At 39.4% G+C, this 121,517-nt stretch overlaps 7 protein-coding genes across 7 annotated transcripts; 5 read left to right on the top strand and 2 right to left on the bottom strand.

The window, feature by feature from the left end:
- Positions 1–6,096: 6,096 nt before the first annotated feature.
- slc30a2 (solute carrier family 30 member 2) lies at positions 6,097–18,765 on the bottom strand (the record flags this gene model as incomplete). The annotated part of the gene is made up of 8 exons (XM_083898738.1): positions 6,097–6,242; positions 6,368–6,502; positions 8,228–8,333; positions 8,553–8,784; positions 9,010–9,163; positions 11,036–11,182; positions 13,383–13,594; positions 18,683–18,765. 8 exons carry the CDS (start codon positions 18,763–18,765, stop codon positions 6,097–6,099), a joined length of 1,215 nt encoding a protein of 404 aa, XP_083754864.1.
- A 1,427-nt stretch (positions 18,766–20,192) lies between these two features.
- LOC310934932 (uridine-cytidine kinase-like 1) lies at positions 20,193–44,944 on the top strand (the record flags this gene model as incomplete). Its single annotated transcript, XM_083898737.1, has 15 exons — positions 20,193–20,209; positions 22,360–22,571; positions 26,522–26,628; positions 28,438–28,608; positions 31,570–31,641; positions 37,138–37,327; positions 37,450–37,511; positions 39,150–39,169; positions 39,812–39,910; positions 40,921–41,014; positions 41,202–41,264; positions 41,872–41,994; positions 43,352–43,459; positions 43,555–43,711; positions 44,816–44,944. 15 exons carry the CDS (start codon positions 20,193–20,195, stop codon positions 44,890–44,892), a joined length of 1,572 nt encoding a protein of 523 aa, XP_083754863.1. The 3' UTR covers positions 44,893–44,944.
- Positions 44,945–47,988: 3,044 nt separating this feature from the next.
- Positions 47,989–56,494, top strand: mpv17 (mitochondrial inner membrane protein MPV17). The gene is made up of 8 exons (XM_083898356.1): positions 47,989–48,033; positions 48,841–48,923; positions 50,627–50,742; positions 52,205–52,297; positions 52,571–52,666; positions 54,553–54,585; positions 54,747–54,799; positions 56,112–56,494. The coding sequence occupies exons 2-8, from the start codon at positions 48,851–48,853 to the stop codon at positions 56,179–56,181; spliced, it is 534 nt and encodes a 177-aa protein (XP_083754482.1). The 5' UTR covers positions 47,989–48,033; positions 48,841–48,850; the 3' UTR covers positions 56,182–56,494.
- Positions 56,495–60,610: 4,116 nt separating this feature from the next.
- uts1 (urotensin 1) lies at positions 60,611–61,042 on the top strand (the record flags this gene model as incomplete). Its single annotated transcript, XM_083898637.1, has 1 exon — positions 60,611–61,042. The coding sequence occupies one exon, from the start codon at positions 60,611–60,613 to the stop codon at positions 61,040–61,042; it is 432 nt and encodes a 143-aa protein (XP_083754763.1).
- Positions 61,043–65,365: 4,323 nt separating this feature from the next.
- On the bottom strand, positions 65,366–73,895 carry trim54 (tripartite motif containing 54; the record flags this gene model as incomplete). The annotated part of the gene is made up of 6 exons (XM_083898636.1): positions 65,366–65,392; positions 65,707–65,940; positions 66,022–66,117; positions 69,405–69,606; positions 71,677–71,855; positions 73,662–73,895. 6 exons carry the CDS (start codon positions 73,893–73,895, stop codon positions 65,366–65,368), a joined length of 972 nt encoding a protein of 323 aa, XP_083754762.1.
- Positions 73,896–76,569: 2,674 nt separating this feature from the next.
- On the top strand, positions 76,570–101,019 carry cad (carbamoyl-phosphate synthetase 2, aspartate transcarbamylase, and dihydroorotase; the record flags this gene model as incomplete). Its single annotated transcript, XM_083898635.1, has 42 exons — positions 76,570–76,660; positions 77,524–77,663; positions 77,758–77,887; positions 77,978–78,120; positions 79,415–79,556; positions 79,634–79,805; positions 80,616–80,801; positions 80,980–81,089; positions 81,178–81,320; positions 81,400–81,531; positions 81,612–81,845; positions 81,942–82,163; positions 82,244–82,432; positions 83,054–83,178; positions 83,255–83,388; positions 83,473–83,585; positions 84,165–84,329; positions 84,524–84,609; positions 85,639–85,885; positions 87,041–87,139; positions 87,305–87,529; positions 88,435–88,836; positions 88,929–89,096; positions 89,190–89,372; positions 89,515–89,619; positions 90,745–90,990; positions 91,751–91,999; positions 92,079–92,243; positions 92,483–92,614; positions 93,646–93,847; positions 93,930–94,120; positions 94,223–94,363; positions 95,369–95,461; positions 95,550–95,691; positions 95,786–95,997; positions 97,081–97,155; positions 97,255–97,467; positions 99,179–99,304; positions 99,404–99,559; positions 99,650–99,751; positions 99,939–100,033; positions 100,920–101,019. The coding sequence occupies 42 exons, from the start codon at positions 76,570–76,572 to the stop codon at positions 101,017–101,019; spliced, it is 6,726 nt and encodes a 2,241-aa protein (XP_083754761.1).
- Positions 101,020–102,385: 1,366 nt separating this feature from the next.
- dnajc5ga (DnaJ (Hsp40) homolog, subfamily C, member 5 gamma a) lies at positions 102,386–118,046 on the top strand. The gene is made up of 7 exons (XM_083898253.1): positions 102,386–102,521; positions 110,657–110,784; positions 111,763–111,976; positions 113,313–113,469; positions 114,912–115,093; positions 115,477–115,520; positions 116,539–118,046. The coding sequence occupies exons 2-5, from the start codon at positions 110,666–110,668 to the stop codon at positions 115,088–115,090; spliced, it is 669 nt and encodes a 222-aa protein (XP_083754379.1). The 5' UTR covers positions 102,386–102,521; positions 110,657–110,665; the 3' UTR covers positions 115,091–115,093; positions 115,477–115,520; positions 116,539–118,046.
- The last annotated feature ends 3,471 nt before the right edge of the window (positions 118,047–121,517 follow it).

The raw sequence follows: 121,517 nt of genomic DNA, 5'->3' as shown, positions 1-121,517 counted from the left end.
GTCAGTCAATCAAGTCTCAGGAAAAGCTACGAATCCCTGCTCTTGTTGTAAGTCGCGATAAATTCATTACGAGATAACTTCCTGACCTCGAGCCACAGGGGCGGCGCGTTGGTGCTCCTTAACGTTACGGTATCATCTGTTTACGTTATTTTTTCGTTTATTACCACTGAAACATTCCGTTAGCGGTTCATGAGAATTTCTTACTTTTTCTTAGATTTTCTCGCTTTTACGAGCGCTAGCACGCACAGTGTTGTTTATCGACGGGGAGCCGTCGTCCACTTGGTTCGTCCGAATTCTTCTTTTGGTGTGTAAAAAACCGTCACAAAAAATGCTTTTATATTTTGAAACATTATCCGCGAAGCAAATCGCGCAAATCTTTTTACGTAGTTTGCGTGTCTTTTTTCAACGTCACCGTGCGAGAAATCGTGAGAAATCGCGCGAGTGCAACGTTAGCCTTAAAACACTTCACGAACAACCATGGAAATTTTAGTGTCCCTTTAAACTCATTTCCTCTGCTGTATTTTTGTAATTTATCTTTTCTCTTAAAAAAAAAAAAAAAAACACGTAAAAAAAAAAAACTCTGGGGAAATACTTGAATATTTTTTATCGGCACATAATGGATGTATCGTTTATAAATAGGCACAGTTTAAGTTTTTCTCTTTCTCTTCTCCTGTTTGAGTCTGATAATTCAAAGGGATTAAATCCAAATTAGCAGCTGCGGTTCAGTGAAATTCCATCATTTATTATGTAAATGTTAATTTTCCTGAATTACGTTTAAGTCAAAGCCAAGAAAATTAATGTTAAAAATGAATATCGACAGTGTTATCTTTAAGTTATCAGACCGTACAGGACCTGCGCTTATTCTGTTTTGCTGTATTATGTTTTATAATAAAGAAAAACTGAATAAATAAATAAATAAATGAATAAATAAATTACATTGTAAGCTCATGTTTTGAGTAATCAGATTAAAAATTGGGCCCAGTTTGACCAGACGAATTCACCCTTAATCCAAATATACACAAACCGGATAGGAGATGCATTCATCGGCAGCTGAAAATACATTGGTGATGTATGTAGACAACTGGGGAAAATTTGATTGAGAAATTGTTCGTTTAATGAAAATCAAGTGAGTGAGATTATCTTATCTAATCTAAAAGGTCATTTTTTAAACTTTAATTAATAAGTTTAATAGTTTTTTTGTAAGAAAACCGTAGAGCTCAAGTCCAACATGATCCAGTTTTACCGTAAAAAGTAACGTTAGAAAGAAGAAAAAAACATCTTTCCATCATCTGCAGCCTTTTTATTTCTTTGACTTTACAAAAAGAAAACACATAAAAATTAAATATCAAACACCACAAATGTGACACAAAAGTGGACTCACACATCATCATCATCATCATCACCGGGACACACGTCAATTAAAAAGGCCGATTTTACGAGGAGGACGAACGTATTTACACCGAAAAATAAAACAAAAGATATCACAATACATAAAATACACAATATTTGACATATTTACAACAGTCACACAGACGATAACAACACGACACACAGCATTCCTCACACAGGAGACGTTCATCATCATCAGAATGAAAACGTTTGTGTGTCTTTATCAAAACTCTTCATTACATTCACTTTGTTTTATCTGTGTTATGTTTTCTTTAAATATACAATAAGTTCATAAAAATTGGTGAAAATATAGATTATTTTTCTTTTCCTATCTTTAACGGATGATTTCCTTCTTCTCTGATTGGCTTATCGACAGATTTGTGATTGGCAGTTGAACGAGAACGTTGAGTCACAGCAAACAACCATGCAGGCGATGAACGGGTGAATGTTTGTTTACAATGCACCTTGTTTCCTTAAAACAAACAACAACAAACATCAACACGTCACAGTAACATGTGAAACATGACACCTTGCACCTTCTCGCTGAAGCTAAATGGTGTTTGTGGTCCCCAGAGGATGAATCCTGACCCTCTCAATGACTCCAGTTTAATATAGATATGATATACAGTAGCTGTGGATCAGGGTTGCTCTATAATATGTGTATGCTTTGTCCCCAGAGGATGAATCCCTAACAATTTCAATGACTCCATGATGCTTGTATTTGAACCATTTAAAGTAACAGCTCCATTCATGCAAACAAAATCCATAGCTTCTTTTATAAATGAAAGCTAGCATAACTAGCATAACCAAAGGTTAGCCGTAACTTGCTGTATTCATGGTCCCCAGAGGATGAATCCTTATGATCTTAATGACTCCATGGTTGTTGACTTAAATCCAGCTAGTCTTAGTCGGACTAAAATCGAGCTACTCTTAGTCCGACTAAAATCGAGCTAGTCTTCGAGCTAGTCTTAGTTGGACTAAAATCGAGCTAGTCTTAGCCGGACTAAAATCCAGCTAGTCTTAGTCCAACTAAAATCCAGCTAGTCTTAGTCCGGCTAAAATCCAGCTTTACTTAGTCTGGCTAAAATCCAGCTAGTCTTAGCCCAACTAACATCCAGCTCATCTTAGCCCAACTAACATCCAGCTCATCTTAGCCCAACTAAAAACCAGATCATTTTAGTCTGACTAAAATCCAGCTTGTCTTAGTCCAACTAAAATCCAACTAGTCTTAGTCCAACTAAGATCCAGGTAGTCTTAGTCCGGCTAAAATCCAGCTATACTTAGTCCGGCTAAAATCCAGGTAGTCTAAGTCTGACTAACATCCAGCTCATCTTAGCCCAACTAAAAACAAGATCATTTTAATCTGACTAAAATCCAGCTTGTCTTAGTCCAACTAAAATCCAACTAGTCTTAGTCCAACTAAGATCCAGGTAGTCTTAGTCCGGCTAAAATCCAGCTATACTTAGTCCGGCTAAAATCCAGCTAGTCTTTGTCTGACTAAATTCAAGCTAATCTTCAGGTAGATATGGACGAGGTCTTTGTCACCAGAGGATGGATCGTTACCCTAAAACGTCCACAAGTACTAGCATGACCAAAAGTTAGCCGTAACTTGCTGTATTCGTGGTCCCCAGAGGATGAATCCTTATGATCTCCATGATTGTTGTATTATTCCAGTACAGCCAATTAATTCAAATGCATTCCAGAAGACGGTTGTCTATCTAAGCTAAACCAAAATCCAACTCCTCAGAGGTTGAACCACATTGTTGTCCAGTGCCACACTCAGGACAAATTAGCAGTTTTGCTAACAACGTACGTACAGTAGCTAGCGTGTCCTTTTAAAGCGTCCGCAATTCCACAAAAGATGTCACGTATATATCGAAGAGGACGTCTGTGAGATAAGCGGTGAGCGGCCACGATTCAGCTACGATTAAACTTCCTATCAACACCTGCCTTGATTCGCGTAAGTATTGACCTTTTTTTAATGCGATATTTGTAGCATCGTAGACGCTTAAACGTCGCGCAGTAACCAAAACAGCATCATTCTACAGTTTCTGTGACACCTGACTTTGTAATTCATCAACATTTGTTTGGAGGAAGTTATTTGACACTCGAGATGTTTCGTGTCAGAGGGGGAAAGTTAATTTAAAAGGTTTAATAGTAACCGGAAAAAGCCGTTATCTGTTATCGTGACTTGAAATAAAGGCAGAGGCGACTGATGATGGATAGAGAAACAGCAGATGGATGTTTTTTTAACACGCGAGCTACAGCAGCGACGACAGATAGATGAGATGGATGTGGAAGTCACGGCGCGACCGCGGGACTAAATCACTCCTGCCCTCGGACGCGGACGACTGCTCGATGGAAGGAGTAACTCGACGCTTTTTCAGCCTGACACTTCATTTTCCTCCTCCGCACTTGGTGTCAATACCGCGTCCAATAATAGCAAGCGATTTGGCAAAAGTTCAGAGTGAAACTCTGGAAACGGACCCTCAGAATAATTATGTGCAGTTTGTCTAAAGAATCCATCGCATTTCCAGGGATTTTTGCTCAAATCTCAATGTTTATGTTTATTTCAGGCCCTTCTAACGCGGTGATTCCTCATCAACTCAAAGTACAGCAGCGAGTCCGTATTTTACTGATTTATGAAAACAGGTTGATGGACTAATGCCATAAAATGTTTAAATCGTGCATCGGAACATTCTGGGTTTGACTTCCTGGGTTTGGCCTACAACCAATCAGACCCAGGATCTGGACGATGCACGCCGAGCGACGGAACGCGTGTCAACAAACATGCTAGTTTTCTAGGAGCGATGGCTATCTAGTAAATAAGTGACTTTTAGGACAACTTTATCCTGGGGGAGCCCCTTGGAGCAAGTCGCATGACGGGCACCCAAGAGTAGCTACCCTTGGGTGCCCGGGAAAACACTCCATTTGTGATTGGTTCCCCTGTTTTTCGGAGAGTCTGTCATTGACCAAATCACTGGCAGACTCGGCAGAGGCTAAAGTCCAGTGTGAAGATTCCAGACCAGAAGTCTTAGAACCCAGATTGTTGACATTTTGACTTTAGGGCTCTAGTTGAGGCTCTCCAAAAATGGTACAATGTCTCTAAGGCAACAGCCAACAGTAATGTGCAGAACAATGGGCGAGTAAAGTCGAGCAAGAGAGAACAAATGACGACGTGAAGCCTGGGAATGGGAAAATTCCAAGATCTCTGTCTCACCAAAGACAAATGACAAAGACCGACTTTGACCAAGATCCCAAGGACGATCACTTGTCCAGATGCAGAGTTTGCTGCAAATCAATAAAAAGTGGACGCCATCAGGGGCGAAGATGAGCTCTTACAAGTCATCTTAAGTTGTGTCAACACATTCCTTGAATTCGAGGGGATTGGTCCTGGTCAAGTCAACCAAGGTGTGGGAACCCTGTACGATTTATGGCTCGGAGACAGTGGGACGGTCTAAAAGAAGGTAGGTCAAGCTGAGGATGCTGAGATCTTCCAGTGACCAGGATGGACATGTTCTGGACATGGACATATTCGAGGGACGGCTCAGGTTGGATGTTTTGCAGATAAAGTAAAAGAGAGTCAAGGTTGACGTGGTTTGGAAGGATCGCGATCATATCGGACAAAGGATGTTTGGAGGACCACAGAGATGGTTCATGGATGTTGTGAAGGAGGACATGAAGACAGTCGGTGTAACAGAAGAGGACAAGATGGAGGCAGATGATCTAATGAAGGAGGCTAATGAAGCTAAGACGAGCGTGGACCGTGTAGTGAGAACCTGCTAAGATGATCGTTAGCATAGAAACAACAGACGTCAAAGTCATCCATGTTTCCCTGTCGGGTGCTTCATACCAACAGTGTTTGTTTAAACCTTTGTAAAGTGTGCTCAGGACTATTTTACTGGATCAGGATTCATTCCTGTGTCTGGCAGTTTTCCGTAATTGACGTGAAATACTGTAAAATCCGGCAGTGTTTTTCAAACAGCACTTGGACAGACTGCAAAGTTCTTCTGAAATAGTTGCATAAATGTGAAACTTGGCATTCGTATTTCAAAATAAAGGTCCAGTATGTAACAGTACGGAGGGTTCATTGGCGGGAAATACTCATAAGTATGTTTGCATATATTCTTTGGGGGTATTGTAGCCTTAAAATGAGTACATCCTTTTTGGTATGTGAAGACCACCGCAGCTCCCTGATGCTCTTGGGAATGGTAGAGGCGAGTCCTCTGTTTCTTGCTATTTTCACCTGTAGAGGTCACTAAGTTTTCGGAATTTCATAAATATTGCAGTAACAGGATCTTGTGATCGTGGACTGGAGAAGGTTTCGTGGATGCGTTGCATATTTGTTAGCGCAGGAGTACAACTTCATTTAGCCTTTGGGTGGATTTCTCGTACCGTTTAATGTCCTACGATTGAGGACTGAAGCACCTTACGTCTCCTTCTGACGGTGGATTTTTTCTGGGCTGGTTTTTCTTGTTAGCATGTAGCACTAGCATCAATGCGCGACAAGCAAACATGGATGATTTTTGTTTGTCTGATTCCTTGTGTGAGACGTTTAATGGCGAACGCAACACTCGACCGAAAGCTCTCTCTACGTTGTTTCTGTACCGCGTGGACACAGATCTCACCACAGAGAATGAGAATGTGCCCGAGAGCCGTTCCGTGTCCAGTCCAGAATCCAGTCCAGAATCCAGTCCAGTATCCGCGTCAGTCACTGGGGTCCTGGCAGTGGGAGCAGTAGCTCATGTCTTCAGAGTAAAGCTCCACCTGAATGGTGATGCTGTGGAACCCAAACTTGGTGTGGAGCAGGTCGGTGGCCTCATGCAGCACAGACTGAGGATCGGCGCCCTCTTCTGACATGAAACGAGAAAGCAGACAACAACAACAACGCGGTGAGTCTTTAGCGTGTGTGTGTGGGGGGGTTAGCTAACTCGACTTCCGCCGCACCCTGACGTGAAACAGTACTGTGCAGCGTTACCTACGGCCAGGTGAACGGAGACCAGAGCTTGTCCCAGGGTCAGAGCCCAGAGGTGCAGGCTGTGCATGGACTTGACGGCTTTCACGGAGAGCAGAACCTCCTTCACCGAGTTAAACTCGATCCCTCTGGGAGAACCTGAGGAAACAAAAGGCCACAAAATTACGTTGAAACCCCCGTCAATGAGGTCGTGTTGTGTTGGGAGCCGTAAAACTACCTCGCATACTTTCACAAAGGGATCATTCTTGGGTGACAGGAAGTACCCGCTCAATTTTGGCCCCGATCCAAACAAGGATTTGTCTTATCTCTACAGCTTGATTGAATTTAAAGGGCTTAAAGGTATTTGCTTCCCAAACTTTCTATAATGCAACCCACTTTTTTGAAGATTTACTGAAAGGTTTGGGAAAACTCGAACGCAAATTTGTTTGGGCACCCGAAAAGAACCCATCTGTGGGTCCCAATCCAGTCCTCGGGCCATTCCGGCCTAACCTCGCCTAAAATTCCATTTCTGCTGCTCATCATTAGCAAATGTACCGAATGAATGCTGCGGCCGTGAAGTTGCTCATCCTGTCGTTTGTTGTTGTTTTAACAGATGTCTCTTTTTTACGACTTCTGAGAGGGTCATTTTGAGTCAAATCACTCAAGTGCAAAAAAGAATGTTAAAAGTGTCCCAAATCCCTTTAGGACGTCCTCGGGACACGACCATCTGTTATCGTGTTCTTTAGTCTGCATAAACTTAAAACAGTCGACTGAGCTAAAGCTAGCATGACAATGGCAAAAACAACAAAATCTTAGCACTTGGTTTATTTCTAGTACAAGTGTACTGGAATAGACCATCTCCATAAAGGTGCACTAATAACTGGCGAGTCTTGACGTCGAACGTAATGTTTGTAAGATGACGCTAACTTTGTCGGATCTTGGTCGCGCACAAATTTGTGATATCACTTGTTTTTGGGTCATGCTATTATTTAAAGGTGCATTATGTAATAAATCTAAAGCAACTGGCCATAAAATCCTCCTAATATGTCACAGAGACTCAGGAATAATGTTCATATAACAAACTGAACTCACCAACAACAACAGTACAGACAAAATATTTGCATTAAAAAAAATATTTTGCAGACTGCAAATCATGTTTATGTTTTGAAATCATGTTTTGGCGTCATGTGGCGCCACCTACCGCCATCTACCAATCATTGCAGTCAGTAGAGTCTCAGCTGCAGAGCAACCACGGGTTGCCAGTTAAGTCAGAAAACGAAACCTACCTAACGAAGACCTCTGTATTTTGAATTTGAATGTAGTAACCGTTTTGGCCACATTCTTACATATGGCACCTTTAAGCTTCTTTCAAAAACTGTGTATCTACTCAGCGACTGGTTAGCTTATATTAGCTTAGCTTAGCATAACATTTGCAAAGTACGCTGGCTCTGTGAAGATTTGGTTTCATGTGTGGAGAGTGTCTGTTCTTTCAAGACAAGAGTTGCCACGGGGGGGGGGGTTAATTAGCTTAGCTTAGCTTAGCTTAGCTTAGCTTAGCACTTGTTAAAGACTGGATATATGGAGGAAAAGGTGAGTCTGATTCAAAATATGTTGAAATATATCCAAACAGCTCTATAATCACAAGTTTTGGTTTCTACGCTTCAGCTTTTCCAGCTTTCCAGCAGCTTTTATGCTTAGCTACTCCCCTGGCTACTTCATGGTACATTCCAGTTGTCGTCGGAGGTTGGAATTTCCCACTTTTCTTGGTTCACGTTGCTACATGAACACACTACATACTGAATAATTTCTTGGTTTTTCTTGACTTAACGAAACTTCTTAAAAAGAGAAGGAACCGTTGAACCCTGAGCGTGGATTGGTCCGTACCTGCCATGAGTATCCTGAAGACGTCTCTGAGGATGGTGACGGTGGTGCAGAGGACGAAGACGGAGAACAGGAACGTACAGATGGGATCTGCGACTTTGTACTCGGGCTGAAAGAGACGGTAAAAAACAGACATCAGACGTTTTTATTTTCCTCAGTTATGAGGTCGTTAAAACGCTCGGGGGCAAAGAAAGAAAAGGGAACATCTTGCGTGTGAAGCCAGACGTATTTAACCTGGTCATCCGTGATAAAAAAAAAAAAGATTTCAAAACAAAGATCATTCTCTGCCAGAACCCTCACCCTAACAGGAATGTGATCTATATCTGACCCGAAAGTAGATGATGGTCGCCGCCACCATGACGCCGACGCTCTGCAGCAGGTCGCCCACCACGTGGATGAAGGCGGCGCGGATGCTGGTGTTGCCGTGGCTGCCGAGGACCGCGTGGCCGTGGCCGTGGCCGTGGCCGTGGGCGACGGGACTCTGGCCGTCCTCGTCGATGTGCTGGTAGCCGCTGCCGTGAGCGTGGAGCATCGTCGAGTGATGGAGGACGTACGCCATGCTACGGGAGACATTCAAGGTCACTTGAAAATAGACATATATGGTCGTCCTGTCCTCAAAAGGTACGTTATGTATAAGGAAATTTATAATTTTAAGTCGTAAAACAATGGCGATGGTTCACCAGAGACTAAGCTTGTACCTGTTGAAGCGAAAGATTTATGGCCGACACTAATGAAACTCTTTAAAACCCCATTAACGGCCATTACGCCGTCGCACAGGCACTCACACAATGTTCACGATGACGGCGCAGCCGGAGGTGACGAGCATGACGCTTCCTTCGATCTCGTAGTCGTTGCATATGATCCTCTCGACGGCCAGATACACCAGAGCCCCCGTCACGATCCAGATGGATATGACGGAGATGAACGCCCCGAGGATCTCTGCGACAAAGACAAGAAAGACCTTTAAACTCGCCGAGAACAGGTCATTGAACGCATCACGTCTGAAACGAGGGCTGACCACATACTGCAAGAGATCCAAACGTTAACATTTACTCACACAGCTGCGAATTCAACGTCGTTTTCACGTGACGCTCAAAAAGTCAGTTAACGGAAACCTCAATCTGTACCAGGTACCAGAGTTCAAAAGTTTGGCTACTTCCTGTCAAAACAGGCTACTTCCTGTTGACATTTTTGGGGGATTTTAGTTGTTATTCTTATCAAGTAAATACACGGTTGAATGGTTTTCTTCTGCCGTCATAAAAGAATATCGCTAACAGGAAGTAGCCTCACTTAAGCATATACGAAGAACAAAGTAGGATATGGGATAGTGAGTGTTAATATGACAGTCATGCTAACAGTCTGATCCTGCATCCACACACCAAATTTCGTTCAAATCCGATTAATTTTGACAGAGATATTGTACTTTTAGTATCACAGTTTGTCCATTTAAAGAGAATGGATATTTTTGAAATTTTGGGCTACTTCCTGTTGACATTTTTCGGGGATTTTAGTCGTTATTCTTATAAAGTAAATACACATTAAAGATTGGGGTTGAAAAGTTTTATTCTGCCGTCATAAAAGAATAGCGCTAACAGGAAGTAGCCTCACTTTAGCATATACGAAGAACAAAGTAGGATATGGGGTAGTGAGTGTTAATATGACAGTTATGCTAACAGTCTGATTCTGCGTGCAGACACCAAATTTCGTTCAAATCCGATGAATTTTGACAGAGATATTGTACTTTTAGTTTCACAGTTTGCCCATTTAAAGAGAATGGATATTTTTGAAATGTTGGGCTACTTCCTGTTGACATTTTTCGGGGATTTTAGTCGTTATTCTTATAAAGTAAATACACATTAAAGATTGGGGTTAAACGGTTTTCTTCTGCCGTCATAAAAGAATAGCGCTAACAGGAAGTAGCCTCACTTTAGCACATTAGCATATACGAAGAACAAATTAGGAAATCGGGTAGCGACAGTTAATATGACAGTTATGCTAACAGTCTGACCCTGCATGCACACACCAAATTTCGTTCAAATCCGATGAATTTTGACAGAGATATTGTACGTTTATTTTCACAGTTTGCCCATTTAAAGAGAACGGGTATTTTTGGAACTTTGATCATGTTTTGTGTCGTTGTCAGCGAGTCGATTCTTACCGAAATTGAATGGGAACATACTCGGGTGATGGCCTACCCATTACAAAAAAATCAGACAGATTCGTCTAAATATTAAAACAGGAAGTTGCTCACGGAAGGAGAAAATTACAAAATAAAAGGACAGTTTAAATGGAAAAATATGACGTTTTGACATATTTGAAAAAACTTTTGGATAAACGCTGATACTGGCTAATAAGTAGAAGTAGAAAACAATAGAAATGGAAGTTGCTGACTCGGCATTCCCAATCAAATGGCAGAAAATAATATCGTCATCATAAAAAAACGTCCGTTGATCTCGGAGCGTTAAAGGTTCAGTTGACGGTTTATTGGAAAAGTTTCACATTTTGAAACGGTTGACGTCGATAGATAAAAACGCTCATCAATCGATCGCCGAGCTTTTAAAGGCTCAGAAGGCAGAACGGAATATTTTGGCTCGCGTCGATGACTTTCTTTTATTTCCGTAATAACCTTTTTATGGTAAAGTAAATCAAGTGACGGCCTCGGCTCCTCCTCTGTGTTTATTATCGCCGCTGTAATAAAGAAAACCTGGAGCGTTACAGAGCGTGGAGTGGAGTTTTTATGGCTTTTATCTGAGATGTTATGAATCTGTCGTTGTGTAAAAAACGTGGTTTGGTTCGTTCCGTTCTTCTGACCTGATCTGTGCCAACCAAAGGTCATGGTTTTGGTGGGAGGTCTGGACGAGATCCACAGGGAGAACAGGCTCACCATCATGCTGCCGAAATCCGTCAGCAGGTGAGCGGCGTCCGTCATGATGGCCAGACTGTGAGCCAGGTAACCTCCTGCACAAGAGATTAGCCACGTTAGCTTAGCGTGACGACAGTGATACGAAACACACGTTTTATCAATGATTTGTGGTGCATCCATTACCACAAGGTGGCAGCAGCAGCAGCAAGCATCAAATCAGTGGTCTTTACATACAGTACATTTACGAGGTTCCTTGAATGCATCTTGTAGATCGACACTCTTTAGATCCCACAGAAGTGATGAAATTCACCGTATTTTCTTTGGTACCAATATTCAAATAAATTGAGACAATTTCACAGCAAATAATGGGATCAATCAACAAATATTTATTTACAAATTGAAAAGCCAATTTAAAGGTGAATTATGTATTAAATCTAAATCAACTGGCCGTAAAATCCTCCTAATATGTCACAGAGACTCAGGAATAATGTTCATATAACAAACTGAACTCACCAACAACAACAGTACAGACAAAATATTTGCATTAAAAAAAATATTTTGCAGACTGCAAATCATGTTTATGTTTTGAAATCATGTTTTGGCGTCATGTGGCGCCACCTACCGCCGTCTACCAATCGTTGCGGTCAGTAGAGTCTCAGCTGCCGAGCAACCACGGGTTGCCAGTTACGTCGATAACAAAACCTAAAAGAACCACGGTGTTTTGAATTTAAATGTAGTAACCGTTTTTGGCCACATTCTTACTTATGGCGCCTTGAAAACAAAGCAAAGAGTGGCAGATTACAGTTAAAACTAGCAAGCTCGGTTACGAAACTTGAGAAATGCCAAGAAATACAGCGAATTTTTTTGTTCGTCTCGGGCCGGACAATATACCCACCGAATTTCGCCGCAACTAAATTTCGTCCAGCTCCATAGGCACTTAACCTGTGGGGGGCGCTACTGAGCCATTTTGCATTGGTTTTTTCCACAAATCCATTATTTTGTCAAATTTTTCGACAGTTCTGATGTGTGCGGCAATTTTCGTCATTTTTCACGCACATTTTAGTGGGCCAAATTCGTATATAATAATCTAAGCAATTTCAATAGTGTCCTCGCACCCTTGTGCGCGAGGACGTAGCCAAATCATAATCACAATAAGTATCGCAAAATAATTGTGAAAAATAGGAATTAGACATTTTTCCCCGAAAAATATATCCCTTTGCAACAAACATGTCCTCATCCTGACTTGGCAGCAAATATCGCGAGTTACAAAATATAACATTGTCGTTAAAATATGCAGACTTACAGCTAGCTAAACTCACCAGCGTCACTACTTCTACTCTCCATGTGGTGGCGCCTCACCAGAATTTGGCAGCAGTGGTCACGTATCGCATATTTGAATCATCCGTTAGTTTGCGATTTCCAAATATTTCATTTAAAGGTCACATAGAGTGGTCCTGTTGCACATATATGTGAGTTATGGAGGTCTACTTACATATATTAAGTTGTTTTTATGGTCAAAATCCTCCTAGTTGATGTAAACGAGCCGATTGAAATCTGTCCTTTTCGAAGCGCTTGTCAGTCGTGCTATTTTTAGCCATAAATCTCGCCCGAGAAGACAGAGTGTGTTGTGATTGGCCAGCCAGCGTAGAGCCTTCCCACCTGTGTTGTGATTGGCCAGGTATCTGTAAGTGACGTAATCTATCACGTCAGCTCTCAGAAGCGCAGCGCCCCCCTCTGGAGCGGTGGATGCACTGCTCCTCATTATCAAAACATTGTTTTAACAGTGTTTAAAAATAGCTTCGTCACGACTCCCCGCCGCAGTCCCTTTATGACTTTAAACCGGAGTCAGACCCAGAGTCAGAAGACACTGTTGCTCGTGAAACACCTCCACAACGGACGTTATTCTTCTTCTGCGGTTCAATGTACGCAACCGGATGTGCCCGGACTAGTGCCCGGAGCAGGACGATCGGTTGTTCAGGAGAACCGCTGCTTACGTCACGTTTACGGGATTTTCAGTGATCTCCTTGAGCCCCGAGATTACAATAAAACACAACTTTCTCAGCAATGGCTGAACTGTTTGTTTCGAACCGTCAGGGCTTCATAAACAAGGTAATGACGCAGATACACACCAAAAAAAACAGCGATAATAGGAACTTCCGGTCTAGTTCCGCTTTAATAAAGTGAACTTTAGGGAAACTGAATATCGGTGATTATTTTGACCTGTTACCTGAAACTAAATGTTTGACCTTTTGCTCTTTGACCTCTGAGGTGTGTGTTTGTGGGCGTGTCTCTCACCGATGACCTCGCCGATCATGAAGACAAGGCAGACGGCCGAGGCGATGTAGAGCTTCTTCCTGGCGAGCAGCTTGTCCGCGCTGTCCTCGCACGCTAGCGCTCTGGATCCGTGACAGTGGACGCCCACGGGACGCTTCAGCTCGATGGCGCCGGCCACGCCTCCGTTCTTAAAGGGGAAGTCGGGGTACGACTCTTTGGAGTCTGGAAATGAGCTGTTGGTGGGGTGGGAGGGGACACAATAAAATCTAGATTATGATCCGTAATCTGGATCAGATCTGGATGAAATGTAGTCTGCTGGTAGAGCGTCTGATCCTGTGTGCACACACCAAATTTCATTCAAATCCAATGAATTTTGACAGAGATATTATACGTTTATTTATACGTTTGCCCATTTAAAGAGAATGGGGATTTTTGAAACTTCAATCATGTTTTGTGGCATCGTCAGTCGGTCGATTCTTACCAAAATTGAATGGGAACATACTCGAGTGATCGCCTACCTATTACAAAAGAATCAGACCGATTCGGTGAAAAATTAAAACAGGAAGTTGCTAACAGAAGGATAAAATTACAAAATAAAACTCCAAAACTTCATGTTCAATGGAGTGTTTTCATGTTCCTTGAAGATCCGGATTTAACGTGGTCTGGCGGTAGTGTGTCTGATCCTGCGTGCACACACCAAATTTAATTCAAATCCGATGAATTTTGACAGAGATATTATACGTTTATTTTCACAGTTTGCCCATTTAAAGAGAATGGGCATTTTTGAAACTTCGATCATGTTTTGTGGCATCGTCAGTCGGTCGATTCTTACCAAAATTGAATGGGAACATACTCAGGTGACCGCCTACCCATTACAAAAGAATCAGACCGATTCGGCGAAAAATTTAAACAGGAAGTTGCTAACAGAAGGAGAAAATTACAAAATAAAAGTCCCAAACTTCATGGACAATGAAGAAATGAGCTGAGAAAGTCCATCACGGACTCAGTTCATACATTAACTTTACAATCACTTAATTAAATCTCAATGATCTTAAAGAGCATCTTTATCTCTTTATCAGATCGTAAATCCTCCTGCACCAAACCCCATAGTGAAAATCAGCGATTTTAACATCACGACACACAGAGAGTTCTTAATCCATCGCTGCCTCTGTTTTTGTCAAGAATATTATTTTGTGACGTCGAGGTTTAAAAATAACTCTGTTCAGATTCAGCTGCGTGTCACAAACTGACCACACGAGGCAGCACTGGACCAGCAGCCCCTGTGTCCCCCCCCCGCGAGCTAAAATCGCTCATTTTCTCTATGGGGTTTGGTGTGGGAGAGTGAGTGGTTTAAAAACATGGAGCAGTGATCCAGTAAATCAGTGTAATCATTTACTCAAGAGCTACGATTACATCTGCTACCACACATAATAATAATAATAATAATAATCGGGATTATAGGAGTAAAATATGATTTAAATCCACTGCTATTTCTATTGTGTTTTTTACACGTACACACACACGTGTACACACACACAATGACACACAAAAGCCTGTTTCCGCTCCTTCCATGTGAAAGGGAGGAGATGCAATGATGTGGTTAAATGGGGCGGAAAAAAACTAATTTGAGCTCACTAGCGATAACCGCACACACACACACACACACACACACACACACACACACACGTCTGAGTGGACGTCCACAGTGAAAGGAAGCGGTCGAGTGGAAAAGCAGCAGATTCTGTTCAATTACAGCCACAGAGACACAAGAGAGGAAAACACTCCCACAGACGCACAGTTAACACCCACCGACCACTTTATTAGGTACACCTGTGCAGCTGCTTGTTGTGTAAAATACAACACCGTGTGGAATTTCACCTGCTTTTAGCCGTTAGCATCTTACATAAACATGACTGAATTCTGCTAAGATGTCACTGAGACTCCAAATCCGTAATCTGGATCAGATCTGGATGAAACGTAGTCAGCTGATAGAGCGTCTGATCCTGCATCCAGACAACAAATTTCGTTCAAATCCGATGAATTTTGACAGAGATATTGTACGTTTATTTTCACAGTTTGCCCATTTAAAGAGAATGGGAATTTTTGGAACTTTGATCATGTTTTGTAGTGTCGTCAGTGGGTCGATTGTTACCAAAATTGAATGGGAACATACTCAGGTGATGGCCTACCCATTACAAAAAAAATCAGACCGATTCGTCCAAAAAATTAAAACAGGAAGTTTCTAAGAGAAGGAGAAAACTACAAAATAAAAGTCCCAAACTTCATGTTCAATTAAGTGTTTTCATGTTCCTTGAAGATCGGATTTAACGTAGTCAGATGATAGAGTGTCTGATCCTGCATCCACACACCGAATTTTGTTCAAATCCGATGAATTTTGACAGAGATATTATACGTTTATTTTCACAGTTTGCCCATTTAAAGAAAATGGGCATTTTTGAAACTTTGATCATGTTTTGTGGCGTCGTCAGTCGGTCGATTCTCACCAAAATTGAATGGGAACATACTCGGGTGATCGCCTACCCATTACAAAAAAAATCAGACCGATTCGGCGAAAAATTAAAACAGGAAGTTGCTAACGGAAGGAGAAGATTACAAAATAAAAGTCCCAAACTTCATGGACAATCAAGTGTTTTCATGTTCTTGTTTATATCACGTTCACATAATGTGGTGAAAACCTGTTCAGGGATTACGGTTTAGTGGGTGACACTGGGATTAGGACTGAGACTCGTGTGGCAGAAAATGGTGGTAAATGGTGTAAAATGGTGGATTATTGCTCAGCCTCAGGTTGTGAGCGACTCGCAGTCGAGCGTGAAATCACAGGTGCTTTTGTTGCAGCGTCGGCAGAAACGCGAGCGTCGTAGCGAACGTAACGGAGGCGACGAAGAGGAAAAAACCTGAGGCAGGAGGCGAAGCTGTTGATGTTTGACACGAGCACCAGATTATCACGTCTATCTGCAGATTATAACACCTGTCTCTGTCTGTTAATCCCAGAATTGACACACCGTTCACTTCAGTGATGTATGAGAGATGATGGTAGAAATGTGTAAGAATATATAATCTGATGTTAATTTCAAAACACTCATTTTAATCTGAGTTTAATCTGCGGTTTTTTCTAAGAATGATGACTTCTGATTTCCTCCCCATGTTAGATTATACTCAAAAACTCACTTTAATCTCATTGACATCAGATTTTTTTGAAAGAATTAAGATTTCCTTGAACTCTGAGATTGAAGTCAGAGTTTTGACTTTAATCCCAAAAATCTTACTTTAATCTCAAATTTATATATATATGATGAAAGAAGAATGATGTGACTTCTGACTTCCTCCAACTCTGAGATTAAAGATAGATCCCAAATTTCTCACTTTAATCTCAGAATTTAAATCACAGAATTCAGATTAAATTGAGAAATTTGAGATTCGAGAAGTCAGATTTTTTGTCAGAATTCTGAGATGAATCACAAATTATTTTTGAGGAAAAACTCAGCGAATGCTGGGATTAACATCGGAATTGTTTTTTAACTTTAATCTCAAAGATTATTCAGTAATCTCTGACTTTAATTTCAGAGTTAAAGGAAGTCAAAAGTCTCAATTCCTCAAGAAGATTTACGTTAAAATAAAAGTGAAAAATTCTCGTAGACATTTTGTGATAAAAGTCAGAGTTTTTCACTTTAATCTGATTTCAGTGACATTAAGTGTTAAATCGCTCCTTTAAATTTAATCAATAATAGATTTAATTTTCACATGAGTTCATGTGTTTGTCAAAGGTCAAAGGTCAGAGGTCACAGCGCTGACCTGAGGGAGACGAGCTTTAAAGTCTCCAAATGTCCTCAGTCCTCCTTTAGGTCCTCACAAAGAGACAAAGACAAGAACACACCCTGATCCATGAAGTGGTTTGGTCCTCACAGAGACGTATGTACAAGAACACACACACACACACACACATGTTTCCGGTCCTTTGACGCATTTTTTCTTCTTCGTCTTGGGGAAAAAAAAGCGTTAAAAAAGCGTTAAAACAGCTGATACTGACGCGTCATCAGTGACGTCACAGGCGAACACTTCTCTCATCAGATTAGGATTTTACGCATAATTCAAATATATATATATATATATGTGTGTGTGTGTGTGTGTGTGTCATTTCAGCAGAATATTATTATGATTTAAATTGTTTCAATGCAGCGATGTTGTTTTTTTGTTTTTTCACATTAAAAATCCACCTTTTTATTTTTTAAACAATTTTGCATTTAATCATTTATATGACGTCATATTCATATGTTTTCAATAATGCGCGGGAAATAGACGTGAGTGTTATTAAGAGATAAAGACCTAAAACTCCAGAAAAGAATCACAAATAAATGCCGTTAAATTTAAACAAATAAAACATTTTTTTAAGGATTTAAACGCACAAGTCACTAAATGAACGAGATTAAAATCGGTAAATTCATCATAATCCGTGGACATTAGCTGTTTATTTGCGATTTCAGGCCCAAAATGTATTTGTCTGAATCCTTTTTATTCTATTATTATTATTATTGTATTTTTATGCCTATTATTTTGTTATAAATGTGTAATATAACATTTACACATTTACTGTGTTTATTTCAGAATAAAACGACAGAAGCTTTGACATTTACAGGTTTATATTTACATCAATATATTATTATTATTATTATTATTATTCTTTATCAGATTATTTTAACAAAACATGTTTTTATTTTCTTTCATAAGTCAGCGTCAAAATGCATTTTATATTTAACAGATTATTATTTAATACATTTAAAATAAACAATAAGGATTTGTTTATTTATTTATTTATTTATTATTTTGTTTTTTTTACAAATGATTGTCGGTAATTTCCCGGATTATTTTCCCATCTTGTGCCGCACAGACTGATGATGATGATGATGATGATGATGATGATGATAATGAAGACAATGAAAGTGTCCTCGGGGACATCAGTCACGAGGACATGTCCTCAGACAAACCGAGCATGGAAATGAATTTGTTCACTGACATAAAACATGTTTAACCTGCAGCAGCGACACACACACACACACACACACACACACACACACACACACACACACACACACACACACACACACACACACACACACACACACACATAAGCTCAACAAAGCAGTTGCAAAACACACATTTTAAAAAGTTTCTGTCTATAATTTCTCATGTTTTAATCCCATAAATTGACATTTTTTTACCTCCTGTTTTTACCGGATTATTCGTGCATCCCTGAGCGCGTGCACACACACACACACACACACATGTGTGTGTGTTTTCCTCACCTTTGCAGTTTCAGTGAATACATCTTCGCGTTCTTCTCGTGGATCAGCTGCGATTTCTCCGAGTTTGCCGCGTTATTATCCATTTATGTCCAAGTGTGAGGCGGGAAAATCAGCAGAAATTAAGAGATTTATTCTTCTTTATTATAATAATAATAATTATTGTTATTATTGTTGTTGTTGTTGTTCTCCTGTGGCAGATGTTGCTGCAGGACTTTAATCCCTGATCTTCTTCTGTTGACTTCTCAGGGGAAAGTGAGCGGAGTCTTCATCTTCATCTCTGCCTCGCGCTCTCTCTCACTCTCTCTCTCTCTCGCTCTGTGCACGTGCGTGTGTGTGCGCGTGTGTGTGTGTGTGTGCGCGTGCAGCAGCAGCAGCCTCACTGATTTTCAGCAGAACAAACGAGAAAATTCCTTCATTGCGGTTTAAAGAAGAAGAAGAAGAAGATGATGATGATGATGATGAAGGCGCGCACACACACACACACATACACACACACACGCACACACACACACACACACACACACCTGATCGTCTGCTGAGAGGGAGGGAACAAAAAATACATCAATTTTATTTCTGCTTTTCACGTCTCACATGGATTTAAATCATCTTCACACCAAAAATAACCATAAATAATAACAATAAATCAACGGCACATATATATATGTTTAAATCATGTTTGTATATAGTAGTAATATCACTTTATCTGCTTTATTGTCAAAAAAAAGGGCGTTTATCAGTGACTTTTATCACGGATTAATACAGGATGGAAATAATAAATATATGATTTATATGTCGTTGTACGAAATAAATAAGTGTTTAAATAATAATCCAACACAACTGTGTGGTGATTTATATAATAATAACGAAATACACTCAAATAAATGCGGTCTTTATATGTATATTTATGTCTTAAAGAAGATAACACACACACACACACACATATACACCAATGTTGAATTGCGTCAAATTAGGCTTTAAAATAGACATAAATTCACTTTATCTCAATAAACTGTTCAATTATGATTCAAATTCGCTGTTTAAACACGAAGTCTGGTCATGTTAATACACCTAAATTCACGTGTTGCTTATTCGGACTATATTCATTAAAAAATATATAATTATAGATTAAAAATACCATATTTTGTTGTGTTTTTACGTGAGATTAAACCGTTTAATGTTGTAACATCTGAAACACGTTTACCATTGATGAATGCGGCGGCAATGGTACGTTCAGGTACCGTGGGACAAACGTGAATTTACGCCTTCAGCAGCTTTCCTTTTTACTCGTTTTATTCGATTACTGACCGACGATCCTTTTTCCCGATTACCATAAATGCAGCATCAGCCCACGTTCGCTGACGTCATGACGCAGGCCAGTGTTTGTTTTCCGCGCCGCCGCCGCCGCTGCTGCTGCTGCTGCTGCTCAAGAGCCGACATGGAGCGAGCGAGCACCAGCGACAGCAAAGCCGAAGAGCAGCCCGCAGATGAGGGGGTGGAGGCGGACAGGTCCATGTCACGGTCCGACAGGTACTCAGATAACCATAAGTGATGGATGATCACGATACGTGAAACACTCGCAGCTCTGCGGAGGTATTAAAAAATAAAAGGGGGGGCTAAAGCTAGGTAGCTTGCGCTAACTAGCCAGCAGGTATTTTGCGTGGTCGGCGTGGTTGTGTGCGGCGAAACAAAAGAGACAAAAGACTCGATTCACAACAATAAAATATATTTATTGTCACAAAACCATAACGTGTATAAATATCAGATATTTAGCCTGCAATGTCATGCTATGCTGTGTTACAGCTAGCTTCACGCACACATACACGTACACAGGATCTGTCCAGGATGTGATGCTAAAACCGTTCTCCTTTGACAAAAATAGCTATTTACGCGATTTCTATTGTAAGGAAGTGTTTGTAGTTTATGGAAATTTTACGGACAACGTTCCAGCCTGTCTGAGTAAATTCGGCGTAGCTAACATCGACTAAAACTGCACGCAGTTGTAGTTTAAAGTGGGACGTGTACAAATATTTATACGCTGCATCCGCCAATGTCATGCTGAAAAGAAGCATTGTTTAAAATAGCATTAATATGTGGGTGTTATAGTTGTATTCGACAGCAATTGAGTCAACAGTCTTTCAGTGTAGCCTGGTAAATTCGGCATAACTATCATCAACTAAAACAACAGCGTGGCGTCAGTTGGACGTGTACAAATGTCATAATCTGTCTGCATCAGATTATACTCTATCTGTGTGTGTGTGTGTTCTTAGAGATTACAGTGACGTTTGTTCCAAGTAAAGGGAAATGACAGAAGTAGAGTTGAACTAAATAAAACAATTGAATCAGGTAAAGTGAGGATATTTGTTAAAATTTCAGTTGTGAGAGGAAATGATGGGATTATATATATATATAATGTCTTTATTTGTCCTGTTGACATAAACATACATCAGCTTTTTGTCTATTTCCTTTTGTATTTTGATATTTATACAATATTCTTCAGCAAAAACTACAGCGTTTGTAAAAATGCTTGAATTCTAAGGTTTAAAAAGAGTTTTTAAAAGTTTTGGATTAAGTTTCAAATGTTGAAAATAGTGAGTATTTATCCACAACATATAGAACAGTTTGTTCAGCAGATGGAGCAATATAATAAGTCTTTATATTATTTATTCATATAAACATATTAAAGCTCTAAAATGCTTGGTTTTTGTCATTTTATACAAATATTTGTAATTTATACCAAAAAAATATATTCATATTATATCGTAATCTGGGATTATGATGTGTCTTTGTACATTTAAAAGTTTGTATATAGCTTAATCTGGGATTATGATGTGTATTTGTACATTTAAAAATTTGCATGTAGCTTAATCTGGGATTATGATGTGTATTTGTACATTTAAAAATTTGTATGTAGCTTAATCTGGGATTATGATGTGTATTTGTACATTTAAAAGTGTGCACATGGCTTAATCTCTACTGAAATCGTTTGTCTCGTGGAAGAATCATTTGCCAAATGATGACAGCCTTACTCATGTGAACGGACGCCCGCTCTGCGTCGCTGCTGCGCTGTAATCCCACGGCGACGGGTGTGATTTTCCTGGGGAGGCTTGGAAAGTTCCACCTTCCTCCCCCTCGACCACACCCACAGTGTTTCACTGCAGAGAGACGTCAGAGTCAGAGCGAGACGTTAAAGTCCATCGTCTCTCTCTCTAATCTCTCTGCAGGACAAAGAAGTATCTGCAAGTCCTTAAAGGCGACAAAAACGGGCTTTAAATGGTCAAAAAAATGCAGATTTTTCTGCTTCTTTGGCTGTAAAAATGGGCTCATTTTTAAGATTTTAAGGCACTTGCAGATATTTTTAGATTTACTAAAATGCCTGAGGAGCAGCAGCAGCAGCAGGAGGGCGTCAGATATGAGCTAACACGGCATCTCTGATGGTTCATGAATATAAAAGCAAAAAAAACAGGTCTGTAAATAAGTGAATGTGATATTTATTCACTATTTTGAAGTAAAAATGCTATCAATGGTTTGGAGGAAGTAAAAAAAAAGGACAATAATTCAATAAAAAGCTCTAAATCATGATTAAATCCTTCATCTGATTTCCACAATTGAAAGTCACAATTTTAGCGGTTTTTTGTGACCTCTGACCTTGTGACCCCCGTCGTCTTTTTCCCCGTCAGCGGCAGCGGCGACGACTCCCTGGACGGCCTCCAGCGCCACGTGGCCGCCCGCTGCCCCCTGACGCCGTCGCTGTCGCCGCGGAAACGCACCACGAGCCAGTCCAAGACGGAGCCGCCGCTGCTGAGGACCAACAAGCGAACCATCTACACGGCGGGACGGCCGCCCTGGTACAACGTCACCGGCACCACCTTCAAAGAGGCCTTCGTCATCGGTGAGAGAAGCGCGGTCGCGGTTTTGTTTTACGCTGTCCTGGAAAAACACGCAGGTTATTCCAGTAGACACCTGAATTCTGGCCCTTGAATAGCCCTAAATAGACATGGGGTCATTGAAAGTGCTTGAATTTTTGTGCGAGAAAGAAGCTACGTTGATATTTTAGCTAAATGTCTCCCCTGTAAGCTACCACGCCACCTTACTAGCAGGTGTGGACACTGTCCACTGTCTCCTCTGTTGACGTGAGATTCCATGGATCTCCGTCTCACCAAAGGCTGACTTTGACCAAGATCCAGATCTTAAGCCGTCTCTGCACAGTCTAGTCCTTGAATTTGAGGAAAATTGGTCCTGGAAAGTCCTTGAATTTGATGTTGGAACCCTGTCTAACCTAGCGTACATACGTTCTTGCCCAGAAACCCCTGTTTATTGAGTGACGACTTCCTGTCAACACAGTTTACAGCAGATTCATGGACTTTAAACAATATAATTTTATACTATTGAAGCTGCACAGTTTATTTTACATATCGCCACCACACCCAGAACCATTTTAAGTCATTATGCTTGACTTAAAATGTCATGAAAGAAAGAAAATCTTACATTATTTTGTCATTAAATGACTTTGATTCACACATTTGATCAAAAAGCTGTTTTTCTATGGATTCATGGTTCACTTTTGCTGATCGGCGGCCGTCGTGCTGATCAGCACAGTAAAATATCTGCCTCACGAGGCAGCAGCAGCAGCTCGGTGAAGTGTGACACACTGTGTGTGTGTGTGAGTGTGTGTGTGTGTGCGTGCGTGTGTGTGTGTGAGGCAGTGTTCCGTGGTCACACACACCTCACAGGGACATTAACGGACTTCCACGTGGACAGAGAGAGGAGGACGTTATCTTTAGTGGACAATCTGTTACTTGTCGACTGGTTACAGTTACACACTCTGCTGTGTGTGTGTGTGTGTGTGTGTGTGTGTGTGTGTGTGTGTGTGTGTGTGTGTGTCGACGTGGCTGCGGGATTTAAAGGGCCAGAGACCTCCAACAGATGAGAAGATAATTTGCGTAATACATTGTTCCAGAATCTAGATAATCTCATATATTACCAGACAATCATGTCAGATTTTGACTTCCTCTTAAAGCAGGGTTTCCTGGAAAATGATGTGACCACTTTTCTAGTACTCGGACTCGGTGCCCAGAGACAAAACTCGTGACTTTAAAAATTAAGAATTGCTTGTTTTTCGTTCCACGACATAAACGTCGTTGTCCGTGAGTTTGATGTCTTTCGGAAGCAGATGAAAAACTCCTTAGAAAGAGTGTGAACCCTGTAAAGGTCCAGTGTGTGGCTACGACTACCAATTATTATCACATTATATCGGTTAATCTGATGACGAGTTTCTCCGTCTCGTGGTTTAATTGCGCCCTTATACTTGTCATTACGGTAGAACCTCAGGACGTTTGTGACGTCAGCTTCTCAGTGCCGTGATCCCTAAATGGTTGAATACCAGATATCGTAAGTGAAATGTATCCTTTTTGTAGTGCTGGGCACGTTAGCGGTGGTTAGCGGCGATAGCGGCGTCAACGATGACGCACGACGACTGACTGGAAAAAGACGTGCGTGACGTTATGTTTAAGTGCCACAGTACCAGGATCCAGGCACCGTTTACCTGTTAGCTTCGTTAGCTTCTTTAGCACAGTTAGCCCAGTGCCTACAGTCAAACTGGAGCAGTCTGTTTTATTAAACGGAAAAGAGCAGCGCTACAAATAACCAGCGTACCTGTGTACTGCGTATATTTAGCGTTACTTTAGAGACTCGTTTTAACAATCGGGAGTCGCGTAAACATGGCGTCACGCGCGTTTTATTCTGCTCGGTCGTCATGGAAACACATGACCAGCACTATTATTAACACGATACGACGATTCTGTGATGATCAGTATATCGCGAGACAGCCCTTTAGCGATACGTCGCGATATCCGTAACTGAAGAAAACAAAAACGTTAACGTAAAAGTTAAAAGCGCAGGATTTCTTTATTTATTCTAGTGCTGGGCACTAGCTTAACGCACGACGGCTGACCGAAAAAAGACGCGCGTGACGCCGTGTTTACGTGCCACGGCACCGGAGTCCAGGCACCGTTTACCAGTTAGCTCCGTTAGCTGCATTAGCTCGTTTAGCGCAGTTAGCGCGCCTACAGTGGAACTGGAGCGGTCTGTGAACAAAGGTCATAAAGTCTACGTATCTTAACGTATCTTATCTTTGTCCACCTTTTATCCTGCTGTAAACTCACCTTTCTTCAGCGCCACCTTGTGGAGACGTGAAGTAGCGACATTGCCAATCACTACTACTTTTTTGACAATTCAACAGCCGTTAAATCGAAATAAATCCCGATTATCTTGATTTTTACTTGAATGATAATAATAATGACTATATCCTGTTCCAGCTCACAGACTCGCACACTTTTACTGCTGAGCTTTAATCGTCTGTGCAGAATCCTTCTGTTCGCTCCGTGAATTCTACGTCTGTGGCGTCTGAAGCTGTGATCGTACAGAGAAACCATCAGCACTGCAGTCTTTTCTCTTTTCTCTGTCTCACACTCAGCACTTCTGACCTCCACCGCTCTTATCTGGGCGAAAAAAAAGCCATTCCACAAACACTTCAGCGGGAGTTGTTTATACGGCAGAAGTGACTCCGTAGGCTATTTCTGTTCACACACACACACACACACACACATCTGGCCCTCTTCCCAGTATTGTTGTCCTGAAGGCCTGTGGTGATGCTCCTTCACTCAGGAGGTCGTGTGAGGTAAAGAAACGCTCTCACATTTATCTTATTACGACTCTCTGTGTCTGTATCCGCCCCAAAAAACTGTCCATAACCGTCTATAAACCCTATAATATGACCTTAATAATCCACTAAACTCACTTTTTTAAGATATGTTTGGTTATGGCTCATATTATTTTCCTAATTAATCTTAATTTGTTTCCTGTCGAATGTTCCCAATCCCTTAAATTATGTCTGCTTTGGTCCACAAACCCCCAAATTATTATTATTATTATGAGGATTTCTCTGGCAAATGGAGCAAAAAGAAACCAGGAAATAAATATATGTTTTAATTGAGCAGATTATCAAAATAGTTGACAATGAATTCAGTAGTTTATTAATTATAGGTTAATACATACTTAAGGTTGTAATATAAGGAGATTAAAATATTTTATATTTTCGATAAAATGCAGTGACTTATATTGTTTTCCTCATCCAAATTATGATTAAAATAATGTTATGTCCATAAATGAATTGTAAACTTTACCTTGAAGTTGAACCAGAGATGTTTTTGATTTGTTTTTGCTTCAGAACCATTTTTATAATTGTCAAACTCTTGATTTTTGTTGTAAAAAAAAAACACTTATTTCAACATATTTCATAAAATATAGTAAAGCACATGTGTTAAACTCGAGGCCCGGGGGCCAGAAGTGGCCCGCCACGTCACTTTATGTGGCCCGCGAGTGATTGATTGGTCTTAAAAATCTGTGTTAAAATAGGTCTATGCTGCTTAAAGGCGTGCGTTGACCATAAACTACATTTCCCACAATGCATGGCGATTGTGTTACCCGCAAAGTGAAGTCACCGCCACTAGATCGGTGTGTATCATTTTATACGCATCATGTGACGAGTGAAATTGGATAAGTAATAAGTACAGAGTACAGAGTTACCTTTATTTTACGTTATATTTGTTTACATTTAGCTACATTAGTAATTTAAGGAACAAAGGAACCAGAGGGTGAAAGAAATTACCCTGTAGATTACTTTTCATCCCAAAACCCAGAGCTTTTATCGCTCCTTTAAACAGATTCATGTTACTTTTGTGTACCAGAAAGTCCTGTGTGTGTGTGTGTGTGTGTCCTGTTGAACTCTGGGTAATTACGGTGCTTTTGTATTCACAAATTACACTTAATGTGTGTTTGTAGGTCTGTGTGGAGGAAGTGCGTCGGGTAAAACCACGGTCGCCAACAAGATCATCGAAGCGCTGGACGTGCCCTGGGTGGTTCTGCTCTCCATGGACTCCTTCTACAAGGTCATCAATGAGTCATTTAAATATATATATATAAATGCAGCTGTTTGTGTTCCTCTACGTCCTGGTCTGTTGATTTCTTTTTTATTTTATTTATTTATCTTTTTTTTATGCCTCTGCGGCTGCTGCCAGACTCTCTCCGTCTGTTCCGTTCTCCTGAACACGACATCCCCCCAAAAAAAACCCTCTCCATCACATCAGGGCGCAAACGCTGGTTTTCACGAGGATTCGAAGGTTGAGTCGCTCGAGGTCAAATGTCGACCCGAACTTTTAAACAACACGAACAAATTGCAAAGTTCTGTTCAAACCGCCGTCGAATGAGTTCACGCAGCGTCGGTTAATGCGTGTGTGCTCTAGCATGGCGTAGCACGGCGTCGTGTGCAGGCCTAGCATGTGTACGACAACGTTTAGTTTAAAGTAGTTTTGGGTGGTGGTGGTGGTTTTTCCGCAGAAAGTCTCTCTCTGTGTCTGCGACCTCGCGTCGTACAGGAAGACATTTTTGTTTAGTGTCAGACGGACGGAAGAAACCATAATATTGTGCATTTCCTGAATTTCAAAAATTCATTAAAATTATTCCTTAAGAGGTTTGCAAACATTTTCAACGGATCCTTGTTCAGGGCGATGCCGACTATTATGATGGTAAATTTCAAGTCATTCCGAGATACTTTTTGTTTTTGAGACTAAAGTCAGCTCACTGTCAAAGTGCATCAGGGCGAATGGATCATTTCCTGAATTTAAAAAAATTAATAAAAAAAATTTCCTCAAGAGATTTGCAAATATTTTCAACAGATCCTTGTTCAGGGTGATGCCGACTATTATGATGGTAAATTTCAAGTCATTCCGAGATACTTTTTTTTTTAAAGACTAAAGTCAGCTCACTGTCAAAGTGCATCAGGGCAAATGGATCATTTCCTGAATTTCAAAAATTCATAAAAAAAATTCCTTAAGAGATTTGCAAATATTTTCAACAGATCCTTGTTCAGGGCGATGTCGACTATTATGATGGTAAATTTCAAGTCTTTCCGAGATACTTTTTGTTTTTGAGAAGAAAGTCAGCTCACTGTCAAAGTGCATCAGGGCAAATGGATGATTTCCTGAATTTCAAAAATTCATAAAAAAATTTCCTTAAGAGATTTGCAAATATTTTCAACTGATCCTTGTTCAGGGCGATGTTGACTATTATGATGGTAAATTTCATGTCATTCCGAGATACTTTTTGTTTTTGAGACTAAAGTCAGCTCATTGTCAAAGTGCATCAGGGCAAATGGATCATTTCCTGAATTTCAAAAATTCATTAAAATTATCCGTTAAGAGATTTGCAAATATTTTCAACGGATCCTTGTTCAGGGTGATGCCGACTATTATGATGGTAAATTTCAAGTCATTCCGAGATACTTTTTGTTTTTGAGAAGAAAGTCAGCTCACTGTCAAAGTGCATCAGGGAAAATGGATCATTTCCTGAATTTCAAAAATTCATTAAAATTATTCCTTAAGAGTTTTGCAAATATTTTCAACTGATCCTTGTTCAGGGCGATGCCGACTATTATGATGGTAAATTTCGAGTCATTCCGAGATACTTTTTTTTTTTTGAGACTAAATCAGCTCACTGTCAAAGTGCATCAGGGCGAATGGTTGATTTTCTGAATTTCAAAAATTCATTAAAATTATTCCTTAAGAGATTTGCAAATATTTTCAACTGATGCTTGTTCAGGGCGATGTTGACTATTATGATGGTAAATTTCAAGTCGTTCCGAGATACTTTTTGTTTTTTAGAAGAAAGTCAGCTCAGTTGTTGTGTGTTTGTGTTTGCAGGTGTTGAATAAAGAGCAGCAGGAGCTGGCGGCCAAGAACGAGTACAACTTCGATCACCCCGACGCCTTTGACTTTGAGCTGCTCGTCACCGTCCTGCGCAAACTGAAGAAGGGGAAGAGCATCAAAGTGCCCGTGTACGACTTCACGTCGCACTGCAGACGCAAAGAGTGGGTGAGTTTGAGTCCAACAACTGTGCGCTAACCGATCGTTACTTTATTGGGGGTAAATAATCTTCTGCGTACAACACTGACATGGATCATTAGTATTAATAAGGATAACTGAGGTAATAAAGAAGTGCCAATGCTGTATGTTGAAGCTGCAGGTTTACAGTAGATCTTGATAAAGAGTCCAGAGTCCGTGTTCCAGGCTTTTTTCTCCAGCTCAGCCTTTTGTCCTTTATCGGCCGTATTTTACAAAATAATCAATAATGTGCTTTAATGTGAATAAACAAAGTCTTTACACACTTCAGTGCGATAAAAACACGTTTAAACTCTACACTGTGTCCATTTCCGCCTGTAAAGTGGTTGAACTCTTTAATTAATGATGATAAAACCCGTTAATATATTGACGATGATCATCTATTTCCATGTGGTTAAAGAACATAATCTTCACTTTCACTTCACTCAATCCTCATCACTGTTTCATCCCACTGGATTAAACCACTATGACTGTAACTTGATCACTCCACAACCCTCCAGGGGAGCGGATTTGTATCATGTGTCATTTGTGCCCATGCTAATTGAAACGCCGGCTAATTTGCTCAGGATTGAGTTTTCCGAGCGCGCAAACTGACGCTGAGAAGCTTTTTGTGTGAAGAATCGATCTGTGGACTGTTCCGACACCTCGTCTCTATTTTCCTCTTTGAGGTGTAATTTCACGGCTGAGAGGCAAAGGCGTCGTGCGGGAAATCGCACAATCACGACGACTCGGAAAATCCTTCTTTTTTTTTTGTTCTGCTGTGAATGTAATTAAACCTGTGGTTCCCGAGGGCCGCAAGGGTCAACACAGCTGGCTCTATACAGGGATCAAGACTTACTTACTTCTTACTGTGTTTTTGCGCTCTAGGAATCACAGATCATGATACATGCTCCACGATACCAATAATATCCAACGCTGGGCGCTTTAACGTCGTCAACGCTAACGCACGACCAGTTTCCATGACGACTGACCGCGTGACGTCATGTTTACGTGCCGCGGCGCCGGAGTCCAGGCACCGTTTACCAGTTAGCTGCGTTAGCTGCGTTAGCTCCTTTAGCGCGTCTATCCTGCACCTTTTTTTTTTTTTTACAGATATCGCGACGTCTCGCTAAAGGATTGTCTCGCGATATACGGTAGCGGTTAGCACAGAAACGTCGTACCGTGATATTATTAGTGCTAGGCACTTCAACTCGCTAACTGCGGTTAACGGCGTCAACGTTAACGCATGCTGCGTTTTATGACGACTGACTGGAAAAAGACGTGTATGATGTCATGTTTGCGTGCCCGTGGCGGCGGAGTCCAGGCACCGTTTACCAATTAGCTCTGTTAGCTGCGTTAGCTCCTTTAGCACATCTATCTTGCACCTTTTTTTTACAGATATTGCGACGTCTCGCTAAAGGATTATCTCGTGATATACAGTAGCGATTAGCACAGAAACATCGTACCGTCCGTGATATTATTAGTGCTGGACACTTAAACTCGTTAACTGCGGTTTAACGGCGTCAACGTTAGCGCATGACGACTGACTGGAAAAAGACGTGTATGATGTCATGTTTACATTTACATGTTTACCAGTTAGCTGCGTTAGCTACTTTAGCGCCGTTTACAGAAATCGTAGCTAGTTTTTGTCCTTGATATATAGAGTAAACCTGTTATATAACAACCTACGCACTCGAACTTAAACAATTACTTGATAGATTATTAATCGAATCCTATTAAATTAACTCTTTTCATAATTAGTTAATTGGTTTCAGTGTTTGTTTTTTCAAGATAATCAAAACTAGTTTTATGATTTTTCAACTTCTCAGATTATGCAGAGTCATTTTTAGTTTCTGGACAAAATGAGACATTTGAGAACATCCGTTATTTCCAACACAGAATACCAGGACATTTTGTATATTGTGTAATTAGCATGTCCAGCCTGAACGTGCACCTTCCTACAACATCTGCAAAGAGGTGTGAAAACATCGCCTGGAAAGGCAGACACTTTGTCTATTGGAGGAATGTGAAAGAGGAGTTTGCTCAGGTATAAATGTGGAGAGCTAACGATGCTCTGGCTCTTTCTCTAGCTAGGATCAACTCCTATGTTGAAGATTGATCTTTTCCTTTTTAAAGAAAAGCAGTAGAGAATTTCCACAACACTTGGCCAAGACGATGAAATTCCAAAGGTGTTGACGTGTGAAAGATTGTGTTGCACCAGTGTGAACAAACCAAATGAGTCTAAATCTGCAGCCTTAGTTTACTCTGTGTTTATATCCAGATATATGGACAAACAATGATCCCGTGTTCTTCTTCTTCTGTGATTAAACTGGACGTCACCTCTCTGTATCAGGTGAACACGTTAGCGCTGCACTAAATCACCGCTGAGGGAAATGAAGAAATCGATTAGCGCTCTTCTGCTTCTGCAGGAGTCATTTTACGTCTTTTACACAAACAGCCTCTCTCTCTCTCTCTTCCTCTCAGATCAATAATCCAGTATAATCCAGGCCATTGACTCCGGTCACAGCAAAGCTAATGGGATTGTGACAAACTCGCTCGGCCGCCGTCCGTCTTTGATGGAGGTCGTCGCTAATGTCTCGCGCGGACGATTTGATAGCGACGCGGCGAGTTCACGCCGAGGTTCATCAGATTAACGCTGAATTATCTGTTTCTCTTTAAAGAAACTGGTCCAGATTAGATATAACAGCACTTACAGGTCCAGAGATTGAGTGTAACGCTCGTAAATATGACTTTGAAATTACATTTAATTAGGTTTTATTAACAGCTAGCCTTTTTATGAGATTATTAGGCAAGGGCCACTGTTTTGTACTTCCATGTTTCTATGGACAAATTGTACGTTTTAATGGCGATTTTACTATGGAAACAGGAAAAAAAGTATTATATTATTATTATATATATTCATATTTTTGCTGTGTCGATTTAATTCTCTGACAGAAAACGGTTTACGGCGCCAACGTGGTCATTTTTGAGGGAATCCTGGCCTTCGCTAACAAAGAGCTTCTCAAGGTAAGAATAATCTAATCCTCTCTTTCCCTCTTTGTCGCGTTAATCTCGGTTATTACGTTTTTCCATATGTCACCTTTTCCTGTTTTGACTGACATACTGTTTCTCTCAAGTCTACTCTCTAATCTAATCTACTCTCTAATCTACTCTCTACTCTCTAATCTAATCTACTCTCTACTCTAATCTAATCTACTCTCTAATCTGCTCTTTACTACTCTCTACTCTCTAATCTACTCTTTACTCTATACTCTCTAATCTACTCTTTACTCTCTAATCTACTCTCTAATCTACTCTTTACTACTCTCTAATCTTCTCTTTACTCTCTTATCTACTCTCTAATCTACTCTTTACTCTATACTCTTTACTCTCTAATCTACTCTTTACTCTCTAATCTACTCTCTAATCTACTCTTTACTACTCTCTAATCTACTCTTTACTCTATACTCTTTACTCTCTAATATACTCTCTACTCTCTAATCTACTCTTTACTCTTTACTCTCTAATCTACTCTTTACTCTATACTCTTTACTCTCTAATCTACTCTTTACTCTATACTCTTTACTCTCTAATCTACTCTTTACTCTATACTCTTTACTCTCTAATCTACTCTTTACTCTCTAATCTACTCTTTACTCTATACTCTTTACTCTCTAATCTACTCTTTACTCTATACTCTTTACTCTCTAATCTACTCTTTACTCTCTAATCTACTCTTTACTCTCTGATATACTCTTTACTCTCTAATCTACTCTTTACTCTCTGATATACTCTTTACTCTCTAATCTACTCTCTAATCTACTCTTTACTACTCTCTAATCTACTCTTTACTCTATACTCTTTACTCTCTAATATACTCTCTACTCTCTAATCTACTCTTTACTCTTTACTCTCTAATCTACTCTTTACTCTATACTCTTTACTCTCTAATCTACTCTTTACTCTATACTCTTTACTCTCTAATCTACTCTTTACTCTATACTCTTTACTCTCTAATCTACTCTTTACTCTCTAATCTACTCTTTACTCTATACTCTTTACTCTCTAATCTACTCTTTACTCTATACTCTTTACTCTCTAATCTACTCTTTACTCTCTAATCTACTCTTTACTCTCTGATATACTCTTTACTCTCTAATCTACTCTTTACTCTCTGATATACTCTTTACTCTCTAATCTACTCTTTACTCTCTAATATACTATTTACTCTCTAATCTACTCTTTACTCTCTAATCTACTCTTTACTCTCTTATATACTCTTTACTCTCTAATCTACTCTCTAATCTACTCTTTACTCTCTAATCTACTCTTTACTCTCTAATCTACTCTTTACTCTCTAATCTACTCTTTACTCTCTAATATACTCTTTACTCTCTAATCTACTCTTTACTCTCTAATCTACTCTTTACTCTCTAATATACTCTTTACTCTCTAATCTACTCTTTACTCTCTAATCTACTCTTTACTCTCGAATATACTCTTTACTCTCTAATCTTTACTCTCTAATCTACTCTTTACTCTATACTCTTTACTACTCTCTAATCTACTCTTTACTCTATACTCTTTACTACTCTCTAATCTACTCTTTACTCTCTAATCTACTTTATCTACTCTTATTACTCTCTAATCTACTCTTTACTCTCTAATCTACTCTTTACTCTCTAATCTACTCTGCACTGTTATATTTTACCCATATATTTAACTTTTTTAATAAAATAAAGTGTTAATTGTTAATAAAAGTTATATTTGATCAGATTGGTAAAATATATAGGGGGCAAACGAAACCCATATACATTTAATTTCTGTACTTAAGTGCAATTATATACAGTATTTTCACACAAAACGTACATGAAACCATGAAAAAGGTCGTTGATTAATTAAAAGAATGAACAAAAGATTAAAGTTTGCGTGACTTTGCGACTTTTATTGAGTTTCTGTGAACTAAAAATGCATAATTTGTAAAAATAGTAATAATAATAATTAGAAAATAATAATAAAAATAATCTGCCACTGCCTATTATTAAGAAAAATAAAATGTTGTTCCCATAATTCGTCTGTTTTTTCAGCGTCAAAATAAATCAAATATTTTGATGCTGTTATAAAAACGTAATGATGATTTCTTTCCGTCTCTCTTCGTTCTTTGCTCGCTGTGTTGGAGTTAATTAAAAACCAAATTGATTCTCACAGTGAGTGAGGAAATGAAATCGAATAATCAGTTTAATTATCTCTGTGATGAAATATCTCTTTATTTACTGTATTTATACGACCGGTAATTAGGACTCGTTTTTATGCCCCAGTGTGAAATATCTCTTGTACTAAATTATTATTTATTTATTGAAATGAATATCAAATATAGAATGATATAAGAGATAAACACACATGTAAACATATGATTGTATTTAAGCACTAACCTGGCTTTATTCATTCACTTTTAAATGGAAGGAAAAAACTAAATTCTTAAAAAAAAAACAAAAAAAAAACAACATTTTTTAATGTGTTTTAAATCATCTGCACTCATTTTTAGTGCATTTAAAAAATATATTTTGGACAAATTTAGGCGAGTTTTCGTGCACATTAATGCCCTGAAAAATGTGTTTATTTGGGCTGAAGCAGAAAATATTGATATCATCTGAGGAAAAAACATCCAGATAAATAAATAGAATATTTAAAAAATATAAGAGTTTACTCGTCCAGCTTTGCATAGAATAGGTGAATAATAAGCCAATCAACCAATTAAATTCAAAAGAAGCTAAAACAATATTGTATTTTACTGAAAATGACAAAATGGAGGAAAAACATTCTCGCATTTGCACACGTTGCTGTGTTTTAGCCGTAAATAAGTAAATAAACCATTAAAAATTGGTATAAACACTCCGATATCTATACAGTAAATAAAGAATAATGAGCCAATCAACCAAATAAATTCATAATGAGCTAAAAAATCTTGGATTTTACTTTTAAAAAATACACATTAATGTAGATTCAGAAGCAGAAAATGAGTTCTGCAGAGTTTTTTTTTCAGAGTGTGTTCTGCTGCTGCTCTTTAGAAAAACCCTTTGTAATAGGAGAGCTGTGTGTGTTTCAGTGTGTGTGTGTGTGTGTGTGTGTGTGTGTGAGATCTGGAGCGTGAAGATAAGCCCCCCCCCCCCCTTCCAGCCTCAGCCCCGCCCTCTTGAGACACAGCTGTGTGGTTCATTATCCCGATCACAGCCTTTGTCCACGGTGATTAATCGCGTCTCTGTGTCCGTTCTGTGAAGTGAAGTCAATTAACGACGCTGGTCCGATTTATGCTAATGCTAACGTCTACGGACGAGGGGGGGGGGCGTGGCTTCAAAGGGTGTGTGGTTTCACAGACGGGGGGGGGGGGGGGGTGAGACGCTGCCAACAAACGCTGTGTAAAACACGACAAAATCTACGAATCCTTCTTCATGTGTGCACTCACAGGGAACAAATTAACATTAAAACTTGAATTATTAGTGGATTTCAGGGTTAAAATGTTAGTTTTTAGCTCAGTGACTGAAGACCTAAGAAGGAAATGTCATTTTTCTTTAATTTTACATCATTATTTAGCCTTTTTATAAGATAAGACAGAGCGTAAATGTTCTCAAATGTCTTATTTTGTCCACAAACAAACACATTTAATCCGTTTTAATTAAAATTTTAGCCCCCGTAAAGAAAAACAACATCCAGGTGAGATGTTGTGTAGTTAAGATGTAGTTAAAAGTGATTTCATTTCCTTTTTTGGACAAAAACGAGACATTATTTTCATGGTTTGGGAAACTTAAATGACTTATTGATCAGTTTCAGCTCTAAAAGCAAACTCTTGCCAGTTTTTCCAGATATTTTTTGCGTTAAAAACAATAGAAATCTTCCGTTTTCCTGTGTGTTAGCGATGCTACGTTTCCCCCGCGCTGACACACAAACAGAGCGATGCAGCTTCTGAAATGATCCACGGCCTCTCGGCTTCGCTCTCTCTGGACTCTTTTGTTCACCTCGCTGTGACAGATGTGCTGATGCTGCAACAACGTCAGATTTACAGCCCACGCAGCCTCCGCTGGCTTGTTGCTCCGCTGAGTTATACCTGTATCACGCACACACACACACGCACACACACACACACACACACACACACACACCTCCTCTAAATCACACACACACCTTTTCATGTCTCATGTCACATCAATAGTTCTTCTGTGAGCGAAGCTTCTGCTTCTTTGTTGTTGTGATGCTGCTTAATTGATGATTTCCGAGAGTTCATGACTCCGCCCACTTTAGAGCCTCACAGTGTCGTCATACTTTAACGTAGAAAATTTAAACTTTAAACAGATCACCAGACTTGACACTTTTTTCCTTAAATCCACGTTTGATGTCTATTACAGTTTTTTTTTAAACTATCACAGTTTTAGTGTTGTACTTTTATTCTGACCTTTTCAGATTTTATAATGAGTGTAGTATTATTCTAGCTGAAATCTCTGAAATCCCCTTTTCTTTACTCTCTAATCTACTCTATACTTTCTAATCTACTCTGTAATCTACTCTTTACTCTCTACTCTCTAATCTACTCTCTACTCTCTAATCTACTCTTTACTCTCTAATCTACTCTCTAATCTACTCTTTACTCTCTAATCTACTCTGTAATCTACTCTTTACTCTCTAATCTATTCTCTACTCTCTAATCTACTCTCTACTCTCTAATCTACTCTTTACTCTCTACTCTCTAATCTACTCTCTAATCTCCTCTCTACTCTCTAATCTACTCTTTACTCTCTAATCTACTCTCTAATCTACTCTTTACTCTCTAATCTACTCTCTAATCTACTCTTTACTCTCAAATCCACTCTCTAATCTACTCTCTACTCTCTAATCTACTCTTTATTCTCTACTCTCTAATCTACTCTCTACTCTCTAATCTACTCTCTACTCTCTAATCTACTCTTTACTCTCTAATCTACTCTCTACTCTCTAATCTACTCTCTACTCTCTAATCTACTCTTTACTCTACTCTCTAATCTACTCTTTACTCTCTACTCTCTAATCTACTCTTTACTCTATAATCTACTCTCTACTCTCTAATCTACTCTCTACTCTCTAATCTACTCTCTACTCTGTAATCTACTCTCTACTCTCTAATCTACTCTCCTGCTCTCTAATCTACTCTTTACTCTCTAATCTACTCTCTTATCTACTCTCTAATCTACCATTTCTCTCTACTCTACTCTTTGCTCTCTAATCTACTCTTTCTCTCTACTCTACTCTTTACTCTCTAATCTACTCTCTACTCTCTAATCTATTCTTTACTCTCTAATCTACTCTCTAATCTACTCTTTACTCTCTAATCTACTCTTTACTCTCTACTCTTAACTCTCTAATCTACTATCTACTCTACTCTCTAATCTACCCTTTACTCTCTAATCTACTCTCTACTCTTTACTCTCTTATCTCAACTCTTTACTCTCTAATCTACTTTTTACTCTCTAATCTCTGCTCTTCTGGCCTGTGCAGCTCCTGGACATGAAGGTGTTTGTGGACACGGACTCGGACATCCGGCTGATACGGCGGCTGAAGAGGGACACTTCCCATCGTGGCCGTGACATCAGCGGAATCATCAAACAGTACAATAAGTTTGTGAAGCCGGCGTTTGAGCAATACATCGAGCCCACGGTGCAGGTGGCCGACATCGTGGTGCCCAGAGGTCTGACACTGATGTTTGTGTTTATATTTGTGTTATTGACTGTAGTTTTTGAGCTGAAAACTCCACACTGAGCACTGAATAAGTCAGAATAATCTGTGTTTCGTCACCTGTTTCATTTGCAGGCGGAGAGAACTTTGTGGCGTTGGATTTGATCGTGCAGCACGTTCACAGTCAGCTGGAGAAGGTGAGGACGTTACGCTGTTCTTAATCTGTGCTTCTGTTTTGACTGATTCACACGTTTAGCGAGATTATCTGTCCTGTCCAAACTCATGTTGATTTAAAATGACTTTTATGTGAAGTAAATCATGCAAAAACAGGCGTTATAATGTTTGTTTATTGACATTTTCTGGCTGATCTCATGTTTTCTTGTGTTTCTCACACACACACGTGTGTCCTCTCTTGCCTGGCTGAATGCTGTGTAAACCATTCCAGCGTGAGATCACTGTCAGGTACGACTGTCAGCGCTTTATTATTATTATATATCTCTTCACCTCCTCCCTCTGTCGTCTCCTCTCTTCTTTCTTTACTCCATTATTTCCTTTTTCTTTATATTCAAACAAAAACAAACAAATCCGTCTTGTTTTTGTGTTTCTTTACTTGTTTGTTCACGTCCAAACATGAAGCTTTTCATCTTTTCTTCTAAAACAAGCCAGAGACTAAATTTTAACTTTAATTATGTTACCACCCTCCTCCAAAAAAAATTGTTAAAAAAAAAAAAACAACGTAATGTTGCTAAGTTTATGATTAACAATCGCAATCACGTTTTCAAACAGCTTCAGTTAAATGTGTACATTTTTGAATGTTCTACGTTTTTTGCGATGTTTGAAACTTTAATATTTTTAATTGTTTAATTTCACGTCTTTGCGTTGGTAGGAATTTGGATATTTTAGATTTTTTTTGTAACTTGTCGTCTTTTGCGATGTGAGAAACGTTAATATTTTTGAATTTTATTGTAACTTCTCGTTTTTTGCGACGTTTGGAACTTAAAAAAAAAAAAGCTAAATTCTCGTCTTTTGGAATTTTAATATTTTTTCATTATTTGGAAGTTCTGATCTTTTGCGATGTTCAGAACGTTAATATTTTAGAATTTTTTTGTAACTTCTTGTTTTTTGCAATGTTTGGAACCTTTTTATGCTAAGTTCATGTCTTTTGCGATTTTTTTGAATTTTAATATTTTTGAATTTTTTGTAAGTTCTCGTTTTTGCGATATTTGGAAATTTAATATTTTTTTTACTTTTTTAGAAGTTCTCATCTTTTGCGATGTTTGGAACTTGAATATTTTGGAATTTTTTGTATCTTCTCGTCTCTTTTTTTGTTTGTCCGTCTTGTTTTGAATCTATAAAACGGTGTATATATGTAACTAAAGCTAAATTTGGAAAATGATATCGCAAACAAAAAATCGTAATTTTATTTTTAAAAAAAATTGCACTTCGATGTTTTTTTTTTTGTTGTTGTAAACTAACTTTCAGCTCAGAAAGTTGAAAGAAATGCTGTCAAAATTCACTATTTCCAGCGTTTATTTGAGGGCGGAGCTTTGACAAGAGCGCCATCATGAGGCCGTGTGAAGTATTTTCCATAACCTATCGCAACGTCGTCGAGTCAACGAACCCTCGTCGTCTAAAACAAACTAAATAATAATCTGTTGAGTGTTTTTGATCAAGTGAAGCTGCTCTAACGCTCTGATCTCTCTTTTCTTTATTTGTTTTGGTTTGTTTATCTTCTCTCTCCTCTTTCTCCTCTTCCTCCTCCTCCTTCTTCTTCTTCCACTTTTAATCCTTTTTTGTTTAATTTCACCAAATGAAAACTCTGTCACCTTCTTCAGAGGAAGCTGCGCTGGGACATGTGAGCCTCCATGTTGTCTTTGCTCTGGTGTTTTTTTTGAGCGTTAAAGCAAATAAACGACATGTTTCTGTTAAAGTAGAAACTCAGCATGTGGTAAACAATAATATCTAACATTTATAGATCATTATTATTATTATTATTATTTATTTATATGGATGTCCACAGTTTCCAGCTGCTGAATCCTCATTTAATGTAAAATAATAAGTTCAATTAAATGATGAGTGGGGAAAAAAGTATATTATTTACATTTAAAAAAAAAAGACAAAAAGTCAGTGTAATGAATTACTGCTTTTCTCTGTGGGATGTTTTTCCTTGTCCTGCTTTGATAACACCAGCTTCTGGAGGTTAATTACACATTAATTAAGGTCTTATGAGAGACTTTAGAGTTTATATAAATAACAAAATAAGGCAGATTTAATTACTGTGTCGGTCTAAGGCCTCACGGAGAACAACATCAGCAGCAACTTTTCAGTTGAATGAATAAAAGTGCAAGTTTTCATGTCCAAAAGTGGATATAATGAAGTATATTATAGTAGTATTGTATAGTATACATGGTAGAAGTACTTTTTTTGGATTGATAGACTTTTATGTACTTGTATTTATTTGTATTGACTTGTATTCTCCGTCTCTCTGATGTCACAGATCAGCTCTGGCCTCGGCTCATCAGGGTCAACCATTACCCACAACCCTCAGCGTCATGGGGAGCACGCCGCAGGTGCGCGGCATGCACACAATCATCAGGTACACACACACACGCACACACACACACACACACACACACACTTTCACTTTCACCAAGACAAGATTTAGGTTCCCACAGCATAAGGAATGCCAGATTACATAATCTCTGACACTTGATTGGTGTTGGTAGGAAGAGGGAGGGGGCGGGGCCATGGGGGCGGAGCCTAGACCACACCCAGGAAGAAGACTGAGAAGAGAAATTGCCGTCAAAAGTGTTTTTTTCCCTCTCATTTTTGTTTTTATGCTGATTAATCAGTTTGAATGTTTTGGTGCAGATTTTTACAAATAATGTCAACAAACTCTGACTTTTCAGCTTCTTAAATGTGAATATTTCCTAGTCTTTAGATGTTGAACAGCAAACAAGTGCGCGATATTATTCGATTCTTTGAATTAATCGTCAACTATTTTAATACTTTTATTCCACATGTGTGAGTTTTCCTTAAATGTGAATATTTTCTGCCTTCTTTGCCTCACATAACAAAAATAAATTGAATATTTTTTGGTTTTTGGACCAAATAAGACGTAATTTTGAGGTTTGGGAAACACTTAGCGGTTTGTTTTCTGGATAAATGGAGTCTTGTTTTGTCCATAAACCAAAATCTTTCAGTTTTAATGAAAGAAAAATCAGAAAGCTTGTTTTAAGAATAAGAGAAAACTATAAAAACTGAATAATCGATTGTCAAATGACTAATTTACTGATCGGTTAATAATCGTTGCAGCCCTGGAAACACCGATCAGTGTTTTCAGACATTTTATGGATCCGATAAACAAATAATTTAGTTGTGAATGTAGTCTAACAGACGCAGAGTTAGCTTCTTTGTTGAAGTGGCCATTTTGTTTGTTTTCGCTTGTTTATTTAGCGTAATTCAGAGCGATCTTTGTAAAGTCGACTCTCTGACCTCGACGGTGAAATGTCTTTGCAGTGTTTGTCTGAAAATATTAGCGTTAGCTTAAGCTGCTTCTTACCATAGTGTGTGTGCGTGTGTGTGTGTGTGTGTGTGTGTGTTTAGGAACAAGGAGACAAACCGCGACGAGTTCATCTTCTACTCCAAGAGATTAATGAGGCTTTTGATAGAACATGCTCTGTCCTTCCTTCCTCTCAAGGTGAGTCTTCCTCTCTTTGTGTTTGTGTGAAGATGATGATGATGATGATGATGATGATGATGATGATGATGATGATGATGAAGATGATGCTGATGATGATGATTCTGACCTATTCTATGTTGCTGTAAACGTGTGGATCACCCACTGTGAGCCTGTTCTCATCAGTCTGCACTTTATTTACTTACAGCCCGTGTCTGTGGAGACGCCGCAGGGCGGAGTCTATGACGGCAAGAGGCTGGGAGGTCAACAAGTGAGTCTGTTTTTGTAAATAAATAAAAATCATAGGTTTGAATAGGATTGAATACTATAATGTACATTATAGAGGATACATAAATTATTGTAAACTTAATAAAACAACAAGACGACGGCTGCTTGAAAAAGAGACTTGTCGTCCTGTCGTTACTTTAAATGTCGTGATTATATCGTATTGTGACTTAAATGTTGCGATAGGTATCGTCTCATGACTTAAATACCGAGATTATATTGTATTGTGACTTAAATATTGTGATATATATCGTATTATGCCGTAAACATCGTGATTATATCGCATTGTGACTTAAATATTGTGATATATATTGTATTGTGACTTAAATATTGTGATAGATCGTGCCATAAACATCGCGATTATATCGTACCGTGACTTAAATATCATAATATATATCGCATTGGGACTTAAATATCATAATATATATCGTATTGTGACTTAAATATTGCAGTATATCATATCGTGATGTAAACACCATGATTATATCGTATATCGTGATACTAGAATATCGTGATATATATTGATTGTGACGTTATTATCATGATAATATATCGTATATTATTATTGTGTGTGTGTGTGTGTGTGTGTGTAGATCACTGGTGTGTCCATCCTCAGAGCAGGAGAGACCATGGAACAGGCTCTGAGAGCCGTGTGCAAAGATATCAGACTGGGAAAGATCCTGATCCAGACCAACCACGATACTGGAGAACCTGAGGTCAGAACCCACTCTTTAACGCCGTGATATCGTGATCATATTGTATCGTGACATAAATATCGTGATAATATTGTATCGTGACATAAATATTGCGATAATGTCGTATTGTAACTTAAATACTGTGATAATATTGTATTGTGACTTAAATATCGCGATAATATCATATTGTGACTTAAATTTGGCGATAATATCGTATCGTGACTGAAATATCATGATATCATATTGTAACTTAAATATTGTGATATATCGTATCATGATTTAAATATTGTGATAATATCGTATTGTGACTTAAATATTGGGATAAAATCGTATCGTGATAGTATTTTATCGTGACTTAAATATCGTGATAATACCGTATTGTGACTTAAATATCATGATATTGTATTGTAACTTAAATATTGTGATCTTGTGATAATATCATATTGTGAATTAAATATGGGGATAATATCGTATTGTGATAACGTATTCTGACTTAAATATCACAACATCGTATTGTGACTTAAATATCGCAATATCGTATTGTGATAGTATTTTATCGTGACTTAGATATTGTGATAATATCGTATTGTGAATTAAATATGGCCATAATATCGTATTGTGATAATATGATATCGTGAAAATATCGTATTGTGACTTAAATATCGCGATAATATTGTATCATGATAAAATCGTATTGTCACTTAAATATCGCGATAATACCGTGACTTAAATATTGCGATAAATATAAGGACAAACCAGCCAGATCGTGGGTTGTGGTCTGTCAAGGCCACCGTAGTTCCCCTGAAGTTTGTTACACTCTGCAGTCTCACCACTAGATGTCACTAATTCTTACACACTGGACCTTTATAAGTTTACCTTCATTTCGACTGAGATCGAGATTGTATTGTTATTGTTTTTAATGTCGTGCCATAGCTAATTTTATTTGATCATGTTCACATTTAAGAAGCTGAAAAATCAGAAATGAACAGATTATCAAAGTTTAATTGTTTAATTGATTGTTTCAGACCTAGTTCTGTGATTGTCTTGTTGTATATTAACTCCAGAATCACTGTCTCGTGTTATTATCGTAGAATAAAAACGTCAAAGCAGTGAGAAAAGAAGTGAAATGGTTTCCTGCAAACTTTGTTTTCATCAGTGCGACGACATTGAGCTCAGTGACATTTAAAGTTCAGTCAAAATGAAGTTAACTCTGGAACTTCACGTCTCGACAGTCGCACGCGTTCCATTTAATCTCCTTTTTTTTCCCATTTTGTTTTATTTTAGATTCTTGAAGCAGATTAATTCACAGATGATCAAAACAGTTTTTAAGGAGTTGATTAATAATGGATTGCTGTGTTTCCTCGTGTCCTTGGTGCAGCTTCACTACCTCCGTTTGCCCAAAGACATCAGCGAGGACTACGTCATCCTGATGGACAGCACCGTGTCCACGGGAGCGGCCGCTCTCATGGCCGTCAGAGTTCTGCTGGTGAGTCAAACTCATCCTGAACGTACAGAAGTCACATATTTATATGGTTAACCAACATCTTCTGTGTTTGTTTGTTTTCTCTCTCCTCGCTGAAGGACCACGACGTCCCCGAGGACAAGATCTTCCTGCTGTCGCTGCTGATGGCTGAGATGGGCGTGCACTCTGTGGCCTACGCCTTCCCCAAAGTCCGCATCATCACCACGGCCGTGGACAAAGAGGTCAACGAGCAGTTCCACATCATTCCAGGCATCGGTGAGACTTTTTCTTCTTCTTCTTCTCTGAGCACAAACTTTCAAACCACTAAATGTCAAATTAGAGCACAAATACAGTATGTTGTTGGTAAGCGATACAGTGAAATATCACGATATTTTGTGTGGTGATATTTTTTAAGAATTTGCATTAATAAAATGAAATAAAATAAAAAATCCACTGCCGTTTTAGTCCACTAGATGGTGCCATGTGCTCACTCTCACTAGAGCTGTTGTGAGTATATCGCAGTATGTATGCTTATATATTTCACAAATGCTTATTATTCTTGCAATATCATGACTACAATATTGTGATGATATCGTATCGTCATTTAAATATCGTGATAATATTGTGACTTAAATATCGTGATAATATCGTAACTTAAGTATCGTGATAATATCGTAACTTAAATATTGTGACTTAAATATTGTGATAATATCGTAACTTAAGTATCGTGATAATATCGTAACTTAAATATGTGATAATATCGTGACTTAAATATCGTGATGTCGTGACTTAAATATCGTGATATCATAACTTAAATATAGTGATAATATTGTATCTTGACTTAAATATTGTGATATTGTGACTTAAATATTGTGATAATATTGTGACTTAAATATCGTGACTTAAATATCGTGATATCGTGACTTAAATAACGTGATATCGTGACTTAAATATCGTGATATCATAACTTAAATATAGTGATAATATTGTATCTTGACTTAAATATCGTGATATTGTGACTTAAATATTGTGATAATATTGTGACTTAAATATCGTGATAATATCGTAACTTAAATATCGTGATGATATTGTGACCTAAATATTGTGATATCGTGATAATATTGTGACTTGAATATCGTAATAATATTGTGACTTAAATATCGTGATATCGTAACTTAAATATTGTGACTTAAATATCGCGATAATATCGTAACTTAAATATCGTGATAATATTGTATCTTGACTTGGATATCGTGATAATGCTGTGACTTGAATATCTGGTTAATGTCGTAACTTAAATATCGTAACTTAAATATTGTGACTTAAATATCTTAAATATAAGCTGAGAATATTCTCTATATATTGTTTCCTCCTCCACAGGTAACTTTGGAGACCGTTACTTTGGCACCGACGCTCCGTCAGACTGGTGTGAAAGTGACGAGGGGATGGACTTCTGACGTGACGGCCAATCACGGACGAGGAGGAGGGCGGGGTTTGTTTCACGCGAGCACTTGAAGCATTAGAACACTGAAGTGATGTCATGTGGTGTTCTACAGCGAGGAGCCGCCGCTCACGCTGAGCAGAAGCCCTCGTTTTCTGTTTCACAAGCAAACGGCTTCTCGTCTCCAGTCTGGGTCCTCAGTCCTCATTTTAAGCTTGAATTTTTAACCAGTGATGAGTCACGTGACACTTTTGTAAACGCGTCACGTTCCAGTAGGAATTTTTTTTTTTTTCATGGCGTCTTCGACTGTTGGACCAAAACGACGCGACGACCGTTTACCGTCTTTCCAAATCTCTTAATCCTCACTCACAGGAACAGATTTTGTCATGAAAAGACGACAATATTTAACATTTTTAGGGGGTTTAAGTCGGGAACAAATCTCCGGTAAACGTTGCGTGTTTGCGTTGCTGCTACAAAGTTTTTAACGTACAATTTCTTCTCCGATTTTATTCACGCGCATCTTAAAAAAAGCTCTTAGTCAGAATTACTAGTGTTTATATAGCTTTTGTTTTTCTCAGGCATTTTTCACTGAAACACTTGAACGATTCAAGCAATGGCGTTGGATAAAATCATCAAATGTACGTAAAGTATTGTTTAGCATTAAAAAGTAGTATTATTATTATTTTTAGCCATTGTTGCCAGAACCCATGTTGACTTTAATCGACGGTATCTTAAGAACGCGTTCACTGTTCTGTACTAAAAACCGTCTCGACTGCCTGTTACGACGTGAAACTGACGCTTGTGTCGCTCGCACCAAAGTCCATTGAGAAAAACAGGGATTTTAGCATCACAGCACACGGCAGTTAATCATTGCTGCTGCTGCCGTCATGACGGTCAAATGTCTCATTTTGTGACTTTGTTGTTTTGAAATCCTTCATTTAGATTTACCTCAGTGACTCAAACTTGCCACACGAGGCAGCAGTGGACCAGGAGCTCCTGTGTCTCCATGAGCTGAGATCGTTGATTTTCTCTATAGGGTTAGGTGCACAGTTTACATACATATAAATGTGTGTGTGTGTGTGTATATGTATATATATATATATATATATACACACACACACACATATATATATATATATATATATATATATATATATATATATATATATTTATATATTTATATATATATATGTGTGTGTGTGTGTATATATATATACACGTATATATGCACACATATATGTGTATATATGTATGTATATATATGTGTGTATATGTATACGTATATGTATACGAATATATATATATGTGTATATGTATACGTATATATGTGTAAATATATACGTATACGTATATATGTGTGTATGTATACGTATATATGTGTATATATATACGTATACGTATATGTGTCTATATATACGTATATGTGTCTATATATACGTATATGTGTCTATATATACGTATATATGTGTATATATATACGTATATATATGTATATGTATATATATGTGTATATATATATATATATATAATGTGTGTGTGTATATGTATATACATATATATGTATATACATATATGTGTATATATATATGTATATACATATATGTATATACATGTATGTGTATGTATATATATGTATGTGTATGTATGTGTATGTATATACATGTATGTGTATGTATATATGTGTATGTATATACATGTATGTGTATACGTATGCTGGTTTTCTCTATGGAGTTTGGTGTGGGAGAGTCACTGCAGTCATGTTACAGTCAAATACACGTGTGTTAACACATGTAGTTTAAGTAGAATATAAAACATAAATAATCCCTTTTTTTCATAGTGTTTCATCTGCAGTAATAACAATAATCATAAGTACTTATACATTATACTAAATAAACAGTATATAAAGACTAAAAATGGCCGTGTCATTGCCTGTTAAACACCCCGAAGCATCATTCGTTGTCATAGCAACCACACAAAAAAAGACATTCTAAAGAGAGAGAGACTGATCCATGAAGGATTGTAGAACCTTAACCTTGTTTATTTTTTTTGTTACATTCTTTTGTAATTTATTGCATCGTTTGCAGATATTCTGCATTTTGACCATTTTCCTTGAAATGAGACTAATATTAAGACTGTTTTTAATGCTCAGATGCATTTTTATTACACTTATTTTTGCTCTATTCTCACTCTGTCTTTGCTGATGCACCTGAAGGAAACAGGTGGACAAATGAGTCAAATGTCCTGATTCTGCTGCTGAGCTGACAAACAAACAAACAAACAAACAAAAACAGCTTCATACATGTGTGTGTGTGTGTTTGTGTAAATGACTTGAAATAAAAACGTCATCAGTACTGTATGTCTTTGTCGATCCAGGTGTTTTACCTCACGACAAGAGACTGACATTAAAGTTATTGTTACAAACAAACGTTTATTTGTTTATTTTTCCTAGCGAAGACAACTGGAAAAGTTATCACTTCACATTTGGAGTAAGAGAAGGGAACTAATACTCTTATATACCAAGAAAAATGTGGTTTCTGTCACTTTTGTACAAATTTTCTTTAGCTAAACGATATAATGCTGTGTTCTTTTTAGATAGTTGACAATTTAAGCAATTATTTAAACTACCCTACATGTTTAAACCTTATTTAATTACATGTTTCTTCAAATAAGTTTAAAAGAAAACACTTAAATTTCTCCACAGTACGTTTATTTGTTCTTGTTTTGAGTTTATTTTCTACAAAATTGACCGTTTACGCAATTTAAACAGGTGAAATTAACAAAGTCAACGTCTGTAATGCTCTGGTAATGCGCTGGGGGGCAGCAGAGGTCAAACTCTCTCGTTATTATACACCCGGATGTGACGCGGACTGCAGACTCCATGCTGCCTTCCCGTTCCGTGGGAAATCACAGTTCTTCAGCTTATTCTGCTAATTTACAACTAATACGTGTGGGAAAAGTTGGAAATAAGTCACATTACATTACACGTTTATGGATTATGCCATTAAATATGACTTTTAATATAAAATTTGGCATTAATTGACTCGGTTTGTACGGCTAAAGTTGTACTTTTCATTGTTTATTTAACGCTTATTCTGTTACACGTGAACGCATCACCGGCAGCGGCAGAATCGCAGTCAGAGCAGAGGGTCAACCACAGGTTCGTCCTTATGTTTTTATGATTTATGATTTATTTATGTTTTAAATTAAATGTCACTAAAGTCCGCGACAGTGACAGCGAGCTAATGTGACACCGTTTGCCGTGTTAGCTTAGCCCGCGTCTCTTTCCGCTGTTTTTACAGCACAAAACTGTGATGTAGTTATTCGAACTAACTTCAATTTAATCCGTAATTTCACTATTTTAATCCAAGAGTCGCTTTAAACGTTGTGACTCGTCGTTTAAATCGAGATTAAAGTCCGTTAGCGACGGCGCGGTGCCTAAATGTGAACGTTGTCGTTAGCTTAGCGGACACGAAACAGAACCCCGTTCGAAAACTCGACATTTTTAAAGTTCGCGTAGATATTTCTACATGTACGTGTCTCTCAGAAAGTAAATAATGCGCGTTTATTAATCATTTAATCCCGTTCTTTAATTCGGCATACACGCAGGAGCGACTGTTTATGGCGTTGTGGAGTAAAAAAAAGCGTAACTTTAACTGTAATATTATGAGTGATGGACAAAGTTCCATCCAGTGGTGGTTGAGGAAAAAAAGGTCAAAAATATTCACTAAATAATAAAGTTTATTGTTGAGTTAAAGTGACGTCATTTAAATCAGACTAAACTAATTCACGAGCTGTGGTGGACAATAATTAGCAGCACGGGTCGCTTGATTTGAGTCACGCTGTGTGACGGTGGGCGGGGTGAAAAAGTTCAAATTGATCATTTTTGCACCTGAATCTTCTGTGGTTTATTTTTTATTATTGTTAATATTATTATTATTGTTGTTGTTGTTATTGTTATTAAAAGCAGGGAGAAAATGGCCGGTCTGTGGAGATCCTACCAGGCCTTGATGACCAGATATCCCTGGACAGTGCAGATAGTTACTGCAGGTACACACACACACACACACACACACACACACACACACACACACACACACACACACACACACACACACACACACACACACACACACACACACACACACACACACACACACACACACAATGAGGTTCTGCCTCATTAGAACCAGGTTTTGGTCTCCATGACGACGGCTGGTCCTGGTCAATAAGGTCAATAAACCTTGTCCTAAAAGCTGACCTTTGACCTCACTTTATAAAAGTAAACAAAGAAAAAGAAAACGGTCTTTGAACCGAGATTTAATTTGTATTTTTGTGTCAGAGGCTCATTCAAAAACAAACTTTATTAGAGTGGAGTTAAAGTGACATTTACAAAGAATTTAAATCACTTTGTGCGTCAATTTAAAGTTGTTGTTTTTTAAAGTAAAACAAACAACTTCACTGTCAATCTATACTGTATTTATTCTACATATTTATCCTATTTTTTTACTATCTTAAACATCAATATTTCTCTGTATACATGTAAAGCTGTACATTAGGGTGTAATTACACTCCAGCCACCACTAGATGGCGGCAGTGTTTGCTATTCTAATGCAAGGTTTTCAGTCAGGAAAGATGGAGTAATGTTTTTGACATTTTAACATCATGGACACATTTAAATACACACACACACACAATAGTGTGATGTTTTGACGATGAGCGCCACCCTGAGGTCGTAAAGACTCATCACTTCAAACAGGAAACCACTTAAAAATAACACTCAATTATGGTTTTACCCTTGAGGAAGTTTTATTCACTCAATCTTTGTTGTCTTTTAAATTGCTGTGGTTTGAACTTACATACAGGAGCCACACGGGGGCGCTAACAACACATTTACCAAGACACTATAATAACTCCTGTCCTCTCTGCACTTGTTTGTTTGTTTATTTATTTATTTGTAATTGATATGTATTTATCTGTGGTAATAATTAGATTAATAATTAATCTGGTAATTTAACTGCCTTTTTGGGACAAATGAAGTCTGAATCTGTCAAAATAAAGTTACTTTTATAAGGTTTCACACAGTATTTATTATTATTATTTTCATATTATATTAGTTTCATCGTTTGCTTGTTTTTTACATTATACAGGGTTTTCCCACAGGTCCTTGAAGGTTTTTTGAGAATTGTCCTAAATAGACATGAGGGTCATTAAAAGTGCTTGAATGTTTGTTCAAGAAAGTTGATCAAACCTCTGCTTTACTGACGTACGTAGACGTGGAGTCTTTATGTCCACAGGCCTTAAATTTAAGGGAAAAAGGTCCTGGAAAGTCCTTGAATTTGATGTCAACTAAGGTGTGAGAATCCTGATTAAACTTGTATTTGTTCTGTCTTTTGTTGAAGAACATTATTAATATTATATTAATAATATCATTCTGTTTCTCTGAAGAAGACGACGGTGAAAGTTATTTGTGTTCATGTTTGTTAACCTTTACTCAGCAGATGATGGAGTCACTGACACTGATTATCTGCAGTCACCTGAGAAACTGAAACACACTGTGTGTGTGTCCTCGTGTGTGTCCTCGTGTGTGTGTCTTTGTGTGTCCTCGTGTGTGTGTCCTCGTGTGTGTCCTCGTGTGTGTGTCTTTGTGTGTGTCTGTGTGTGTGTCTTTGTGTGTCCTCGTGTGTGTCTTTGTGTCCTCGTGTGTGTGTCTTTGTGTGTCCTCGTGTGTGTCTGTGTGTGTCCTCCTCCAGGTTCTCTGGTGGGTGTTGGAGATGTTGTTGCTCAGCAGTTGATCGAGAGACGAGGATTTTCTCAACACAACGTCCACAGAACGGTGAAGATGATGAGCATCGGCTTCTTCTTTGTGGTGAGTCTGAGAGAGTCGTTCATCCATTCACTCATTCATCCATTCACCCACTCATTAATTCACTGGTTCATCCACTCACTCACTCATTCATCCATTCATCCACTCTTTCATCCACTCATTCACCCACCCACTCATTCATCCATTCATTCACTCACTCATTCATACATTCATTCGTTCAGCCACTCACTCACCCATTCATCCATTCACTCATCCATTCCTGCACTCATTCACTCACTCACTCATTAATTCACTCATTCATCCATTCAATCACTCACTAATTAATTCATTCATCCACACACTCAATTCAATCATTCATCCATTCACTTATTCACCCACTCATCATTCACTCACTCATTCACCCACCCACCCACTCATTCATTCATCCATTCACTTACTCATTAATTCATTCATCCATTCATTCACTCACTCATTCACCCACTCATTCATTAATCCATTCATTCACTCACTCATTCACCCACTCATTTATTCATTCATTCATCCACTCACTCATCCATTCACTCACCACCCATTCATCCATTCATGTGCCCATTCATCCATTCAGTCACTCATCCACTCTTTCATCCACTCACCCACTCATTTATTCATCCATCCACTCATTCATTCATTCATCCACTCACTCACTCATCCATTCACTCACCACCCATTCATCCATTCACGTGCCCATTCATCCATTCACTCACTCATCCACTCTTTCATCCACTCACCCACTCATGCATTCATCCATCCACTCATTCATACATTCATCCACTCACTCATTAATTCACTCATTCATCCATACACTCACCCACCCATTCATCCATTCACTTATCCATTCCCACACTCATTAATTCACTTATTCATCCATTCACTCACCAATTCATTCATTAATCCACACACTCATTAATTCATCCATTCATTCACCCACTCATTCATGCATTCATCCACTCACTCACTCATCCACTCACTCATTCATCCACTCACTCACTCATCCACTCACTCACTCATCCATTCACTCACTCATCCATTCACTCACCACCCATTCATCCATTCACCCACCCACCCATTCATCCATTCACTCATTAATTCTCTCACTCATTCATTCACTCACTCACTCACTCATTCATTCATTGCGTGATCCACATGAAGGTTGTGGGAGGAGCTAGAGCCAATCCCAGCTCTCATAGGACAAGAGGCGGAGTCTCACGCTGTCCATCACTCTCACATTCACGCCGTCATTTTAAAGTGTCCAGTTAACGAGTCGTGCTCCATGCGCCCCCGTGTGGCCGCTGACGTAAATTCAAGTTTATACATTCTTTCAAAAGTGTTTTTAAAGTTTTAAAAAAACTCTGTGAATTTAAATGTGTTTATTGTATATTATTTAAAAGTGTTTATTTATATTTATATATATATATATATATGAGGTCTAAAGTTGCTATTTTCTAATAATCTGATGATAATCCAGGGTCCAGTCATCGGCAGTTGGTACAAAGTTTTGGACAAAATTGTGATCGGAGGAACAAAAAGTGCAGCCATGAAGAAAATGCTGGTCGACCAGGTCAGAAATCATCTTTGTTATTGTTATTGTTATTATTTATTATTTATTTCCAGGTCTTATAATGTGAAGAAGTTGCTGTTTTTTGAATCTGACACTGGATTAAATCCAGATTATCTCTATATTCTGTTCTTTCTATGTGTTTATTTGAAGTATATTTTAGATTATACTCTGAAAATCAAGCAGATTTGACAGAAAAAGACTCTTAAATCACTGTTAAATCTTCTTTACCTTCATTTAACCATGTCTGTCTTGTTTATTATGGGATGTCTGCAGCTGTGTTTCGCTCCGTGTTTCCTCGCTGCCTTCCTCAGTATTTCTGGAGCTCTGAACGGACTCTCACTGGACGACAACGTCCGCAAACTCAAGAGGGTAATCTGACTTTATACAGATTATATGTAATCTATAATCTATAATCTTAAACTGAGGAGGAAACTCAGACTCTGAGCTCAAACTCTCTCTGCTGCTGTTTACAAACCTGTTTCCTGTGAAGAAGGAGAATGAGTCACTGTGTGTGTGTGTGTGTGTGTGTGTGTGTGTGTGTGTGTGTGTGTGTGTGTGTGTGTGTGTGTGTGTGTGTGTGTGTGTGTGTGTGTGTGTCAGCCTGTAGGTGGCGCTCTAAGGTCACTGTGGTAAATGTGACAAAGACAATGATGAATGAGTTTATTATAACATGAACAAACTGTGAGAGAAAATGAATCAGAGACAAAAACTTTATTGACACAAAGTTAGATCATCTTCATCATCATCATCATCATCATCATCATCATCAGCAGTCATGATGAAGATGATGATGGTTCGTTTTCATAAACATTATCATTCCAGTGTTTTATATATATTTATATATATATATAAGTACTTTTAATATCAGTGGTCAGACACATTTATATACTTGACTATGCTATAGTGTACTGTGTACTATACTGAGTTACTGAGTACTCTACTACTCTATACTATAGTATACTATACTGTACTATATACTATAGTATACTATACAACTCTATACTATACTATACTGTACTACTCTATACTATACTACTCTATTCTATACAATTCTATACTATACTATAGTGTACTCCACTACTCTATACTATACTGTACTACTCTATACTATACTATAGTATACTATACAACTCTATACTATACTATAGTGTACTAGTCTCTATACTATACTATAGTATACTATATTATACTGTACTACTCTATACTATACTATAGTATACTATACTACTCTATACTATACTATAGTGTACTGCACTACTCTATACTACACTGTACTACTCTATACTGTACTATAGTATACTATACTACTCCATACTATACTATAGTATACTATACTGTACTACTCTGTACTATAGTACACTCCCCTACTGTACTAGTACAGTGTAGTACAGTGTACCATATTATTATATAGTGTACTATACTATGCCTTAGTAGTCTATACCGTACTGTGCTATTCTGTACTATAGATTTGAATATACAGTGTATAATTGTAGTATTTAATATATGTATAATATCTGTGTTATTGGTCTGCAGACATGTTTGACAGTGACTGTAGTTTAGTTAAGTACAGAGTAGTAACATGTACTAATGAAGGTTTAGTTAAGTACTGTGTAGTACTGTGTAGTACTGTGTAGTACTGTGTAGTAACATGTACATGAAGGCTTTTATAAAAATCACTTATTATTGAATTCATGACACACTTTAGATTGTTCTGTTAAAGTCTGTGTTTATATTTAGTATAAATTCTGATTCTGATAAACAGTGAAAATTACTCTACGTGTTATTTTCTAACACGTTTACGTTCAGATTTATTATTTATTATTTTTTATCTAAGTTATTTTCCAGAGTCATGTGACTCAGTGATGTCATCTGTTAAAGTCTGTTTTTGAACTTAATTAGAAAAAGAAAAGAACATTTGAGCGTTTGTGTTTTTATGTTTTTATGTTTTTATGTTGTGGTGACCTTTAAGTACATGACAGGTGTGTGTGTGTGTGTGTGTGTGTGTGTGTGTGTGTGGGTGTGTGTGTGTGTGTGTGTGTTTTTACTGCAGACTCTTAAAAACCTCCATTTCCACCATCTTTGTTTCACTGTTATTTTTTACACGTTTTAAATCATTTAACCTCAGTTTTCCTTAAAAAAAAACATTTTATTTTCCACTCTTCTGTTCTTATATTTAATATATTAAATATATTCAGCTGCTGTAGATGTTTTTAATAATATATAAAGACGTTAAATCAGTGTTTCTTCTCTCTCAGGATTACACTGACGCACTCGTCTCAAACTACTACGTAAGTTTACCTCGTTTTCTTCATCTGAAGGTTAATCTGTGACCAGAGAAGACGCTGTTATTATTTGTTATTGTTATTATTTGTTGTTGTTATTATTTTAACAAAAACTGCTGTAAATGTTCATATTTAATGATTTACATTTCTTCCCGTTCACGTCTCAGCTCTGGCCTCCAGTGCAGATCGCAAACTTCTACTTCGTTCCACTTCACCACAGGTAAACGTTTGTCTTTTTATTTCACTTGTTTAAAAAGACCAGGACGAGCTAACGGCAAAGCTAGCATCGGTTAGCGTTAGGAACTGATTTAACGCCCGGGTTAAAGTCGTAGTTCAAGGAGTTAGCGGCGGAAATTTATAAAAGAGTTCGTAGCTGAGCAGCAGAGTTAGCGATGGAATGAGTTAGCAGAGGAGATCGTGGCAGAGTTAACGTACATTTTCCTCTGCTTATTCTGCGACAAACTCCTCGGCTAACTCCTGTGTGATTAGCAGAGGAGGTGGCGCAAGAGTTAGAGGAAGAGTTAGCAGAGAAATTAGCTACAAAGTTGGTCAACGAGCTTACAGTGTTATAGTAGGGGAGGTAGCAGGCGAGTTAGCAACTATTAGCTGCAGAGTTAGCAGGCGAGTTAACGGTGTTAAAGTAGGGGAGGTAGTAGAAGAGTTAGCAGCATAGTTAGCAGGCAAGTTAACACAGATATTAGCTGCATAGTTAGCAGGCGAGTTAACAGTGTGATAGTCGGGAGTTAGCAGAAGGGTTAGCAGAGATATTAGCTGCAGAGTTAACAGTCAAGTTAATAGTGTTATAGTAGGGGAGGTAGCAGGGGAGTTAGCGCAGATATTAGCTGCAGAGTTAGCAGGTGAGTTAATAGTGATATAGTAGGGGAGGTAGCAGATATTAGCTGCAGAGTTAGCAGTGTTATAGTCAGGAATTAGCAGAAGAGTTAGCAGAGAAATTGACAGCAGAGTTAGCCGTGGAGTTAACCGTGTTATAGTAGGCAGAGTTGGCAGAGGAGTAAACGGTGGAATTAGCAGGAGGTAGTGGAAGCGTTAGTAGCGATATTAGCTGCAGAGTTAGCAGGCGAGTTAACAGTGTTATAGTAGGGGAGGTAGCAGAAGAGTTAGCGCAGATATTAGCTGCAGAGTTAGCAGGCGAGTTAACAGTGTGATAGTCGGGAGTAGGTAGCGCAACAGTTAGCAGAGAAATTAGCGGCAGAGTTATCTGAGGAGTTTACACAGTGTTATAGTAGGGGAGGTAACAGAGAAATTAGCATCAGAGTTAGCAGAGGACTTGGAGGAAGAGTTAGCAGCAGAATTAGCACAGGAGTTAACAGCAGAGTTAGCTGTCAGAGCTAACTCTGCATAACGTTCTCGTTAATGTTACCAACGTTTTATGACAATTGCGTTCGTTAGCGACTAATCTGTGTTTTTTTGTCGCTACGTCATAATAAAGATACACAAACGTGAAACGTCTTCACGAAACACTGAGACGACGTGATTTGACGCTAACGCCGTGAACCTCCTGCGTCTCGTAGGTTAGCCGTGGTGCAGGTCGTCGCCGTCGCCTGGAACTCGTACCTGACGTGGAAAGCGAACAAGATGTGAACGACGATCGTCGTCGGCCGTTTCTGCGTTTGTGATTTTACACTCGTGTGTGTGTTTTTGTGCGTCTTTGTGAGTCTTTGTGAGTCTTTGTCAGTGACATGTGGATGAACTCTGAGTCACTCTGACAAACTCACACTTTAGATTCAAACGTTTTGTTCTATTTGTCGGACGCTGACAAACAAACACTCACTCACACATGAATGAATGAATGAATTAACACTGACTTGAAGAAATAAATCGTGTGAATGGATGATTTATTCAGTTTAACAGGACCACAGTTTGTTTGTTTGTTTGTTTGTTTGTTACTTTTACAGAAGCCTCAGTCAAAGGTTTAGCTTTTTTTTTTGTTTATTTGCACAAAAATCTGTGATTAAAAAGCAACAAGTGTCCTCAACACAAAGAAAATACACTGATTTTTGAGTCTGATATTGTGTTAATGTCACGTCCTGAATAATTTGAGTATAAACTGTTGATAAGTGAGTCGTTATTGAGTTATTATTATTGTTTTGATCATTAATAAATCAGTTTTAGTGATTTTCACTTAATTTTCCAGCTTCTTAACGGAGCTGTGTAGCCAAAAAAATCACTAAAAATTTAATATTTTCGAGTTTTAGGAAACGTTTTCTGACATTTTGGTCCATGAAATGTCAGAAAATGTCAATTAATTGAGCAAAAATATGAAATATATCATTAGTTGCAGCTTTAAAATCAAGGGGAAGATGTGACTTATTTTTAAAAATTTAGACATAAATGTGGATAATAATAATAATATGCAGATTTAACGTATTTGTTGTGTGTTTTGACGTGAGCAGCAGCAGCAGCTGTTTTCAGGAGGTTCATCTGGACCTGAAGCTCATATTATTGTTAATATAAAATAAAAAACAGAGAAACGTCTATAACTGCAGACCTTTTAAAAAGCAGAATATCTGTTTTTGTTGTTTTTTTTTACAGGGAACGACGACGCGTCACATTCAATCTGGAGCAGAAACCGTAAAAATAGAAAAACGTCTCAGTGAATCCAAGTCTTTGCCCTCATAAAAAAAAAAAAACACCAAAGAGAGAAAGAAACCTGCGTTTGTGTAAACGATGAGTCACAGAGTAAACAAACAAACAAACACACGGAGCTTTTTATGGCTGCGTCTGTCACTTAATCAATGATTTTCCTTCTGTTCCACGAAACGTTGAAGGAAATAGAAATTGATGTCCTCAGATATCGTTGTCTTCTTCCTCCTCTAGAAACTAAAGACACGTTTGACCGTCAAAGAAAACAGAAGATATTCAGGTTTAAAAAAAGCTGTTTTACAAAAATAACTTCATAAAATAAACAAACGTTTCTTTCAGACTAATTTAAACGATGCTAACGTCAGAAGATAAACGTATAAATAAACGTACATTATCCAGATATTCTCATTTCTTAGCTTTAAAAGTGGTATTCTTTTGTTATTGTTACTTCAGAATAGAGCTAAGCTAACTGTACCCTCTTTGTTTGTTTAGTGTTTGCGCTAAGCTAAGCTAACTGTAACAGAGGGCAAATGTGAGTGATATTTTCTGATAAATTCTTAAATACTTTTCTAACACGTGGCTGATTTATTACCGTAGCACGGAGCTAGATTAGCTGTTCTCTGTTTTAGTGTTTGTGTAAAGCTAAGCTAACTGTTAGAGTGCGAACGTAATCTAATCTCACACTTGATCAACAAAAACTTTGCTAATATTCCTAGTACTGAGGCTTGGAATGACATGTTTCGACAGTGCTAGGCTAGCCGATTCCTTCTGTTTCTGGTGTTTGTGCTAAGCTAAGCTAACTGTCACAGTCTAACAGTCAACACAAAGACGACACATTTTCAAACTCTAACAGACAGACTTACAAATACTTTGCTAACATTCTTATTACGGTATACTAGGTTAGCTGCTCTCCTCTTTTTAAAAAAATGTTTTCATGCAAAGCTAAGCTAACTGTTAGAGTGTTATCCAACACTTGCCAAGGGAGACAATAATTTGGGGTGTGTGGTTTTTTTCTTTTAAAGAATTACCCAGAAATTGACAAACACTTCGCTAATATTCATACAACAGTGGTTTAGAAGACATGCTTTTTTGTTGCGCTAAGCTAACTGTCGAAGATGAGTGATTTTGTATTTTCTAACACTGGGCAAAGAAAACAATACAATAATACTAAATGTTTGGTTGACTGTCTTCAGACACCGCTAGGCTAGCTCTATGTTTCCGGTGTTTGTGCTAAGCTAAGCTAAGCTAAGCTAACAACAATCACGAGTGATATCGCCTTTGAAAAAGCAAAAGGGACGTTTTTGGAATTATTTTTACTCTCAAACTGTTCAAAATTCACCCGTAAAAGTGTTTTTTATAATCGAAATGTAAATTTCTCGCTAACTTTTGTGCGTTTAAATAGAAAGTTTGACCTCTAACTTTTGTGTTTTGGCCGGATGATGTTTGTTTGGACAGAGATGAGGAGGCTGCTGAGCTGCTGAGCTGCTGAGCCACAGGGCTGTCGACCAAAACATCTGAACATTATTTTCACACACACACATATATTTATATATATAATTTGTGCTAAATCAGGGAAAAGCTAGCAGAAGGAAACCTTCCTGTTTCCCTGTGAGACCTGATGAGCGTCTGACTGTGAAGCTGCAGGAGAAGCAGACGCTCGCTGTGTTTGTGAAATAAAAGTGAGAATCATGGACTTGAAGCTGCTGATGTTTTGGCTCGTGATGAAAACATGAATCTGTGATGAAACAGTGAATCTGTCCCAGAGTTCAGAGACTTTTACAGAACTTTGCACAGAAACTACAGACAAAAGTGTGTGTAATAGTTTGTTGTTGTTGTTGTTGTTGTAATCATATATTTAGAAGCATTAAATGTGCTTCGGATTGGTGTTTTGGTCTGTTGCGCCACCCACTGGTAACACAGCTTATAGCAGTGTGTGTGCATATATATATATATATATATATACAGTATTGTCCTGGACCTAAAAAGCCTCAGTTCTTCTCCCAAAAACATCTCAACCATAGAAGAAGAAAACTGAGGGACTTCAGTGGAGATGTGCTGATGTCAAGGTATTTATAGCAAACGCTTTTATTTTGAAATTCATGATGGAATATCGTGGTATGATGTTAATTGTATCCTTTTTTTTCTTTTTTTTTAAATAAACAGTTGGACTTTGTTTTTTGCCGTGTCTGTCATCCATGTTGACCGTCCTGTCTGTCCTCCACATCTGTCCTCCACGTCCATCCTCTACGTCCGTCCTCGACATCTGTCCTCCACGTCCATCCTCTACGTCCGTCCTCGACATCTGTCCTCCATGTCCGTCCTCCACATCGTTTACGTCATTATTTTGAGGTAAATCACCTTTAAAGTCCATCATCGTAAAGATCCTGAACAACTCTCTGGATTTTTCATTGTGTCCCAGTGTCTCTGTCCTCATGTCCTCATGTCCTCATGTCCTCATGTCCTCATGTCCCTCATCCTCGCTGATGGAAGGAAGGAGAGAATGAAGGAAGGATGGAAGTAAGGAAGCATCTTGGAAGGTAAGAAGGAATAAGTTAAGGATGGAGATGGGAAAAGTTTGAAGGAAGGAAGAAAGGAAAGGATTGATGGATGGATTGTGTGTGTGTGTGTGTGTGTGTGTGTGTGTGTGTGTGTGTGTGTGTGTGAGAGAGCGCGCGCGCGCGCCGGTCGATATTTGTCCACGCCGTTGTCCTCGCGGTGGTTGTGACGTCACAGCTGCAGGGCGGATGTATAAGAAGCCTCGCGCGCGCCTCTGTCCATCACTGACACTCACTGAGGAAGAGGAAACATCAAAGACTGAAGCCGCCGCTAATCTGATCTGAGTGAGTTTATTTATTTAAGACTCTTTTGTTTCAGGAGGAAACTTTACATGAGTTTAGCAGATAATCCAGATTATGTTTTTTTTTTTTAGATATATAATGCATTGTTTAATTTGTTAAACGAGTGCTTTATTATTATTATTATTTTCCTGCAGTAATCTGTAATCTGACCTGAGATTAAAGTTCCTTTTTAGTGATAAAGTAAACGATGTTTATTTAAAATCTCTAATGTTTATAGTTAAGATAATGACGTTCTGTTAATCTGTCAAACTGACTTTGATAATCCACCTGAAAAGTATATTTATTTAATCTTCATTTTTTGGATGTTTCTTTTTAATCTTGTGCATAAATTATGGATCATATGGTTTTTTAAAAAATGATCCATAATCTTTGCGCACAGCTTTTGTTCCTTCATATTGGATATTCTAATCCATAATCTGGGTGTTTTGCGCACAGGTGATGATTCATCATTATCCTCGCAGTTTTATAATCCGTCAGATTAGACCCAGATTAACAAAGTCTACATGTGAGTTTTTCTGGACTTCAGAGTTTTGAAGTGTTTAAATGATGAATAATCTGGATTACAGGACATGAAGCCGCTCTCCCTGCTCCTCCTCCTCTCCTCGCTCCTCCTCTCCTCGCACCTCCGCCTCGCCGCCGGCAGACCTCGCGCTCTCCCGGGCTGGCTCGTGGATGAGGGCGGTCACGTGCAGGCGCAGCGTCTCGAGGAGCTCCTGCGCAGAGTTTCCGGTGTGGACGGCTCCTCTTCCTCCTCCTCCTCCTCCTCCTCTGGCGGCGCGGACCTGCTGCACGAGACCACGGTGAAGCTCCTGCACAGCGGGCTCCATCCCGACGAGGACGCGCGGTCCGCGGCGGTGACGCAGCTGCTGAAGCGCAGCGAGAACCCGCAGCTGTCCATCGACCTGACCTTTGACATGATGAGGGACATGCTGCACATGGCCGAGATGGAGCGGCTCGCGATGGAAAACGTCAACATCTTCGACAAAGTCGGGAAGAAGTGAACACGCTGCAATAAACGCTGTCGCGCGGGTTCGTTTGTTTGTGCGTTTGTTTGCGTCGTTTTTCCTCCGCGTCTCCATTTTACGCACGGCCGGTGCCAAATTACGCACCGCGGCCTCGTCCAGAGTAAACGCGCGAGTGTTGATTTAAAGACTTTGTTGGACAAAATGGACACAGATGACCTTCAGTCACGTGACCCCCCCCCCCCCCCAACCCCGCCCCCCCCCCCTTTAAAAAAAGACAGTAAAATGGACACTTGTGGACAAACTGGACATAATCTGAAGTCACTCACACGTTTGAATTAAAGTTTTCCATCAGAACCACAGCGACCCCTAGTGTTCATGTCGATATTTAATTCGTTCTTTTTAAGACCAGCTGTTGCATTGTGGGTCATGTGACCGCCAAAATTAACCCCTTTAATCTGAGATTATACATCAGTCAAAACCTGGAAAACAAATTTTCACTCATCATTTATTCTCTTAATCTGTCGCTAATTCAGATTTAATGTTCTTTAAAAACATTTTTAAAAAAATTATAAAATGAGAAATAAAAATGCAGATTAAAACTACTCAGATTAAATCAGATTAAATTGGAAAACAATGTAATTCAAACGTGTCGTATCCAAAAAAACCCGAAACTTTTATTTTGGTCCACGTGTCAAATGTTGACGTCCGTCATGTTTCAGCGTCCCCGTGTTAGCGCAGCATGCTAATCTGAAAAACTCTAATAAAATGAAGAAAAACCTGTTTATTTTAGTGTAAAATGTCTGACGAGGTTTGAAATGTAAGAGGAAAAATAACTGCTTTTTTTTTGCTTTTTTTTGCAATTTATATTTTTAATAAAAAAGTCTGAAGTGAAAACGTCTTTTTGTCGTCAGTTCATTTAACGAATGTCTTCATTTCATTTCATTGACTTTGAATTTAATTAAGTTGTTTCAGATTAAAGTGTATTTGACTCTAAATGTGACAAATGTTAAGATTTAAGGTGATTTGTAATTCCTCAGGAAAATGTTAATGACCAGATTATAATCCAGGTGAGACACTGGAATCGCCCCCTCATGGCCACTCACAAGAATGCAGGTGTCAGATTGGCTTTAATCTCATAACTGGAAAAACGAGCCTCAACAACACGACCCTTTGTTGAATAATCTGATAAATGAACATATAAGTGTTTTTTTTTTGTTTTTTTTATCTTAATCCCTCAAATCTGTGTCCATGTGAAACCAGAATCCTGTTTATTTCTTAATTTTTTGTCCCGTGTTTCTTTGACTTTAAAATCTTGATATTTTTACTTCACGGACACATAATCTCCACAGTATGAAAACATGACGTCATCGTGTGATTTTTACCTTCAGTCTTGAGATTATCAGATTATCAGATTATCAGATTATCTGCCCACGTAAACACGTTGTGTGTTTGCGACAAAAGACGATAAACGTTTGTGTTTATTGTCGTTCTGACGCCAAAATTAGCCTCCAAAGATACTTTTGACTAAAAAAAGACGTTAATCTCCAGCAAAAATGTTTTTATTTACATTTAAAATGAGTTATAAAACTGAAAAAAAATATATATATACATATACGCATATACGTATACATACATATACGTATATATGTATGTATATATATCCATATATGTATATGGATATATATATATGTATGTATACGTATGTATATCTGCAGCTGCTGGATAAACTCAGGATAAACACATTTATCAGATTAATGTTCACACACAGAGTTTGAAATAAAGTTTTTAAAGGATCATCATTTTTTAAAAAGACATAAAAGACAAAAACAATCAACGACGTTAGAAAAATATGAAACAAAACAACAGAAAAACAACAATAATATGTGAGAAAAGACGAGAAGCTCTGGTTTTCTGTCTTCTGTGTCCTCGTGTCCTCATGTCCTTGTGTCATCATGTCCTTATGTCCTCGTGTCCACGTATCCTTGTGTCCACATGTCCTCGTGTCCTCATGTCCACATGTCCTTGTGTCCTTGTGTCCTCATGTCCATGTCCTCGTGTCCTCGTGTCCTCATGTCCTCGTGTCCTCCAGCAGAAACCTGAAGGACAGAAGACAAACATCATGAGATCATTGTCCTCGTCCCTCGTCTCAGTCAGAGCTGAGGACGAGGAACTTTATCTCTTTCTAGCTAACTTTATTTTTAGCTAACTTTCTTTGTAGCTAACATTCTTTCTTTCTAGCTAACTTTCTTTCTCGATAACCTTATCTCTTTCTAGGTAACATTCTTTCTTTCTAGCTAATGTTCTTCCTTTCTAGCACACTTTATTTATTTCTAGCTAACATTCTTTCTTTCTAGCTAACTTTATTTCTTTGTGGCTAAATGTCTATCTTTCTAGCTAATGTTCTTTCTTTCTAGCTAATGTTCTTCCTTTCTAGCTAAATTTATTTATTTCTAGCTAACTTTATTTCTTTGTGGCTAAATTTCTTTCTTTCTGGCTAACGTTCTTTCGTTCTCGCTAACTTACTTGTTTAAAACAAGCTATCATTTTTTTTAGCTAGCTAGCTTACACTAATTATCATTATTATTATGTATCTGTGATTATCTATTTTATTTATTTATTAAATGTCAGTATCTGATCAGAAAATGACTGAACTCATGAAGATAAAACATTTAAAACATCCTTGAACCTAAACACTGTGATCAATTCATCAATTTTTTCTTAGACTCAGAGAATCAAAAATATTGATTTACTTTATTCCACTTTAAAACATTCTGCACTCATTTAAAACATGTAAATATAATCAAATCTCAGATGTAAACAAATATTGGTTTATATTTTTAACAACAATAAAACGTACGTACTGCAGCTTTAAAAAGAAACCGCTCACCTTTGTTCGGTCTCAATATCTGAAGCTGACCTTGAGGTCGGAATCTTCATCATCATCATCATCTCCCACACCTGCAACACACCAACACACACACACACACACACACACACACACACACACACACACACACACACACCCACACACACAGTTAAATTTAACCCTGTAAACATGGAGACTGAAGGAAATTGTGTTTATTTCTCCACAGTCTTTGTTTACCTGTGATTATTTACTGATTCAGGACAAAATCTATTATTTATGAAATATCACAAACAAACAGTTTGTATGTGTATTTTTAAAAAAGTACCTCTTAAATAAAACAAAAGTGTAATATTTGCTAAATTCTTAATATTGCATGAATATTACATTTCATACTTATTTTTTTTATATGCGTTGTATTTTCGACGTAACTTTTTACAAGAATATCAGTAATGACGCAGACGATGATGTCACAGTTCGTACCAGAGCAGAAATCCACGTTGCTCAACATGTCGGTCAGGTCGTCCACGTCGACGACAAAGTCGCTCATGTTCTCGTAATCCAGCGGCGGACGCTCGATGTTCGACGTCCTCGCCATCACTGACATCCTGTTACACACACACACACACACACACACACACAAGTAGTACAACTAGTCGAAATAACAACAACAACAAAAAATCAATTGTATTCCACTTAAATTTTACAAAAACATTTTTTTACAGTGTTAAAGTCTGTGACGCCACAAATAAAAGTCTGGATTTATTCCAATTTTGTTTGTTTTGAAATAAAAATGACCTTTTTTAAACCTATTGAATCAGGTCAGACGTCCTTTAAACCGGTATTTTTGCTAATATTTTTCTTCAAAATTAGTAAATGTTTTATCTTTGAATCATCACTGAGATCATGTTAAAGCTTTTTACGAAGTAAATGAGTGAGTTTTTAATCCACTAATCTCTAGTTTGTCCCTAAAGAGTGTTTTGGTTGGATTTAACATATAAAATATATCACTAGTCAAAACAAATCCTTTTTTTTTTTTTTTTACAGTGTTTAAAGATATTTTCCCCTTTATTTCACCTTAAAACACCTCATATATATGATGTGACTCTGTTGTGTCAGTGAATCTTAAATATTTAAACGTCCTCATCGACGTCGTCTCCTCTGAGACGTTCACTGACTTCTACATAATGTAAACAAAATGACTAAATGTCTGACGCGGCGACGCCGACTCTTCACACGCGGCAATTAAACGAGACGAAGCGACAGCAGCCTGGTGTCAATGAGGTGGTGACTAATGATGCTGTTTGTTAAAGAAGTCACAGGACTTTGTTGTTTTTCTGGATGAATTTGAGCTAATTAATGTCGAAATGACTACTTTAAAAAGTATTTTTTTCAAATTATTTTTCGCAATCTAACTTTGCAAAGCAGTAGGTAGTAAAATTAACTTTGATAATATTCAAGTGAAAGAGTAAAAACACTGAATAAAACAGTTGGGCTTACTTCTCCAGTATCTCTTTGGCGCTCTGAGGAAAAAGATAGAGAGGAAAAAAAATCACATCAGATCTGGATTAAACTTAGTACAATGGTAGAATGTCTGATTCTGCACACGTGTGCAAAATTTCGTTAAAATCCGACAAGTTTTGACAGAGATATTATTTTGTTATTTCACAGTTTTGCCCATTTAAAAACAATGGGATTTCTTCAAAGTTTGACCACGTTTTGTGTCGCCGTCGGTGGTTGGATTCGTACCAAAATTGGATGGAAACATGCTCAGGTGATCGGCAACCCGTCACGAAAAATTCAGACTGATTCAGCAAAAATCTGCGGCGCCCCCTACCTGTACAAACACAGACATGTGCCGCTCCTCCATGGACTGTAACGCCGACTCGACCAGCGTGACTGCGGCCTCCAGGTGGTCGCCGTGGCGGCGCATTAGGCCGCGGACGTGTCTGAGTTTGTCGTCCTGTTGCCTGGAGATTAGAGCCACCAGCTCCTGCTTCCGCTCATCCAAGATGGCCGTCAGCGTTTGGAAACCGGCGTCCAGTTTATCTCGCTGCCGCTCGCCGTTGTCCTGACGGTGAGGAAAACGAGAACGAGATTAAACAGATTTGACAAAATATCAAAAATGTAAAACTGTGTGTGTGCGTTTCACCTTTAACGTCCGGCAAATCTCTTCCATCTGACAGATTACGGCCTGGACGTGATCGTTACTGACGACCAACATCGCGATTCCATCGCTGAGCTCCGTCTGAAAAACATTCACCACAGAAGGAACACAGTTTTCAATATTAAATAATCTGCAAAATACAGATTAACACGAGTGGATCTGTAAAGTTTTCATAACACACTGACTTTAATCTGACATTTCTGAGAAAATAATCTCATATTTCTGGCTTTAATTGCATATTTATGAGAGCATTATCTCAGAATTCTGACTTTAATTTCATAATCCCATAATTTTTAGATCGAAATTTTAGTTTTTTTTTGTTTTTTTGAGTTTAATCTCACTGAGTCTGAGAAAACAGTCTCAGAATTCTGACTCTAATCTCATATTTTTCAGAAAATAATCCCAGAATTACGACTTTAATCCCATAATCCCATAATTTTGAGATCGAAATCTGAGTTTTGTTGTTGCTGTTTTTTTTTAAATCAGAATTCTGACTTTAATCTCATATTTTTCAGAAAATAATCTCAGAATTATGATTTTAGTCCCATAATCCCATAATTTTGAGATCAAAATCTGAGTTGTTTTTTTTTGTTGTTTTTTTTAAAATCAGAATTCTGACTTTAATCTCAGTTCTGAGAAAATAATCTCATAGTCGTGACTTTTCTCCTCAGAATTTTTAGATTAATCTCAGATTTCTGAGAAAATCTCAGAATTCCTTTTTCATTCTGAGACTTTAATCTGACGTTAATCTGAAGTGTAACTGCACATTAATCCCTCGTCCTGTAACTGTGTGCGAGTATAAACCTTGAATTTATGAGACAAATATAAAGTTTAGCGTGTGTGAGATAATTGTGTTGTTGTGCAGACGTTGATTCAAAGTTTCTAAATTTAGTCGTCGGTGTGATGTTGTTGTTGTTGTTGATGTTGATGTTAGTGAAGAAACGGCATGAATTTCTAATTAAAACGCCTGAAGCACAAAAACAACAACAACAACAACGAGTCAGCAGCGTGAGTCACTTTAAACTCTCACCTGTGTGTGTGTGTTAATCTGTAAACTGTGTAAGAAATAATCCCACTTTCACTTCCTGTTGTTGTTGTTTGTAAACGTGTTGTTTTCCTCTCTCTCTCTGCATTAAGATGACGAACCACTTCCCTCGTCCTCATCTGAATTTCAGATGAGTGAATCAGAGACAGAGTGAGACACGGAGACGCAGAGACGCTCAAATGTCAACAAAAGCCAAATGTTCGATAACGCGCCGGACGTCGCCGTCTGCATCACAACGACGACAAAAAAAAACACAACTTCTTTGTCTTTGTGTGACTTTGTGTGTGCAAATAAAGTTTTCTTACGCGTTATCGCGATCACGGGTGTTTTTATTGGCCCACAGGTGGCGTTTATTTAGGGGCGTGGCCACTGTGATTGACAGCTCTCGTCGTCCAAGAAAGAAAAAAATCTATTAAACTTCTTTAACTTTTAATAGATTTTGTCTTTTTCCCGAACAGGAAACTGAAGTTTTGTAAAATGGACCAAACCCCATAGAGAAAACCAGCGATTTTAGCTCGCGGTGACACAGGAGCTGCTGCTCTAGCGCTGCCTCGTGTGGTCACTTTGCGCCACTGAGGTCGATCCGAACGAAGGATTTCAAACACAGAATTCGCCGAAATAAGACGTTTGAATTTACTGACGGAGGCAGCAGTGGATCGACGACTCCTGTGAACTCCTGTGTCTCTGTGACGTTAAAATCGTTGATTTTCTCTATGGGGTTTGGTGCAGGGAGAGTGAGTGGTTTACAAACTCTTGTTTTTGAGATATTTTAGACTTGAACTCATGCGGATTTTATCAGGTGAGCTTTTATACACTGATGTACGTCCTCCTCTGTTCGTTATTTGACCAAAATCATCAAATAAATCGCGATAAAGACGAATTTAGCGTCATGTAGCGACAAAAACTTTAAAATTTGATCATTTTGGAGACTTCAAAACTTCAATTTATGAACATTATTTAAAAAATGTACACGTTAATATTCAATTAATATATTTGGAAAAAAAAAATAAAAAAAATTGGGACCCAAAAAAAATCACTCGCGACCCACCTGTGGGTCCACAACCCAGTGTTTGGGAACCACCGCTGTATAAAACTACAAAAATGCAGTAATTTCATGGGATTGAGTTTAAATAGAATTATTGATAGTGTGGACAAATTTACTCTGCATTATTGGGGGGGGGGGCTGACCTTTACATCTGTGTGTGTGTGTGTGTGTGTGTGACTTTTATAAATAGAAACCAGGAAAAGGGAACGACGGAGGCCGTCGTCGGTTTCCGGAGGACTCGCCCACTCAGCGCGCGCACACGCGGTGGATGAAAGGTCAAGAGTTGAGACGACGGTGCGTTCACTGACCTTTAGAGGAGCTCCGGAGCTCACGGACGCCTCCTCGCAAAACTTGACAGATTTATTCTAACGCGCACAGTTCACCACGACAACTCCCGCTTTGTGTTTTTCACGTTGACGTAAAGAAAAGTGAAGTTCGACAAACAAACAAACAAACAAACACATTTTTCAGTTTTCTTCAAACGCTCCTGGAACACGAGCTAAAGCTGCTAACGAGGCCGATGCTAACCGTTACAGCTGGCCCTTTAAGAAGAATTTCATTAGCTATAAATTAGCTATAACGAGATAAATTACATTAAATATAGTTATACTTATTTTTTGTAATCGAACGCCCGGTGACAAAGTTTGTAGTGTCTGTGGTCTCCCGCGTTTTTAAAATCAAGTTTGGCAACCCTCAGCGTTTTAGCTAATTTGCCACGAAACAGGAAGTTACGCTATGACTTCATTGTACTTGAGTTCCACCGAATTTCCCAAAACTTGGTGGGAAGATGTTACAAACCAACACGAACAAAAAAGTCAACCGTAACTATGGCCTCAACTCAACAGGAAGTCGGACATTTAGAATTTCTGCTGGCGATTTTTTGGCGATTTGCACCCTTCGTTAATGAGCGTATTCGTCCGAGCGCGTTTGTCGTACCAACATCAACTTTTTGTGGCAATTTGTATGAGACACATCAAAGGTGAAAATTTGTCGAAAGGTTTAGCGGACCACGGCAACCCCCAGCATTTTAGCGAATTTCGCCCATTCACCGTGAAACAGGAAGTTGCCCTATGACTTAAGACATACGATGAGTTCGACCGTATTTCCTGAAACTTGGCGGGAAGATGTTATAGATCAAGACGAACAAAAAAGTCGAACGTAACCGTGGCCTCAACTCAACAGGAAGTCGGCCATTTTGCCGATTTGCACCCTCCGTAAATGGGCTAGCAGACACTTAGCTCCTTTGGCTCCTTGTAGTCGCCGACGTGGTCTCGTTACCTTCTGTCTGGCGTAGACGTTGCTTAGCGGCGCCACGTCGCAGTCTCTGTGACGTCCGAACACTTTGCACATGGAGCAGGTCGGCGTCTCGCACGACAAACAGTAGATGTTGATCTTCTCGTCTTCGTGTTCCTCACACGTCAACTTCTGCTGATGATGATGATGATGAAGATGATGCTGCTCTGGCTTCATGTTTACAAGTCTGCGGCAAACAGAACACAACAAAATCATACGAATTTGATAGAATAACAAAAAAAGTGGCGTACAATGGCTCAGTGGCGCCCCCTAATGCAAGAAAGCCAAAACTCCGTTTCACCAAAATGCATGAAACTTGGTAGAACCATGAAACAGCTCAAGACGAACAAAAAAGTCTATTGGCACCATGACCTTAACTCAACAGGAAGTCAGCCATTTTGATTTGTGCGCCAATCTGCGATTTTGCACCTTAAATTTCGTAAAATGAAGCGCCCTGTAGCTTTACTGTACGTCGACCGATCTGTTCGAAACTTCCTACGTCACACGAGACGCCAAACCTTAGCACGTCTACAAACTTGACGTTGACTCAACAGGAAGTCGGCCATTTTTGAAGTTGACGCAATTTCGTCACAAAACGGGAAGTGCCCTGGAACTTTGACGCACGTTGACCGATCTGCTCAAAACTTCCTACATGACACGAGACGCCAAACCTTAACACGTCTACAAACTTGAAATCCAGTCCACAAGAGGTCGGCCATTTTTAAATTTCGATGCAATTTCGTCACAAAACAGGAAGCGACCTGGAACTCAGCCGATCATGGACCGATCTGCTCGAAACTTCGTACGTGAGACAAGGGACCCGCTCCGAACACATCTCGACAGGAAGTCAGCAATACGTAACAGGAAGTGCCCTATAACCTTTGCCGATCATTGACCGATCTGCTCGAAACTTGGTACGTGAGACAAGGGACCCGCCCCGAACGCGTCTCAACAGGAAGTTGGTCTTCCGGAACAGGAAGTGCCATACAACACAGAAGATCCTGGAGTCAGGAATACCTGTAATAGTACAAAAGTAAAACAGACACTGAGGTCATTTAAGAACTGATAATAACTCGATCTTTCGTTATTATTTTATTATCATCTGTGAAACAAAATTATTTCAAAGTCTCAGGACTGCAGGACGATATATTTAGACACGACTCTCCGTGACCTTTGGTCTCAGAGTTTACGGAGATGCACGACGGGCGAATCCTTGAGAATTCTCTGTGTGGACTTTAAAGCGTCGTCCGCACAGGAACAGGAACATTCGACGATCAAACACCTCCTCGTGTTTCGCCCAAGGACGCTTTCGCAAACTTCAACAACAAACGACGCCTCGGCTGCCAAACGTTCGCTCGTGGGAAACAGAAAATAAACGTCCAGATTAACGACGACAGTCCTTTGTCCTCTGACGTCCGAGTCTTCAACGGAGGAGAATTTTTAGCCCGGCGAGGATAATGAGGAGACTCCTGCCCTTCTGTCAACACAGGCCGCTGCCAACAGCGTCTCAGACTCATTAAGATTCTATTTCAGAGTGAAAGCGATGATGAATTTACACTTGTGATGAGTTCATTATGAGAGGAACACATTTAAAAGTTCAGCAGACTTCAGCCGATTAGATTTACTGCACATTTAGTGGCAAAAGGTCAATTAATTATAAAAAAAATACATATATGTGTACATTATGTTTCTGATCTCATATTTTATACATCACTATACTCTGTCTCTATATATTCTTCATAACCACAAATGTTTTGTGATGGCGTTTAAAATATAAATAAATAAAAAAAACAACGTAACACGTCATAATTTAACGTTACATTATTTTAATTCATTTGTATTAACTGTAAATGAACTGACTCATATGTATTTGTCTGAATGAGCTCGTCCTCTCGTCAGTCATGTGGTGAAATGCTGCCTCCTGCTGGACATTTCACATCATTACAACAACACTCAAAGTCTCTGCAGCTAATTCAGAGTAAAGAAGAATCTGTTTTCTTTCTTGATTTGAATTTGTAATATTTGTAACTGGATAAAAAAATATATATAACATTTATTTTTTATTTACTAATCAGACACTAAATTATCACTTCATATAAAAATATATTTAATATATTTTTTAGCTAATGTAAAAATGTTCCTTAGATTAGATTTAAGATTTATGAAAAACCTTGAGCTTCTGCCTCATTAGGACCAGGTTTTGGTCTCCATGTGGACTCACACACACACACACACACACATACACACACACACACACCTGGAGGTCTCCTGCTGCCTGTAGATGTCGATGATGTTCTCCACCAGCAGGTTCCTCTGCAGACCGTACACGCCGTGTCTGTCCAGCGCCACCTCGTGGCGACACGAGGGACAGCGGAAACGACCGCCGCTAGCTGCGATGCCCGTGGAGCCGCGGGTCTGCCACAGAGGGTTAGCCGACTGAGGAGACGAGAGAGAGGAGACGAGAGAGATGAGACGAGAGAGAGGAGATAGGAGACGAGAGAGAGGAGATGAGAGAGGAGACGAGAGAGGAGATAGGACACGAGAGGAGACGAGAGAGAGGAGATAGGAGACGAGAGAGGAGACAAGACCAGAGGAGACGAGAGAGGAGATAGGAGACGAGAGGAGACGAGAGAGAGGAGATAGGAGACAAGAGGAGACGAGAGAGGAGATAGGAGACAGGAGACGAGAGGAGACGAGAGGAGACGAGAGAGAGGAGACGAGAGGAGACGAGAGAGTAGACGTAAGAGGAGACGAGAGAGAGGAGATAGGAGACGAGAGAGAGGAGACAATACCAGAGGAGACGAGAGAGGAGATAGGACACGAGAGGAGACGAGAGAGGAGATAGGACACAAGAGGAGACGAGAGAGAGGAGACGAGAGAGAGGAGACGAGAGAGAGGAGATAGGAGACGAGAGAGGAGACAAGACCAGAGGAGACGAGAGAGGAGATAGGAGACGAGAGGAGACGAGAGAGAGGAGATAGGAGACAAGAGGAGACGAGAGAGGAGATAGGAGACAGGAGACGAGAGGAGACGAGAGGAGACGAGAGAGAGGAGACGAGAGGAGACGAGAGAGTAGACGAAAGAGGAGACGAGAGAGAGGAGACGAGAGAGAGGAGACGAGAGAGAGGAGATAGGAGACGAGAGAGAGGAGACAATACCAGAGGAGACGAGAGAGGAGATAGGACACGAGAGGAGACGAGAGAGGAGATAGGACACGAGAGGAGACGAGAGAGAGGAGATAGGAGACGAGAGAGGAGACAAGACCAGAGGAGACGAGAGAGGAGATAGGAGACGAGAGGAGACGAGAGAGCGGAGATAGGAGACAAGAGGAGACGAGAGAGGAGATAGGAGACAGGAGACGAGAGGAGACGAGAGGAGACGAGAGAGAGGAGACGAGAGGAGACGAGAGAGTAGACGAAAGAGGAGACGAGAGAGAGGAGACGAGAGAGAGGAGACGAGAGAGAGGAGATAGGAGACGAGAGAGAGGAGACAATACCAGAGGAGACGAGAGAGGAGATAGGACACGAGAGGAGACGAGAGAGGAGATAGGACACGAGAGGAGACGAGAGAGAGGAGATAGGAGACGAGAGAGGAGACAAGACCAGAGGAGACGAGAGAGGAGATAGGAGACGAGAGGAGACGAGAGAGAGGAGATAGGAGACAAGAGGAGACGAGAGAGGAGATAGGAGACAGGAGACGAGAGGAGACGAGAGGAGACGAGAGAGAGGAGACGAGAGGAGACGAGAGAGAGGAGACGAGAGGAGACGAGAGAGTAGACGAAAGAGGAGACGAGAGAGAGGAGACGAGATGAGAGGGAGGAAACAAGAGAGGAGACAAGAGGAGACAAGAGGAGACAAGAGAGGAGACGAGATGGGAGACAAGAGAGGAGACGAGATGGGAGACAAGATAGGAGACAAGAGGGAGGAGACAAGTGAGAGGAGAGGAGACAAGTGAGAGGAGAGGAGACAAGATAGGAGACGAGAGAGAGGAGACAAGAGGAGACGAGAGAGAGGAGACAAGTGAGAGGAAACGAGAGAGGAGACAAGATAGGAGACGAGAGAGACAAGAGGACGTACTTTGGACAAAGGTCTTGTCATTTTGTGTCAACAACAACAACAAAGCTCTAACATGTGAAGGCCACTGTAATCTACAGTCTCACCATTAGGTGTCGCTCATCCTTACACAGTGGACCTTTAAAGACCGTACACAGTTCCTACAAAATAAAATCTGCCTCTTTCTCACCTGGAAGATGTCGTTTGCACACTTGCGGCACAGGTTGTGCTGACACGGCAGGATGACCACGGGTTTGGAGAACATCTCCAGGCAGACGGGGCAGATCAGCTGCTTCTCCAGGTTCTCCATGGCCGCTATACCTCCTCCTCCTCCACCTCCTCCACCTCCACTTCCTCCTCCACCACCTCCTCTTCCTCGGCTGCTGCCTGCTGATGGAGGTTTGAGGCCCAGGGCAAAGTTCATCACCTCCAGGAGACGACGACTGAAAGAGTTTAGACGGTCGTTCTTCAGCGGTTCCTCAGTCGAGCAGCTCCACTAACATGAAGACCCTGTCTCAGTGTGTGTGTGTGTGTGTGTGTGTGTGTGTGTGGATGTGTGTGTGACAGTTGACTGCTGGTATTTTTAGCTGCAGAGTTTGTTCTGGCTCTGGTTACTGTCTAAACTGCGTTCCACGGGCGTGGCCGGAGATGATAATATTAACGCATCAGAGAAGATCCTGCTGACCGAGGTCACACACACACACACACACATTATTGTACTTGCTGCATACTGAGGACCGGGTAAAAGTGCCTACAAAGCGAGGACCAGCATTTCCACTTTATAAATCAACACAATTACACATATCTACTTCATGAATGGTATCTTTAAAGAACTACTGGGTGCAGTACCATAACATGTCTGCAGGTGGAGCCCCAGAGCAAAACGTGTGTGAAACACCAGGGCTGGAAAATGGGTTGTTGTACTAAACTGAGGACCTCTGTTAAAACAGATTATGGGATGTTTACAACCTAAGGAAGTGATTTCAATGAAAACAAAGCGAGGACCGGCCAAAATGTCCTCACTTCGTAAAGATGACCTCACTTTGTTGGTTAGAAAAACCTCACTGGTCCTCAGTATGCAGCAAGTACAAGAACACACACACACACACAGGCCCAGTTTCCCCTTGACGCTGCAGAACCTGGAACACAAGAAGCCTGAATGAGCCTGGAATCATCTCGTCTCCTCCCTCATTAATCCTGATTCCTCGCTCGTCTGAGACGCAGATAAAACAACAACAACAACAACAACAGCTGCGAGCGACTGACTGTTTATTTCTGTTCCTCTGTCGCTCACCAGCCAACACTCGAACAGAGGAAAAACAACTTCAAACAACAACAATCTGGTTTTAAGTCTTATTTTGAACAATAAAGCACATTTTTAATGACTTTATAAGCGACAATACATTTGTGTTACAAATACACTAGAAGTCAATAATAACACAGTGATATTACATATCACTATAAATAACACTTTTATATTATAATATTTTGTGAAGGAACATGTTTTATTGTCTTGAAATTTATTAATTTTTTAACGTTTTGATCATATTGATTGTAATAATAATTATTATTTTACACTAAAAATCAATTCTAACACAGACTTTATGATTATTTTGAGGAAAAACAGAAGTATTTCCTCATACTTCATCTCATTAAAACAAAAAACGTAATCATATTTAGTGAACTTTTCTCTGAGATTATGTGTTTTTATTCACTTTACACTAGAAATCAATAATAACACAAACTGTTTGACTTAATTATATATTTATATATATATAATTATATTATATATTGTGAACAAACTCAGTATTTAGTGTTTATTTGAAGCTTCATCTGTGTAAAAACAAGATTTTAACATTTATTCATTCACTTCACAGCTTTACATTAAACTAAACACAGTAAAAACACATTTAAAGTGTAATCTTATTGTTCTTTTAATGTTAAAAACTAATCTTTAACCTGTGGAAATGATTTAAAACTGATTTAATTAAGTTAAAAAAGGGTCAGTTACTACAATAATACGAAAAAACCCATCAAAATACAAACATTATAAACTAAATTCTCTGAACTCTAGTTTTATAAAACATTTCCAGCTGTGGACTGAAGCTGCTGCTGCACGTGCACCCCGCCACAGTGGTGACGTCACAGGAAGCTACGTGCTTGTGCCGACAATGAGAGACTCCGACTTCAAAATAAAAGCCGTATGTATAAGAATCATATATACACGTTTATTATACATGATATGACACATCTTATGAGGGATATTTACAGAACGCACATTGATATAATACAGGCAAATATATGTAAACAATCACTTTCTTATACATATGTTTATATATATATACTTTTACAATTAAGGGCATTATACTGTAAATATTATTATTTATCGACTAAGACGTCAAATTATAGTCATTTACTTACATTCCTGAATATATAAAACGATTTTAATTGTTGAATTTTATGCTCCATTAGTTTCTTATTTCTCAGAGAAAAAATCCAGTGAGTCGGCTCAAATTTGGTTATAAAAAGGTGAATGGATATTTGCCAAATAAATAACAATAAAAAATATTTACCTTTTAAGCTTTTTTATATTTTTTATGACAGATTGTTGTGATTCACTGAAAGTGAAACGCTAATCTAATAAAATCTAATCAAGAAACCCACTGTTCTAACTACTTTTTTTTTTTTTTTAGGGTTGGCTTTTATTTTGAAGTTTCCCAGCGGAAGTGCGGACGCGCCACTACGTCAAACTTGCCGCTCCGGCCCGAAGGCCGACTTCCACACTGCGGGCAGCGTGTGTGGAACACTTTTCTTCCCTCTCCCCGGCCGAGCGACCCTAAAACCCCCTCACAAACGCGTCTTTTTCGGGTTTTCTTTGCGCCACATTCATCGCGGACAGTGTCGGACTCTGGCGGACTTCCGGTCGGTGTTGAAATCTGCTCCTCATCTGTAGTTTTTCCGCTTCTTCGTCCTCGCGGCGTGCGCTTCACGTGGAGACCGGAGCTCACCACCATCACCATCACCATCATCATCATCATCATCATTAGCATCCATCGGCTCTTTCCATTGACATCCATCGTTAGCATTAGCTTGGTAAAATGTCAACAATGGCAACGTTGGTTCTGGAGGACGGTGCGACGTTCAGGGGCAGCCTTTTTGGTGCGAATGTGTCCGTGTCGGGTGAAGTTGGTACGTACTTTTTTTTTTTCTTCTTCTTTTTTTTTTTTTTTTTTTTTTACGTTCACCTGAAGTTCCACCTGCGCACGAGTGACGCAACTTTTTTTTTTTTTTTTTTTTTTTTTTCCCCGTAAAATGTGTCATTGAGCTGAGTTTTTAAAGCGCCAAATCCCCGCAGAGACCTCACCGGAGCCCCGCTCCTCTCACGCGTGTTTCTCGCCACCAAACCCCATTGAAAATTCTGTCAATTTTAAGCCAATCGTCACTCGTTGTCACTCGTTGTAAGACGCGTGTTTGGCACGATGTTTACACGTAACACGTGACTCATACGTCGGCTTTTTATGATGGGTATTAATGAAGGTGCGAGGCACATAAAAGTGCACAGAAAACACTGTGGTGCAATGAATTTAAAATGCAAATGTGTGCCGAGTGGATGACTTTCCAATGCTGATACTGTGTAAAGTCAAACTTTGCTTTTTTGTTTGTGCAAAAAGGCGATTGCGAGCAAAGCGTCGTTAAAATGACGGAATTCTCAATGTGGTTTGGTGGAACAGAGAAACTCCATGCAAAAGAAAGTGTTTTTACTGCTTCACATTACTGCTGAAGGATTTTGATGTTATTTGACTGAATTTGTGATTTCGATATGATTTGCATCGTTTTCTACATAATTGTTTTCATTTGAGTGACACGTTTTGAAGGATTACTGTGTGATATGTGTGCACGTGTGAGAAATAAAGATGTTTTAGATGCGTATAGGTCACACAAAAACACGTTAATGTCAGGATAGCGATGCTAAATACAACAGTAATTAAATGCATGAATATGTGGGATATTAATGTTTGTATTTGATGAATTTGTTGTGTGTGTGTGTGTAGTGTTTCAGACGGGAATGGTCGGCTACCCCGAGGCTCTGACTGACCCGTCCTACCACTGCCAGCTGCTGACCCTCACTTATCCTCTGGTCGGCAACTACGGGGTACCGTGCGAGGAGGAGGGAGAGTTCGGGTTGAGCAAGGTGAGCCGTGAGCCATTTTAGCTTCCAGGTAAATGTTCCTAACGTGAAAACGTAAGAGTGGGAATGTAATTTCGTTCACGTTTGTCTCGCTCAGTGGTTCGAGTCGTCCAAGATCCACGCGGCAGCTCTGATCATCGGGGAGCTGTCGGACAGTCCCAGCCACTGGAGCTCCGTCAAGTCCCTGGACCAGTGGCTCAAAGAGCACGGAGTTCCTGGATTACAAGGTCAGGACTCCCGAGCACACACACACACACACGGCAGATTAAACTCAAGTCCAGATTTGGTACAGTCTTTAAAATCGCCGTGTTCTCCAGGAATCGACACGCGACGTTTGACCAAGAAGATCAGAGAGAAGGGAACCATGCTGGGTAAGCTGGTGGTGGACGGGACTGCGCAGGACGCCGTCCCCTTTGTCAACCCAGACCAGAGGAACCTGGTCCAGGAGGTGTCCATGAAGGTAAGACATCACGGTCTCACACTGTGTAGACTTAGTCTACGTACATCAAGAAATGAGGAGCGTGAAACACTTTGATACAATTATACATGTCTATGGATGTGAACAGTGTCGTTGCCTGCCAATATGGCGTCCTTGCGTTGCCAACATAGCGTCGTTGCTGCCTGCAAGCCAACATGGTGTCCTTGCGTTGCCTGCCAACATGGCGTCCTTGCGTTGCCAACATAGCGTCGTTGCTGTCTGCAAGCCAACATGGTGTCCTTGCGTTGCCTGCCAACATGGCGTTTACTGCCTGCCAACATGGCGTCCTTGCGTTGCCAACATAGCGTTGTTGTTGCCTGCAAGCCAACATGGCGTCCTCATGTTGCCTGCCAACATGGCGTCCTTGCGTTGCCTGCCAACATGGCGTATACTGCCTGCCAACATGGCGTCCTTGCGTTGCCAACATAGCGTCGTTGCTGCCTGCAAGCCAACATGGCGTCCTTGCGTTGCCTGCTAACATGGTGTTTACTGCCTGCCAACATGGCGTCTTTGCGTTGCCTGCCAACATGGCGTCCTTGCGTTGCCTGTCAACATGGCGTCCTTGCATTGCCTGTCAACATGGCGTCCTTGCGTTGCCTGCCAACATGGCGTCCTCGTGTTGCCTGCCAACATGGCGTCCTCGTGTTGCCTACCAACATGGCGTCCTCGCGTTGCCTGCCAACATGGCGTCCTCGCGTTGCCTGCCAACATGGCGTCCTCGCGTTGCCTGCCAACATGGCGTCCTCGCGTTGCCTGCCAACATGGCGTCCTCGCGTTGCCTGCCAACATGGCGTCCTCGCGTTTCCTGCCAACATGGCGTTGGTTGCCTGCAAACATGGCGTTCTTATTGCCTGCAAACATGGCGTTTGTTGCCTGCCAACATGGCGTTTGTTGCCTGCCAACATGGCGTTTGTTGCCTGCCAACATGGCGTTTGTTGCCTGCCAACATGGCGTTTGTTGCCTGCCAACATGGCGTTTGTTGCCTGCCAACATGGCATTCTTATTACCTGCAAACATGGCGTCGTCGCTGCCTGCCAACATGGCGTTTGTTGTCTGCCAACATGGCGTCGTTGGTGCCTAACAGTATGGCGTCGTCGCTGCCTGCCACATGGCATTCTTATTACCTGCCAACATGGCGTTGTTGTTGCCTAACAGTATGGCGTCGTCGCTGACTGCCAACATGATGTCGTCGATCCTGCCAACATGGCGTCTGTGGCCGTGGAGTCACTTTCAGTCACATATGTCTGAGATTCCGTTTTCCTTTGCTCGTCTCCAGGAGCCCAGAGTCTTCAACCCCAGTGGAAGTCTGCGGATCACCGTCCTGGACTGTGGCATCAAGTACAACCAGATCCGCTGCCTGGCTCAGAGAGGAGCCCGGGTCACCGTGCTGCCCTGGAATCATCCGCTGGACGCCACAGGTCAGTCGCGCTCCTGCTGCGTCATTATAAGCTCAGGAGTTCTGTAAATTTGAATCGTCTTCTTTTATTTCTTTTAGATTTCGACGGCCTGTTCATCAGTAACGGTCCCGGCGACCCTCAGCTCTGTCGGGACACCATCGACAACGTGAGGAAGGTCGTGTGCGTGGATCGGCCCAAGCCCGTCTTCGGCATCTGCCTCGGTCACCAGCTGCTGTCGCTGGTCATCGGAGCCAAGACCTTCAAGATGAAGTCAGTGTCTCGTACACGGTGTCTTTGTCGGGCTGGTGTTTCACTAATTTTTACTTCGAGTATGTTGTGTTTCCTGTTGTTCCCGTTGTCGGCGATGACACATTAACGGGCAGCCGTCCACACAGATTCTTGTGCACGCCTAAAGCTGAACGATGAAGGTGGACGACGTCGATGTGTTCCACAGATACCAAATTAATTTGCCTTTAATGTTTAAACGCTTAAATTCACCTCCATGTGCAGAGGCTGTGACTGCTTTATACATCTTTAAATGAGTCGCTGGTCGAGCGGGTCGTCTTTCAACAGCAAGGTCGAGGATTCGATGTCACAGCAGTGCTGTGTATGTGCATGAATGGGTATGAAAGTGTGTGAGTGAACGGGTTCATGGTAAACGGTATAAATACGGACCAAACGGCTAAATCTGAGTCTTTATTCATGTGTGCAAGATTTCAGGAGCCTGGGAGAGAGCAGTCATGTGAACTGCAGCTTTCTGCCGTTCTCAGCAGTTCCTGTGAGCGGCCGTGTTGTGAAAAATAACTTTTAAAACAAAAATAATAAGAAGAAGAACGCTCCCCTGTCCTCGATTCTCTGTGGGAGTTTTCTTTATCAGGCTCTGTGTGAAGGTCAGGAGGTGGACGGCGAACGTTCCCAGTCACCTGCTGGAATTTTGTTGTTGTTTTTAGCGTAAAATGGCTGAAACCAGCATTGCAGCTGTGAAACGACTGCAACTTCCAGAAAATAAATGGTTATATTTACAGAAAAAACATCTCAAAGATATCTTGAAAGCTTTCACAACCGCTCTCGTCTGTCCAGGTACGGCAACCGCGGCCACAACCAGCCGTGCGTCCACCAGGGAACGGACCGCTGCTTCATCACCAGCCAGAACCACGGCTTTGCCGTCGACCCGGAGACTCTGCCCGACGGCTGGGACGTCCTCTTCACCAACGCTAACGATCACACCAACGAGGGCATCGTGCACGACGCGCATCCGCTGTTCAGGTGATAGTAAAAAAATCAAAATAAACAGCCTAGAATCCAACTAAACACGTCCTCCTGAGTCTGAAATGCTGAGAATGTCGGGAACAAATCTGCCGACTCGCCTGCTAGCTTAGCTGTTAGCTCCAGGGTGTCTTTAGCATCGGTAAAAACATGTGTTTTTATTTTTTTTGTCGTCCAGCGTTCAGTTCCATCCCGAGCACATGGCCGGTCCCACAGACCTGGTCGGCTTGTTCGACGTCTTCCTCGACGCCGTGAGAGACTTCAAGGAGGGCGACGCTGCGAAAACGGGTAAAAACGAGAGCGTTACAGAAACTGGTGAAACCGATGCAGTTTTCACGTCGATCTTTTGCTCAAATGTTTACTCGATTCTTCTCAGTCAAGCAGCGGCTGCTGGATCATCTCACCTACCCGGGTTCTCCAAAGCCTGACGAGGTCTCCAGACCCAGGAAGGTCCTCATCCTGGGCTCCGGTGGACTCTCCATCGGCCAGGCTGGAGAGTTTGACTACTCTGGCTCTCAGGTCTGGAAAAATTCAGCCTCTGTTTCTACTTTGGATCGCCCGATTCGTGATGAGGTTTAACTTTTGTTTGTTTTCCCAGGCCATAAAAGCTCTGAAGGAGGAGAACATCCAGACCGTGCTGATCAACCCCAACATCGCCACGGTCCAGACGTCCAAAGGTCTGGCAGATAAAGTCTACTTCCTCCCCATCACCGCGGAGTACGTCACTCAGGTACTAAATCACTCCATTGTTTGACTTTGTGCTAGTTGTTTTAGCTTCCTGCTAAATGAAACCATTCTTTGTCGCCACAGGTGATAAAAAACGAGCGTCCCGACGGCGTCCTGCTGACCTTCGGCGGTCAGACGGCTCTGAACTGCGGCGTGGAGCTGACCAAGCTCGGCGTGCTGGAGAAGTACGACGTCAAGGTCCTGGGAACGCCGGTGGCCTCCATCGAGATGACGGAGGACCGCAAGATCTTCGTGGAGAAGATGGAGGAGATCCACGAGCACGTCGCGCCCAGTGAAGCGGCGCTGTCTGTGGACCAGGTAGCGGAGACTCCACTTAACCATCCCCACCCAAAACATGGACGCCACTCGGACTTTTATCCACTTTACTTGTTTATTTTGTATCACCTCCTTTAGGCTGTGGCCGCTGCAGAACGTCTCGGCTACCCCGTGCTGGTTCGCTCGGCGTTCGCGCTCGGCGGCCTTGGATCGGGCTTCGCCTACAACAAAGAGGAGCTGACGTCGCTGGTGACGTCGGCGTTCGCGCACACCTCTCAGGTGCTGGTGGACAAGTCCCTGAAAGGCTGGAAGGAGATCGAGTACGAGGTGGTGCGCGACGCCTACGACAACTGCGTCACAGTGAGTTAAACGCGGGATTCGTCTTATCTATCGCCTCCTGGGACGTGAAAAAATTACCTGATTTGTATCGTTTTCTTCAGGTGTGTAACATGGAGAACATCGACCCTCTGGGCATCCATACAGGCGAGTCCATCGTGGTGGCGCCCAGCCAGACGCTCAACGACCACGAGTACAACATGCTCCGGAACACGGCCATCAAAGTCATCCGGCACCTCGGCATCGTGGGAGAGTGCAACATCCAGTACGCGCTCAACCCCGAGTCGGAGCAGGTACCGTTACGTGCATGTTATATAATATATATATTTATAACAGCTTATTATTTAGCTAGCTAGTTAATAAAGAGAAGAAGAAAAAAAAGGGCTGCTAGCTTATTTGTTTGCTAGCTAGCTTGTTAGTAAAGAAATATAGAAAGAATAGGAAGGGGGGGGGAAGCTGCTAGCTTATTTATTTTACTAGCTAGCTAGTTAATTAGGAGATGCAGAAAGAAAATGGAAGAAAAAAGAAAGAGGTGTGTAGTAAAAGAAATGTGTTGGAGCTACCTTTTGAAGGACCTAAAAGGATAAAACATAATTAGCTTGCTAGCCAACTTTCTAGCTAGCTAGTTTTTTCCTGCAAGAAAGTGCAGTAAAAGACAGAAAAAGAGGTATTAAAAAGTACAGAAATATGTTTTTAAAAAGGCTACTGACAAGTATAAAGTGTAGCGTTAAAGATAAAGTATGAAAGAAAGATGTTTATGTATTTATACACCGATGTACATATTCCATTAAAAACCAGATGTTTCCAGCTACAATAGTCATTTACCACGTTAACAATGTATAGGGTATATCTAATATTTTATTTATCGTAACATGTTACTCAGAATTCACAACATCCTCTGTATGCGTTTGCAGTACTACATCATCGAGGTGAACGCCCGTCTGTCGCGAAGCTCCGCCCTCGCCAGCAAAGCCACGGGTTATCCTCTGGCCTACGTGGCGGCCAAACTCGGCCTCGGGATCCCGCTGCCGCAACTGAAGTATGCTAACGTACGTCGTACGTTGTCGATGAGTCTTTGAATTGGAAAAATACATTTCCGAATTTGTGTTCTTTAGGAACTCGGTCACCAACTCGACAACGGCAAACTTTGAGCCCAGCCTGGACTATTGCGTGGTGAAGGTTCCTCGCTGGGATCTCAGCAAGTTCCTCAGGGTTTCCACGAAGATCGGGAGCTCGATGAAGAGCGTCGGTGAGAGGAGCAAACAAATCCTAAAAAAAACCAACGGTTTCTTTACCGATGAATGAGTCGAGTTGACGAGCTTGTGCTCGACAGGTGAGGTGATGGCCATCGGTCGAAGCTTCGAGGAGGCCTTCCAGAAAGCCCTGAGGATGGTGGACGAGAACTGCGTCGGCTTCGACCACACCATCAAACCCGTCTCCGAACAGGTGAGGATTCGAGCCTTTTTTCTGCGCAAATCTCGCGAGGCTATCACAAATCACGCGAGACTTGGCCGCAATACGCTGCGTTCCATTGACAGTGGAACTTGGTGGGTGGAAATCCAAACGTAGCTTATGTCAGACTAATTTACGGTGACACAAATATGTTCGTTAAGTGAGTTTTTTTCCCCCCGACTTCCTGTAGTCTATTTTGCCGTTAGCTACGTTGCCATATATAGTCTGGAACCAGAAGTGCTTCCACACACAGCTTTACAGATGATTTAAAGTCACATTTGTTTGCTTTAGCGGGCGGTTAAGTTAGTTTGTGGCCAAGCAAAACCCTGTTTAATGCCTTAAAAATGTCTAAATGCACTTCTAGGCTGGATATCTTAAACTTTAACAGGTTTTTCCAAGGTTTTAATTGGAAAAATCACCTAGAACTGTAGTGTAGAGTTGTTTAAAATATAAAAGTGCTACTTCTGGGTCCCAAAAACTATATTTTTTATGATGTACCAGGTTCCAAAGATCCAAAATTAACTTGTTTTAAGTGGTTTATTAACTTGTTGAATATATTTTGTTGCTCTCCAGGAGCTGCAGACGCCCACAGACAAGCGAATCTTCGTGTTGGCGTCGGCGTTCAAGGCCGGCTACACCGTGGACCAACTGAACGAGCTGACGAAGATCGACCGCTGGTTCCTGCACAAGATGAAGAACATCTCCGACCACGAGCGACTGCTGGAGACCTACAACCAGGTGAGGTCGCGATAACAACAACCACACGGATGTAGCATATTTAGCATTTTTTTTGAAGCGCTAAACATTGGTGGAAATGGACGAAAATTGGCACGCAAATCAGGCTGTAACTTTGCTGTATAATAACCAATCTGAGGCAAGAAACCCGGAGTTATGGGCAGTGTCATTGAACTGTTTTCTGTCTTTTTCACCAGGACGAGAGCACCATGCCTCCAGAGGTGATGAGAAAGGCAAAGCAGCTCGGCTTCTCAGACAAACAGATCGCGCTAGCTGTGCAGAGGTGAGCCTTAACGACAACAATACGCACATTCTACACCCATATATAAGCAATCAGTACATGTTGTTGTTTGCTATCACCTAAGAGTATCTTGATATTTTCAGACTATATACACTACTGTTCAAAAAGTTTGGGGTCACCTATACAATTTTTTTGTGTTTTCCATTAAAAGTCACACTTTTATTCATCAAAAGAGTTGCAAAATGAATAGAAAATATATATTTTTTGCCCTTCAAACTTTGCTTTTGTAAAAGAACCATCTAAACTCCTTTTAGCTGTGCTAGCATAATTTCACAAGGGTTTTCAATGGTTTTCTAATCATCCAATAGCCTGCTAACGCCATTAGCAAACACAATGTACCATTAGAACACTGGAAATGGGCCTTCAAAAATACAAGCTTATATTTAGATAGCTAGTTAATAAAGAGAAGAAGAAAGAAAAGGGCTGCTAGCTTATTTAGTTTCTAGCTAGCTTGTCAGTAAAGAAATATAGAAAGAATAGAAAGGAAAAAAGCTGCTAGCTTATTTATTTACTAGCTAGCTAGTTAATTAGGAGATGCAGAACGAAAATGGAATAAAAAAGAAAGAGGTTTATAGTAAAAGAAATGTGTTGGAGCTACCTTTTGAAGGACCTAAAAGGATAAAACATAATTAGCTCGCTAGCCAACTTTCTAGCTAGCTAGTGTTTTTCCCGCAAAAGTGCAGTAAAAGACAAAAAAAGAGGTATTAAGAAGTTAGAATTATGTTTTTAAAAAGGTCTAAAGATAAATTTACTGACGAGTTTAAAGTGTATGATGAAAAATAAAGTATTAAAGAACGATGTTGTGTTTATGTATTTATACGCCCATGTACATATTCCATTAAAAAACAGACGTTTGCAGCTACAATAGTCGTTTACCACGTTAACAATGTATAGGGCATTTCTAAGTGACCCCAAACTTTTGAACGGTAGCGTACGTGATGATATGTCACCAGTTATTCACATATTTTCTATACAAAGACCCACTTTTTTAAAGATTTCTTCCATCCTCAGCACTGAGCTCGCGGTGAGGAAGCTGCGTCATGACTGGTCCATCCTGCCCGTGGTGAAGCAGATCGATACGGTGGCGGCGGAATGGCCCGCCTACACCAACTACCTGTACCTGACCTACCACGGCACGGAGGACGACCTGGCCTTCGCCGACCAGCACGTCATGGTCATCGGCTCCGGCGTTTATCGCATCGGCAGCAGCGTGGAGTTTGACTGGTGCGCGGTCGGCTGCATCACGGAGCTCAGGAAGGTGAGTGGGAGTCGCTCATGGTCTGACAATTGACATGATATAGTATGACGTTTTTGGGAAATTTTGGATCAAACTGTATTGTTTTTTTTATTATTATTATTTAATTTTTTTTAAAATTTTGGACGACATAGTATAGTATGACGTTTTTTTTGGCAAATTTTCGACCAAAAAAAACTTTTTTTTAAAAAAGACGTTTTTTCAATTTTTGAACAACATAGTATAGTATGACTTTTTTGGCAAATTTTGGACCAAGATTTTTTTCTTCAAAAAATTGTTAGATTTTGAAAGACATAGTATGTTTTTTTTTTTGTCAAATTTTGGACCAAGAAAAAGTTTTCAAAAAAATTGTCAGATCTGGAATGACAGTATAGTATGACGTTTTTGGCAAATTTTGGATCCAAATTTTTTTTTTTCAAAAAATTGTCACATTTTTGACGACTTTTAAAAAAAAAAAATGACGTTTTTTCAAATTTTGAACAACATAGTACAGTATGACGTTTTCGTCAAATTTTGGACCAAAATTTTTTCTTTAAAAAAATTGTTAGATTTTGGACGACATAGTATGTTTTTTTTTTTTGTCACATTTTGGACCAAGAAAAATTCTTTCAAAAAAATTGTCAAATCTGGAATGACAGTATAGTATGACTTTTTTGGCAAATTTTGGACCAATTTTTTTTTTTTTTTCAAAATTGTAAAATTTGGGACAACATAGTATAGTATGACTTTTTAGTCAAATGTTGGACGACATGGTATAGTATGCCGTTTTTTGGCAAATTTTGGACCAAAAAAAAGTTTTCAAAAAAATTGTCAAATCTGGTATTACAGTATAGTATGACGTTTTTGGCAAATTTTGGACCAAAAAAAAAAGTTTCAAAAAATGTGTAAACTAACGACATAATATAGTATTCAGTTTTTGGCAAATTTTGGACCAGATTTTTTTCCAAAAATTGTTACATGTTTGACGACATACTATAGTATGGCGATTTTGGACCAAAAAGATGGTCAAACTTTGGACAACATAATATGGTATGACATTTTTGTCAACTTATGGAGGACATCGTATAGTATGACTTTTTTCGTCACATTGACAATCTCAGCTCATGAATAAAGACCACAAAGTTAACCCTTTAATCGTGTTGTTCCTTCTCTTTTTAGATGGGTTATAAAACCATCATGGTGAACTACAACCCTGAAACGGTCAGCACAGACTACGACATGTGTGACCGCCTCTACTTTGACGAAATATCCTTTGAGGTAAGACTTCAGCTCCTGATATCTGCTCTAGAGCTGCTACTAACGGTTTAATTGTTATTTTTTGTTATTTACTAATTTTTTTGTTTAACTGATGAGTTATTTGCTCCATAAGTTGTCAGAAAATTATGCAAAATGTCGATTTGTTTACCAAAATGACTTTACCAGGTGGTGATGGATATCTACGAGAGGGAAAACCCGGAGGGCGTGATCCTGTCCATGGGCGGCCAGCTGCCCAACAACATCGCCATGTCGCTGCACCGTCAGCAGTGTCGCATCCTGGGAACGTCGCCCGAGTTCATCGACTCTGCCGAGAACAGGTTCAAGTTTTCCCGAATGCTGGACACCATCGGCATCAGTCAGCCACAGTGGAAGGAGCTCTCGGACACCGAGGTACAGCCGAACAAGTTAGGGATTAAGATCTAATCCGAGCCGCTTGTTTTAAGAGGCCGCTGTGAGTCGACTGCGACGCGGATTAACGCTGAATTTTGACGCCTCCTCACTAGTCACACGAAGCACAGTGCAATTAATCCACTAAATTAAAGGGACCAGCAAAACAAAAAAATCTCAGAAATAAACGGTGGAGTCGACCAACTAGGGATTATTTAGCTACTTCATGCCTTTACCACCGTCTAAAGAAAGAAAGACTAACTAGCTAGTTAGCTAGCTGGTTAGAGAGGCTATAGAAAGAAAAGAGAGGGCGAAAAAATAAAAGCTTATTATTTAGCTAGCAAGTTAATAAAGAGATGTAGTAAGAAAAAGGCTGCCAGCTTACTCATTTTCTAGCTAGCTTGTTAGTAAAGAACTATAGAAAGAGGGAAAAAAAAGCTGCTAGCTTACTTATTTTCTAGCTAGCTCGTGAGTAAAGAATTAAAGAAAGAGAAAAAGCTGCTAGCTAGCTAATTAGGAGATAAAGAATGAATAAATACTGGTTGTTGGGCTACCTTTTGAACGAGCTAAAACTTGCTACGTCATGCTATCAGTACGGACTAAAAGGATAAAACATAATTAGCTTGCTAACCAACTTGCTAGCTAGCTAGTAAACTTAGTTTTTCCGGCAAGAAAGTGCAGTAAAAGACAAAAAGAGGTATTTAAAAAGCATAGAAAATGTTTTTAAAAAGGCCAAACAATTAAATTACTGATGAATATAAAGGAAGGTAGGAATAAAAAAAGTATGAAGGAAAGATGTTTATGGATTTAAATAAACAAACATTCAGAATATCATAGTTTGAAGATTTGAAGGTCATATTGTGGTTTAACCACATGTTCCTCTCCGTTTCTTCTTCTTCTTCCTCCAGTCTGCCATGAAGTTCTGCGAGAAGGTGGGCTACCCCTGCCTGGTGCGTCCGTCTTACGTCCTCAGCGGCGCGGCCATGAACGTGGCCTACGGCGACAGCGACCTGGAGAAGTTCCTGAGCAGCGCCGTGGCCGTCTCCAAGGAGTACCCGGTGGTCATCTCCAAGTTCATCCAGGAGGCCAAGGAGATCGACGTGGACGCGGTGGCGTGCGACGGCGTGGTGATCGCCATCGCCGTGTCCGAGCACGTGGAGAACGCCGGCGTTCACTCGGGCGACGCCACGCTGGTGACGCCGGCCCAGGATCTGAATCAGAAGACCATGGAGAGGATCAAGATGATCGTGCACGCCATCGGCCAGGAGCTGCAGGTCACCGGACCCTTCAACCTGCAGCTGATCGCGAAGGTAATGGCCCCCTGGTGGCTAACTTCTGTCCTACATGTCAAAAACCAGAACGTTAACTGTAAAAGAATTAACGTTAACCCTTCACGTAACAGGACGACCAGCTGAAGGTGATCGAGTGCAACGTCCGAGTGTCTCGCTCCTTCCCGTTTGTCTCCAAAACCCTGGGCGTGGACCTTGTTGCCCTGGCGACAGAGGCCATCATGGGGGAGGAGGTGGAGCCTGTGGGCCTAATGAGAGGGAAAGGGATCGTGGGAGTGAAGGTGACTATTACGATTTATTTGCGCCATTTCAGTCTTGGAAGTAAAGTTCCCGTGGCCCGCCTTCCTCACGTCGCTTCTCGTAAACTTCCACAGGTTCCACAGTTTTCCTTCTCACGCCTGGCCGGCGCCGACGTGGTGCTCGGGGTGGAGATGACCAGCACTGGAGAGGTGGCCTGTTTCGGGGAGAACAGGTACGAAGCGTATCTGAAGGCCATGCTCTCCACGGGCTTCAAGATCCCCAAGAAGAACATCCTGCTCTCCATCGGCAGCTACAAGGTACGTGTGTAGATACCGCGAAGTCATGCTAATTTATGTCAGTTTAACACTCGATGGCGTCAAATTTGCAGCCTCGCGCTGAGATTGAAGCGCGTCAAGCGTGAGATTAACAAATGTAGATCTTTTGATGTTCTTCTTGCAGAACAAGAGCGAGCTTCTGCCCACCGTTCAGGCGCTGGAGTCTCTGGGCTACGATCTCTACGCCAGTCTGGGCACCGCGGATTTCTACACGGAACACGGAGTCAAGGTGACGAAGATTTAGCAGAACAACAAAAACCACACAAATTACAGTCAAATCCGTTACATCGGAGTCGCTGTCACCGAGAGATTAAGGGATTATACCACTATCTGTTTTACCGGGTTTGTCTCAAAAAGCCGTTAATCTCTGTTAGTAATTACAACCACAGACTGCGTCTATTTCGCTGTTTTACCAACAGCTTGTTGACGCTTGTTTTAAGAGGCCGCTGTGAGTCGACGGCAACGCGGATTAACACTGAATTTTGACGCCTCCTCACTATTCACGCAAAGCACAGTACAATTAATCCACTAAATTAAAGGGACAAACTAGAGATTATGAAAGAAAAATATATTAAAAATGCATAGTACAGCTACCAGTGGAAAACTTGGCCGTCTGAGCAGCTTAAATGTAGCTACTTCATGCCTTTACTATGGATTAAAGAAAGAAAACTAGCTAGGTAGCTAGCTGGTTAGAGAGGATATGGAAAGAAAAAAATACAACATAATTATTTAGCTGGCAAGTTAAAAAAGAGATGCAGAAAGAAAAAGGCTGCTAGCTTACTTATTTTCTAGCTAGCTCACGAGTAAAGAATTATAGAAAGAGAAAAAGCTGCTAGCTAGCCAAGTAGGAGATAAATAAAGAAAATGGTAGAACGAATAAAGATATAGGATGTATAATAAAAAAAAATACTGGTGCTTGAGCTACCTTTTGAACGAGCTAAAGCTTGCTACGTCATGCTATCAGTACGGACTAAAAGGATAAAACATAATTAGCTTGCTAAACAACTTGCTAGCTAGCTAGCAAGTTTTTCCCACATGAAAGTGCAGTAAAAGACAAAAAGAGGTATTAAAAAGCATAGAAAATGTTTTTAAAAAGGCCAAACAATTAAATTACTGATTAGTATAAAGTGAAGGAATAAAAAAGAGTATGAAGGAACAGTGTTGTGTTTATGGATTTAAATAATAGTTTGAAGATCTGAAGGTCAGGTTTGTTTTTAAACTATCCTCATTTTTAATAATGTATAGCTGCTGTTTAAGGCCCTATTGTTTATCTGTTATATATATATATGTTATATGTATATGTTATATACCCGTATTCATACATCCTCTTCCTCCTCCTCCTCCCCGTCCTCAGGTGACGGCGGTGGACTGGCCGTTTGAGGAGGACGACAGCGATTGTCCCACGAAGGAGAAGCAGCGCAGCATCATGGACTATCTGGAGGAAAACCACTTTGACCTGGTCATCAACCTCTCCATGAGGAACAGCGGGGGGCGCCGCCTCTCGTCCTTCGTCACCAAGGGCTACAGGACGAGGCGCATGGCCGTGGACTACTCCGTCCCACTCATCATCGACATCAAGTGCACAAAGCTCTTCGTTCAGGTAAAGTTCTCTCTACTATTACTATTATTATTATTTTGAGGAACTGTATTTCACGTTATTTAAAGTGATAGTTCGGAATTTTGGACATAGACCTATTTTCCAACTCAGCCGGTGCGATGGAGACGTCTGGAGACGCTTTTAAGAAATTTCATTCAGTTCTTCTAGTTGCCGAGTTCGCTGATGCTATGGCTAGCGCAAGTCAATGATACAAGTTAGCATGGCATTAAAAACACTCATACCGACTCCACAGTGCACCCGAGGCAAATTGATTGTAACGGCAGACTATCGATGTACATATGTGTTGATAGAATGTTTGAAATAAAACCAACCTTGCGATTTAAAGGATTTACGTCTCAGCAGCAGCAGCGCGTCATACTTCCGGCAGCGGTGGACTGATTCCGCTGCCGGAAGTATAGTGCTGAGAAAGTAGTCCCTCAAAAATCCATGCGATGGGACGTTAGTTTTGTTTCAAATATTATTCTATCAACACAGATATGTACATCGATAGTCTGCCGTTACAATCGATTTGCCTCGGGTGCACTGTGGAGTCGGCATGAATGTTTCTAATGCCATGCTAACATGTATCATTGACTTGCGCTAGCCATAGCATCAGCGAACTCGGCAACTAGAAGGACTGAATGAAATTTCTTGAAAACGTCTCCAGGTGTCTCCATCACACCGGCTGAGTCGGAAAATAGGTCTTATGTCCAAAATTCCGAACTATCCCTTTAAGTGAAACGACGCGTCGGTTTGTTTTTAGGCTCTCCGTCAGGTCGGCAGATCTCCGCCGGTGAAGACCCACATCGACAGCATGGCCTCTCAGACGCTGGTCCGTCTCCCCGGCCTGATCGATGTCCACGTTCATCTCCGGGAGCCCGGAGCCACCCACAAGGAGGACTTCTCCTCGGGGACCGCGGCCGCCCTGGCGGGAGGCGTGACCATGGTGTGCGCGATGCCCAACACTTCGCCGTCCGTGATCGACGCCGCGACTCTGGCTCTGGTGCAGAAGGTAACGTCCACGTTTGACTCCTCTCTCGACGAAAAGCTTAAACCCGATGAGGAATAAAACCTTGATTTTATTTTGTCAGTTGGCCAAAGCGGGCTGCCGGTGCGATTACGCCCTGTACGTGGGCGCCGCCTCCGACAACGCCGGCGTGCTGCCGTCCTTGGCGAGCCAAGCCTTCGGTCTGAAGATGTACCTCAACGACACGTACTCCACGCTCAAGATGGACAACGTCTCTCTGTGGATGGAGGTAGGCGGAGTCACGGAAGTGTACATCGGCGTATCTATGTCTGCGTACAGGCTAACTTTGCAAGTTAGCTAGTCGCGCTAAGGACTACGAATACCAGTGTTTTGGAGAGCGCTGTTTTTGCTAGCTTTTCCAGACTTTCATACCCTAGCTTTTAAACGCTAAGCTAAGCTCGCATCTTCACGTAGAAGTTTCAGAAGATGGACGTTGGAGAATCTCACTGGTTTTTCTTTGGTTTTCAGCACTTTGAGAAGTGGCCCAAGCACATGCCCATCGTGGCTCACGCAGAGAAGCAGACGGTGGCCGCCATCCTGATGGTGGCTCAGCTCTACCAGCGTCCGGTCCACATCTGCCACGTGGCCAAGAAAGAGGAGGTAAATACATCTTATTTATATAGGTGCCTTTCAAGACGGGATTAAAACGTACAAGAACAACAAAAGAAAGCGTACAAGGAGTTAGGATGGTGTCTCAGTCTCATAATCTGGCTTGAAAATCAAGAAAAGTTGAGTTTTCGCCTATAATTTAATGTTAATTCCATGTATTTTTCGTAATCTAATATCGCATTATTTGACTAAATGCTACAAAACTAGGTAAGTACACCACAGATGTGTGTGTATATATAACCATATGATATTATATATTATATTGTGGCGTCGCATAATTCCATAAATCACTGATAATTCCCGCATTTTCACAGATAATTCTCATTTTAACTCATTTTTATTCTTGGAAATAGATCAAATTCTTCTGCCATAATCTGGACCCTTTTTGAATTATTCTCTGAACTTCTAAATCACGAATGAATCATCAGTTTTAGTGGTTTTTCAGCTCAGGTTCGAGCTCAAAAAGAGCAGCTTCGTGTTGCATTCAAGGAACATCGTAAATTCGAACTTACAGTTGGTCCATGGAGCGAATGAAAATATACAATAAAGACTAAAAATAATACAGATTTATCTGCGTGTAGTAAAGTTTTAAGTTGTATTTCTTAAAGTAACACATGTTTTTTTTAATTATTAAAACAAGACGTCTGATTGTTTTAGCCTCTGAGCAACATTTTATGCACAAAACGACCAGATTATTTGTAAATAATCCATAATTAAAGGTGCATTATGTAATAAATCTAAAGCAACTGGCCATAAAATCCTCCTAATATGTCACAGAGACTCAGGAAAAATGTTCATATAACAAACAAATCATGTTTTGGCGTCATGTGGCGCCACCTACTGCCGTCTACCAATCATTGCAGTGGGTAGAGTCTCAGCTGCCGAGCAACCACGGGTTGCCAGTTACGTCAGAAAACGAAACCTAAAAAGACCTCGGTTCGTATTTTGCATTTGAATGATGTAGTAACCGTTTTTGGCCACATTCTTACACGTGGCGCCTTTTAACCCGCGTATTTTCTCAGATCCTCATCATCCGCGCCGCCAAGCAGAAGGGCATCCAGGTCACGTGCGAGGTGGCGCCGCACCACCTCTTCCTGTGCGAGGACAACGTTCCCTGCATCGGCGACGGCCGCGCCCAGGTCCGACCCATGCTGGGCAACCGCGAGGACATGGACGCGCTGTGGGAGAACATGGACATCATCGACTGCTTCGCCACCGACCACGGTGAGAGACGCGCTCACTTCGCGCGTGGTTCCTTTTAAAGATAAAAGTTCGCGTGATGACGATTCTTTTCGTGCGTCGACAGCGCCTCACTCTGTCGAGGAGAAGAACAGCGAGCGTCCTCCTCCGGGATACCCCGGCCTGGAGACCATGCTGCCGCTGCTGCTGACCGCCGTCAGCGACGGACGCCTGACTCTGGACGACATCATACGACGCCTCTACGACAACCCGCGCAAGATCTTCAACCTGCCCGTGCAGGAGAACACCTACGTGGAGGTACGCGCTTTACGCCAGCAGGGGGAGGAGGAGGAGTTACTTTGGAGTTTATAGCGTTTCTTTTAAAGCCCGAAACGGACTCGGCGTTTGTATGTCTTCCAGGTGGATCTGGAGCAGGAGTGGGTCGTCCCCGAGGCCATGCAGTTCACCAAGTCCAAGTGGACGCCGTTCCAGGGCATGAAGGTGAAGGGCAAAGTCCGCCGCGTGGTTCTGCGAGGAGAGGTGGCCTACATCGACGGACAGGTCAGAAAATGACTTTTAAAAACATCAATATTACTAATAATAATCATTTTACCTGTTTTTTCACACGAGATTCACAATAAAAGTCATAAAAATCATCAGAAATTTGGTTATTGTCAGTTTATACAGTTTAAAATTCACGGAAAATTTGACTTTAAGTCGAATTAAACGTCAAAATTCAGGTGAAATAAAGAAAATGTCAATTTTAAATGCAAATTTGGTCGATTTAGAAAGGTTTATATACACATTTTTATTCTTGGAAATCGATTGAATTCTTCTGCCATAATCTGGACCCTTTGTGAATTATTCTGTGAACTTCTAAAGCATTAATGAATCATCAGGTTTAGTGGTTTTTTCAGCTCAGGTTCGAGCTTAAAGGAGCAGCTTCGTGTTGCATTCAAGGAACATCGTAAAAATGGTGTAAATATCGGTCCACAGAACAAAACTCAATATAATCCAGATTTATCTGCATGTAGTAACGTCTTAGGTCATGTTTCTTGAAGTGATAATGATTTGAAGCTTTTTTTTTAAAAAGAAGTTTCACAATAAAAGGCATAAAATCAGACTTAAATTCTTTTTTTTTTTTTTAATTAAAGCTGTTTATACAGTTTAAAATTCACACGAAATCACGGAAAATCCGACTTTTTCAAATTTCAGGTGAAAATGTCAATTTTAAAGGCAAATTTGGTTGATTTAGAAATGTTTATATAGTCGTTTATAACATTTTTCACCTTTTAAAAGACTAAAGTGTCAAACAGTGAAGGGATTAGTGGATATGGAAGAAACTAGATGGATTATTATCATTTATTTAAGGATATTTTAGTAATTTCGTGAAATATTTACTGAAATGTTTGCGTACAGATGGAAGAAAAAAGACATTTACAGTACATTATCGTGTTAATTAGGTTAATTTGCATCCTTGTTATGACGTTAATACCAGATTTCATGTTTTCAGATGGAGGAAGAACCTCCGTAATCTTTTAATCTGATATAATCTGTGTCTTTCAGGTGTTGGTGCCTCCAGGTTATGGTGAGGATGTGAAAACATGGCCTACGACGGCCCCCGTCCTCCCTCTCGAGCCTGTCAAAGAAGCTCCTCTGGTATTTTATTTTGAAAAAAAACCGGCAACAACAACAAATGATTCTGCAAGTTTTATTTTGAAAATACTGTGTACTTCCTGTGCGTCAGACTCCAGAACCCTCTCGTCCCACGCCGCCCCGCGACGTCCCGATCAGAACCCGCGCCGCTAGCCCGCGCCGCTCCACGGGCGATAGCCGCTACCTGTTAGCGCCGCGCACCCACCGCTCCTCCGACCCCGGACTCAGTCTGGGTAACTGCAACTCCCACAATGCAACAGGACGCCCACCACCACCACCACTCATGTTGTCATTCACGTTGTCTCACTGTTTGTTCCGTCTCCGCAGAGATGATGATGATGCCTCCCCTTCCCCTCGGCGGCGTTAGCGTTAGCGGCGACGGTTACGCTCACCCTCCTCCTCTGTCCAGGCTGATGTCCCCTCAGTCAGGACAGGGACAGATGCTCGCGGGACAGACGTCCCACTTCCAGATATCTCCTCTGCTTCACCCGCTCATCGGGCAGCACATCCTGTCTGTGAGGCAGTTCAGCAAAGAGCAGGTACGAGCGCATTTAGAGACACGTATGCAACTTTTTATCAATTTGTACACAAATGACTTCACAGAGATTTAATTTATTCATATCATTTAAAAAGATATTCACATAATTCTAATTCTGCAAAAATCTGTTTGGGGACCCCAAAGAAAATCTCTAATGACCCATCTGTGGGTCCAGACCCAGTGTTTGAGAACCACTGATGTGCACTTTTCACTTTTAGAGGTTTGCATTTGTCACATTTGACAAAAAATTACAATTTTACATGAACACTGGTGCATTTGTTCAGATTTTATGTACATTTATTTACACTTAAATTACAGTTAAATTCTGTTCTAACTTAGATTTTCAAGGCTTGAAAGTCTATAAAAGTTTAGTTTTCGCCTATAATTTAATGTTAATTCAATGTATTTTATCTATTTAAATTTTTTTTTATCAGTATTTAATCTAATATCACATTATTTGACTAAATGCCACAACATGAGGTTTAAAAACCAGGAAATAAATTCACAGATGCATAAATATAACCATATGCTATAGAAATGAATTGAAAGGCAAATTGTGGCGTCTCGTAATTCCATAAATCACTGATAATTCCCACTTTCTCACAGATTATTCCCACATTTTAACTCCTTTTTTCATTCTTGGAAATCAAACAAATTCCTCTGCAATAATCCGGACCCTTGGTGAATTATTCTGTGAACTTCTAAATCATGTATGAATCAGTTTTAGTAGTTTTTTCAGCTCACATTTGAGCTTAACGGAGCAGCTTCATGTTGCATTCAAGGAACATCGTAAATTCAGAACGAATGAAAATATACAATAAAAACTAGTAACGTTTTGGGTTGTGTCTCTTGACATCACGATTATTTCAAGCTTTATTTTCATGATTAAAACGAGATTTCCGATTGTTTTAGCTTCTTAAACGTGAATATTTTCTGTTTTCTTTGAACGATTTCTTTGTCAAATGGAGCAAACTGACTCATTTCACAGGTTTGACAAACACTGAGCAACATTTTATGCACAAAACGACCAGATGAATTGAAAAATAATCCCTAATTAACTCGCGTATTCTCTTCTTTCTTTCAGATCTCGCATCTTTTCAACGTGGCTCACACTCTGCGAATGATGGTTCAGAAAGAGCGAAGTCTGGAGATCCTGAAGGTTTGTCGTCTACGTCGTCGTTAAACTCCACAAACGCGGCTAAAAACACAACAACAACCTCTTTAAATACTGTATCGTTGTTGTTTTCGATGCGTTCAGGGCCGCGTGATGGCGTCCATGTTCTACGAGGTCAGCACTCGCACCTGCGGCTCCTTCGCCGCCGCCATGCAGCGCCTCGGCGGCTCCGTGGTCCACTTCAGCGAGGCCACGTCGTCCTCGCAGAAAGGCGAGTCTCTGAGCGACTCCGTCCAGACCATGAGCTGCTACGCCGACGTCCTGGTGCTGAGGCACCCCACGCCCGGGGCCGTCGAGGTGCGTTCACTGAGGCTGGGAATTTTTCATCTCTGCTGTTTTTAGACACTTAACTTAGCTTTTATTTGAGTTTTCGTATAACTTGAGGAAAGACTTTAGAGCTTGTTACTTGTCCATAAATCCAGCATCACTGGAAAAAGCCCCCAGATCCTCACTATTTGCATAAAAAATTTACATAAACTTGAACGACGACTCGACTCGCTAGAAATGCACACGGTGAAATGAAAACCTTTAGTGTTTCAAAGTGTTTTTTCCTTTTAAATAAATAAATGAATGATTTAGTAAAATAATTAATTAATGATTTATTAAATTAATTAATAAATGATTTGGTTAATTAATGATTTAGTAAATTAATTAATGATTTATTAAATAAAATTAATTAATGATTTGGTTAATTAATTAATGATTTAGTAAATTAATTAATGATTTAGTTAATTTATTAATTAATGATTTAGTAAATGAATTAATTAATGATTTAGTTAATTAATGATTTTGTAAATTAATAAATTAATGATTTATTTAGTTAATAAATTGATGATTTAGTAAATTATTTAATTAATTAATCCATTAATTAATTAACTAAATAAATATATATAATAAATAATTAAATAATGAATCATTAATAAATACATCTAATAATTATAGATAAAAGAGGACCCAAACACCTACAGTCCAAACTGACTTTACTATATAATATAAAAAAATTATTTTCCCGTTTTATTTCTTTATTTTAGGGCTGCAACAATAACAATGACTAAATCCGTCGTAACCAGTTCCCGATCTCTTTAAAAGGGAGGATTCTAGCCCTGGTTTTATGAATTTATGACGTAATTTACCCTGAAAAACCTATAAGGAAATCATTTTCAGGAGAAATTTTTATGAAAGGCTCAAACGAAATTCCAAAAACTGCCCAAATTTTAAATTTTCGTCAAAATAGCCAAGTAAATTTTGCTTCTCGGAGCCTCTTAACTGTTTTGTCTTGTGCGAGTTAGAAATGGTCGCTTTCCCGTAGAATAAAAAAATGACCAAAAGTGACTTAACTATATAATATAAAACCATTATTTTCCCTTTTTATTGCTTTATTTTAGGGCTGCGACAAAGAATCGACGATAAATCCATGACTAAATCAGTCGGAAGGATTCAAGCCCTGTTTTTTATCAATTTATGGCACAATTTACCCTGAAAAACATAAAAAGGAAACAATTTTCAAGAGAAATTTTTATTTAGGAATGAAAATAAATTCCAAAAACTGCCCAAATTTTAAATTTTCGTGAAAATAGCCAAGTAAATTTTGTTTCTCGGAGCCTCTTAACTGTTTTGTCTTGTGCAATTTAGAAATGGTCGCTTTACCGTAGAATAAAAAATGACCCAAAGTGACTTTACTATATAATATAAAACCATTATTTTCCATTTTTAGTGCTTTATTTTAGGGCTGCGACAAAGAATCGGCGATAAATCCATGAATAAATCAGTCGGATGAATCGCTATGGAAGGATTCTATAGCCCTGTTTTTATCAATTTATGACGTTATTTACCCTGAAAAACATCAAAAGGAAACAATTTTCAAGATAAATTTTTTATAAAAGGCTCAAAATAAACTCCGAAAACTGCCCAAATGTCGATTTTCGTGAAAATAACCGAGTCACTTTTGCTTAAAATGTAGATTTTCTCAATTTCTCAATCTCTTTTTCTGCCCTCGTCGTCCGTCCAGTGCGCGTCCCGTCACTGTCGCAAGCCGGTGATCAACGCGGGCGACGGCGTGGGCGAGCATCCCACTCAGGCTCTGCTGGACGTCTTCACCATCAGGGAGGAGCTGGGCACGGTCAACGGCATGACGGTGAGACGCCGACGGCGTTTTAAAACCGTGACCGAACGTTAAAAAACGTTTATTATAATAACAATAATAATAATAATAATAATGAATCCGTGTTTTCAGATAACGATGGTCGGCGACCTGAAACACGGCCGCACCGTGCACTCCCTCGCCAAACTGCTGACGCAGTATCGCATCACGCTGCGCTACGTGGCGCCGAAGAACCTGCACATGCCGGCGGAGATCGTCGGCTACGTCGCCTCCAAGGGGATCAAGCAGGTATCGTCCGGATTATAATCTGGTGTTTTATGAAAGAATCAAACGTTTTAGGTCAAATGAGATGATTTTGTTTTACCCCCCCGTTTGCAGGAGGAGTTTGAGAGCATCGAAGAAGCTCTGCCCGAGACCGACGTCCTTTACATGACCAGGATTCAGAAGGAGAGGTTCTCGTCTGAGGAGGAATACAAGGCCGTGAGTTTACCGTTTAAAAAAAGAACCGTTTTCGTCGTGATTTGGGATGTTTCTATCAGCAAAGAATTAAAACTGAATAACTTTGGTTTGTGGACAAAATACGACATCGTTTCAAGGTTTTATTGACCATAAAACTCCCATTAATTGTGGAAAATAACAACAAAAACCTCTGTTTTGTTCTTGTCAGTGTTTCGGTCAGTTCATCCTCACTCCTCACATCATGACCGTGGCCAAAAAGAAGATGGTGGTGATGCATCCTCTGCCCAGAGTCAACGAAATCAGGTAATTTTTATTTTTAAAATTAAATACGGTTTAAAAAAATACAAAAAAACAATTTCTAACATAAATAAATCAGAGTAAGGAACGTAAACTAAAAGTTTTTAAGGACTGTTGGGTTTTATAGCATCGGACATTTCAAATACATTTTTCCTACCTTCTCATGAGCACCTGAACGCACCACTTCTGTTTCAATAGCTTTGTCTTTAGCTTAGTTAGCTTAGTTTCATAAGGAAAGTTGTATAAGTTATTGTAATATATATAAAAATGTATATAAAATGCTGAATTTTTAGAAAATACCGTTTCTTTTATTCAATCCAATCCAACTTTATTTATAAAGCACTTAAAAAACAATGTAACATTGTTTTGTTATTTTTAACTCCTAAATTGGTCGTTTCAGTCGGTTAATTCATAAAAATTCACTTGTATGTTTCATAAGGTAATTATTATAATATATATATATATATATATATATATATATATATATATATATAATAACGTATATAACATTTTATGCAGATTTTTTTTTTAGAAAATACTGTTTCTTCTATTCAATCCAATCCAACTTTATTTATAAAGCACTTGAAAAACAATGTACATCAGAGATGAATAAATAAAACGTACAAACGTGTGACCTCATCGACCTAAGAACAAACAATGAAGACATTTTGAATACATTTTTCCTACCTTCTCATGAGCACCTGAACGCACCCCTTCTTTTTCAATAGCTTTGTCTTTAGCTTAGTGTTATATCTCATGTTTTCTTGGGGTTAGAGTCTTGTTATTTTAAGAACAAACAATAAAATAGTGTAGAAAATAGAAAAACACAAAGTTTAAGTAAAGTTCAAGTTAATTTGTCGTGCGTTTGCTCTTTTTTTTTCCCCTCGTACAGCGCGGAGGTCGACACGGACCCGAGGGCGGCGTATTTCCGTCAGGCGGAGAACGGCATGTACATCCGAATGGCCCTGCTGGCCACCGTACTGGGCAGATAAACCACGGCAACAGTTACATTCCTGTCCTTTTACCTTTTTTTAAAACCATACAATCAACAAAACTGCCGAGTCGTGATACGACGTAACATGACGCGACGCTTTCCATCATGAATCAACTGTGAGATTTATGTTACACTGACTGTTTTTTTTCTTTCACTCTGATGCTCGGTATTGTTGATCCAATACTTGGTGTCGGTATTATGGGGTTCTGTCGATGTTTTCTTTATGCAAATAGAATATTTGTTACACTGCCGGGGAATAATGGATGTGTTTGAAATGGCCGGTTATGGTTAAAGGTGGTTTGAAAGATGTAAAAAAACGGCTTTATTGGGTCAATATTATAGATACTCCAGTGTTTTTGGGACCAGCAATAATCCTGTTTGTATTATTTTTGGTGGGCATTAAATTATGTTCCTATGACAACGAAGTATTGATGAAGCTCTGGGAAAACGTAGGTGACTTTAAACGGGACCAGTGAGGACGTTACACACTATTCTGACCAATGATTACGCCTCGTTGTTTTTGTTGTTATTTTTCTACTGTATTCAAAGCATTTTTGTCTTATTTTCTTAAATGTGTAGAATTTTTGTTGGGGAGAAAGAAATAATTCAATCTATTGCAGGTTTAACGGATATGGGACGTAATGAGTTGGAAGAATAAATAATAAAATTTGTACTTTGTGATGTTATTGATATTAATTCACGTGAAGCAATATGGCCGACAATATCAACAAAATAATCAAAGTATTTATGGTAAATAAATGCTGCGTTCAAGAGAAGTCAGAATATTTGGGCTGATGTATGAATGACTCAGCTAGTTGTTTTTTTTTGTTGTCAAAATGTGAATTTAGGAAATTAAAGGCCCTCTGCGCAGTCGGTGAGACGTTCACGGACCACAATGATTACTGTATTTCTAGTTTGGGAAACGTTTTTCCACAAAATTTGTCTAAGTGAAATAAATTCAACCATTTGAATGAATAGGAAGATCAAAGTCATATGAAATGTTAGCACGCAAACATAAGCAATACTTAGCGCCAGTGTTTACTTACATACCATAGCCATGTGAAATGTGATCAATAATACAGGAAATCGTTTTTAAAAAGGCGAATACATTAACTGTAGGAATGATTGAGGAGTAAATACTGACTAAAACTCGACCTTCTTTGAAGGCTTGAGACGTTTTTGTTCAAATGTTCTTATCTTTAATTAATCTAGCTTGCTTTTTTTTCGCTGAAGCACTTGAAAGACTGATTGTTTGGAAGGGTCCTTGAACGCATCATCGTTTCTCAGAGGGAGGAGGGGGAGGAGCTACGCAGAGGCAAGCGGCAGCAGCACGAGCCACTCAGTACCGGCGGCCGCCGCGGACCCAACATTGTTCCACAAACCCCGGGCTCAATAACCGTGTTTTGGACCCCTTTAACCGGGAGTAGAGACGCGAAACTCGGATGCCTCTATGATCCAGCTAACCTGCCGGCGACACACACAGCGTCCAGTTTGCACACGGTAAGTCGGGGCCATGTCGCCGGTTTCTTTAAATTAGCTAGCACTCAAGGTTAGCTAGCCGCGGGGGTAGCCGCCGCTTGTCGCGCAGACCAAACCCCGGTGAGAAAAGTGCCGCTTTAACGTCCACTCGCTTCCCAGCGAAATTACCGACACTTCGCGTGTAAAAAACCCGTGTCTTTTATTATCATAAATGATCATTTATGTGTGTGTGTGTGACGCGAATGTGTTAAATTAGCTCCCTACGTGCATCTTAACGCCATTGTGAACGTTGCGAGAGGTTTGAGGGCGGTGGCAGGCGGCGGACATGTGAACGACAATTTACGAGGGTTTTTGTACCTAAATCTGAATTAATTCCCGCACCGACTACGCGTTAACCCAACGCCGAATTGACGAATACGTTCGTCCGCACGTATTCGAAAGGTTAATCCGGATGTTGCTGTGCGTGTTGCGCACGTTTCAGTGTGATGAATCAAAATGTGCCCAAAATATTGAATGCAGTTTCGTTTTCCCGTCAACAGCAGCTGGCGTTTAGCCCAATGTGACGGGGCCACGACTGTTGACAGAACGTTATTCTACATTTATACATCTACATTTACATATCTACATTTATATATCGAGTATTATCACGAATAAACTAGTTTTAGTGATGAAAAGTCACGTGTGTGTTATCATCTTTAAGCTAGGTTAGCTAACAGTGATGCAGCTACAACATATTAGCTTTAATGACTTGCAGCAAATTGATTAGAAGTAGTTTTTAATTAATTTTAATGAATCCCCCATAGGGCAAATTCAAATTTACACAGCAGCTCAATGATTATAATAGATCATTTAAGTTCAGATTGAAGAACAGAAGCCATATAGGGATAAACATTATATTAAAAACATACAATGTATGCATTTTTCTGCACATATTTACTAATTCAGTCTTGTTTTGTTGTTGCCGTGATGTCGTGCAGTCTGAATTCTATTCGATGATGGAAAACAGCTTGTGTCAACAAGGAGAAACACATGTTATTGACAGCAGAAGAAGAAAAGGGAAGAACATTGTCAGATGTTTAAATTTCTTTATTCTCTTCTCTCTTTTTTTTTTTTTTACTCGACTGTAGACGGTAAAATAGAAAGTAACCAGTTGTCATCGTGTCGCCTGGAGAGATTAGCAGCGGATTAGAGCTCTGCAAGGACAACCGGACGACAATCTCCAGGCATTTTCTCCAAACACTAACCCCCCCCCCCCCCCCCCCCAAAACACCAGCAGTGGTCTCTTCTGACTCATCTGGGCTTAAAGAGTGTTTAAAAAATCGCTCTGTTCCGTTAGATAACTGTGACACACACACACGTCTTTAAACTTCATCACACACACAATCAGATTCCTGTGTGTTCATTCACGCCTGATCCCGTGACCTAATTATGTAAAGGGAGGCGTGTTAATCCCTGAAATAAGTCCGAACACGTGCTGCGCGCGAGAAAAGTGCTTCACCGGGGATGTTTCCGGTTGTAAAGTGTGACTGTTGTCCATGTGCGACTGCGAAAACCTGGAAAATCCCTCCGATTTTACACGTGTTATGAAGCAACGGCACATGGGAACATAGGAATATAATCCAGGCCTCTTATTTTAGATGTTTTACTCAGATTACGCAGTAAAAAATACGCCACAAATTGATCTTTAAAAGCAAAACACAACATTTCTTAACATAAATCAAGGCAGCGATTAATCGGTTACGATTTATAATTAAGTTCTTTGATTTTTCAGCTTCTCACGTTTTCGTTTTCTACTTTCTTCGGTCCACATCGTCGAAAATCATTATAACGGATTTGTGTCACCAGAACGAGTGTGATTCATATCAGAGCTGAGGAGATGAGCGGATTAATCAGATTATCTGTAAACGGTTTCGACGATGAACTAATTATTTTGCGTTTCGGCTCCTTCAGCGACCATTTTCCACTAGTTTGACTGCCGTATTTGTCGTAATCTTCACATTTAACACTGTTTTACTACCTTTATTAACGTTAGCACTCGCACTTACACAGTGAACTTGTTATTTTTAACTACAAAGAGCTATTTTAAGACAAACTCAGCTGATGTTGTCACTCTCTCAGACTTCACAGGGTTGTTTTTTCACACAAATTATAGTTACGATAAAAACACAGGATCCCGTGACACGTTCAGAGAATTTTTCCTCACTAATAATCAATCTTTTTAAACGATCATCTCACTTAATATGGGTTAAATACTACATTTTGAATCTCCTTATTTAGTCTTGGCGTCATGTTTATAATGATTTACAGTTATAATATCACTAATAAATTGATTTTGTATGAGCTTTAAAAGTACCAAAATTCTAAAATTCACGTATACCTGACGTTACACTTTTAAAAAATAACAATAATACTGTCATTTAGGGCTGAAACGACGAATCCACGATTAAATTTATCCTCGGTTATTTTGATAATGAATGAATTGGTTTGAATGTTGTTTTTAAAAGAAGACAAGTTTTTACAGATTTTTCAGCTTCTTAAATGTGAATAAGTTCTGATTCCTTTGCTCCATTTGACAAAGAAATAATTAAAACTCATCAATATTGGTTTGTGAACTAAAGAAATAAGAGGAAAATCATCATTTCTAGGTTTGAGAAATGCTTTTCAACATTTTCTGACACTTTACAAACCAAACAAGTTTTATATTACCTTCGTAGTTGAGCCCTCGTGTGGTTGTATTTCTATTTTTGCGTTATGTTAAATATTTTAAATATCCTACTGCAGCACCTGTCCACTCCTACCAACTCTCGTTAATAATGTGTACGCATATTTTCACATTTTTTACTGTTTTTTAGTTAATTTTATCGTGCAATTGCATTTCTACGAATGTCTAATGTTAATAATTCATTTCTAATAAGTCATAAATAACCCCCAGATTAACTGAAAATTAATTTCACAGTCGGTGAGTTTCCTCAGCGTGGGATCAATAAAGTCAAATTTAATCCAAATTTGTGCAAAAGTCACAAATAAATACAAGATTAGAAGTAAACGACGAACACGTACGACGTACTTAACGTCGTTTGTGTCGGAAAATGTGTTATTTCAGTTGCTGATGATGTACTAAAGTCGTCATTATCATCGTTTTTAAACTTTATTTGGCTCAGACGTTCTCACGGATCGATCGATTGTTCGCTCGCTGCAGTTTGTCGTTTGTTTCCTGGCATCAGGAGGAGGCGTCGTCTCTGTGGTTTACAGTAAAACTGGAAAATACCGTGTGTGTGTTTTCTGTGGAACAGGACTTGTACTGAATGTGTGTGTGAACTATTTCCTCCACCTCTCTTGGCTTTTGGGCAGATGAAACCATCTGGTCCTGCAGTGTCTCCATCTGTTCTGGACCTTCTTTGATTTTTCTCCTCAGAATTCAGTCCAGTCATGAGCCTGAAGTAGTTTTATTTATTTTTACTCTCCAGCACTCGCACGGTGTTACATGAAATAACTCTTTTTGATTTTACTGATCAGTGTTCGCCAGACCTGGAAATGATGATGTTATCCAGTGTCTTTATTTGTCCACAAACCAAAAAGATTCACTTTTTAATGATTTATTAAGCCAGAAAATTTTCACATTTAAGAAGCTGAAAGAGTTTTTAATATCGTGTGTTTCTGTACATTTTTATACTATTTTTGTTTTTCTCTTTCTGTAATTGAGGTCGACGGATGTGGGTTTTTCTTTAACCAGTGATGATTTTTAGAAATTAGACATATTTAGCCGATTTTACATTTTTTTGCCTCCATTTAATAAATGTAAAATGGCTAATTAACCAATGCTAACCTAATTTTGAATAAATATTAAACGCAAGAAGCCACAAACATCAGATAAGCTAACGTTCTGTGTTGTTTTTGAAGACTTAAGTGCTGCAACCATTGACTGATTGAATAGATTAGCTAAATATGAACTGGCAGACGTTTTCATAAGGGATTAATTAAATTGGATTGATGACACTTGAAAGAGCCTCTATTGACTGAAAGCTAATTAGTAAATTAAAAAACGTCACTGAGTCGATCTCGTAAATGAATCGCTTTCTTGTTTAAAAAAAAAAACAAACATCCATAAGTGAATCAGTGAGAGGTTTATCAGCCACTTAATCCAGAATCCACTTCCTGTGAGAAACCCTCGGGGTTTTAGCGAACAAAGCGTCGCAGTGTTTGTGTCCGACTGACGAGAACACAGCAGGTATTGTTAGCGTGGTTATTTTTAGCTCTGTGTAACTCCGAATAACGACTCATTATTGGAATAAAGTGGTGGAATTAATGAGTGCCCGTAGAAAGTATGTGTTCCTATAGTGGGAGCTGTAGAAGATTTTTCAGTTATGGTTATGCATGATAAGGAACGTAAAGGCTAACATAATACAAACACTGTGCAACCTCATTAGACACAACGTAAATGTGCCTAGTGGTTTTTTGAAGAAAGTCAACTCACTGTCAAAATACAACAGGGAAAATTTTAATGAATTTCAAAAATTCATTAAAATTACTCCTTAAGAGGTTTACAAATATTTTCAACAGATCCTTGTTCAGGGCCATGCCGACTATTATGATGGTAGATTTCGAGTCATTCCGAGATACTTTTTGTTTTTGAAGGAAAGTCAGCTCACTGTCAAAGTGCATCAGGGCAAGTGGATAATTTCCTGAATTTCAAAAATTCATTAAAATTATTCCTTAAATAGTTTTCAAATATTTTCAACAGATCCTTGTTCAGGGCCATGCTGACTATTATGGTGGTAAATTTCAAGTCATTCCGAGATACTTTTTTTTTTGCTGATGAGCCGCTGCATGCCTGGTGCAGCATGATAAATCTGTGAAAACACACCTGTTATACATCACTCACAAAAAAACAACATTTATGATGCACTAACCATACAATTTTAATAAATTACTAAATTGTTGTGTCGGAAATCGAGTAAATAAACAAAAAAGCAATGAAATATCTGCATTAATAAATCCCTAATTCTGTCAGCTCCGTCACTGTGTTATTTCTAATAAAAATGCAACAAAAAATAGATTTAATCCGTTGTAAATCCGATTAAAATTGCATTCTGTTTGAACTGTGTCACGTCAGTCGTTCAGCGGATTCTTTAGATTCCCATCGTTTCATATTTTATGTCTTCTTTATTCAGAGAAATCACTAAAACAGTGAGGAAGTTCGATGGAAAACTTGTTGAAAGCGACCTGTTGAAATATCCTGTTTTGTAATATTGAAACTGGTGGACTGGCCCATTCCCCAAAAATGACCAATTCTTCAGAACATTACATTTACTGTATAGCGTCGACAAAGGAATAAAACAATACATGTACGGGGGCTTTTTTTGCTTATTTTTTCCTCCGTTTCAGTGATTTTGCCCATTTTTTTTCCAGAATAACTTCCAATATCTGGCAGTTATTTACAATTCACTGCATGTTAAAATAGCGTAGAACAGTATGAAATATCATTAAAGAGGAAGTTCATTGGAGTCTGGGTGAAAATGACTCGTGTTGTGGGAACTTGTCGTCATTATGGGACAAAAACGAAGTTCCTTTAATGTAATTTATTACATTTTAAGGTGAGAACATGTTGTATTAGTTATCGTTAGGTCAGAGCAGGGGTTCTCAAAGTTTTGATACCTGAGGGCCAATTTAGGAACCCAACATTGGACTGAGGGCCGCCAAAGGAAAAACAACAGAAAAAAAACAGAAATAAATCCCATTTGTACTAATTTAAATGACCAAATTGCAGTTCTACAGTTTAGCGTTAAGTAATATAAACGTTAATATAATGTAATTTAAGCGTTAATATAATAACGCTTTATAATTTATTGGGTAATTATTACCCAGTATTTTGGCCATTGTTCTTACCTTCTAATTACAGGTTAATACCAAGTAACACATTTCTGTTACCATATATTTACTGGGTAAATAGCTAGTAATAGCTTATTACTAGCTTATAACCCAATAATACACTAAAATTCACCATATAGAAACCAGGTAAATACTCAGTATTTTTGTTTACACTTATTGGTCTGTATCCAGTAATGTACAATAAACATTTAACAAGCTTAGTAGCTCCTGGATTAAAACTATCAACTGTAATTCAGTGCGGGCCACCAGAAATGTTTCTGCGGGCCGCCATTGGGCCCCGGGCCGCACTTTGAGAACCAATGGGTTAGAGTAAGGAAACGAAAGTAAGTCAATGTGGCGTCCTCTGAAGTCATGCTAACCTCTTTAGGACCCCTTTTAGGACCTTGTCAGGACCCGTAGTCCTCATGAGGACCAGGAACCTCATTTTCTGAGGAACTGGTTAAGGTTTAATTGGTTCTGGTTTGGGTTCAGGCTTTGTTAAGTCAGTTTAAATGAATGTGAGTTAATGCAGAGTCCTCAGAGGACGTCTCTGACCACGACTGTCTGTCTCTGACTGACATGGACTTGGACGTTAATCTGTGAGATCAGCAGAATGTAATCTCCTTTGGTCAACGACCCGGACAGCATTATTTGTATCACTGAATGAGTCTGCGTGTGTGTGTGTGTGTGATAGTCTCTGTCCAATCTGTGTTTTCTCTGCGCTGTTGTCTACTAGTTTTATTAATAAAACCTATAAACTAAATCAAATATGTCGCTAAAAAAACTGATTCAACGATAGCCGCGACTCAACTAACGATCATTTTCCTAATCGATTAATTAATTTGTCGATTATGAAATTACGAAATGTTCTCGACCGTCTTTGTTTTTGTCCACAAACCAAAACTATTCCGTTTTTTAATGATTTATTTGTTTACGTGGAGCAAAGAAACAAAGACAATGTTCACATTTAAGAAGCTGAAACCATCAGAAATCTTGTTTTAATCAAACTGATTCATCGATGATCAGAATAATTAGAGTAGTAGATTAATAATCGACTGGAAAAAATGACAAAATAAGTGTATTAGGTTGTGTATTTGGGCTGTGGGATTCATTTCCAGTTAATCTGGGGATTATTTCCCCCGACCAATGAGTTATAAGAAATAGATTATTAGCTGTAAATATATGTACACGTTATTAATAAGTTATTTTTAGTAACCGAAATAAGACTAAAGAATGTATTAAATTTCGGTCATTTTCATTTTCACTTAATCTGGGGATTATTTCCCCAATCAATTACTTTAAAATTAACTAAACAACAGTCCAAAATATGAAAATATACGTACACGTTATTAATGTTAAGAAAAGTAACCAAAAAAAGACTAAAGAATGTATTAAATTTCAGTCGTTTTCATTTTCACTTAATCTGGGGATTATTTCCTCAAACAGTGACTTTAAAATTAACTAGAAAACAGTCCGAAATCTGAAAATATACGTCGTACACGTTATTAATAAGTTAAGAAAAGTAACCGAAAAAAGACTACACGATTGTATTACATTTGGATAATTTTCATTTTCACTTAATCTGGGGATTATTTCCTCAATCAATTACTTTAAAATCAACTAAAAAAACAGTCCAAAATCTGAAAATATACGTTGTACACGTTATAATAAGTTAAGAAAAGTAACCAAAAAAAAAAGACTACACGATTGTATTACATTTGGGTAATTTTAAGTTTCATTTAATCTGAAACTTAATCTGATTAATCTGGGATTATTTCCTCAAATCCATCGCTTTTTTCATTCAGTGAAATGTCCAGAAATGTCGAAACTGGCATAAAAATGTCTAAATCGATTAACTGTTTCAGCTCCAGATTCAACACATTGATCTGTGTAAAGGTTTGGATTAAATAGCAAAGTTTATGTCCATTTACCAACGTTTATCGGGATTATGAGAACAGAATATTAAGGAAATGGCAGATTAATTAGTCGACCTTTACCGACTAAGAGTTATTTTTGTCTCAAAGGGACAAACCTGGTTAAATAAATAGAAATGTTGTGTCTGTACGACTGTGTTTTAGTGTGTCACTGAAGCGCTGAGTCAGCGTAAACACACCTGAACGCCTCCTTCAGTAAACAACGTCAGTGAAGACGTTGCAGCAGAGTCTCTGCGGGACTGAGGCGCTGAAATCTTACAACATGCTGCAACATGATCCTAACACGGACTAATCACTCCCTGGATAATAATCTGATCATTTATTTCCTTCCTTTATTTACTTCCTCCCTGACAGAGGTGAGCCATGGCTGAAGCGAACGCCACCCGTCCCCAGAGGAAGATGTCCACAGCTGGGGAGAGCGTGTACAAGGTGTTAGGGCTGGAGAAAGGAGCCACTGCTGAGGACATTAAGAAAGCTTACAGGTCAGGATTATTCATCTGATAGCAGCAGAATAATGAGTCAACCTTTCTTCCTCCTCGTTTCATTGTTGAGACCAAGAAAAGTCACTAAAAACAGGTCAAATATTGTATTGAATTGTGTATTTCATCTCAAAATCTGGATTCTTTTAATTTTCAGATAATCCACGTGTTGTTTACTCCTAAAATGTCACTAAATAGTGAAATTGGCATCAGAAAAATTCTTGTTTTATTGAATCAACAGTGCACAATCTGAAAATATACATATTATTGATCAGATTAAGACAAGGAACTGGAAAAAATGACAATAAGTGTATTGTGTTGTGTATTTGGGCTGTAAAATTCATTTTCAGTTAATCTGGGGGATTATTTTGCCAATCAATGACTTTGTTTTTGTTCTGCAAATGACTTTGTTTTTGTTCTGCAAATTAACTAAAAACAGTCCAAAATCTGCAAATATACGTGCGTGTTATTAATAAGAATGAGAAAAGTAACCGAAAAAATTATAAATAATTGTATTAAGACTGTTAATTTCGATCATTTTCACATAATCTGGGGATTATTTCCTCAAGCAATTGCTTTTTTGTTTCATGAAATGTCACAAAAAATGTAAAGGCACAATTCTAATTTAATGTAGCCAAAAGTTCAAAATCTGGAAATACACATAGTGATTATTAATAATATTAAAAGAAAATCATTGTATTTCAATGTCGCATTTGGGATTATTTTAGTTTTCAGTCAATTTTCAGATTATCTCTCAATTTTTTTGGGGTTTAAATGTGCATCAGAATTTTTTAAAATGTCAACAAATGTCTCCCATTTTTTGTATTTAGGCTGTGTTGTAATTAATCTCTGAATTTATTCCAGTCGAAGACTATTTATTTGGTCTGTTAAATGCCTCAAAATCATACATTATGACTAAATGTACAGAAGTCAAAGGAAAAGTGAACTGAAACTGCCTCTTGTCTCCGTCTCCCCCGTCAGAAAACTGGCGCTGAAGTATCACCCGGACAAGAACCCAGACAACCCGGAGGCGGCGGAGAAGTTTAAGGAGATTAACAACGCTAACTCCATCTTAAACGATGAGACCAAGAGGAAGATTTACGACGAGTACGGCTCCATGGGCCTGTACGTGTCTGAGCAGTTTGGAGAGGAGAGCGTCAAATACTACTTCCTCATGTCCAAGTGGTGGTTCAAGGTGTGTGTCAACTTTAACTGTACTATACTATAATATGCCGTTAAAAATGTGACGATTTTTTTTGAAAAAAATTTTGGTCCAAGATTTGACAAAAACATCATACTATACTATGTTGTCAAAAAATTTGACAATTTTTTTGAAAAACAATTTTGCGTCCAAAATTTGACTAAAACGTCATACTATACTATGTTGTCCAAAATTTGACCATTATTTTTCAAAATAAAATTTTGGTCCAAAATTTGACAAAAACGTAATACTATACTATGTCGTCCAAAATTTGACAAAAAATGTTGGTCCAAAATTTGACAAAAACTTAATACTATACTGTCATCCAGCATTTGAATTTTTTTTTCTAAATACAATTTTGTTCCAAAATTTGACAATAATGTCATACATATGTCTGTCATTCAAAATTTGAATTTTTTTTGAAAAAAATATGTTGGTCCAAAATTTGACCAAAACATCATACTATACTGTCGTCCAAAATTAAAAAAAAATTTTTTTTGGGTAAAAATGTTTTGTGTCCAAAATTTGACTAAAACGTCAAACTATACTATGTCGTCCAAAATTGGAATTTTTTTTCTCAAAATAAAATTTTGGTCCAAAATTTGACAAAAACATCATACTATACTATGTTGTCCAAAGTTTGAAAAAAAAAATTAAAATTAAAATTTTGGTCCAAAATTTGACAAAAACGTAATACTATACTATGTCGTCCAAAATTTGACAAAAATGTTCGAAATAAAATTTTGGTCCAAAAACGTCATACTATACTATGTCGTCCAACATTTGAATTTTTTTTCTAAATAAAATTTTGTTCCAAAATTTGACAATAACGTCATACTATACTATGTCATTCAAAATTTGAAATTTTTTTGGAAAAAAATATGTTGGTCCAAAATTTGAACAAAACATCATACTATACTGTCGTCCAAAATTAAAAAAAATATTTTTGGGTAAAAATGTTTTGTGTCCAAAATTTGACTAAAACGTCAAACTATACTGTCGTCCAAAATTTGAATTTTTTTTCTCAAAATAAAATTTTGGTCCAAAATTTGACAAAAACATCATACTATACTATGTTGTCCAAAATTTGAAAAAAAAATTCATGTCATTCAAAATTTGATTTTTTTTTTGGAAAAAAATATGTTGGTCTAAAATTTGATTAAAAAATCATACTATTCTAGGTCGTTTTGGACCAACATTTTTTTTTTCCCCAAAAAATTGTAAAATTTTGGCAAAAACGTCATACTATGCTGTGTATGTAATTCATGTTTTATTCAGTGGCGTTTTTACGTAGATTGTAAGAAAACCTTCCCTCTCTCCGTCCGCTCAGGGTCTGGTCCTGTGCTGCACGCTCTTCACCTGCTGCTGCTGTTGCTGCTGCTGCTGTTTCTGCTGCGGTAAATGCAAACCGCCCGACGACGACGACAGCTACCAGTACGTGGACCCCGAGGACCTGGAGGCTCAGATCAAGGCGGAGCAGGACGGAGGTGAGCGGTCGCCGCTCGTGACGCCACAGACTCTTCTTCACCACTTTTCTTCCACAGCCGACAACGCGCACGGCGCTTTTAGACTCTTGTACACTTCCAGCTCCGCTCGACTCTGTTTCACTGTGGTTTTCCATTACTTCGTAGTACCTCCTCAATGTGGGCGGAGTCATCGTAGCATGGCCGCGTGAACGGCGTGACATCGCTTTATACGCTACACAAGCTAGCGGCGGTCAGAGCAGTTGTTTTCGGTGTAACTGATTCGTTAGAATCAGTTGATTAATAAAAGAATCGTTCAGTACTCCCTGTCATGTGACCACGTCACTGAACTGAAATACTGAATCGGGATTCAGACTCACGAATTTTGAGATTTCAAAATGTCAAGATTTCACTTGTAGCTAGCTAAAATATTGCCATGTTGTGAATGTTTTAGCTAGCTCTGGCTAAATCACCTCTTTTCTTTGGAATTCTATAAACCCCTTATTTTCCTTGAGCAGTGTAGCTCAACCGCCACTGGAAGGTACTGGCTTTTAGGATGGCTTCTAGCATTATCCATTAGCTAGCTCTGGCTCATTTTAAGCTACGCTATCACCCCAGGGGCACTGTAGCTCAACTGCTACCGGAAAGTACTGGTTTTTAGACGCACACGAAAAGCTATTTTGAGATTTTAGACATTTTCTTTGTTAAATGTCGGACATTAACGCACATTTTCGGGGATTTTTAAAGTCTTTTCAATCGTGCTGGGTACGTTCATTACCCACATGAACGCATTGCGCGTTTCCGTGGTGACTGACTGGAAAAATGAGTCTCTAAAGTTACGCGAAACTTTAAAAACAGAGGCACACATACGTAACACGGGTACGCCGGTTATTTGTTAGCGCCGCTCTTTTCGTTTAATAAACGGACCGCTCCAGTTTGACTGTAGGCGTGCTAACGGCGCTATAGGAACTAACGCAGCTAACTGAGCTAACTGGTAAATGGTGCCTGGATTTTAGACATTTTCTTTGTTAAATGTCGGACATTAACGCACGTTTTCAGGGACTTTTTTAAAAGTCTTTTTATCTTTAATCTATAGTTCCACATCGTTGAGTTGACTTGTCCAGTGACGAAGCGTTCTGACCAATCAGTGGTCGGCAAATCTGTCAACGTCGCATTTCAGTATAGCTTGGAACCATTGTCAGAACAGGTAGAGTCGAGTCAAGTCGAGTTGAGCTGGAACCGTTTAGTGGAGAAGTTCCCTTGTTTGCTCGGGAAGGAGGTTCAGCAATCTGCGATCTCACCACTAGAGGTCACTATTTCTCACACAGACAAACAGCAGCAGCACTAACTTCATGTGTATTAAAAGGGGGAAACTCAAGTGAGCCCATGGTGTCATTCATTTCCTTTTAAAAACCTCTGGGTGGGATTTTGTGTTTTTATTCTTTCCAATGCTCCCAACTCGACAGGTAACACAGTAATCATAGGCCAGCCCACGTCTAACGCCGGTCCGCAACAAAGCCCCGACGCCCAGACTCCGCCCATTCCCATGCCGATGCCCATGGCTCCGCCTCCACAGGGGCCTCAGTCGCCGAGCGGTCCGGCGGGCGAAGAAAACCCCGGGGAGACTTTACCAGAGTCGAAATGACTCGTAAGAGCCGCGATCGTCGTCGTCGTCGTCATCGTACGATCTCTGTGTGTGTGTGTGTCGCACTGTCGCCGCACTCACTGTCCTGCTTCTTCACGCATCCATAACAAACAAGCCCCGCCCCTTCAACCACCGCCTGTTATTGTCGTCATTCATATGCTTGTTGTTGTTGTTGTTGTTGTTGTTGTTGTTTTTGTCGCATTAAACCCACAGAGCTGCATCATGAAATAACCCCGGCATCTTTATTTTTTTTTGCATTGTTTCGTACTAACTGAGAAACTAACAGTTTGCACATTTTTAAACTATTTTTTGTTTCATTCTACAATTAAATTTTTCTTTATTTTTTGGTCATTAATTATCTTTTATTGTCCCTCGTTCTTCCACAGGAAAGTGATGATGTGGACGAGCCTCAGCGAGCAGAAGCTGACGGGTGAGAAACACTGTTTAAATGACACCGTTTACAGCTGCTGCTGCTCCGTGTTTTTCTTTTCACCGTTGATAATCTGGACTTCCTGTTTCGTTCTCAGCCCCAAACACTCGTCACAACGGTAGAAAAGATCTCTACATATGTGTTTTTGTGTTATTCATTTTGAAAGTAACACATGGCCGAGTGGAAAGGGAACCTGGTCTTGTGAGATGTTGCAACATTTTGGAATTTTGGCATTAAAAATTCTTAAAAATCCCAATATTCATATTAATAATGATAATAATAATAGATTTTATTTGTATTACATTTGAGCAACAAACCTCAAAGTGCTACAGAGTAAAAACAAGATAAAAGCATCAAAACAAGACAGTTAAAAAAAAATATATATATATATATAATATATAAATATAAAATTAAAATGAATTATTATTAATTATTAAATAGCACAAGACTAACTAAAAACAGTCCAAAATCTGAAAATATACGTATACATATATAGTAAAATGTGGAACTGGGCTTGTAATTGGAGGAGTTGTATTAAGGCTGTCAATTTCAATAATATTAATTAATCTGGGGATTATTTCCTCAATCAACCACTTTTTTTGTTCATAAAATGTCCAGAAATGTAGAAAATGGCATCAAAATTTGATTAACATACAGATTATTAATTATATTAAGTGAAGTAACAGAAAAAAATCATAAAATACTTGTATTGAGCTGTGGATTTTGGCTGCAAACTGGGATTATTTTAGTTTTCAGTTCATTTTTGGATTATCTCTAAACTCTTATTGGGCTGTGATTTGTCACCAAAGTCTGAAAATCAGAATTTAGTAAAATGTGGAACTTGGCTTGTAACCGGAGGGTTGCTGGTACGAGTCCACACCAGGGGGAACTCTTGAGCAAGGTGTTCCTGCTCCTAATCTGAGGAGGAATTTCTCGTCGAGGGTTGGGTTCATTAGATTAAGGACTCATTTATGACTAATTTATGGTCTGTTAAACTCTTCTCTTTGTCCCTCTTCAGCCTCTCGAGCCTCTTTTATGACCCTGCCACATCCGTCTGCTGCCAGAGATCCAGTAAAACCCGGCGATCCACCAGCCCAAATCCACCAGCGGCCACCGGTCCAGCCCTCGCCTGAGTCCCCGCCTCTCTTTACCGGCTCCTCCCCCTTCCTTCCGCTCTCTCTCTCTCTCTCTCTTAAGCCCCGCCCCTCCATGGGAACGTCAATAACGGCGGCGTATCTTGGTGTAAAAATGAAACCACAAAGCTGTGAGCGCCCTCATCGGAAAACTTCACGCTCGCCGTTCCGATCAGTCGCAGGATGTGACTCTGGAGTCGGAAAACGCTTTAGAATAATAATAATAATAATTATAATAATGATGATAATAATAATCCCGATGTGACTGACGCTGGGCGGGAAGACGGCAAACGCAGAGGCGGGATTACCGTGATGATTTACCCATAATCCAGAGCAGAATTGGAATTCTCTTTGTCGTCCGTCTCCGTTGTTTTTTTACATTTCTTCCATTTTAACGTTTTTTGTTTTTTTTTGCAAAAAGAAAAAGCCGCTTTGTTTGGCGTCAAATCGACTCTGAAAGAATCGCACGCAGACGTCGGGACGACGGATTTAACGTTATAAATGGATCACGGAGTCGCCGCCGCGTTTTGTGCGACGACGCGGCCCGGAGGCGAGGCGCCACCTGACGTTTACGGATACTGTCTGAGCCAAACTCCGGAGACCGGAGCTTCTTCGGTGCGGATCGGGAGGCAGAGACTTGACTCTCGTCTGAGTGCATGTGATTTTTTTTTTTTTTTTTCCCCGTCTTAACGCATGCCCAATCCCGACTGACTGTACAGCACTGGATTACACGACTGCAACACATGGAGGAACCCGAGTTGAACCAGCTGACATGTCGTCATGTGCCACTCCCCCCCATCGATTAGAAAGATACTGTAACCCCACCCACCCTGGTGTAATCTGCTTTTCAGTGGAACACTGACGTAAATTAGAGATTTGTTTTTGTTTTTAAAACTCGAGGAATTTAATCTTTTAAAACCCAACGCGACCCAAACCCCTAAATATCACATAGTGAACGAAAAACATGGTGTAAATAAGTAAATAAAAGGCAGCAACGGCATTTTTAACATCAGATTAATGTTGTGTTCACTGTTAATTTCTTCTTTATGGAATCAGAATATTCTGGATTATACATGTTTTTTGAATTTTATCCCATACAAAAAAAAACTTTCATCACGATTGATGACACTAGTGCCACCTATTGGAACGTAAATCAGCAATACAATACATCTACGGGACCTTCTGGTGTGGAATATTGCCAAATTGCGATCATTTTAGCTAGATCTGGCTAACGCTACTTTACTGAAATCACCTACGGAATTTTAAAAACAGTACTTTCCAGTGCCATTGTAGCTCAGCTGCCACTGGAAAGTTGTGTTGTTGTTTTTTTAGCGTCACTTGTAGCTAGCTAAAATATTGCCATGTTATGAAGGTTTTAGCTAGCTCTGCCTCAATCACCTCTTCTGTGGATTTCTTTAAACCTGCTAACTGCTCAACAGCCACAGGGAAAGTACTGGCGCTTAGCATGGCTTGTAGCATTACCCAGAGCAAGCTAAGATGTTGCCAATGTTTTAGCTAGCTCTGGCTCATTCTATGCTACGCTATCACCCCAGGGGCAGTGTTGCTCAACTTCTACCGGAAAGTACAGTTTTTTTGGACGCACACAAAGAGCTATTTCAGCTAGCTATCTGTGGCTAATTTCTTAGGCTCGCTTGTGGCATTATCCAGAGCTAGCTAAAATATTGTCCAATAGTGAATAATATTTTTTTTAGCTTGCTCTGGCTAATTTCAAAGAGGAAGTTAACTCTTGACACATAACATTAGCCCACTTTTTTTTTGCTAGCTGTGGCTAATGCTACACGACAAGAAGTCACTTTTAGTTAAGCATTTCTTCTGTAATGACAGAACGCTATGTAGCATTAGCATCACCTGTGGAAAGTTGGATTCGTTTTTACTAAAGTTGTTATCTGAACATCTCTTTATTAAAAGTTTGTTTTTATTTGTCCGATTTAAAAAGTTTTGCTGCTGCTCTTTCTTTTCGTTACATATTTACGTTTTGTAGACCAAAGCTAACAGCTACATGTAGCTAAACCAGGTCAGGGCTGCTGCCACGCTCTCGCTCGCGCTCTCTAAAATAAGCCACATTTCTGTTTTTGTCGTGTTTTAGTTTCTTTTTACGCGATTTCGTACGATTTGTCTTTCTTTACTGAACCTCGTCTGCGTCCAGAACCACAGAAACCACATCCACTTCAATTTTATCGACGACCTCGGCTCCAGACTCACTTAAGATTCACTTAGCGTAATCTGCTAATTTAACTAAATTAGGTTGTTTTAATTGAATTCTTTTGGCCGTTTGAAGAGAACGTGAAGTGAGCACTCGACCGTCTTTATCGCTCATTTGAGGCACTCGCGTTTTATCTGGAGAGGACTAATCCATTTAGTCTTTGTCATGTGACTCGACTGTTACCGAGAGGATTTGTTCATCAGCGTCATCTGTTGCTCTTCCCTTGTGTCTGATTGCGATTATTTTGACTGAAATTGCAATCTTGCAGCTAGTTTTTTCATATTACATGTTTACACATTTACAAATATTATTCCGAACTATCCCGATTCACTGTTTAGCCCTACGTGAAAACCTGGAGTGGATCTGAATCCATGAACTCGTGTTTTTGTCAGAAAATGATGTTTCGGCTTCAGTGTAATTTCACTCCGAGACACTAGAGGGCTCTTGTCGGCTCCCACTGAGATTAAAGTAAAAATCTGCCTGTTCAGGAGGATTTTCTTTGTTTTTTAAAGTAATAGTTCAACATTTTGGGAAAACAAAAATTTTTCTCGACACGTATTTCAGATGCGATTTGTTTTGCGAAATTTGAATTTCCACTTTTTAAAAATAACAACATAAACATACAAACGATACATTTCACAAATATTTAGTAATTTGGAACTTAATTTTATCTAGTTACATTTGAAGTGTTAGGGACATTTTTGTCATTTAAATTTTTTCAAAACAAATATTTTACCTTTTTTTCCTCAATTTTCTCCCATAATCTGTCAAACTTTATTAAAACTGTCTTGTCCTGCAGTAAAAAAACGGAAAACCAGCAAACGGAAAAGTAAAATGACAAAAACACATATTTAATCTTCAACATAAATGTACTTATTTCATGTAATAAAACTAATATTCAATTTAATTCTGTAAAATTCACATTTCAGGTGTTTTGATTTGGTCTGATTTCAAAATAAAAGCGTCCGAGGCTGTGCAGCACTGAACAGAGACATGTTTATTTTCTCTTTTATTTTTTAAATTGTAAATAATTCGTCGTTCACGTCTGTTCCAGTTCCATTTCTTACTTTTTTTATTTCAATCACAGAAATAATTCAAAGTGAAGCTGAGGTTTGGACGAATGAACGAGTGAAAGTCCAGACTCATTTATATCAAAGTGGACGAGGTCGTTGTTTTTTTTAAAGGTGTTATTCTGTTGTTTTGTTTTGTTTGTTTGTTTATTTTGGGGGCGTGTCACTCACCGTTGAAGTTTCCTGTGGACGATCTGTAAATGAGTCGATGATGAAAAATCAACCAAATAAAAATGGGGATTTTATAACTTCCTGTCTCGTCTTTGTACTCGAATGTGACGTTGTTAATATTAAGTATAGTGAATATTTTTAAACTATACTATATTTATGTGTATATATATATGTAGGACGATGCAAATTCATAAATAAATACATTTAATGTTATTTAAGTTCATATAATTTCCATTTAATTAAACTCTTTGATGTACAGCATATTCAAAGTTAAAATACTATATATATACATATATATGTATACATGTGTATATATATATATATAAATGTGTATATATATATATATATATATATACATATATATAATAATATATATGTATATATATATACATATATATAATAATATATATATATATATAATCCTAATTTGCTGTTGATTTGTCCATATCCTAAATTCATAAATGTGTCTTTTCAATTTAATTTTTTTTTGTTTGTTATTCTTTCGTTTCTTAAGATTTTAACAATTTTCTGGTGAATTTTGTTAAAATGTTGTTTTTTCCCATCAATAATTTGTGTGGTTTTGCTTATTTAAAAATAACAATAATAGTTTCAGCATCAGCAACTTTGGTAAAGGAAGTTTTCCAGTACGTTTTTAATTTATTTAAGTCATTTAATGCACACATTTTAGTTTTGACAGTGTGGTCGTTGGTGTTTATTTCACCGATCATCATCATCATCATCATCATCATCATCATCATCGTGGTCTCTGCTCGTCCTGAGCCTATAAATAGTCGCTTTAATCTCTTTATCAGCTTTAGTCCGTTTAGCCGACTCTGTCGTATCCACGAGTTTAAAAAAAAACAACAACCTCTCGTTCACACACATGAGGTCAAAGGTCAGGGGCGGTGAGAGAGAGAGAGAGAGAGAGAGAGAGAGACACACACACACCGGGTCAAACTGTTAAACACTGGTGTTTTAAATTAAAAACAAACACATTTGTCTGATACTAAATGTTATCATTAGATGATTGTGGGTCAAATTGACAAACAACGAAACACTGAATACCGTCATAACAGTCATGTGACCTTTGTTATTGTTGTGTCAACAATCTTGTGAATATTAGGTCACAAAAAACACATTATTATTATTATTATTACCAATTATGAAATGTTCTTGTCTTTTTTAAATTAATGTATTCCTGCACTAATTAAATAATATCCTCAGTCTCATGAGTTATTCACCACATTTCTATCCAAAAAAAACATCATGTATATGAATATATTTGAGTATAGTTCATTTTGCCACGTAGCGTTTTTGTTTCAGACTCATCATTAACGTATTTATAAATAACAAATGAATTTCCGAGTCAAATAAATACATAAAATCTGCCTCTACTCCA

The sequence above is a fragment of the Microchirus variegatus genome (assembly GCF_963457635.1).
Source record: "Microchirus variegatus genome assembly, chromosome: 12".
Classification (NCBI taxonomy): Eukaryota; Metazoa; Chordata; class Actinopteri; order Pleuronectiformes; family Soleidae; genus Microchirus; species Microchirus variegatus.
This window is presented reverse-complemented; position numbering and strand designations above follow the sequence as displayed.

Excerpts from the sequence above, each read along its gene's own strand:
- mpv17 (XM_083898356.1), top strand. The coding sequence starts at position 48,851 with ATGGCCGGTCTGTGGAGATCCTACCAGGCCTTGATGACCAGATATCCC. Across the intron at positions 50,743-52,204 it reads GCATCGGCTTCTTCTTTGTG|GGTCCAGTCATCGGCAGTTG; the intron begins GTGAGTCTGAGA and ends ATGATAATCCAG. Across the intron at positions 52,667-54,552 it reads ACGTCCGCAAACTCAAGAGG|GATTACACTGACGCACTCGT; the intron begins GTAATCTGACTT and ends CTTCTCTCTCAG.
- dnajc5ga (XM_083898253.1), top strand. The coding sequence starts at position 110,666 with ATGGCTGAAGCGAACGCCACCCGTCCCCAGAGGAAGATGTCCACAGCT. Across the intron at positions 110,785-111,762 it reads GACATTAAGAAAGCTTACAG|AAAACTGGCGCTGAAGTATC; the intron begins GTCAGGATTATT and ends CTCCCCCGTCAG. Across the intron at positions 113,470-114,911 it reads CAAGGCGGAGCAGGACGGAG|GTAACACAGTAATCATAGGC; the intron begins GTGAGCGGTCGC and ends CCAACTCGACAG.